Source organism: Narcine bancroftii, chromosome 11 (assembly GCF_036971445.1).
Source record: "Narcine bancroftii isolate sNarBan1 chromosome 11, sNarBan1.hap1, whole genome shotgun sequence".
Lineage (NCBI taxonomy): Eukaryota > Metazoa > Chordata > Chondrichthyes > Torpediniformes > Narcinidae > Narcine > Narcine bancroftii.
Window position 1 is genome coordinate 73,633,819 of NC_091479.1, and position 112,167 is coordinate 73,745,985.

At 41.2% G+C, this 112,167-nt stretch overlaps 1 long non-coding RNA gene across 1 annotated transcript; it reads right to left on the reverse strand.

The window, feature by feature from the left end:
- Positions 1 to 1,117: 1,117 nt before the first annotated feature.
- LOC138745905 (uncharacterized) lies at positions 1,118 to 88,479 on the reverse strand. The gene is made up of 5 exons (XR_011346576.1): positions 88,410 to 88,479; positions 83,453 to 83,562; positions 62,120 to 62,210; positions 32,547 to 32,667; positions 1,118 to 1,564 (listed from the first exon to the last, which is right to left on the reverse strand). It is a non-coding gene; the product is annotated as an uncharacterized lncRNA (long non-coding RNA).
- Positions 88,480 to 112,167: the final 23,688 nt, after the last annotated feature.

Below are 112,167 nucleotides of genomic sequence, written 5' to 3' on the forward strand. Positions count from 1 at the left end.
CCCTCTCTATTCAGAGAACTATCCCCTCCCCTATCACTTCTCAGCTTTTTTCTCTTGTGCCGTCCCACCCCTGTCCTCCTATGGCCACTTGCCTATGGGCTTGTGCTCCTCCCTCTGCCTTCCCCCCCGCCAACTATTTTATTCAGGTACCTGCCTGTTCATTGGTCACACCTTGGTAAAGGGTTCAGGCCCAAAATATTTGTCTTTGCCACATAAAGAACGCTGCATGGTTTGCTGAGTTTCTCCAGGATTTTTGTGTAAACTACAATCACAGTGTTTTGCAGATTTTCATGTTTATATCTGTAGTTCCTTGTCTGCTTCTCAAATAAATATGGATGCAAAATATCCATTTACTATTTCTCCATTTCTTTTGACTCCATGCATAGATGACCACTTTGATCTTCAAGATTAATTTTGTTTCTTGTTATCCTTTTCCTCTTAATATATCTGTCGAAACCTTGCGATTTTCCTTCACCTTGATTGCCTTCTTATAGCCCCTTGTTCAGTGTTTTCTTGCATTTTTTATACTCCTCAAGTACTTCATTTGTTTCCTGCTGACTATATCTGTGGTGCACCTCCTTCGTCTTAACCGGGCCCTTAACATCTCAAAAACAAATTTCCTTATACCTGTCCATCTGCCTTTTAATTCCAGACAAGAACATACAAACTTTATCCTCTCAAAATGTCACCTTTGCAGGCCTCTCACTTACCTAGCACACCTTTGCCAGAAAAGAACCTGCCCAATTCACACTTACCAGGTCCTTTCTGAGCACATCAAACTTGGCCTTTCTCCAATTTAAAATCTCAACCACAGGACCAGACATCCTTCTTCATAATTACCTTGAAACTAATGGCCTTATGATTACGAATTCTAAAGAGTTCCCCTTCACACACTTTACTCACCTGTGCAATGTGAATATTTTTGATGAGAAAGGAAAATAGGAAAACAGCAGGACACGCAGTCTTGGGGTGCGTGACAAGGCTTGTGAATTACTCACACCCTTGCAACCTTGTGCTAGTCCGCTCTAATTTATATCATACGTTCACTGTTTTTCAGAAAATTAAACCTGAGTGATTTATAGAAGTCATCCCAAATTCAAGGAACGCCAACCCACAGAAGTACAAGATACTAGAAAGCTATGAACTCAGCCCATGTAATCAAAAGCTGGAACAAACATTGGGTGATATACAGTCAGAATCAAAAGATATAAAGATAGATTCTGGATCGTCAATTAGACATGTTTATGTGGGTCAATGAGAAAGGAACCAATTAAAGCTCGCATTATATTTATCATGAAACACAAGTCAACATATATTATTGATTACAATATTGTGAACGGGTTTCTCATGAGAAATTACAAAAAGAAAACCAATGCAATATTACAACTGCTGCAGATGACACAACGTTTACCTTCATATCATTCCTGCTTCCACGTGGTGAGACAGTGGACTTCACAGTCACATTCTTGATTGACAGGAAGTCATTGAAGATGCAGATTGTGATAGGGACTGAATGCTCCATTATGGGACAGGGCAGGTATGACAGGGCAGGTTAGTCATCCATCTGTAAAAAGAAACAAGGTCACCCTGAAGAATTAAGGACAGTTTCAAAAATCTTGAAAAATGGGGGATGCATGGTGTGCAATAATACCAGGAGTCCCAAATTATGCAAGAGGTTACAAGGTCCTCAGTTTGAAGACATGTGGAATTTAAAGACAAGTCAACATTTGAGGAGGAGAAATTGACCAAGGAAGCCAGTTAAAAATAGCATCTGTATCAACTCATGTAATTACACACATTTCTTTTTAGGGGAAAAAACAGTGTGATGTGTTAGGTCAGAAGTCATGATGATGTAACACATATAGGACGTTCCCTGCTATTAAGTAGAATGAACCTCTCCTTTGACACTTTTGAACTGTAATTGTAAATGTAGGCAACACTCCATTGGTGGAACAGAGGAAGACATGGGTCAAAATTATAGCAATGGTCATATTATTATGGGCCCAGAGGACCCTAAAGTCCAGCAGCAATAGAAATTCACCAAGACAAATGGTTACTTAAACAAAAGTTACTTTTAATTTTCTTTAAACATAAAAACAGGATCAAAGTTTAACTTATTACTCTTAACTTAACCTAATTCAGCCTCCTTCTAATTCTAAGTACACGTGTATGTAATATGTGTGTGTAAGATCAGAAAAGTTCTTTGATTCACTATCCAATCTCACTTCTCACTCCTCCATGTTCACCAGTATCAGGCAACTCTTATACTGTGCACAAAATTTAACATTTATGAATTCCACCAGACTTTGGTGCTTGAAAGGTAAATGGTGCACAGGAGAGTTCTTATTGGTTTTCAGAGAGAGATTTGTTTCTCGTTGGACACCCACAACGGACTCCTTCCGATCAGCCACTTCAGTGTCTTGTTGTAGAAACTTCTTCCAGGTGATAACCTCTTTCTTTCAGGTCATCACAGAGTTCCTTTTTGTTTCCCTTATTTCAGGTGAAACATCATTTATCCAGCCATCTCCTCTTGTATTGACCACAAGGACTTTGACCAGGCTGAACTAAGAATTCACAACCTATCTTCAAAATGGGGTTTTTCCACAAGCTTGTCAGCTTGTCCTGTTCCAGTCCCAACTGCTGCTGCTGAACCGTAGAACTGAATTCTCTCTCTCTCACACACAGAGAAAACCATGACCCTTTTAGAACAGCAAATTGCACTCAGACAGACTGCGACACCGGACCCAGTCTTCTGAGTTCATTCACCTGTTGCTTTCCAAAGCAATAATCCATTACTCCACAACATGTCCAATTAACACCTACTTGTAAAGTCTTTATAGGCATTCTTCAAAGATTTTTCAAGCCACTCAAGAGCCTGGACTGTCTGGCTTGAGCAAAGCACTTGCATTTTAAATGAGATCTGTATCTCTGTGTGACCTAACTTAAAAACCCCACACAATTTATCTCCTTTATAGCAAACAATATAAAATATCACATAATCTTTCACAATATCTATTCCATAAGCACGACATGACTGGAAGCCAAGATCACAGATAGCCCCAATGCACATTGCAGATGGCAACAGATACGGGGAATAGAGGAGAAAGATTATTGATCCTCTGTAGCTCTCAAAGTTAAATACACTGTCACATTTTATTTATGTTTGAGGGACAAGTAACACATTACCACTGGACTTCTATCTGATAAAACAAGACTACCTATACAATAAGATTTAAACAGCACCTGAAGCCTGCAAATCTATCAGTAGATAGGTTGATTTAACAAATACTGTGCAAACATTTCAAAAGGATAATGATTCAAATTTCATGACCGGAGATGAGGTTTTGGTTTTCTTTTGAATCTGACTATCTAACATCAAAAAGTCAAACACTGCAAATTTATAAATAGAAATACAGAGATCCAATGGGAAAATCAACGTGCAAGGCTCCATGATACAGATCGGCAAGGACTGGAGGGGCAAGTAAAGGAAATACATGCTAGTTTCACAACTTCTCTGTTACGTATCATCTGAGTTATTAATCATCTGAGCAGAGAGAAAAGGATGAAGAAACATTGTATGTCAAAAACAGTTTCTCATGTTCTTTCTATTGACTTATGGTTTCATACAGGGGTTTCTCCAACTTTTTATGCCTTTCTATACTCAAATTTACCAGTTGGTCAACTTGATGGGGGGGTCACCATCTTGTCATTACTTGCTGGATAGCAAGTCTGAAACATCAAGCAGCAGCACGCGACTGAACCTGATGACCAAGAAATTCTACATCACAGTGCAAGTTCAAGGATACAAGATGAGTGGCGTGTGCGTGAACAAAGTATGCCACAGGTAATTCTATTAGAGATCTATGAATGTATGATGCAATTATGCAAAGGGAGTGGGGAACATACCTCATGATACCTAATTGCTGAGTTTGCTCCAATAATTTACAGATAAGTGAAACATATCTGGTTATTGCAAGACAATGCGTCAACCAAAGGACAAAAGCAAATTCTGGCCCATTAAAGAATCTATCCTTACCAGAAGTAAATCAGAAAATTGTGTAGGCACTGTGGTTGAAGTAAAAACACACAATGCTGGAAAAGCTCAGCAGGTCATGTAACCCTTCCTGAAATGTCCTTTGTTACGTGACCTTCTGAGCTACTCCAGCTTTTTGTATCCTTACGCAGAGAGGTGTCTGCCTGCATCCCAGCATCCTCAAGGCTAGGTAGGTGGAGATGTATGTGTGTGCACATGGAAAGCAGCCACAGTAATCATCATCCCAAGTACTTATCTCTAGGAGCATGATGTTTCATTCACATTGGGATGTGCATCACCAACCCACTACTTGAAAGCAAAGGTGCTCACCAATAGTACCATTTTCTCCCAGAGGAACAATGTCCTTTGGGATTTGCTGCTTCAAATGCTTATACTATGAGAAAAAAAATGATACTTTAAATTGTGTGCTTCTCACATGGTGGTGTAATGTAAACAAAACATGGTTCCTCTGCAATAATCACTCAAAATAGTCCAACATTCATGCAATATATTCCATGTCATGCGAGTAAAAATAATTTGCTCCAAAGAGTGTCAACACTGAGAAACAATTATTTTAAGGTACGCCTTTGCAAAGATGGAGCTGTTGAAGATGTTTAAAATGTTGTCATCTTAATATAGTATTTGTTTTACAAATTAGCAATTTATTAACAATTCATTGTTTTTCAGAACATGGACATCACAGGCAACCTAAGTGTTTAGTACCCATCGTGACTCTGCCTCAAAGCATTGGTGAAGGTACTCGCACAGCAATGTTAGACAGGGAGTTCCAGGATTTGCATCCCAGCAATATTTCCAAGTTGAGATGGTGGGTGGCTAAGGGGAAAACCAGATATTCCCATGCACCTGCTTAGTCGGAGCAGCTGCAGATTTTGAGGTGATATTAGAACATTAGAACAGCTTAAGCAAGTAACTACAGTCATCTTTAATATAGTACCCTGTGCATCAGTGGTGGACGGAATGAAGATTTAGGGTGATTGGTGGAGTATAAATTAACAAGCTGCTTTATCCTGGATCCTATTGAGTTTCCTGAATGCTTTTGGAGCCGCACTCATCCAGATACGTGCCTCGTAGATGACGGAAAGATTTTGGCGTGTGAGGATGTAGGTCATTTGTAGAGCAGCTCAGCTCTAACCTGCTCTTGCAGCAACTGCAATTATGTGGATAACTAATAATAATAAATCCCCAAGATACACATAGTGAGAACATTATTTAATGGCATGATCACCAACAAGAGTGGTTGGTTAGATTCATGTGCTGGAAATGTTCATTACCAAGAACTTTTATGGTACAAATGTTACTCATCAGCCCCTGACTAAACATTGTCTAGGTCTACTGCATACTGGGAAGCCCTGCTTCATCTGCTAAAGAGTTGCAAATGGAATTGAACATACAATGCAGTCATCAACAGTAATCACCATTCCAACATTATGATGAATAGAAGTTCATAGATGAAGCAGCACAAAATGGATCTGCCTTGGACAGGACCTTGAGGAACCTTGCATTGAGAAGCTCCTGTGGTTGGAATGATTGACCTCCAACAACCACAACCACTTTAATGTAAGATACGGCTCCAACCCATGGTGCATTTTCTCCTTGATGCCTCGACTTCAATTTTACCACAGCTCCTACTCAAATACTGCCTTGATATCAAAGGTAGTTTCTTCCACTTCACTGCCTGGAGGAGCTCAACTAAGGCAAGAGATCCACAGGAGAAACTGATTACAGCAACTATTTGAGCATCTCATTCAGAATAATGAACCAAATTGTCCAATGAGAAGAATTTATAGTCAAAGAACTTACCTTTTTCTTTGAAGCTAAAGGTTAATTATTAAATGGGTTCATTAGAAATGCACTCATTGGCCAGTTTTGACCAACAAGAAGCTTGCGATGAAAATCTGATGAAGGGTGTCAACCTGAAGCATTGATTCTGTTTCTCTCCTCACAGGTGTGGCCTGACCTGCTGAGTGTTTAGAACATACCCCGTTCTTGTTGAACTATCTGAATAATGTTGTGCTGTATCGTCAAGGAATGGGAATCAATACAAATGTCAAAATGATCAAGATTGGTAAAGGCCACACTCGACGAATTACGTTTTGTCATTAATTCTGCACAAATTAATTAGCTTCAACAGTGAGCCATGCAGTTCATAGAAACACATTAGTTCCTGTTCCTAATAATGCCTGGAAGCAGAGAATCACATTCTTTCAAGATCTTTCCATGGGATTGATGTGACCAAAGCTGCACAAACATGAATGAATACTCAGTTGACTGAATGGTTCAGAAATAGGTATGCTTCAAAACCTTTCTCTGCATCCATTCATGCATATTTAGAAGATGGATTGATGGTTTTTGGTCACATCAAACACAATAGTTTCTTAAGCTCTTTGAGTCTGTCTACCACTTCATCTCAACATGGCTAATGTGCCCACATTGGCATCAAATTCTTTCTTCCACTTAACCAACAGAACCACCTTAATCTTGGTTTGATAATGAGGTGATTACCAAGGACACAAGCACAATGTTCATATATGCCCAATGTTCTTATTTGGTGCAGCCAATCAGGTACATTGTGAAAAAAATCTCCAACAGTATGCATTAAATTACATATGGAAAGATAATAAATACCAAAAATAATATTCACAATTACAGCTGTGCAAGAAAAAGTGTTTTTTTGATATATGTATATACATACTGCATATATATTTTCAATCTTCTTCAGCATGATGCTGAACCAAGCCATGAAAGACCCCAACAATGAAGACGCTGTTTACATCCGGTACCGCACGGATGGCAGTCTCTTCAATCTGAGGCGCCTGCAAGCTCACACCAAGACACAAGAGAAACTTGTCCGTGAACTACTCTTTGCAGACGATGCCGCTTTAGTTGCCCATTCAGAGCCAGCTCTTCAGCGCTTGACGTCCTGCTTTGCGGAAACTGCCAAAATGTTTGGCCTGGAAGTCAGCCTGAAGAAAACTGAGCTCCTCCATCAGCCAGCTCCCCACCATGACTACCAGCCCCCCCACATCTCCATCGGGCACACAAAACTCAAAACGGTCAACCAGTTTACCTATCTCGGCTGCACCATTTCATCAGATGCAAGGATCGACAATGAGATAGACAACAGACTTGCCAAGGCAAATAGCGCCTTTGGAAGACTACACAAAAGAGTCTGGGAAAACAACCAACTGAAAAACCTCACAAAGATAAGCGTATACAGAGCCGTTGTCATACCCACACTCCTGTTCGGCTCCGAATCATGGGTCCTCTACCGGCATCACCTACGGCTCCTAGAACGCTTCCACCAGCGTTGTCTCCGCTCCATCCTCAACATCCATTGGAGCGCTTTCATCCCTAACGTCGAAGTACTCGAGATGGCAGAGGTCGACAGCATCGAGTCCACGCTGCTGAAGATCCAGCTGCGCTGGGTGGGTCACGTCTCCAGAGTGGAGGACCATCGCCTTCCCAAGATCGTGTTATATGGCGAGCTCTCCACTGGCCACCGTGACAGAGGTGCACCAAAGAAAAGGTACAAGGACTGCCTAAAGAAATCTCTTGGTGCCTGCCACATTGACCACCGCCAGTGGGCTGATATCGCCTCAAACCGTGCATCTTGGCGCCTCACAGTTTGGCGGGCAGCAACCTCCTTTGAAGAAGACCGCAGAGCCCACCTCACTGACAAAAGGCAAAGGAGGAAAAACCCAACACCCAAACCCAACCAACCAATTTTCCCCTGCAGCCGCTGCAACCGTGTCTGCCTGTCCCGCATCGGACTTGTCAGCCACAAACGAGCCTGCAGCTGATGTGGACTTTTACCCCCTCCATAAATCTTCGTCCGTGAAGCCAAGCCAAAAAAATGTATCATTTGACTTTGTGTATTATGTCTGTATGTGTGTGCGTGTCTGCACCAAGGACCAGAGGACGTTGCCTCGTCAGGTTGTCATTGTGCAATCAGATGATAATGAACTTGCTTTATCACCTTTGATTTGTTATGAAAGTAGAAATGTTGACTAATTAGGTAATTTACCACTCTGATAGAATTCCGTCTATCTTTTTTTTTGGCCGAACATCTTCCATATTGGTAGTGGGTTTAGATTTTCCTATTTTTTAAATAATAAAATAATATAATATCAATTCAATATATTCTGTTTGATGAAATGATATGATTGAATGTAATGTATCCTTTTGAATTTTAACATGTATCCATATGTTCTCTAATTTTGGATGTGAAATTTCAATGTTAATAAAATATTGAAAAAGAAAGAACTTGCTGTCGGAATAGCTTATAATGAGGGCAATAAGGGGAGGTTATAGAGCCCATTTTCAATTTAACTAGATGCAAGTCTTTGGGGAAAGGCCCAATGAAAATTTCCACTATTGTTATTGGGCAAACACATTTCTCACAATTATCTCCAAAATGATTCATCCCCAAATTTTAAACCTTCCATCTGGACCCACCCAATCATACAAGTACCTTCTCTATACCAAATCCATTGTTCATATTCAGCACCTCAGATTGATTACCTCCAAGTTTCCTATTCAAAGGTCTACATCCCCAATCTTTTGTAATCACTGTGCATTGGATGGATGGCAAGAGACCAGGTCCAAGCCTCATTGAGGTAGATTTTGCTGGACAGTGATTCTGGAACTACTACATTTTCATGAACTGGATGCAGAGGGCTGATTTAACTGGCCCTCCTGAAGTTAACTAGCAAAGCCCAGAAAATGCCCAAGACTGTTGGTGCAGCTACAGGTTATGCAAAAGCTACCAATGAATTCAAGTAGAAATTAAATATAATTTTTAAAATTCCAAATGAAAACACACAAAAAATCCAAAGCAAAAATCATTATAATAAGGTACATTTCGATTTGCCCCATTTCCTCGGACTTCAGATCCTGCACTTGTTTCATGCACCAAGTGATGGCTCCTGTGTGATGCTGGGTAGTCCCCAAAAGGCTATTGTCACTCGTGGGCTCCTCGTGCATTTGGTGCCACTCGCCATCATGTGGGCCAATAATTTGGCCATAAACTCCGTTAACCTTTCGGCGGGGGGCACACAAGTTCAGGAGGGGGTCCTACAAATTTTTATCTACTGAAAAGAATTTAGCACTTAATCACTTCATTTCTTCCTTTGCATGTTTAATGGCGACTTTGAGATGAACTGACAGTGAAATCTCAGCCAAGTCTCTAAAAAATAAACTGCATCAGTTTGCATCCATTTAAAGAAAAACAGCCTCTGAGAGATAAATAGCTGAATGCATTCAGATCAACAATAACCACAGCCTCAATAAACGAGTTCTCAATATAAATGCAAGCACCATGATTCTAATACCTTTCACACAGCAGTTACTCTCAGTGTGAAACACTGTGTCTGTCACAGAACAGAGGTTTTTTTTTAAACCACTAATATTCTGAATCTGTGCATAATATGCAGATGCAATTATCTGCTTCTATAGCACAAAACATTTGGTTTGTTGCCTGAAATTTACTGGAGAAATGCCATTCTTTCTGAACAGCATCACAGAAGTAAATTCAGACCAGTGGGTTCAGATTGTGAAAATCTAATTAACATTGCAGAGCTGCAGGTGGGAAGTTTGTGCAGGGGATGGAAATAAAGGTTCACTTTATTTCATTGTTTACATTGCAATTTGTGAATCAATTCTCAGCGAGACTCAGCAGTTGAGAAAATGATCCCTGTTGGTAATAATCAGCTTCATAGAATTTATTTTAAAGCAAGTATATAGATAGTCTGCAGTTAATATTTGATTACAAAATAATTTTAAAACATAAAGAACCTTTTCTGAAGTGATTTTGATAAATTCATAATAATTTACAAAATTTTCAGTATCTTTCTGCTAATATTTTTCATCGTGTGACTATTTTCCCCTTTCTTCATGTGTCATTCAACAACCTGGCGTATCTTAAGTAAAAACACAATACTGGAGACATTCAGCAGGTCAAACCATGTACTTTATGTAACTTTCATCAAGGTTTGAATAAAATATATAAAGAACACAGTTTAACCTGCTGAGTTCCTCCACCATTGTGTTTTTACTTCAATCACAGTGTCTGCGGACTTTCATGTTTTACTTATGTCTTTGAATATACATTCAGCCCGCTCACCCTTTTCAATTGCCTTTATTTGTCAGTTTGTACTGTTTGGAGCATTTTGAAAGAATTCTTCCCAATTCTCTTTCTCATCCATAGAATCTGCCTGGGAACACCCATATTTATGGCATCATTTCTTTGTGAGATTAAGACATGGATTTAAATTTTGTTTGTGGCCCAGACTGCGTGTTATCTACTTAGCAGGCACCACTCAGAGAGCAGTGGACACATTTACTTCAAGCTTTTGTAAGACTACAACATAATTTCCAGCTATACAATCAGTGCACTTACCTGCACAAAAAAAACTGAATCCAATGAACTTAAGCCAGGACCAATATGACATGTGGTGAAATGGAACTAGTATAGGTTATTGCCACCTACTGGCTGGAAACAAAACATAATGCAATCTAAAGAGGAAGTATTTCTTTGACCTGGAAGTGGTAAAGAATATGTACTTATAAAAAAAGGTATAGTTGGAAAATAAGCCACATTTTGTTTGGAGCAGTATTATCCCGATAGAGCAATGATGACTGCAGTTTAAAAATAATTGATCTACTGTAAGTTGCTCTGGGATAATAAGAAATGAAATGGAAATGTTGGGAGTTTCTCTCTGGTGTACCAAAGAGTTCCATAAAGGAACTTTTCCAAGAATGGATTTTAATTCAACAATTTGATTTGTTGTTGCCCAATGGAATGAAGAGGGTGCAGAATATCACCACTCTAAAGGGAATACTAATGTAGCTTGCGCATATATAAAAGTACATTTTTAAAAATATCTATTGAGTTTAATTTTAAAAAAACATGTATATTGGTCCAATATATGGGATGAAATTTATGAAAAAATGATCATTTGTACTTCTCAAATAATACCTTACACATACATGGTATAAATTGTGTATACCCTTCCTAATCAAACTTATTTTCAAACACTTCAAAGGATAAAAAAAAGAAGAAAAAACAGAGAAAAAAAACCCTATTAATCAAACCCCTCCTTCAAAACAAGGTAAACTTGCATATCTAATATATATAGGAAATGAAAGACGACATTTGGAAACCAGACAATGCCGCTTGAAACATCCAAACACCCTAATCATTTAAATTATGGTAATACCCATGAATGGGCCCCACGTCTTATTAAAAATTCACCTTTACATCTTTAACATTATATCTGATTTTTTTTTCTAAACGTAGGAAGGACATGACCTCCTGTAACCATTGAGTATGAGTAGGTGGAGTGCTGTCTTTCCATTTCATAAAGATTACCCGTCAAGCTATCAATGAGGTAAAAGCTAAAATTCGCTTCTGAGATGAAGTCAATAATATTTCTTCTTTTTGAGAAAAAAAAACAATTAAGGGGCACAGTTCTTATTTGACCTTAAAAATGGTTGATAAAGTTTGAAAGTAATTTTTCCAAAATATACGTATCAATGAAGCCTCATGAAATTTACACTTATCACATAATAAATCAATAGCAGAATAAAAGCAAGATAGTTTAACTTTTGAAAATGTACTCTATGCACCTCTTTGAATTGCAACAAACAATGACATGCACAAATTGAGGATTCATTAATCAAATTTAGAACAATATCCCAGTCCTCATCAGGAAGTGACAAATCCAAGTCATGCTCTCAATCACTCTTGATCTTAACTACGAAATTGTTCTCAAGTCCATCAAATCACTATAAATAATCGATATTGAGTCTCCATGAGAAAATTGGAAGTCAAAAAGTGAATCAAAAATCTTTGTTTCAGAGATCCATGGAAAATCAGAGAACCAAATGTCTGACTTGTAGATATCGGAAACAAAAAAGACTATAGGGTAATTTAAATGTTCCCCTCAATTGTTCAAAAGAAGCAAAATTAACTCAAATAAAAATATCTTCAAAATTATTGATCTCCAGTCTACACCACTCCTTAAAACCTGCATCTGACCAAAAAAAAAGATAGGGCTAGCTAGGGAAAAACTGTTAATTCCAAAAAAAAATTCTAAATTGGGCCCATATTCTCAACCCAGTCTCATTATCAGATTAATTGGGAATTTAGAAAAAGAAAAGGGTAAGAGTGCCAACATAGCTTTTTTTAGAAAAATTAAATTCCATTTTTACCCAAGAAGGGCAGTCAACTAATTTATCAGATTTAAATAAAAGAAGCAAATTATGTACATTGACCACCCAATATTAGAATCTGAAATTTGGAAGTGACAGTCCTCCACTCTTTTTTCTTTTTTGGAGATGCACATTGTTTAAACGAGCTTATTTACCTTGCCATATATATGAATAAATAAATAAATCCAGCGAATCAAAAGAAGATTTAGGGATAAAAGTTAGTATAGACTGGAAAAGATATAAAAATTTTGGTAATATATTCATTCTGATTGAATTAATATGCCCAATCGCAAGGGTGACCATCCTGATAATAGAACTTTTATCTAATTAAAAGCACACTTCTTATCAATACACATTTTTCATTTCTTGAAACTTGTTTAGTAAAATATTAATTCTTAGAGCATAAACACTGTTTATCATGGCACAGTCAAACTTGCTCAATATTTCTAACATCTCTTTTTGTTTCAGATTTTGAGCAACTGTAGTTTTTTAAAAAATTTTCAGGGAAGTATTTATTTCAGCTTATAGTTGAGAAGATTTTATTTTAAATTGCCAGAAATTCACATTTCCTGGTTGCAGCTACTTGCAGTAATTTTACACATGTTGCATTTTTGCAGCCTGGAATCACGGGAACAGGTCAAGACTCTACTCGACTGCCAAGGAATTGAAGAATACACAGAGAGAAGGAAGTGCATCTCTTTAGTATTTATGGCCTCACACATACTCCTGGCCCATGACTATTGCTGAGGGTGGAATCATGGGCGGCAGGTGACCCCAAGCCACTTCATGCTGGAGAGATCTCCACATCTATACAAAGATTAAATAAATCATGTGAGATCTGGCACTGCATGAAAACAAGTGTGTTAATTTGATGTAATCTTACAGATGCATACTCTAACCTGTTAACTAAAAAAATGCCTTCTTTCTTTTGAAATGTATTGCTTCTTTACAGTATCTTTTGACATTAAAAATTATGTTTGTAGCTCTGCTCTGCAGAAGCTAAACTAAAATCAGATCACATACTGATACAGTTTGGTTGTGCTCAGTATTTCACTCTATTGATTAGATGATTTAACATTCCATTGCCGTTGCTGGCTGCTGCCCTGTGTGAGCAAGATAAGTGAGGCTGTGATTTCTTTATCTTTCCTTAATGCACAACCTTGTGCATTAATTTTCATCTGCCGTTGGTCTTCCCATTCACAGGGCTGACTAAATGACTGCCCCTTCCACTTCAATTTTTCTGGACTTACAACAAATTTGAACGGAATTGGAACCAATGTGCTGGAGAAATTCAGCCGGTCATGCAGCATCCATAGGAAAGAAAAGGTAACCTACATGCTCAGGTATAAGCAAAAACAGGCAGGTGTGGGGAAGGGGGAGGAGCTAACAGGCTAACAGGTGGGAAGCACAAAGAGAACAGTTAAGATGGGGTGAAGGCTGATAGGAGAAGGAAGGGAGGGGTGGGTTGCAGGAGGAATGGTCACAGAGGGATTAAAGAACAAAAGGGCACATTTGGAGAGGGGTTGACAGAAATTGGAGACATCATTGTTAATGCCATCTGCCAGAATATAAGGTGTTGTTCCTCCAATTTGTAGGTGGCCTTGATTTGGCCATGTACAGACATATCTGTATGGCACTGGTGTGTGGAATTGAAATTGTTGACCACTGGGACGTCCATGCTGTGGCAGCGGACGGAGCAAAGTTGCTCAATGAAACTCTCTCCCAGCCACTCTCCCTGGTGTAGGGGAGGACACCTCAACAAAAATCCAACAAAATTGGAACATTGTGTTTCAGATCCAAGATCAAGTCATTTATGTAAATTAGAAACATAACAAGTCCTTCCTTTTCTGAACATAATTTAAACAGTATTTGTTTATTTTCTCTTCTGCCGCCTCTCTCTGATACATTGCCAAGGCTAACACTAAGTCCCCAAATCTTAATAACACACTCAATAACCTTCTGGCTAACATTTTTCTCTCCATTAGAGCCAAAGGTCAAAGTTGGCCAGGGCTCTCCTTTTCTTTAGATGGCGTCATGGATTCTCCACAATCTTATGAATGTCTTATCTGAAAAGCAGCTCAACAGTAATCCTACATTCTGCATTGTTCAAGACTTATTGAGCTTTGAGCTCTGAACTTTACAGCCAGAGTGAATCTCAGGTACATTATATACAATGCACTTAATCCATCTCAGATATGACCAAGCCAGAAATGTTATATGCATTTAATTACCAAATACTGACGCTATGAATTTATGAAAGATGACCCTTTATCCACCGACTAAAAATCTATGCATTTTTTTTCTGAATAAAGAACTTATCAAAGGCTTTTCTACATGCAGCTCTCACATGTTATTCTCAACTTGCAGGAGCAAATCATTCTCAATCCTAGCCATCAATCAGAAACCCAAGCAATATCTGGCACATATTTCTTCCAGGCTTATTGCTTAGTGCACAGACATAAATCACAATCTCAAGCTGCATTAAATATTTAATAGAATTTTTATGTATGAGAATAATAGTTTTGGGAATTTGGGAGGGGTGGGAGTAATGGAGGGAGAGAAGGGTTTGGGTCACATACCACAAGGGATGCTGAGTGCATTTTGGCATCCATCAAAAAGACAGGAGTGTGTGGACCAACTCGAGACTCAGTCATCAGCTCAACATTATTGTGTGTTTTTTTAATAAATTGAAAGGACAAATGAGCTTTTATCAGCCATCTCATATTGAACCTGTCTTGCAATGACTAGCATTTTAATAGTATCGACTGATTCAATATGGCTAAGTGAACTCCAAGGGCATTGCAATCTAATGAAGCTGATATCCAATTTAACATATGACTTAAATTTCCCAAGGAATTGAGTTTATTTTCTCATTGTTTTATCTTTATTTCATGTATTTCTCATATTTAACACAGAATAAAATGATTAATGTGTGCATAACATTTATGATTTTGATGTGCTTTTACATTTTTTAAAAGTTTCATTAGAATTTATTTTGTCAGATAAGTTACTGTTAGAGCAGGAGTAAAGAAAAAATAATGAATGTGATCCCTCACCAAAGTATTTCATGTTACCAGCAGTTATGTTTTTTTTGATGCATGATTCAAAACATGGATTACTTTATATAAATTGTTACGGAGTCCAGGGGACCCCACAAACCAGCAGCTATAGACATGCACCACAACACAGGGTTACTTAAACAAAAGTTGTTTTTAATTATATTTGAACAAGAAAACAGACCTCTAAATACTCTGTCACAAAATGAAGACATTAATTTGTCAATATTTGCCAGATATCATAAAAAACTACAATGAGAAGCTCGGATCGAAACAACAAAAGAACGCCGAAGAGCCCCCGTAGGCCTGCACTCTATTCAATATAATCATGGCTGATCTTCCCCTGGCCCCATTTCCTTTGCTATGCCAGTGACCCCGAGCCCTCAATTCATCAGTTATTAAGATTATCTAACATAAATGTAAAGATTTTAACATGGCAAAATAATTTTTAAAATCTTGGCATTCAAGTTATGACTTTCTATGTTCTGCAAAAGCATTTCACTGGACAACAACAATTTTGCTTCCAGAACACTTCTGGGTGTATTTTATGGATTTTGGGCTATTGATCCCAAAAATCATTCGAAAATTTTCCTCTCACGTACTGTGCTTTGGATATAACCTATTTTTATGACTTCCTGTCATATTTTAAGTCTACTTCAAGTATACAAAACCATGAAGTACAACATGCCATTGAAAATTCAATTTCTGCATTTGCACTTGGACTTTTTCCCTGCTGATCTGGGTGCTGTCAGTGACAAGCACAGTGATTGGTTTCACCAGGGCAAGGGAAGCAAGGTTGGCATAGTGGTTAGCACATCGCCTTTACAGAGCCAGCGACTGGAACCGGACCAGGTTTCGATCCTGCACTGTCTGTAAAGAGTTCGTAGATTCTCCCTGTGTCTGCGTGGGTTTTCTCTGGGGACTCCAGTTTCCTCTCACCATTTAAAACGTACTAGGGATTTAGGTTCATTGGGAGTAAATTGGACAGCACAAGATTCGTGGTCCAAAATAACCTATTACCGTGCTATATGTCTAAATAAATAAATAAATTGTAGCCATAGCTGACTATCATTGGACACTGACACATGAGTCATCAGGTACTAAGTACAGCAGCAAAACATTTTTAGATTAGTTCAACTAATGCAATGTGTCAACATCATAATGTGATTAAACATGCTAAATTCCATAAAAGTTCATTTAATGTTTCTCCAACTTCCTACGTGATACAGCAAATCTGAAATTACCTTCGTGTTCAGCTTGAAGTTGTTTATCATATTCTTTATTTTTATTTCAGGAAGCAAAACTTTTGAAAACATTTCTTGACCATTGTTATCAAATGTTAGGTGTGAACTTAGATTCCAGCTTGCTACTAAGATTACAGGTAAAAATAACCAGGAGCACAGATTTACCCCAATAGTGCTCTGCCTCTATATTCTCTGGCATAATTTTCTGAATAGTATAGTTCCAGACACAACTTCACTTTGACTTTTTCTATGTCTATGGTTCATTGATTATTCAGGAATCTGATGGCAGTGGGGAAGAAGCTGTCCTTGCGCTGCTGAGTGCTCGTCTTTAGGCTTCTGTACCTTTCTCCCGATGGTAGCAGAGTGAAGAGGGCATGGGCCGGGTGGTGGGCGTCTTTGAGGATAGAGGCTGCTTTCTTAAGACCTCGCCTCTCAAGGGAGTGGTGCCCGTAATGTCGCATATCTCTGGAGTTTTTTTCTTGTCCTGAGCATTGGCACCTCCATATCAGACAGTGATGCAGTGATGCAACCAGCCAGAATACTCTCCATGGGTAGAGAGGTCATCATCCCTGCCCGATCACCTTGGGCTAATGGACCCTGGCCTTTATCAGGGTCTATTCATCAAAAGTATTCACTTGTCCGTGAACTACTCTTTGCAGATGATGCCGCTTTAGTTGCCCATTCAGAGCCAGCTCTTCAGCGCTTGACGTCCTGCTTTGCGGAAACTGCCAAAATGTTTGGCCTGGAAGTCAGCCTGAAGAAAACTGAGGTCCTCCATCAGCCAGCTCCCCACCATGACTACCAGCCCCCCCACATCTCCATCTGGCACACAAAACTCAAAACGGTCAACCAGTTTACCTATCTCGGCTGCACCATTTCATCAGATGCAAGGATCGACAATGAGATAGACAACAGACTCGCCAAGGCAAATAGCGCCTTTGGAAGACTACACAAAAGAGTCTGGAAAAACAACCAACTGAAAAACCTCACAAAGATAAGCGTATACAGAGCCGTTGTCATACCCACACTCCTGTTCGGCTCCGAATCATGGGTCCTCTACCGGCACCACCTACGGCTCCTAGAACGCTTCCACCAGCGTTGTCTCCGCTCCATCCTCAACATCCATTGGAGCGCTCACACCCCTAACGTCGAGGTACTCGAGATGGCAGAGGTCGACAGCATCGAGTCCACGCTGCTGAAGATCCAGCTGCGCTGGATGGGTCACGTCTCCAGAATGGAGGACCATCGCCTTCCCAAGATCGTATTATATGGCGAGCTCTCCACTGGCCACCGTGACAGAGGTGCACCAAAGAAAAGGTACAAGGACTGCCTAAAGAAATCTCTTGGTGCCTGCCACATTGACCACCGCCAGTGGGCTGATAACGCCTCAAACCGTGCATCTTGGCGCCTCACAGTTTGGCGGGCAGCAGCCTCCTTTGAAGAAGACCGCAGAGCCTACCTCACTGACAAAAGGCAAAGGAGGAAAAACCCAACACCCAACCCCAACCAACCAATTTTCCCTTGCAACCGCTGCAATCGTGTCTGCCTGTCCCGCATCGGACTGGTCAGCCACAAACGAGCCTGCAGCTGACGTGGACTTTTTACCCCCTCCATAAATCTTCGTCCGCGAAGCCAAGCCAAAGAAAGAATTTATTTAGTTAAGGCTTTAGTTACCATCATGATGGTACTAATTGTTATCTATTATCTTCACTTACTATATTCGTCACCTAGGAGGGCATTCTGCTCTCTCTTATCTCAGGTAGAAATTAGTTTTTGAAACTCAATAAAATAATATGCAGGTTTATCCCGCAGGCTATGTCTGGCCACTTCAAGTTATCATCTCTTAATTCAGCACTTTTTTTTCCCTCTGGCTATAGTCAGAATAAAAATGTCCAGGATGACAGTCAATGTCCAAGATGCAGCTAGAATACCCTTACAATGTGAGTGGGCTCTGAGTCCATTACATTTCCAGCTTTACTCTCACAATATAAGGGGGCTACTTGAAGAGCTGCAAAGCCCAATCAACATTTGGCTCCTCATGTCCATCAAAAGTGAACATGAATAGAACAAGAGCAAAGCTGCCAGAAACCATACTGAAGGGGACAATCAGCAGCTTTTGCTGTTTGAATCGCTCAGGATGTCGCTTATAAAGCACACAAGGTCCAGCTTACCTCAGGATGTCACCTATAAAGCACACCAGAGCAAGATCCAGCTTACCTCAGGATGTTGCCTATAAAGCACACCAGAGCAAGATCCAGCTTACCTCTTTGCTCTAGCTTCAGGAAACTGGTAACCTTGCGGGCTCTGACCCTCTGAAGCTTGGAGGGTTGATCTGAGGAGTAAGTGGAAGGGGAGGGTGAGGGAAAAGTAAGGAGGTGACTCTAGAGATCTTATACCAGCTGCGCCATCAATCGTAAGCTATTCAGCTTTCAGTGAAGATGCTGAGTGGAATTGCTGTACCTCAGTGAAAGAGGTACAGGAGCTTGAATACGCACACCCAACATTACAAAAACAGCATCTTCTTCTCTACTATCAGATTTCCAAACAGACAATGAATCTATTGCCACTCCCTCATTTTTTTCTCTTTTTGCATGAATTATTTGTTTTTAAATATTGTATTTACGGAACTGCAATTTATAGCAATTTTACACATGTAATGCACAATACTGTTGCCGCAAAACAACGAATCTCATGATACGTTCATGACAATAAACCTGATTTTGATTCTGAAAGAGGTAGTCCCCGTGCCAGCTGGTACCAGTATCTGGACAAACTTCAGGTTCAGGCTAACCAGTGACAATACAAGTCCAAAACAATTGCCATTTGCATCGAGAAGGAGGTTTATTATTCCACATGTGCATTCAGCGCTATATAAAAGCCAATTACCTCACCATCAACATCCCGGCAGTGGTCAACTACACTCAAACCCTTGGCTCTAGCTGTACATCCCCTGAACCCTCAACTCATGTTCTGAGTGAGCTACACAGATGATTTCTGAACAATCAGATGTGAAATTATCAGAACTTTATAGTTCGTCAATCAACCATTGATTTCCCAACAGGTATCTTTCAGTAAAATTTGTTTATTTCCTTTGCAATCTTTACTGACAAAATCTAGGCATCCCAGACACAGATCGCTATCCCAATGTGCCTGTTTCTAACTCATTTTAAAATGCTTTTCATATTTGTGAAGATTGCCTGCAGGAAACAAGAAGGGATAGCTTACGACAACAGGGAATGTTTATATGTGGTTAATTTGTAGTTGAGCTCACTCTTCCTTGTATTATTTATTGGCCGATCCTTAGCATCCAAGATTTCGAAGAAAACTGAGCAAGGCCTCAACCTTAAAATAGCGGGCTTCCATGCTACTTAACAACTGCAAGAAGTCTTAATATGCTAAAGGTATAAATGGAGCAAAATGTGAAATTTGAGATTAAAATAACCTTGCTGATCTCATTCATTGCACGAGACATTATCAGTAAGAGTGACAAAGCACTAACATTTCAGGCATATCAGTCCTGTTTCATTTACTGGGTATTAGACAGCCTAGACCTCAGACTTATACTGCAATCCCAAAGGATTCAGTTTACATTCTGCATTGAATATGATTCTTATATGAAAACTTCAGTTAATCGCATTCATACTGATTGCTGGTTGATTTATCTGGCTTTGGCTGTAAGTTGCCTGTATCTCACACATCTTTCCTAATAAGAAACATACGTCCTTGTTTGTAGGAATGCATACGATTGCAATAAGAGCATGGACAGGGATAAAAGCATTTCCCTGCAGACAAGGATCGACCTAGAGCAACGTGCGGGGATTCATACAACACTCAAAACAGTCAAATTACAGACCAGTCCTGATGCAGGGTCTCAACCCAAATTATTAGCAATTCCATAAGGCCTCTTCCCCTCTCCAGTGAGTTCCTCCAGCAGTTTGTTTTGTTTTTGATTTAAACTGCTGTGATGGTCATCCTCAGTGGTGTTGGCTGGCACTTTGCTGCTCTGCCAGAAATACATTGGATCATTGATTAAAAACAGAGGTAATGTTGCCATTGAATGGATATTTAGAACTAAAACACTCTTGCGTCTAGCCACATGTTTATTTAGAATGTTTCTATCTTATAAGCACATATATTTTCCATGATTATTTATCTTTTATTATCAAATCTGCTGGGTAAAAAGTAGATCCAGTGATTTCTTGACTCCAATCCCATTAAATGAACAGACTTGAAGGGATAAAAAATTTAGTCCTCTTCCTTTTCCTTATGGTTTGACAGAATATTAAGTGACTCACGCCAAGTTTGGCGGTCAATTTAGAAGGGAACTATCATCATTCATTTGTTCCCAGATCAGGAAGATCCGAACTGTTGTGAGCCCACTGGAAGAAGCCAGCATGTGATGAGTGTCAGGTGCCACCATCTCTTTCATTCTACTCTGTCAGTTAACTGCTCATGGAATCAAAAAAGCAGAGCTTGCCCATGAAGGGATTTTCCTCCCTGACCCTGGGTTTATTTAATTGGACCAGGGGATTAAGAGGCGAAAGGTGAGTGAAGTTTTCAATGATCTCCTCCATCCTGGATTTCCAGTAGTCGTGAGTTCCCATGTGAAAACATTTCATGAAGCAAAGGCTCCTTGGTCCATTAGGTCACTTCTTTCCAAGGACAATGTATTTTCCACTCTATCAAGAATGCAGAGAGTCGATTTAATGTTTGGAGACTGAGTGAAACAATTGATATCAGAGACAAACAAGGAAGACTATGAATGGTGGAAAACTGAAGCAACACACACAATGCTGGAGAAACTCAACAGGTCAGGCGGACTCCAAGGAAGGCAATAGATTGTCAATATTTCGGGCTGTGAGATATCAGAGCATTTCCATTGACTTTGGTTAAGTGGATCATAGCCCATTTCATGCCTTAGTGAAAAGCTTAGTTACTCCCAAATATCTCTGTTTAATTTGGCACAAATTACTTCCCTCCTTAGCAACACAAAATTATATTAAGCCAATTATCTTTTGTCCTCCACCTCTCCTAATATCTCAACATTTTTAATGTCCATATAAAGAATTATTTCACAAAATATTCAATTAAATTACCCCTTGTCTGTTCTTTGCCACATAAAACCTCCATTGACCTGATTTTCAAAGGATTCCAGAAGTGTGCTCGTTGGCACAAAATTAACCACTTTTTTTGATGTGTTCACCACTCTGTGAAAGGAGGGGGAAAAAACAAAGAGCAGCTCTTGTATAAATGCTGCATTAACTTGAGATTATATTATATTAGCATTGTGTTATATTCCATTGGTTTCATCAACATTCAGTTTTAGAATTAGGATTGGCTCTGAACCTGACTCAATTCAGCTGCACTCAGTATTATCGAACAAGTTTAATGAAAAGGTGTCTCTTTCAAGAAGCAAAAAGAATAAAGTGAAGAGCTGTCAGACACATCACACATTTAATCTCCCAAAAAGTATTATATTTAAATGTACAGAAACTGCTGACTTTCACAATGTTTTCAGCTGAATGGAAGCCCGACCACCATTGAATAATAAAACCCTGGCAAAGGGAGCCTTTGTGAAGTATTAGCTTCTCTCTCACATATTCTGTCTGGCCGGTTGAGAGCTCTCCATTGTAGCCCTGCACAACAGTTCCTTTGGCAATGACACATTTCAACGCTAAAGACAGCCTAACTTCAATAGGGGTTACTGATGGGGGGGAGGGGGGAGGAAGATGGAGGGAAAGGAACATATTCGATGGATCATGGCAGGGACAATCTAATCCTCTTTACTGGTGCATCTGCTTTGACAGGTTTTCTCCACAAATCAGAAGGCAGCTCATTAATTAAAGCCCCTTTCTTCCATTTTGATTTAGCCTGTGAAATGTGACCAGAGTTTACAAAAAAAAAACCATTTCAGTGAACTCCAGACGCAGCTACTAGCCAGCTGTCTCCATGCTATCGTTTGTTACTGGATTTCCGCTTACTATTCTCTTCTCCGAGGGAAGCTTTCGTCATTGGCAAAGCTACAATACATGTGTGAAGTCTAAGGAAACAAAGTGCCCCAAGCTTGATCAGGAGAGAAGTAACAAACTCATCTTTGTTCATTTGTTTCTTTTCAGAAAACTAGGCCAATTTCTTTGTAGGTAGGGCCTGCATCCAACGCAACACAAAAAAAACCCCAATGTTCCTGCGACCCATGAGGAATACTCCACACAACCAAAGTACGTTAGGTTAAGCTGATGACCTCACAATTCACAAATAGCTCAAATAAAATGTCAAAGAATTTTGAAGATTTTTAACAAAGCAAGAGGATTTTGATAATTTTGAGTTTTCAATGGTATTGCAAAAGGGCAATGTTGAGTCCCTCTGCACCTTTAATTCAGATTTATGTTTGTAGCTGTCCTCACAAGCTGTGGTGTTGGCAGAGACGACAAAGAAGAAACGAGGTAAGATAACCTCGTTAATAAATAAAAAAACTGGAAAACGCCACGGCCTTGAAAATAAGTCTTCTTCCACATACTTGTGTACCCACATTCTGATAAGGACAGCTTTGCACAAGCTTGAAGATTGAAAAACAAGTTAAAAATAATGGGGTTCGTAAGTAATAGTTGATATTTATAAACGTGCAGAATGTAGGTTCCAATACTTAATTTGAGTGAAGTTTAACATATTTACATTACTAGCCTTATTAAGCATAAACGTGGCTCAGTAACTTGATCTGATATCCTGCTCAGAATCTAAAATGAACAACAACAGACCCTGCGCTATTGAAGAGGGAAGGGGACTAAATCCTGGCTGACACTTCCAGTACAACCAACATCACCATAAAAAGGGCAGATTATCACTATCTCATTATTATTATGAGACCATGATGTATACAACTTGGAGGCAAATCTTCCTGAATGTCAATAGTGTCTATTCTTAAGAGGTGCATTATTGGTTTCGAGCCACATGTCAGACTCCATGGTCAGCCTCATCTCCAAGCAGATGGGGGAGAAGGAGGACACCAGGAATTGGATACCCATTTCATTGTTGAAAGCTGATTACCAAATCCTGTCCAAGGCCGATCGGGTCAAGTCGGTCCCGGGACAGGTGACCCACCCAGGCCAAACCTCTCAGCAGGAAAATCTTTTGACAGCCTTCTGCTGCTCAGAGGTACCATTGCCAAGTGCAAGACAGGAGGGTGGACACCCTCAACTTGGTCCACATCATGGTGCATGTTCTCCAAAATGGGCTTTGGGGAAGAAATCAGAAATTGGATTATCTGCTCTGAACAGACATCAGTAACTGGGTGGGGGCACATGAATGGCAATGGTGCTATTAAAAATACATTAACCATTGCCAAAGGAATGGTTAATACTAAAATGTACGATAACAGGATGTACAAATGAAAACGACACTCGAAAAGTAAAAAGAGTTTGTATTGTCTTCCTTTGTGTATGTCCAAATACGACACTGCGAATCTGGAAATATCCTGCACTGTGGAAATACTTTTTATTATGAATACAATTTATTTCAAAATTTTTTAAATGATGGCTTTTTTTCATCAAAACCCACGCTATCTTTCTCTGCATTTAACTGCTGCCCTCTCCAAACTCACATTTAACATCCTAGGTACCTACTTTTGCAAAACTAGGCCTTCATATTAATTTTCAGAAAAAATAAAGAATTTCAACTCCCTTTCCATTGTCAGGGACTTTTCCTCACAGCCAGCTCTTTTCAAATAGTAGATTCTACTATGATTATCTGTCACTAACAATTCAAAAGGTAGCTTTCAAGTTTAGATGGTAACTATTAGCATGCCAATGCCATTGTCTCTATTAAATACCACCTCATTTTTTTTTTAATGGCTGGTAGCTAATGTGCTTCACTCACCAAGGAAAAGCTGATGGGACTCAGAAGGTCCAGTAGAATGAAGAGAAATAGACTGTCAACATTTTGGGTCGGGACCCTTTATTGACACTCTAAATTATTGTCTAATATTTTTGACTATCATCTGAATGAGATAGTTGCAGCTGGGTCCCTTCTGTCATTTAAGAGAAGGTTGAATGTGTGCATGGAGGTGAGGGGGTTGGAGGAATATTGGCGGAGAGTGAGAGGATTAAGCGAGTGGATTTGTTCTAGTGAACCGGTACGGACTCGAAAGGCTGACATGGCCTGTTTCTGCTCTGTAAATGGTTATATGGTTATGGTTAACTGAAGACAAATTTTGACACAAATTATTGACAATGCATTGCTGTTCAGGATCATAGCACCAACTCAAACTGCCAGAAACACTATTACAGTAAAACTCCTGGTATCTGGCACCTATAGTGGTTGGTCAATGCCAGAGAAGGGGATTTTGTGTGTGGCGTGGATTGGTGAATTAATGGCGAGGTGCGCCAGTTTTCAAATTCTGTAATTTTGTCTTATTTATTTTCCACAACTTTTTTGATGGTTGCTTGAGGCTGCCAGTTGCATGAATTCTGGATAACAGGGGTTTTACTGCAGTTACAATTTTGAAGTCTCTATTGTCCATTTCCTTCCAGAAGGCTGCTGACTGGATGAATTCCTCCACTGGAGGAACTCAGTGAGTCAAGTAGCAGCAGTGGGAGAAAAATAATGGTCAAAGGTTTGGGCTGGAACCCTTAATGAAGACAGAGAATGTGAGTCGAGGATAAGGTGGGGAGAGCAGGAGGGGGGGCCCATGTGGGACTGGTGGACCAGGAAGAGGCAAAGCATGATGGACAGGGGGAAGAAGGTTGGCAGACAAAGAGAGAGGGAGGAAAGAAAAGGGTGGCACGGTTAGTGTAGCGGTTAGCACAACGCTGTTGCAGCCCCAGCGATCAGGACTGGGGTTTGAAATCCAACACTGTCTGTAAAGAGCTTGTATGTCCTCCCCATGTATGGATGGGTTTTCCTGGAGGCTCTGGTTTCCTCCCACCCACTAAAACATACCGGGGGTTGTAGATTAATTGGGCATGACTGGGCAGCATGGGCTAGTTGGCCGAAAGGGCCCATTACCGTGCCGTATGTCTAAATTTTTTAAAATTAATTTTTAAAAAACTGAGGAGTGAAGTGGAGGTAGATGACTAGGTGTTGAGAAGACAAGGGTTGTGAATGCAAGAATTTGAGAAGAGAAAGTGAGAATGGAGGAAAAGAAAGAACAGATGGAACTGAGGTGGGGGGAAGGGAGGAGAGTGGAAGCATCCAGAGAGGAGATGGGAACTGAAGGGCATGGATCCAAAAATGGGGGAGATGAAAATGGGTGGGGGTCTGTGTTGAGGTGAGTGAAATAGGGGAAAAAAGGGGGAAAGGAAAGAAGTAAAGCATGAAAATCTATAGACACTGTGGTTGAAGTAAAAACACAAACCTGGAGAAACTCAGCAGGTCAGAGTATCCTTTATGTAGCAAAGATAAAAATACATTACCGACGTTTCAGGCTTGAGCCTTTCATCAAGATATGGGAAAATGTCGGCAGGCGTCCGTACAAAAGTGGGAGAGGGGGGTGCATGTGATCGCAAATGTAGGAGGTGATGGGTGGAGAAGGGAGGCAGGGGCCAGCAGAGATCAAGGGGAGGAGGGATAGCTGGGTGAAGGGAGGGGGAAGGGAGGGAGGAGAACTGGAAAGGGGAAGGGGGGGGAGGGGAAAGTGGAGGGCAGGTTAGCAGAAACCAGAAAAGTCGATGTCAAAGCCATCTGACTGGAGAGGGGCCAGACAGAAAATCAGGTGTTGTTCTTCCAATTTGCTGGTGCTCTTGGTGGGACAGTACATAAGGTCATGGACAGACATGTGAGTATGAGAGTGTGACACAGAATGGTTGGCTACTGGAGGTCCCTGTTACTGATGCAAACAAAGTAAAGGTGCTCAGTGAAGCGATCTCCCAGTCTGTGTCCAGTCTCTCTAATGCAGAGAAGGCCACAAAGGAGGCACTGGATGTAATAAACCAAGCCTGCAGATACACAAGTGACGTGTTGCTTCACTTGAAAGGCCTGTTGGGGGCCCCGGTCTGTGGTGAGGGAGGAAGTGTGGGTGCAAGTGTGACACCTCCTGTGGCCACAGGGGAAGTTGCTTGGGGGGGGGGGGATTAGTGGGGAGGGTTAAGTGCACGAGGGGGTCAAGAAGGGAGCAGTCCCTAAGGAAGGCAGAGAAGGGAGGAGAGGGGAAGATGTGTCTGGTAGTAGGATACTGAGGTAAGTGCTGGAAATTCTGGCGGATGATGTGTTGGATGCAGAGGCTGGTGGGGTTGTAGGTGAGGATAAGGGGGATTCAATGTTTGTTGAGTCTGGGGCAGAGGGGGCCAGGGCAGATGAGTGGGAAATGGAGGAGTTGCAGGTGAAGGCTGAGTTGATGGTGATAGAGGGGAAGCCACATTTGTGGAAGAAGGCAGATATTTCAGAAGATCTGAACTTGAAGATCTCATCTTGGGAACAGATTCGTGAGTCTGTAGTAGCCACAACTCCAGTCGTCCCATCAGTTCAACATTAATTCTGGGCATCAAATGTCAAAGGCCTACACTTCAACACTGAATTTGAAAGAGTGAACTTTGAAGTTATTTTTTACACACATCCATCCCTGCGAAGAGCTGGGGATAGATTTAGTGTTAAGGATAGTTTAAGAGTTAAGAGTCAGGAAAGGTGGTGGAGGAAGGGTCAATTTTGTCATTTAAGAAAGAGTTGGATAGGTATATGGATGGGAGGGTAATGGGGAGATATGAACAGAGTGCTGGTAAGTGGGATTAGAGAAGGGTACTTGGATCAGTGCGGACTAGAAGGGCCAAATTGGCCTGTTTCCATGCTGTAATTGTTATCTGGTTATATGTTATATGGTTATATGTGGTGGAGACAGAGAAATTGAGAGAAGGGGATAGCATTCTTGCAGGGGACAGGGTGTGAGCAAGTATAGTCCAGGAAGTTGTGGGAGTTGGTGGGTTTGTAAGTTGTGGGAGTTAATGGGTTTGTAAGCATCAGTTATGTATTTTTACCTTTGCTATATAAAGGACACTGCTTGACCTGCTGAGTTTCTCCAGCATTATGTTTTTACGGGGAAAGAGGAGAGAACAGAAGAGGTCTGGAGGAAAAGCAAGGGAACATATTACCTGAAATTTGAAAATTCTATGTTCATACCATTGACAGCGTTCTCCACTGCCTCACTCTGAGAATGGGGAAGGCCCAGGAATGATCTACTGCATCTGGTGTTCCCCATGTAGCCTCTTCAACATCGGTGAGACCCACCACAGACTTGGGGACTGTTTTGGAGAGCACTAACCCTCTGTCTTCATTGGCCATCCTGAACTTGTGGTTGAAATGTGATTTCAGCACCCCTTTCCCATCTCACAATGACCTGTCTGTCCTGGGCATTCTCCACTGTCAGAGTGAGGCCCAAGATAAACTAGAGGAACAATCCCTTACATGTCACCAGGGCAGTTCACAGCCCAATGCTATGAATGTACAATTTTGTAATTTTAGATGCTATTTCCTATGAACTTCACATATCTTTATTTAGTCGTATTCAAATTTATCTGTTGCTGCATAGAATACAAAATCCATCTGCAAATCACTCGCACAGTCCTGTGTTTTAGTGGTCCAAAAGTTAAGCCACTGAACCCTGCATGAGTTAGCGAAGGAATTAATAAATGGATCAGAAGTCGGCAAGTCATTGCTATTACTGATCTTCACTGAAGAGGCCAGTGAGGTTATAAACTATATACATTAAGTGACGTGGACCTGATACTTTCCAGCAATTATACGCTTCACAAATACAGTCTTCTGTTATAAGTTTCGCTGAATCCTTGACCTTATGAGGAATATATAGCAAAGTTCTATTAAGTACCCAGTTCATTGAAGACAAGACTTAAATGTCATGACTTTGAAAGGGATGTAAAATGTCAAGTTAGCTATTATTGCCTTCAGAAACACAAGCAGCTGGGACTCATTTAGAATTTTGTAAAAAGACACAGAGGGAGACTCACAGAATGTTCATGGTCTCATTTAACAGACTGTTGGATTATGAGTTTGAATTAGTTGCCTGTTTGGCATCCATGCCATTTTTACAACTGTTGCTCCAATCACGCTATTTATGTAAAATCTCAACAGGAATAGGAAATTACAGTCAGTGGTGAAGCAAGTTCATTGAAAATGAAATATGCCTTGTTATATAAAAAAAGGGGAATTTTGAAATTAGGATCTTTGACATTGGCAATAAATGAACTAATGTATATGGATGAAACTCATTGGTGTTTCAATAAAGACACAAAATTCTGTTTGATAATGGGTCATCTCTCACTTGATTCCATTAGCCACTCCCAGTTCTGTACCCCTAAATTACCTGATCTAATGAAAATCTCTCAGTCGTCCTTTACCTCACCTCAGGAGCACTTTTGGAGAAGAGTTTCACCAGACTTTGTGTGGACCAAACTGCGATATCATCTGTGAGTAATCCATATTCAGCTTTGAGATTTCACTCCCTTGGTCTGAAAATAGGTTTTCTCTGTACCATCAAATCCTGTCATTACCCTTAGCACTTCAACCAAGTCACCACCTAACCTTCTTGGAGGAATACAAGAGAATATAGGCCAAGGGTCTGCAACACATTCTCCAGCTTGTCCCATTTCAGTTTGTCTCTGATTAATCTATCTTTTACTCTATCTCTATTTTGATTAAAAACTGATTATTTAATATTCTTGCTTTTAAAGTCTGATAGACCTAATGCTATAATAATGGAACTAAGACTATAATACACACCCATCTTAGCTCCTGTGCTCTGCTTTATTTTATCATTTGAATTCATTTCCTCATCCTTTGTTGCCAACTTGTTAATCACCCTTTGTGTTGAATAGGCTTGCACTTGTTTCTTTCACTCTGTCATCCGCTGAGCTGCAGTGTAATCTTTTATTCCTTTATGTTTCAAATCCTGCTTTGCTCATATTTATTTCAAATTCTGCTTCTCCTTAGAATGCATGGTTGAACCTTTAAACACAGATTTTTAGCATTCACGCCTACATTAATGCACCATGTTAAAAGTTTGGGACAGGAGCAGGAATAGGCCATTTGGCCCATTAAGCCTGCTCCACATTTGATAAGCTCGTGGCTGATCTGGCTGTGGGCTCAGCTTTACTTACTCCCCTTTTCCCATTAACCCTTAATTTTCCCAAAGTCATTAATCTGTAGATTTCTCTGCCCAACAGAATTCTCTGGAGGCAGCCTCAATAAATAGATGGAAGACCGAATTAGATGAAAAAAATTCATCTAACTTAAATCTATTTAACGAGGTCGCCTCCACTGCTTCCTTGGGCAGAGAATTCTAGACTCACAACTCTGGGAAAAGCAGTTCCTCCTCATCTCCACCCTTAATCTGCTCCAGAGAATCTTGATGTTATGTCCCCTAATTCTAGTTTCACCTACCAGTGAGGACAGCAGTCCTGCCTCCATCTCATCTGTTCCTTTCATAATTTTATAAAACATTGCTGTGAGCTCCCCTCTCCTTCTTCTGAATTCCAGTGAGAATAGTCCCAGGTGACTCATTCTCTCAAAGGCTCAAGCTTCCCAAGCTTGGAAGTAAGCAGAAGGTACATGGGAATGACACACTCTGTAGGTTCTACTCCAAATTATGCATTATATTGATTGGTTATTTCTGACCCTAGAATTCCAGACACAACAACACTGTGGAGAATTTACTCATCAGATAAAGAGCAAGAAATTGGTTCGTCTTTTCAAGGACAATAAGAAAGATACAGAATTCTTCTGTATCCAATTATAGGGTGTAGATGTTATTAACAAATGCCAATCAATAATGCCTTTACCCAGTGGCACCCTCCTTTACGCCAGCAGACACGCCAAACAGTTCAATTACTTTCACCTGAGCTGTCTTAGCAGACTCCTCCACATCAGGAGGCAGGACAAAGTCCCCGACACGGAAATCCTGAAACAAGCTGGGCTCTGCAGAGTCTACACCCTCCTGCTGAAAGCCCAAGCCGGGTGGGCCGGACATGTGGTCAGAATGCCAGACAGGCAATTGCCTAAGCAGCTGCTGTACGGAGAACTGTGTCAGGGAAAGCGCTCAATTCGGGGGGGGGGGGGGTGGCAGAATAAATGTTACAAAGACTGCCTCAAAGCATCCCTCAAAGGCCTGGGTGTCCCTTGACCGTCCAGCTTGGCACAGCAAGATCACCACAGGAGCCTGTGAAGCTGAAGTCTGGTGCATCGTCGAGGCACAACGAACACTTGCTGTGCACAAGGCCCGAGCAGCATCCACTGCCATGACAGCAACCACCCACTTGGGTCCCACATGCGGACGAGCCTTCAGGGCCCGGATTGGCCTCACCAGTCACCTCCGGACCCACAGCCACCAATCTCCAATTTGACTTATAAGCCATGGTCATCTTCGACTACGAAGGACGAACAACAATAATTTAGGGAAAATAGTGCCTATAGAAAGCACTGAAATTGTGTCCCCTCCTTAATTAAAACTTACTTTAACCCTTCACCCTGCAACCATCCCTCGCCATCACCATGACATCCACTTTGCCTTCTATAGATGCCGCTGTAGAACCCTAACATAGTCATATTCAACATTGTGTTGGATATATTGAGATATTGAAAGATAATCTACACCTTAAAAAACACGACTGTCATTTCAATTTTAGAAAAAACCCTCTGCCTCCTTCAAAGGCCAGCATTCATTGAACGAAAAGCAGCGAGTGGGGTTTCCCAGGCTGGAGTGGAGTGGACGAAGGTAAAGGTGTTGAGTGGCTGTCACCATCCCCGCGGATGCCCTCTCTTACCTTCGGTGGAAAGGTGACTCTCGGCACTGAGCATCCGGTGGGAGAGAAGCAAGAAGATGCCTGCGCAAACTCATCCTTCAGCGCGTACCCTCTTCAGCTCTAGCTCCAGCAGGGGACAGGGGAGAGTTCGGAAATGGGCGTCAGGAGCTCCGATGTAGGCTGAAGGAAGGGTTCAATTTCCAGGCTCTGCCGAAAGTGGCGCCCCCCCCCCCCCCCAACTCCCCCCACCTTCAAGTGCCATATCCTAGATCCTTTACCACATAATTGGATGCAAATGAATTCTCTACACTGTAAGATCATGGATAGGCTATCAGGAGAAGAAAGTAGAAGCAGTGAAGTAAAAGTCTTTGTGATGCCTCATTGGTTAGTGAGAATCAACAACAGTGAGCAAGCTCCGAAGTGTTTCACAGGAGTAGAGAGTAAAATCGGCACTGAGCCAAGTAGCAGGTATGGACAGAGATATGGTTTCAAGTGGAGCCAAAAAAATTGTAGACGATGCTTGCTTTTGAGTGAATTTAGGGGCCATTTTCCAAGTCATCAGTGAATCTTTCAGAGAAGTGTACAGAGGATGGGTGAAATGCTAACCATCTGCAAGACAGATGACTATCAACCTGCAGATGATATTTATCAACACTACATTGCTCCCTCCCTCAAAAATAAAGGATGATGATGAGCCCTAGAGAAATGTGAACAATTTCCCATAATCTTAGAAGATCAAGACCTCAGCCTTGCCACAAATTCACAGGCTAATGGGCAGCAGTGAAAACTGCCTTTCCATAAACTTCGAAGAGTTGGACTGTGTCAGGAGGCATCTCGAGACATTTGAAAGATACAAACAGTGGTCCCTGTCCAAATTCACTGGAAGCAAAGCCAATATCCCTAGAATTGATGTAACAATTAAACCATTTGGTTCTTTTGGAAAACATAGAACGTTACAATGCAGGATAGGCCCTTCAGCAATTCTGTTCTATTGTTCATATACCTGGCATTCGACTCACAAAGCAGGCACACTATACCACTATACACATGACAAGAAGAGTGAACAGAGGAAAACATTCATGTTGGTTCTGAAGGCTCCTTGGAACACTGCAGCATCTCCACTGACATTCAGGAATACCAAACCATGACCACTCAAAGTGGAGAAAAACTATTCGGGATACCATTGGTAACCCACAAATACAAACAGCAGCAGAATGACTGGACCACCTCACAAACTTCCCACCTGTCCACTTGGTCATCCACTGCCCGTTCTATCAGAGGAAATGCATGCCGTTCCTGCATGGCCACATCGTTAAACCAGAGTGGAAGCAAATCATCCTCAATTCCAAGAGACTGCCTCGATCCTAGGAAGAAGAAGAAAATAGGGACAGTTAAGATATTTAGAAAAGGACGTTGAAGGCTTAGGAATTCAGCATCATCAACAATATTGGTATAAAGAACGTTGCCTAAACTAGAGTTAGACAGGTATGATATGTAGGGACAGTGGGAGGTCACATAGCCAGAGACAGATCAGGCCATACAAAGACTTAAATATGAAGGTATGAATTGACAAGTAAATGGTGGGGAAAATGTTTCTTTCTCTCCCGAGCAGCTAGCTGAATTTGAATAATGAACAGGTAGCAAAGATATTGATCGTCCTTGTAATTGCATGGATGACATATTTAATGAGGACAGGGCTCAGTGGTGCTTTTCATTCTTGGATCCTATGCTTATTTTGAAGTCTACTATCACTATGTCTTTAGGCTGTGCGGCTTGCCAATGCAAAATGACTAGACTTCCGAAGCTTTGAGGATTGCAGTGCTTTTGCTCTTTTGTATTTACTTTGGAAGATCAGCAATTCTACTTGCCCATCATACAAAGATAGTATCAAATGCCACACAGCAAAGATAATTATTTAATGAAAAACAAAAAAAAGGTGCTGGAAATACTCTTCAGATCAGGCAGCATTTATGGAGAGAGAAATGGGGTGGGGGAGGGGAGGGTCAATGACCTTTCAACAAAACTGATGCAAGGATTTCTTTATTGTTGGCAGTCAGCATGCATTTGATAAAGACTGAGCGCAGAGCAATTAAATAAATTATTGTTCTATCTCCAGTTAGGAAAAAAAAATTATAGCAAAAATCAGAGCCCAAAATTACGTTCAGTAGAGTAATATTATTTTAAAAGGCAAGAGTGTTCACTTCAAAAATAAGCCAGGAAGGAGGAAATAATTTAATACAGCAACATGCTGGAAGGACTCAGCGGATGAAGCAGCACCAATGGGGGCAAAAGGAATTGCCAATGTTTCAGGCCGAAACTTGTCATCATGTCTCGATAAAGGGTTTCAACTTGAAATGTTGACAATTCTTTTTCTCCCACTGATGCTGCTCGAGAAGTTGAGCTCCTTCAGCAGATTGTGTTTAGCTTCAGATTCCAGCATCTGTGGTCTCCTGTGTATTTCATTACACAATATAGAGCGGTTTTACAAGATGTTTACCTTAAATTAATTATTCATTTCCTGGTGCTTTCAATCAATTTATTGGAATTATTCAATATTTCTTAAGCACAGAATGTTGGAACTGGGAATCTTTCATTTTCTGCAGAATAATATGGCTGAAATTGAATTTCATCCTTGGCCAAACACTTCCCTGAAATTTAACAAATGTGCCTACATTTGCTGTCCAGTGATGTGATCAAGTTATTTTCCATCCCTGCCCCGAATACCAGTTGAGAATTTGCATTGTGTCGTCCATCCGGTTAGCATCCTCCAAGAGGATGGCATTAACATCGACTTCTCCAGTTTCTGTTGAAACCCCACCCCTCCACCTTTCCTCCAGCTCTTTCTATCTCTCTCTCCCTTCCCTTTTCCCTCTGTCTCCTTTCACTGACCCAAAATCAATCCACAAATGCCAATAATTGATGAGCATCAACATCCATTATTTCAGGCTTCAGCTTCGTTATGAACAAGGCTGGTTACAGATTCACTAACAAAGAGCAGATCACAAAAGATGAAGTCAACATTTTGATCTACTGTGTGCCTGAAATAGAAAGATCTATTTCACTCAAATTGCTCTCATCGACTGGAAATTGGTCTTTACTCCAAAGAAAACTGGCTTATATTTATATAGTGCCTTTTACAATCTCAAGATTAACTGAAGCAGTTTATTACCAATGAACTATGGTTACTAGTAAAACATGAAAGTCTGCAAACACCGTAGTTGAAGTAAAAATTGAGGGGAAATTCAGCAGGTCAAACAGTGTCCTTTATATAGCAAAGATAAAGATGTACAACCAACTTTCAGGCTTAAACCATTTATCAAGGTACAGATAAACGGCTCAAGCCTGAAACGTTGGTTATGTATCTTTATCTGAACTAACAATAACTGCTATGTAGTATAAATTATAGCAGGCTATTTGTGCAGAATAGATATTGGATACAGCATTATGATACAGTCCCAAGGACTTGTAATTATAGACATCAAGAATATAGTCAATAATGTATGAAAAGTGGCACCAATAATACATATTTCTGAGGAGCATATGTGTGAAAAATGGGGAAAAATGGAAGAACCAATGGCACATCAAAGATAATGGTCGAGAAGCAACTGCAAGAAATGTATACAGTAGGTTGGGCTGGTAGAAATACACTGTGAAAGTCCCTCTGCGTATCAATGCTTTCAAGCCCTGCCATTACAAGTCGAGTACACCTTATCCGAAATGCATGGGACCAGAAGTGCTTCAGATTTTGGATTTTTTAAGATTTTGTAATAATGTGTTTGGGGCAACCAAACAGCGCAATAACATCAGCAGAATACCTGTATCAGCTGTAAAACAACAACAAACAGTGGCACATTTTCAGTCTCCACTTAACGATGCTGTGTTTTAATCAAAAGGTTACAGTACACCGTATTTTATTTTTCAATGCAATCATGTTGCTCGTCATGTTACACTCAATCATGGCATTTTAGGAGGAGATGAATTTCAGATTTCACATGAAATTAATGTTTTGTACTTACCTTGGTTCAGAACCATGTCAGCTACTTCACCATCAGTGATTTTCAGAAATATCTTTGGAACCACAGAGCAGAGAATAAGCAAAAAAGCACAGTGAGTAATGCACTGGTAACAAACTGGGGCCAACAGAGCGTCAGAACCCCACCTGGGCAAATGAGGTCAGGTGTGGAATTTTCCACTTGTGGCGTCATGTCAGTGCTCAAAAGGTTTCGGATATCGGATTTTCGGATAAGGGGTACTCAACATGTAATAAGAAATTATCTGTTGTAGTGGCATGGGGTAAGATATAAATATTATATCAGATATTTGTCTCTTCATTGTAATAGCCCCCAGTGGATTTTCACCTCCACCCGAGAAGGCAGGGTATTCCATATCTTAATGTTGCAGCTAAGGTGTCGCTTCCAATTATTATGGTGGAACTTCAACTTGAGTTGCTGGAGTGGAACACTTCACCTTATAAACATCTGAAATAAAGTACTCTTCAATTGAGAAAGACCAAATTGAAGTGCCAGAGCCATTGTAGCGATCCAGCGCACTGGATAATTTGTACACTGGCATGTATGACGCAATCACCTGTTTTCTTGCATCTCAATAAATTTCTTTTTGAGTTTATTCATTTGTGTCCTAATGTGTCATTTGAATCTGCCAATCAAGGTCATGGCCTGCTTAACTCATGGGATTATGTTGCACATTGCTAAATTATCGGTAACAAAATCCGTGAGTGACAACTGAGTGAATCAGATATTTCATGAAATTCATAAACAATTAAGATCCTTTCTAACTGGTATGGTAGCATCTGGTTGTGTTACCCTGTATCATTGCCTAATAATAATCTGGTGAGTTCAAACTGGTGGTACCAGGTTATTTGCTTAAATTCCGTTTTTAAGATCAAGAAATGAAGAGTTAGTAACAGCAAAATGATAACATCGATACCATAATTTTCAGAAATAATTCCATTCCCTTGCATATTTTTTTAATGGCCTGGCTTACGGAAGTAAACCCTTGAAATGTCAATATTTACTACTCAGGACTTAATAATCCCAAATTTCAGCTATATATTCTTATTTATTCTGCTTTGCCGTTTTTTTCCTCATTCCTCCCCTAAATATTTTAACATATTACAAGATGTGATGACTGTGGCCAGGGGTGGGGGAAGGGTACTTGCCCAATTGCTGATTTTCTCAAGTGTGAACCTTGATGCAGCTGACTGGCAGAATATTCCATCAGTGCACTTGGGACATCATCGCTAACTCCAGCCTACTCCTTCCACGTGAAATATATACATTTTGTACTTTGATTAATAGCTCTATTTTTCCACAAATTTATTTTCCTTCATCAGATGAAACATAGTCCTTGGCAATGCCATTTGGTTACCAATTTTATTTTCTCATTATTCTTCCCCATTCGATTTGCATTCACACATCCAGGCAAAAAAAGCTGTCTTTATGCAGTTAGTTCTGCCCGATATGCACACTTTAATCTGCAACCCATTTCCTCCTGAGTTCTGATGCGCTTCATTCAATTTTAATGACATATGAGTAGGCTTTGCTCTCAAGCTGCTGTTGTCAAGTCTACTGTATCTGCAATAATTGCAAACAGATTACACACTTGCTCGTTACATTACCTGCTTGTTCCCAATCAGACAGGGAATGTGAATAGAGGTGGGGCATGGTAATGTGAACAGAATGTGATCAAATGAACTTTGATGGGCTTGCTTGTTCAAGAAAAATAAGCCCAAATTAATGTTGCTGAAATTACTTATAATTAACTGAGCCGATGTTTTTATATGGATATAAATCTGTTAGAAAACTTGATGGATTAGAACAATACACAAAAGTGCTGGAGAAACTCAGCGGATCACACAGCATCCATAAAAAGCAAAGATAGGTCACCAATATTTTGAGCATTAGCCCTTCATCAAGATATGAGGAAAAAGCAGGAAGGAGCCTGAATGAAAAGGCAGGGGAAGGAGGGAATAAGGGGCAGGGGAAGAGCACACGCCATCAAGCAAGAGATCACAGGGGAATATGGGTGGGAGAGCAGAATAAAAATAGCTGAGGTGTTAGGGGAGGGTAGCAGCCCTATAAATGGAGAAGGATGAGGTTGGCAACTGGAGGGTGAAAGAAAGAGAGGGGTGTGAGAGAGAGAGAGAGAGAGAGAGAGAGAGAGAGAGAGAGAGAGAGGAGAGAGAGAAGCAGGGAAGGAGCCTTTCAGAAACTGGAGAAGTTAATGTTAACACCACCTGCTGGAGAGTGCCCAGACGGAATATTGGCGGGTAGCCTCGGTTTGGGAGAGCATGTCGGTGTTGAAATGGGGTGTATAACTGTAAGAGTTGGTTACTGAGAGTTGGTTATTGCAGCAGATAGAGCAAAGATGCACATGAAATGTTCGCCAAGGCAGCAGCCAGTCTCTCTGAAGTAGCGGAGGCCACAATGGGAGCACCAGATGCAGCAGGTGACCCCTGTTTAGAGCCCTGAATGATACTGAGAGAGATCTTTGAGAGAGGTCCTTTGAGTTACAGATGGAGGGAGAGAGATATCCAACAATGAATAAATTGTAATTGAAAAAGGTCATTGTATTCCAGTTTGTGGTTAATAGTCTGTTTAATAATTTTGTTATTTTGCAGCATGTCCTAGATCAGCCATCCTCAAACTTTTATGAGCTATGGCCCGCCTCCTTATGATTCTGTTCAGAATTGATCAGCTCCCTTCCCTGTGAAGAAGTCAAGTTTTGGTTTCTTCTGTACTTCTCTCCTACCGATTACATAACAAAAAAATATTGGCGTTATGTGAGGTGAAAGGAAAACAAGGCTTCAATGTGCTGTGGCCCCCACAGGGTCAATAGGATCCCCATTGAGTATGATTGCATTAAATCATGGGACGGGAAGAAAGAGATTAACATAAAATGTTCACTTCCATTGTTAACCAACAGGTTTAAAGCATAAAAGCAAAATAAGGAACTGCGGACAAAATGTGTAGATCAGTTCAAATTGAGTCTTTGGAATGAGATGTGGACTCTTAATTAAAAAAAAGTTTTTCGCAACAAACCTTGGAGGCGTGACATACTTGAAATGTGTAAAATGATTGACTTTGTCAGAATCACTCAAGCACAAGGAATTTCCTGGCAGATGGTTAACTAATGATTGAATTGATAGTTGAACACAGTATCTGTCCGTGACAAAGAACCACTTCAATGGATATGTGGATGCACATTGAGGAAAATGGCTTAAATTAAAGCCACCCAGCAACAGCTGGTTTCATGAATAGTTAGTTCATTAAACAGAAAGTTTGCAGACACTGATTTTAGTGCTAGAGAAACCCAGCAGGTCGTGCAGCATCTATAGGAAGTAAAGGGTGACCAACATTTTGGGCCTGAGCCCTTTGTCAAGGTGTGAGCAAAAAGCAGGCAGGCGTTTGAAATAAAAAGGTGGGGGGGGGGAGAGGAGAGGAGAGAGGAAGGGGCAGGGGAAGTGCACAGATAAGAGGTCATAGTTCAGTTTCAGTTGGTCCTCTGTATGTAATCCGTCTGCACATTACATAATTCATTAACACTTTATTAAAAAAGGCGAACTTTTAGTTTATGTTAATGAACAAAACTATACTTAGACACACTTATTGACACATTTGTTGAAGTGAAGAAGCACATCATTGTATTAGAAGTTGGAGCTTAGGGGGATGAAGCCTGGGAAGGAGATTTGTCAATTGTCACTTCTGTTTAGAGGAATAAAAAGGGATCTTGTTGAGATATACAAGATTCTTTGAGGAAACGAGGACGGGAGTTATTCCCTCATGGTGGGGAGTCTCAAACTCAAGTAGACAAAGAAGTCGGTAGATACTGGGAACCTGGACCAGCGTACAAAGTGCTGGAGTAACTCAGCAGGGCAGGCAACAGCTGTGAAAGGCAACAAATTCTCAAAGATTTTTAATGAAGGGGCTTGGCCCAAACTGTAACGTGACTGATTTGAGAGGAGCCCTAACATGCTTTTAATAGCTTACAATCAATAGCCCTCAGGTGAATCTGAGATAAGGCAGGAACACCAGGGTTTATATTGGGGTAGGTTGGGGACAGAGCCAAGGGAGGGGCCCTCCATCTAAACTACGCATAGTCAGTGAATTCCTGTTCACTGCACAAACGCTGACTAAACACTGCCTTCACTGGATGCTGCCTGACCTACTGAGCTCTTTTAGAACTTTGTCCGTTGCTTAAACTTGAGTATATAGTTTCAGAATAAGAGGTCAGATGTTTAAATCTGAAGCCCATAGCAATTTCTTAACACAAATACTCAATTGTTGAGTCATCTTGCTTAATTATGGACTGCAATCAAAACCCCACAATTTTTTAACATTTTGTGTCTTCTGTTCTAATGTACAATGACATATGCAAATTTTGTAACTCCATTCCAATGTCCACTGAAGCAAGTGATAAAAATATTTGAAATTTCCTTTGTCATAGATATTTTGAAACAGTCAAACATTAGAAAAGTATTAGCAATCGTCCCCATCCTTGGTTTCCAGAGTTCTATTCCCCTGGAATTTTGGACAAACTATTCAAAGCTAGAAAAGAAATCAATCTGGATTGAAGGCAAAAAAAAAATATCCTGGAACACTAAACAAATCAGGCAGCATCTGTGGAAAGAGAGAGAGACAAGGTTACACATTCAGATCTGTTGTCATTCAACTGAATGGTCACCTTGATTTTCATTAAACTAGAATATTAACCTAGACCATAAGGCATAGGAGCAGAAATAGGTTTTTCAGCCAATCAAATCTGCTTCGTCATTTAAACATAAGCTGATCCATTTTCCCATTCAACTCCACTGCACAGCCTTCTCCCCATAATCTTTGATCCCCTGGCTAATCAATAATACCTTAAATACACCCAGTGACCTGGCCACCACAACCACCTGTGGCAACCAATTCCACAGATTTATCACCCTCTGGCTGAAGAAATTCCTCCCCATCTCTGTTCTAAGTGGACAACTTCAATCCTGAAGTTGTGTCCTGTTGTCCTAGACCAGTAGTTCTCAACCTTTTTCTTTCCACTCACATACCAATTTAAGTATTCCCTTTGCCATAAGTGCTCTGTGATTAGTCAGGGATTGCTTAAGGTGGGATGTGGGTGGAAAGAAAAAAAATTGAAAACCACTGTTTTAACCATTCCTAATTGACTCGTTATGTGCACAGTTTCACAACTCCATGGGAAATAGGTCAATGACAATTTTTCTCAAGCAAAATATTTCAGTAACAATTGGGTCTAGAACAGTGATTCTCAACCTTCCCTCCCACTCACATCCCACCTTAAGCAATCCCTTACTAATCACAGAGCACTTTTGGCATAGGGATGACAAAGTGGTATGTGAGTGGAAAGAGAAAGGTCTTAGACTCTTCCACCATGGGAAACAAACTTTCTATATCTAATCTGTCCATGCCTTTCAACATTCAAAATGTTTCAATGAGATTTCCCCCCTCGTTCTCTTAAATTCCAACAAGTACAGGCCAAGAGCTGTCAAATGCTCCTCATATGAAAATCCTTTCAATCCTGGAATCATCCTTGTGAACCTCCTCTGAACCCTCTCCAAAGTCAGCACATCCTTTTTTAAATGGGGAGCCCAAAATGCTCACAATACTTCAAATTACATCTCACTAGTGCCTTATAAAGCCTCAAAGTTGAGCTGAGAATTATGTTTCTCTCTCCACAGAAAAATCTGCTATGTTGCATTGAATGAACTGGTGAAAGCAGGAGGTGAAAATACATGTTGAAAACCAGAAAAAGAATATAGATGAGATTTCATGAAGCCTGATTACTTAAAAATTAATCAAGATGTTAAGTGCCTTGAAGTTATTCAGGAAGCAATTAATTGTCAAAATAAGGAATCTCTGGTATCTTTTCAGATGGGCAAATTAAAATGAACTAAATACACATCGTCAGCTACAAATATTGTCTGATTGTTTGAACAGCCAGTTATTATCTGCATTATATATCTAAAATAAGACAACTGTCCTCTGTAATCTCTCATGCAAATCATCAAATATTAACACGTCAACAACAGGAGCTAATTTCTAAAGCAATTAAGTTATGAATGCAATAAATAATGTTACGCTGGCTCCTAATTTGATCAAAGCATCCCAGAAAATGTGACATTTTTGCATTCAGTTTTTCTCCTCAATAAACCAAAATATTGCCTTAGACAACAGGTAACCAAAGACACATGGTCTGTCAAACTGTTGGGAGAGGATAGCCTCAAATCTCTTTTTATCATCTACAAAAAATATTTGTGAATCTTGATGGAATTGATAAGCAATCGCTGTGCAGAATATTAATCCCAACCACCCACAGAATTGGCTCCCAGACTAGTTTTATCAGGAAGGATCATGAACCAGTATTCCTTCTGTCTCCTAGTCCTGGATTAGGTCAAAAATGAAGATCCTTCTCCCTTTTAGCACCTACCCTTCACTCCAATACATCTGAACTCAGTTGCAATGTAAAATACTCCTACCAAGATATTAAATCCATAAGCATGAGTGAAGCACCACCCCAAATACTTCTCCTTTGTAAAGTCTACAAGAAAGTACAGTACTTGCCAACATTGTCTCCACTAGATTCACCGGATTCAGTGGAAGGATAAAGCAAAGTCATTCTTTGCCCAGGCCAACATCCCCAGTGGTTATGCTGACTATGCCAGATGGTTGGCATGTCCAATGCCAAGCCCACCACACCCTCCCCCCCTTCCCCACCTCAATTCCGAGTTCTGTTGTTGGAAAAGAGTATTAGATGGATAGAGGGAAAGATTCAATGATGGGTTTAAAGCTTCCTTGAAGAAATACAGCACCTCCACTGACACCTAGAATTGTTGACCATGGCTGCTGAAAGCTGGAGGAGTGAGTAGCATTCAGTATGGTTTCGAAGACTTCAAGGCCATACATCCAATGCACACAGAAGCCCAATCTAAGAGGTGGACCCCTTCACAAACCATCTATCCACCCACCTTGTCAGCCAATGCAGATTGGAGATAAGTCATCCCCAACCCCAAGCCACTGCCTGAGAAGAAAAATAAGTACAAAACCACTTGGTCATGAATTCACAGGTGAATGAAAACCCCCTTTCAAATTGTAAAAACAAGAGAAGATTATTTTAATGTATTTATCTACAAGGTGTAGATATGATTGGCAATGAGGTGGAGGGGTCCCAGGGTTACGAATAATCTAAGTTGTGGAAATTCAACATAACGCAAAAATCTCCTCGATTTTAGAGCATTTTCCAGTCTAGTAATAATATTAAAATGTTTCAATTATTCATTGTTGAATAGATACAATATGTATTCCATTAGTTTAATTATGGTTAGGGTGATTATTCATTGAAATGAAAGAATTGTAGCAAGTATATGGTGTGTGATACAATAGAGATAGCTGTAGAAAATATTGTAGCTATTTCTCCCTCGCAGCGAAATTAGCTTTTGGACTGTTGTCAGGAACAGAAACTTTGTTACTTGGAAAATGTCTGTATTTTTGGGTGTCCTAACTGACTCACAACTGAGCAGGCAGTTAAGAGACAACCACATTGATGGATCTGGAATCACACAGAGGCCCGACTGGATAAGAAAGGCGAACCTCCTCCACCGAACATACACAATACAACATCAACTTCATTGTCCTCTTTGTTTTGATTTAGTCAAACAGGTGGGTTTATGACAACCCAGCAATTCCATGGTTCCTGACACCAGCATTTTTTTCAACTTTAAATTTATTTCATTACTTGAATAAAATTCGCTGGCTTCTCAGATGTTATTTGAACTTCAACCAGCACATCACTGTGCCTCTGAAGTACATTAGAATTCAAACACAATGCAATAATTACCTAACAGGCACTCAACTTGAAAAATGTACTGTTTAAATGGTGTTCATTCTTAGCTCTGGTTACATTCATTAAAATAAATTGAAACTAAATTTCCAGTCATTTCACTTCTATAAAGGCTCATTGTGTTTATTGGGAACATCGTCTCAATGAAGCACAATTGTTCTCACCAGTTCTGTTTCATACCTTGGGATTTCTTCATTACCTTTTTATAAACCCCTTCAAGGAAGAATGCAACAAGGAAACAAAGTCAAACATTCTTCCAAATGCTACGATCAGTTCAGTAGCCTTGAATTTTAATCCTATATTGATAAAAACAAATGTACTTGAGGGATGTAAGAAAAACAAGAAACTAGAGCAACTATTGGCCCTTCAATCTCTTGTTCCTCCTCACCATTCAATAAGGTCATGGCCAATCTTTTACCTTTGACAACTTTCCCATAGTAAACACTGTTCCCTAATTCAATTAAGATCCAAAAACTATTGATTTTCATTTTGAATACACAGAGACTGGGCACCAATAGAACTCTTGAGTGCAGAACTCCAAACACTCGCTCTCCTCTGAACGAAGAAATTTCTTCTCAATTTATTACAGACTAGGTGACTTTTACTTTGGGACCATATTCCATGGCCCATTCCTGCATTTACACTGTCAAGTCCCATCAAATGTAAGTGAGTTGCAAATGGGATCATCTCTTGTTCTTCTAAACTCATTAGGCCGAGTTTCTTTAATCTCCTCTGAGAAGGCAGTTCACCAGGTCTTTTCAAACCATTAAATTTCTCCTTTTTTCACTCATTTCTGCTTCTCTCCAGAACCATCCTTCACTCATTCCGAGAAGACAAACTAAATACCTGCTTAATGTCTTCACATTTTTCTTAATTTCCCTACTTAATTTCTCCTCCCTCAGTTTATTAGGACTTTTTTTTTACACTAATGCTTGGCTTTTCAGTTTTATGCATCTATAGAAGCTTGTACTTTATTTCTCACGAGATAATCCCCATATTATACTTTCTCTCTCAGCAATTTCTTGGCCCTACTTGTTGAATTCTGAAGCTTTCTTATTTACAAACCCCAGAATTATTTATTTTCTCTTGCAACATTACATTATACACTTCCCATGATCATCCTTCAAACATCACTCTCTGTTCCCTGTGGGTTTCTGAAGGTGGTAAATGTCACAATAAACTCATTTTGCAACTTTTCCAAAAGGGATATTAAGATTAAACTTTCTCCTCATCAATGCATGTTTTCAGTGCTAAACATTGGATATCAAACATCTCCATATTCAGAATGTAGATGAGGACTCGTGGGCCAGAAGGACCTGAGAGCATGCTGCCTTATCTCTAAAAGGGAAGGCTGAAGCAATATTTGGATCAGAAAAATTCATCAAAATCTTAAGCAATTTGCAGAAAGCTGGAGGCAGAACTGCTTACATTTTGAGTGGTGAGTTGTGCTCCAAGTCACCTAGGGTGAAAGACTGACATTTAAAATTCAGGAATAGCTTGCAAGAGAATTGCAGCCAGGATTGTTTGCCTGTGCAACATCAGATAAAATATATATGAGATCATTGGTGCATTTAAAGTACATAACAGAGAGGGTCACAACAGTGCACGTATGTGACATCAGTACTTTCATATAACATTTAATGCCATCCTTTAGGTTAGGGTATCATTCATATTTTCTAAATTTGTTCTGTTTCCTTAGTGTTCTAGGAGACAACACTCTCCCATGACCATTCTTGCTCTTTGTTCAGTGCACAATTTGGCACGATTTCTGCACATCCAGTGGAAATAATTCAAACAATTGAATACACTTAAATCAACCAATTAAATAAAAATACTATGTTTTTTCCATAACCATTTTTTTATTGTGAAGAAAAATATGCCAATTGGATTTGTACAGTTCAATAGGCAGAAGTTTGGGCTCCCATATAGACTGTGGTTATTGCATGAACAGAAGAAAACTGCAAAAGTACAGGCCTTCCACATTATTCAAGATTTGTATCAAATTATGGAGATAAAAGATAGTAAATCAGACCAACCCAATGGTCTGAAAAATCTATTTCTTGCAGGTTCATATTCAAAGAAATATACAAATTGGAAACAGGCCCTTTGGCCCATCAAGAGTGCATTGATTTTTACATTAATCCTCCTGGAATAATTTTTTTCATTCTGTCATTCCCATCAACTCTTCACACTCTAGCACCCCCCCCCCCACCCCCCCCCCCCCACCCCACCTACACCCTACACACTTTACATGGGACAATTAACTCACCAACCTTCACATTTTTTGGACATGGGAGGAAACCGGAACACACCAAGGAAACCCTCAGTTTCATCAACAACGCGCAAACTCCACAGAGGCAGAGGTTGCCCCGGAGTTCCACCAGAACCTGGGTCTCTGGAGCTATGGGGGGGGGGGGGGGGGGGAGGGGCTCCACCAGCTGCACCAGAGCTGTTCTTTGGTACCTCTTCACTGGAGAAGTATAACAATTACAGATTCAGATTTATTGTCAGAGTACCTATATGACTTCACATACAACCCTGACTCTTTTTCCTGCAGGTGAGACAGAATTGCCACTTATTGGGAATGCAAAGAAAAAACTGACTCTACATACACATGTAAACAAGGAAAGAAATGTAAACAAACTGACTATGCAATAAAGAGATAGAAAAAAAGTCAATAAAGTGCAAAAGTAAGTCCTTAAATGAGTCCCTGATTGAGTTTGTTGTTGAGGAGTCTGATGGTGGAGGGGTAGCAGCTGTTCCTGAACCTGGTGGTGCGAGTCTTGTGGCACCCATACCTCTTCCCTGCTGGTAAGAGAGAACAGAGCGTATGCTGGGTGGTGTGGTTCCTTCATGATTGCTCCAGCTCTCCAACAACAGCATTCCCAGTAGATGTTCTCAATGGTGGGAGGGTTTTGCCTGTGATGTGTTCACTACTTTTCACAGGTCTTTAAATCAGGGGTAGGGTTTCTGATGTTATATCAAATTTCTGCAAACTCCGGAGGAAGCAGAGGTTTTCTTCACAACGCCATTTGTGTGTTGGGTCCAGGACAGATCCTCCAAGATAGTGACTCCCAAGAACTTAAATTTGCTCACCCCCCCCCCCCCCCCCCAATGATCACTCTGGTTTTCCCTTCATGAAGTCATCATTCAACCCCTTGGTTTTGGTGACACTGAGTGTGAGGTTGTTGTTCAATCATTCAGCCAAGTTTTCAATCTCCCTCCTGAAAGCTGATTCACCATCCATTTTTATTCAACCCACTACCGTGGTATTGTCAGGAAATTTGTAAATGGTGTTGTTGCCATACCGAGTTACACAATCATAGGTGCAAGTAGAGCAAGGGGCTAAGAATGCAGCCCTGTGGTGCTTCTGTTCTGATGGAGATTGTGGATGAGATGTTCTTACCAATCCTCACTGATTGTGGTCTAGAGGTGAGGAAATCCAGGATCCAACTGCATAAGTGGGGTGTTGAGTCCAGATCTTGGAGTTAGCTGATCAGTTTTGAGGGGATGATGGTGCTAAAGGCTGAACTGCAGTCCTCCTGATGTCCAGGTGCTCCAGGGCTTTGTGTAGAGCCAGTGAGATGGTATCCACCATTGCTACAATAGGCAAATTGGAGAGGATCCATGTCACTGCTCAGACATGTTGATATGTTTCAAAACACTTCAACAGGACAGATCAGCTGAGGCAGAGATGGATATACTGAGCTGTGACCAGATATGAGGCACCAATGATGGAGGCCTGGCAGCTGCTCTTCTGCTGTCCATTGTGGTCTCTAGGGAAAAGGTCTTTGTGGAAGGTACAAAGTTTAAGGATCTCAAATAATTTTCCTTTGATGCCACTGTTAAAAAGAACATTGAAGATTGCAGCATTAACTGGTTTAAGTGAGTAAAATTTTAATAATAAATATGGTAATGTATCGATATCTTGAGGATGTTCGCTCTCAACACAGATCATTAAATTTCAAGCCTGAGGCATGTTGATTTATACTTCCACCAATGGGATAGAAATGATAATGTTACAAACTAATGATTTCTTGATAATTAAACTGCTTTCAACTGTTCAAGCTTCATTCATCTGGAAACTAGTTATTGTGTGATGAAGCAATAGATACTCAAAAGATATAGTTACAAAGAATATTTAATTTGAAAGAACTGAATTAGACCAAACATGACACTAAACAACTAAATCGGACAATGGAGTTGATGTTGTATTGTGGTCCAATGCAAATAGACCAATTGCCACTTAGCTGCGGTCTAAGCTCTCATCGGTCATGGTGACAGGTGTGCCCCATGTTGGACATTCATTTATCATCTGTCTTTGATCACAACCAGCGGAGTTAACATACATTCTAAGATATATTATAAAAACTTTCATAGCAATATTTAAGTATTACTGTATTGCTCAACACTTAGCTTCACAATATAATATCGACATTGTAAATGTGCTGGTGGAAGTATTCTCTTCCTCCTCTTAGTAGATCATCCAAAGCTTGCTGATTTTGAGGATTTCTAACTGGAAGGATGAATATGAAATGCAAACATCAAGGAGACTCAATAAGCCAGATTCCATTTTTTATTGCTGCTTTGATATTACCTGTTGTTCTATCCACGATTTATGAAACATGTAAACTAATGCAGTTCAATATACAATTATATGCCTACACTGTTTAATATATTGTTCCTTGCCGTATGTAATAGATATCAGATTGTCTTCAAAATCTACCGGCATCAATTAACAACTTATCCCATTGCACGGAGAATGGATGAGTTTCCCAAATGGTAGAATTCGAGGCAGAATCCAATTCAATGGCCTGTGCCTTGTAAATTATTCTTCCCAGTGTAAGAAGAAAGATTTTGGTTAGTAACTTCTTTGATTATCACCTGAATCCTTCCTTTCTGTTTTAACAGAACTCTAATCATATGTCATCTCTACCAGTTTATTTCATTCAATCTTGACAACTATAACAGTTAGATAGAAAATTATGAGACTACACCGTATGCTTCTGCAACAGAACATATCTATTCCAGCAAAAACAGGCACATTTTTAAGTCAAGTCACCTTTATTTATCGTTCATACCATGCATTGCATGGTAAAGATGAAATAGCGTTTCTCCAGGACCATGGAGCAGATTTACATAAATATAAGTTAAAATTGAAGTTCTTCTTTCTTCTTCTTCTTTGGCTTGGCTTCGCGGACGAAGATTTATGGAGGAATAATGTCCACGTCAGCTGCAGGCTCATTTGTGGCTGACAAGTCCGATGCGGGACAGGCAGACACGGTTGCAGCGGTTGCAAGGGAAAATTGGTGGGTTGGGGTTGGGTGTTGGGTTTTTCCTCCTTTGTCTTTTGTCAGTGAGGTGGGCTCTGCGGTCTTCTTCCAAGGAGGTTGCTGCCCACCGAACTGTGAGGCGCCAAGATGCACGGTTTGAGGCGAGATTAACCCACTGCAGTGCTCAATGTGGCAGGCACCAAGAGATTTCTTTAGGCAGTCCTTGTACCTCTTCTTTGGTGCACCTCTGTCACGGTGGCCAGTGGAGAGCTTGCCATATAACACGATCTTGAAGTTAATATATTGACATTTACAATAAAAGTCCACGGTACATTATTCACATATGTTCTTGGGGAAAAAGCTGTTTCCCATTCTGGACATAAGGGCCTGAGTGCTATGGTACCTTCTACCAGATGACAGAAAGGAGAACAGTTTACATGAGGGGTGTGTGAAGTCCTTCACAATGTTTATTACTTTCCACGTGCATTGTGTGTTGAAGATGTCCGTCACGGTAGGAAGGAAGCTCCAATGCTCTTTTTCGCTGATTTCACTATCCTCTACAAGGTCTTACAGGTGGTGCAGCTTCCAAACCAGGCAGTGATGCAATGGCTCAGAATGCTCTCAATACATCCTCTGTAGAATGTAGTGAGGATGGAGGGTAGGAAGAAGTAGGAGGGCTGCTGGGCTTTCTTGGCTATGTAGCTGTTGTTAAGGGGCCAGGTGAGATTCTCCGCCAAGTGCACACTAAGGAACTTGATAATCTTGACGACCTCAACGGTGGAGCCATCTATGGTCAACGGAGAGGATTCTCCCCACCGACCCGCCCCCGGGCCCTCCTGAAGTCGACAACCATCATTTTGTTTTATTAACGATCAGATACAGGCCGTTGGCTCTGCACCAGTCCGTTAGCGACGGCCCCTCATCTCTATGCTGACTCCTCATTCTTACTAATAAGGCCCACCACAGTCGTGTCTTCAGCGAACTTGATGATGTGGTTTGAGCTATGTTTTGCTGCACACTCAGGAGTCAGCAGAGTGAAGAGCAATGGACTAAGCACATTCTATTCAGATGTATTGGAGAAATGGAAAAAGCACACAGAATATGGAGGAATTCAGCCAGACTTGCAGCATCAATCAAAGGTAAAGATACAAGACACTGTGGCCCGGGGCCCTTCTTCAAGGAATAAACAAAGAATAAGCAGAGAACAGGAAGGCTCAGAATAAAGACAAAGTTGCCTGGTGGAGGAGACAAATCCAACCAAAGGTGTTTATATGATGAGGAGATATGGGAATTGATTTTGGCTCTGTGAAAGGAGACAGAGGGATAAGCAGAGCTGGGGGAAGGTGATGGAGGAGAAGAAGGGAGGGGAAGGTGATTAACAAAAGCTGGAGTAGTCGATGTTGATGTCATCTGGTTGGAAGCTGCCCAGACAGAAGATGAGGCATTGTTCCTCCAATTTGCGAGGGGGTCTCAGTCCGGCAGAGCACCAGACAATGTCAGCAAGGGGATGGGTCAGAGAAATTGAAATGGGTGCCCATTTGGAGATCCAGTGGACAGAGCTGAGGTGCTCAACAAAGTGACCTCTCAGTCTGCACCTAGTCTCTCCGATGTAGAGGAGACCACAATAGGAGCACCAGATGCAGTGGACAACCTCTGCAGATTCACAAGTGAAATGATGCTTCACTTGGAAGGACGGTTTGGGGCCCCGAATGGTGCTGAGGGAGGAGGTGTGGGTATAAGTGGAGCATCTCCTGCGTTCACAGGCATAGGTCCCAAAGGGACGATTGGTGGGAAGGAAGAAGAGGAAAATGGAGTCAAGGAGGGAGAAATCTCTGCAGAAGGCAGAGACAAGAGGAGAAGGGAATAAGTGTCAAGTGGTGGGATCACATAGTAGGTGATGGAAATGATGGAGGAGGATGTATTGGATGCAGAGGCTGGTGGGGTGGTAGGTGAGGACAAGTGGTCTCCTGTCCTTGTTGTGTGTGGGGGCAGAGGGGGCCAGGGCAGATGTGTGGGTAATGGAGGATATGTGAGTGAGTGCTGAGTTCATGGTGGTAGAGGGAAAACCATGTTGTTTGAAGGAGGAGGACAGATCTGATGATCTGGCATGGATGTCCTCCTCCTGGAAGGAGACACGATGGAGATGGAGGAATTGAGAGATGGAATAGAATCCTTACAGGGGACAGGGTGTGAAGAGGTGTGGTTGAGGTAGCTGTGGGGTTGGTGGGTTTCTGGAAGATGTCTGTCGAGAGCTTGTCTCATGAGATGGGGACAGAGAGATCGAGGAAAGGGAGAGTGTTGCTAGAGATGAACCAAGTGAATTTGAGGTCGGGGTGGAAGTTGGCAGCAAAATGGAGGGTCAACGAGCTCATCATGGGTGCATGAGGGAGCATCAAAGTAGTCATTGAAATGCAGAAGCAAATGGCGTCATCCAATGAGTGGAGTATGACCAACAATATCTATTGAATCCCCTGCCAGTCAATGAAATGCAATAAGTAGGGTCATCAATTACAATACCATATGACTCGTGTTACTTCTCTAATACAGTAAAACCTCATTAGAGCATGGTAGTTGGGGTCCAGGATTTCATACCGTGTTACAGCCAAGTCGCGGAACAGATGCATATATGTCATGATTCAGGAAGCAGGAAAACAGAATACTGTGACTCAAACCCCATAATAAGACCTTTAAACTCCACATATTAAAATACACATCTTGTAAATGAGTCATGAGTCCATTTTTGAGTTTGTGGCTGTTAGCCACTATTAGCCTGGCATCCTAAAATCAATGTTCAGGGTTCACAGTCACCCGTGTTATCAGCGATTTCGCGGATTAACGAATCACGTTCTTACGAGGTTTCACCGTATAAAGAACCAGCTGTGACAATCAGGAAGTATCTGGAAGTGGTGAAAGTGGTTTGGTTATGGCTATGGCAGTCAATTGAAGTTAGAATGAACCTTCCAAACTTGGCTGCATGAAGCTAACCAGTGATTAGAGCCTGCATCAAAAAGGGATGTTTGACAAAGCAAATTGGAAATATATCCTCACTATTGGAAATACAGCTGGTGTGAACATGGTGAGCAAGCACAATGTGGGGTTTTCTGTAATAAGTAGAGAGATTTATCTTTGATTATTGACTGCTTGTGACTGAATTAAGAAGCATGAAAAAGTTCCGTGCAAGGAAAAAATGTCAACTCATCAATCTCCTTCTTGCCAAACATTGTCGCTGAGCTCTCAAATTAATCCCTTCAGTGAAACTGCATTATCTTCAAAGGATCATGTGTATGTGTATCATTCAGAACCAAACATAACAGAAGATTTTTTTAAATATACATTTTTGTGCATTAGCCATCAAAATTGCTGATAAATCCTTTATAAATGTTACTACATGTGGCTATTAAATCTTATTTTATGATATCATATTACATGCTCATTACAAGGCATACATCAGGAAGCAGAGTATCACTTTTGACCTACACTTATTGGTAGTTAAATTATCCAAGGTGAGATTTATGATTTGCACCAAACACTTTTAACTTGAATTGACTGTAAACAGGGTTTCAAGGTATTAACATCAACCCTGATGAGGGCCTTCAGAATAGAATAGGTTTCAATGAAATCACCAACAGGCATTTTGGTGAAAAACTACAAGACTTGTTGCCCTTTGAACATTTTGGCGACCACAGTTTGGCTCCAGATATTTTGGTGTTTGCATTTGGCAATGGACATGGCATTTAATTTATTATATTTTATTAATTTATTAGAAATCTCCACACTCCCGGCTCCCCGCGATGACATCTCCACATTTCCGTTTCCTTGCGGTAACATCACCACACTCCGTGGTGACATCTCCTGACTGTTAGTGCCAAAATGTCCAGCACCATAATGTGGAGGCCAAAATATAGCTGTGAAAATGTCCTAGACCCCACTCACTCGTGCCCATCAGCAGCCCTTTGGCCACAAACATGCACTGTAGTAATTTACTGTAAGCAATTGATCTATCATCGCCTTCCTTTGCAAGGAAACTGGAGCACCCAAAGAAAACCCACACAGACACAGAGAGAACATGCAAACTCCACATGGACAGAGCCTGAAGTCAAACTTCAGTGGAACTATGAGGCAATATCATTCACCTGTGCCACCCTTCTCATTAGGAGGCTCCAACCCCAAAAATGACTTTGTCAGGCCATTAATCCTCAATCCATATCAGTATATTGCTCCCAATACCATTTGCTCTAATTTTGTTTGATATTCTCTCATGCACCTTATTGAAGGTCTTTTCAGCATCCAAATGCACACAAAAACTAAACTGCATAAAACAAATTTATGCTGTCTGTCTTTATCTTTTCTGCCAGTTGCACTTCAAAAAATTCTAACAGGGTTGTCAAACATAGTTTTCCATTCATAAATCTATGTTGAAACTCTCCAGACCTTCCTTTTTATCACTAACCAATTGTCCTGTTACCTTCTACTTCATAATTGTTCCAGTGTTTTCCCAACTACCAATGTAAGGATACCTGATTTAAGGTTCATTGTTTTCTCTATCCATTCTATGTTAATACTGGGAACTGTTCTGAAATCTATAGAATTATAAAGTTACTTCAGATCACCCATTATTTGAATATTATCATCTTTCAATTCCATTAATTTCTCTGTTTTTTTTGGAATTTGAGGCACTCGCTTACTCTAGACCAGACAATAATCTAAGCATTATTCCGGAACGTTTTGTGTGTCTTCTTTCAGTCAAACTTGTACAATTTATCTGTAATTTTCTTACTCTCACGATGACACAGCGTGTCAGAATCGCTTTTTCCTTTCTGTAAGGAGTTTGCATGCTCTTCCCGTGTCTGCGTGGGTTTTCTCCAGGTGGTCTGGTTTCCTCCCACCCTTCAAAACGTACAGGGGTTGTAGGTCAATTGGGTGTAATTGGGTGGCATGGTCTCGTGGGCTGGAAGAACCTATGACCATGCTGTATGTCTAAATTAAAAAATTTAAATGTAATATTAACTGTGAAAAGCAGAGCAAAATCCCATCATGCTTTCTTTTATAGAAATCTGAAATGACAGTGTATTTCACTGAAACTAAACCAATGCATTTCCTTACCAACAAGATAGTTAATTGCACAGGGAAAGAAAAACCACAGCAAAACAACACCTCTCCAAAAACAATATGGTCGGAACAGAAGGAAGCCAAATGTTTCTTTGAGGCTCTGCATCATTTAACATCATAAATGATTCTCAGCTTCAATTCTCTTTTACAAACTACACTTTATCCCTGGATTTCTTTCATATCCAAAAATCCCTTGACTTCCATCTTGAATATACTCAATGAATACACTTGATCCACACATCCTTAAGACTGTTAGTTCTGGTAATTCCTCAAAGCTCTGAGGTCTATAGCAGATGCCAATTCACTGGCTTTATACGGATCCCTCAAACACCTGGACAATAAAGATCCACACATCAGGATGCCTTTTATTATGAACAATTTGACATTCAACACTATCACCCCTTAAAAACTAATCAGCAAACTCCAAGACCTCAATACCCCAGTGTAAATGGATTCTGGATTTCTGCACCTCCAGACCCCGGCCAATGAAAATTGGCAAGAACATCTCCTCTACAATCTCCATCAGCTCCACAGCACTACAGGGTTGCGTACTTAGCCACCAACTCTACTCGCTTTACACCTGCGACTGTGTGGCTCGGTACGACAACACCACCATTTACGAATTTGCCGACAATACCACGGTAGTGGTTTAAAAAGGAGCAATGAGCCAGCATACACAGCTTGAAAGCTTGGCTGAACGGTGTGCTAACACCAACCTTGCACTTCAAGGAAAACCAGATGTGTATGATTGGGGAACCAGAGAAGGGGAAGGTGAGCAAATTGAAATTCCTGAGAACCACAATCTCAGCAGAGGTGTAGCTGGAAGGGGAGCAGGTACACATTCTTCAAGATGGCGCCTTTCCAACAATTCTTTAACTGTTTAGTTCCCTTCTGGGATAAAAGTCGAACCTAATTTTAATTTTTTTTAACTTTATCACGTGGCCTTGGAAGAACTTTCTAGATCTGTTACTTTATTCCATCAACCTCCTGGTGCTCGGTGTGCTCGGTCTTCTGTGATGCGCTCGTGGCCGCTGGCAGCCTGACATCTGGGGAACCAGAACAAATTGTGACGCCATCACCTCCTCTCTGATGCTGGATGGTCCTGTGGAACGTCAGCTTTTCCATGTCACAAGTCATAACCCCAGATATATGGGGTTCATAGATAACGACACTATTACTGACACGTAAGATTAATGTATGTAGAATACAATTATGTGTATTATAGCTAGGTAATGAAATATTTTTTGTAATGTAAGAGAAATGAGCGAGCATTTACGCAATTTGTTTGTTGATAATGGAAAATGAAGGATGAATCAAGGATCATTGCCTCAAATCAAAATATTATAATATATTCTTGTCACACACTGAACTCTCTGTTGTGGCATAAACAAACATATAATTGCTTCATGAACTTCTGGTACAACACAGCTACCTCCTAAAACACCTGCATAGAATTTATGATTGTCTAGTACCCAGGGGTGAGGAACCTTTTTTTAAAAAATTCACACTCCACCTTAAGTAATCCCTATGCCATAGGTGCTCTGTGATTAGTAAGGAATTGTTTAAGGTGGTATGTGGGTGGAAAAAAAAAGTTTGAAAACCACTGTTTGAATTGTACCTAATTGACTCGTTATGTGCATGGTTTCATAACTCTAAAAGAAATGGGCCAATGACAATTTTTCTCAAGCAAAATATCTCAGTAACAATTGGGTCTAGAGTGGTGATCCCTTCCCACTCACATACCACCTTAAACAACTTATGGCATTGGGAATACTTAAGGAAGAATGTGAGGTTTTATAAAAAGGTTGCCCACTCTGATCTAGTAGTAGGCTATTGTACATTATAATTTTTATGGGGCACTCGTATATAAAACTGGACAAACTCAAAAATGAAGCATATTTTAGTTGTCGGAAAATTTGTTGTGTAGAACTGCAAATTTACCTCTGTCTGTGCTGTTATTTGATCATGGGCCAGCTACACGTTTGTAAGTATATTCTAAGAGTTTGGAGAAATGTTGAACATGGTTGGGAGGAATAGCTCCAAAGGTGTTTTACTTTCTCCTTGGGTTTCAAAATTATAATGTCAGTGGGTCACTGTTATTGTGTTGTACATGTCATTGTGTGGCACATGCCATTGTGTGGGATACACCATTATGTGGGACACTGTCATTGTGTAGGACACATCATTGTAGGGACAAAAATGATATAATGCTGGAAGAGTGGGCAGAACATCAATTATAGTTGGGCTATCCACGAATTTTGTGTTGTTTACAAACCAAAACACTTCAGCACCCATAGCCTAGCCAATGCACTTTCCTTGCTCTCCTCCTGTGGGTGCCATCATCATTCCTCCGACTTTGGTACTGTAGTCGTAGCTAAATTAACAGTCTGAGCAATTTATTTTCTGTAGATAAATAAGCCATATACATTTGCAGTGAGCAAGGTTTTACTTTCAATCTAGCTGCATGGAAATATAGGTATCATAGACTTGCTATGAACAGTTTGAACAACAGCTTTCAAAATATAAGTTTAGATAGGCTATTTCTTTTTAACGATTCTTAAATAGTTTAGAACTTTAGAAGGAAAACTTACTTTTAAAGTGGATTTCATTTGTTAAATACATGTATTATGTTTGATTTAAATATATGTTTAAGGGTATTATTTTAGTATTGATATTTTTTTTGTTGTTAGTAATTTTTTTTGTTAAGTTTTATCTTTTTCTGTAAGTGGGGTTTTTTCTATTTTATTTACAACATTGTTAATTAATTCTTCACTCTTTATTTTGGGGGGAGGGTTGGACTAATTTTAAATTAGACGATTAATGTTGTGTTATAATTATTAGGGGGGTTAATTTGTGTAGTTTAATGATGTAGTATTCTAATTTTTATTATCTTATTTTTTATTATTTCTTTAAATGTAATTTTTATTTTATTCATGTCATAAAATTTTAAATAAAGTTTAAAAAAAAAAGAACTTTAGAAGGAAGGCGGTCAAATGATAGCCAGTTAGCCACATCTTTGAAGTGCTTACTTCCTTCAGTTTTGTGCCTGTATCCACAGCAGCCAATAGGAAGGCATCGCTCAAAAAAAGTAGGCAAGGCTTAAAAAACATTTCTTCAATAATCTTGCTGTAGGTGTTTTAGATATAAGCTGTGTCCTTGAATTACCCTGGCGTTCTTACTGTTACTTTATCTATAATTCATTTTGGATTGTTCAATTTACTCACCTAAGACCAAACACTGCTTTGTTTTGCTTGTTGGATTTTTGGAAATTGGCCGGATGTTTGGATGATCCAAAAACTTGTTGCAAGGTTTTTGTTAAAGGTACACACAAAATTATTTGGCATGCATTGTGGTGCTTTTTTTTTATGTGCTTGCTCCCCCTAACTTTAGAACCTGGCTAAGCCCCTGAATCTCAGAGGATTTTCCCTGTCCTAACATACTCATGCCATAGTGAAGAAAGCACATCAGGGCTTTTACTTCCTCAGGAGTTTGTGGAAGTTTTTTTTTAATGACATCAGAAATCCTGGCAAACTTCTCCAGATGTGTAGAGGAAAGTGTGCTGACTGGTTGAATCATGGGGGCACCAATACCTCTGAGTGGAAATCTCTGCAAAAGGTAGCAGACGCAGCCCAATACAGGTGCTCTGACTTTCAATTTTTCAAAGTTACGATGGTTCAAATCCATACTTTGCATTTCGAATCCTGATCTGTTACCGTGCTTGCGATATGCGGTACGTTGCTCTATCGCGAAATTGATGGCCCTGTCTCTTTAACATCCCATCCTCCTTTAGTTCAATGCTTCAAACATTCTTCATGCCCAGCGGGCTTTCAGCTGTGTGCGTTAATGGTTTTTTTCTCAGTGTGGAATAAAGGTATGCAAAATCTAATTATAAAAAATGGAATGTTTTACAATTTTTCGACTTATGATGGGTTTGCCAGAACGTAATCCAATCATAAGTTGAGGAGCACCTGTACATCACAGACAACTTTCTCCCAATCAATGAGAAAATCTACATGGAACACTCGTCAGAGAGCATCAGCAACTTTCAAGGATCCACACCACCCAGGACATGCTCTGTTCTCACTGCTACCATCAGGAAAGAGGTGTCGGTGCCACAAGACTTGAACCACCAGGTTCACGAGCAGCTGCTACCCCTCCACCATCAGACTCCTCAACAACCAAGTCAATTAAAGATTAATTTCAGGTCTACTTATTATTTATTACTGATTCCTTTTTCTGCATTTTGCAGTTTGCATTTCTTTCTTTTTACATTTTTCTCTTTTGTATACTTTTATCTTGAGTACAATTTAAAGTTACCAAGAAATAACTGCACCAGTACAGATTAACGATTAGGCTGAGTAGGCTTAAGCTAAGGAGCCCGGAAAGGAGAGGGCCCGTCAGGAGTGGGGACCTCAGGCTCCCAGCTGGAGCAGGGACCTTGGGCTTCTGGAAGGAGTGGGGACCTTGGGCTTCTGGAAGGAGTGGGGACTTTGGGCTTCCGGCAGGAGTGGGGACCTTGGGCTTCCGGCTGGAGCGGGGACCTCGGGCTTCCAGCAGGAGCGGGGACCTTGGGCTCTTGGCTGGAGCGGGGTCCTTGGGCTTCCGGCACTAGTGGGGACCTTGGGCTTCCGGCTGGAGCAGGGACCTCGGGCTTCCGGCAGGTGTGGGGACCTCGGGCTCTTGGCTGGAGCAGGGACCTCTGGCTTCCGGCAGGAGCAGGGACCTCGGGCTCTTGGCTGGAGCAGGGACCTCGGGCTCTTGGCTGGAGCAGGGACCTCGGGCTTCCGGCAGGAGCGGGGACCTCGGGCTTCCGGCAGGATCAGGGACCTCGGGCTCTACAATTCTTTCAACCCCAAAAGTTCAATCATCTCCTCCCCCACCCCGTATTTATCGACCCCCTGGCATTTTTTGATCCTTCGGATAGTCCCATCAACTTCCAGTGGTCAATATCGACCACTTTGGAGACCCCTAATATGTTATTTAATGCAATTTAATGTCACTTTATTCTATTCAATGAAAGGTGTAGTGGGGGGATGGGGAGGTCAAGGGGAGCCTTACTAAAGCTCAGCCTACGGGCCTGGCTGGTAGTTAATCTGCCACTGCTTTTCACATTATTTGTTATTGAATATTTATTTTCTGTATTGCACAGTTTGTTTGCATTTCCTACTTGTTTACATTTCTCAAGGTTGTCGACTTATCTTTTCTTGAGGACAGTTTTGTTGCACTACTGATAAGTAGAAATTCTGCTTGGCCCTCAAGAAAATCAATATCAGGCTTGCATGTGATGTTTGATTCAGATTTCAGATTTATTGTCAGAGTACATACATGACATCACATACAACCCTGAGATTCTTTTTTCTGCAGGCAAGGTAGAATTATCATTCGTTGGAAGTGCAAAAAAAAAACCTGACTCAACATACACATGTAAGCAAATAAATAAATGTAAACAAACTGTGCAATACAGAGGGGAAAAAACACAGTCAATACGGTGCAAAAGTAAGAGTCCTTGAATGAGTCCCTGATTGGGTCTGTTGTTGATGAGTCTGATGGTGGAGGGGTAGCAGCTGTTCCTGAACCTGGTGGTTCGAGTTTTGGGCATCTATATCTCTTTCCTGATGGCAGCAGCGAGAGAAGTAGAAGTGGCGCACCACCAGGTTCCGGAGCAGCTGCTATCCTTCATTTCAGTGTCATGTATGTACTTTGACAATAAATCTGAATTTTAAATTTTGAAGTAGAAATTCTGCCTGGACCAGAGGAAAAAGAATCTCAGGATTGCTTATGGTGTCATTGTTGCATTCTGGCAATAAAGTTGACCTTGGTCTCTTGAACATCCTTGCAGGCCCAAATCAACAATACGGAGCACTTTTCTGTTTGATGATTTATTTACTTAATTTGGCGAGGTAACATGGTCTGCACTAGCAAAGCACACCTTCTGGTGAAGGTTCTTGGTGATACAGTGAGGACCAGGAATTAGATCTAGTCATGAACAAGAGGCAGTGACGTATTTATTTAAGTACAATGTTTCTGGGGTGTTGTTTGCTTTGGAGGGGAACTTGCAGGTGCTGCATGATACATTCCCTCTCTTATCAAGACAAAATGGGGAAAAAGCCTATGCTTTGGAAATTCTTTAGATTTTTCTCAAGACCTCAAGCTCCCCGGTGACACCCTGTGTGGTCCATGGTCCAAAGCAGAGATCAGTGGTCCTCAGGGTACATTTATGGGTTCAGTGTTACTTTTATATTGTAGTTGATTCTCTGGTAATATTTGAAGACCTTTTGGATATATTATTAACCATCTCTAAAACTTGATCAGATGGATCTGTCACTAGATGCAATCCTGATTAATTTCATTTTTAAGTTGTAATACTGTACCTCATTCTAGAGATGAAATGATATTTTAGCGCAAGGGTGGAATATAGATTGGGAGCATGATTCAGGTGCTCTTTCTACCAACTGGAGGAATTCCTGAACACTCCATTGGGTCTTGTTTCTGTTAAAGCATGGCTTACAGAGTTTACGCACATTGGATCCATGCTCCACAAAGTTAGAAGAAATAAGGAAGGACTCCTGTGTGTGTTATGAGGCTTCAGTATTTCAAACTGACGACCACTGGGATTTCTTCAGGCTCCCACTTGCATAATTTAATGAGGAACTGAGGTCATATTAAATGCAAAAGCTTTGCATTGAATGAGCTTAGTGTGGAAGTAACTCAGAGGCTTGGTAGAAATGAACAGGGTTTAGGAATTTGAGAGAATTGTGTTATGTGGGACAACCACCACCAACCCCCCCCCCCCCCACCCCCCCCACCATGATAAAAGATTTTTACATCTAAACACATGCTCTGGAATAACACACTGTTGCAATTTTTAAAATGAAAGGAGTTTTTCTATTATTCCTTAAAGAAAGGTTTTTGCAACAACTCCATTGGAACAGGAGTGGTTAAGCAACTGGCTGTGACTGGGATCCTGTTCCTTTCCAAGAATGCACTGGGCCAGAGGTCTCGCTGTTCAGGACTCCAGGCATCAGGCAAATCGCAGCAGATTGCTAAAAAGGAAAACCCACTGAGCATTGAGAGGGAGACCAGACTCCCAGCAGTGAAGTGGCAGATCTTTGCCAGTGAGCACCTTGCTGAGATGAGGAATACTTGCCAATTACTGCTGGGTTTCACTGGTCTGGCCAAATTTCATCTGGGAAGGAAGGGATGTACGGAAATATAGACTACCAATCTGCTGCTAAGTGCTCATAAGAGCTGAAGGTTAAATGCACAACCCTGGGGACAATTCCTTTGCTTTTTTTAATAGTTCATACAAACATATGAATTAGGAGCCGATGTTAGCCACTCTGCTCCAAAGCCTGCTTTGCTACTCAATGAGATTGCGGCAGATCTGATTGTAACTTTAAGTCTACATTCCTGTTTCTTCTTCTTTTCTTTGGCTTGGCTTCGCGGACGAAGATTTATGGAGGGGGTAAAAAGTCCACATCAGCTGCAGGCTCATTTGTGGCTGACAAGTCCGATGCGGGACAGGCAGACACGATTGCAGCGGTTGCAGGGGAAAATTGGTTGGTTGGGGTTGGGTGTTGGGTTTTTCCTCCTTTGCCTTTTGTCAGTGAGGTGGGCTCTGCGGTCTTCTTCAAAGGAGGTTGCTGCCCGCCGAACTGTGAGGCGCCAAGATGCACGGTTTGAGGTGAGATCAGCCCACTGGCGGTGGTCAATGGGGCAGGCACCAAGAGATTTCTTTAGGCAGTCCTTGTACCTTTTCTTTGGTGCACCTCTGTCACGGTGGCCAGTGGAGAGCTCGCCATAGAACACGATCTTGGGAAGGCGATGGTCCTCCATTCTGGAGACGTGACCCATCCAGCGCAGCTGGATCTTCAGCAGCGTGGACTCTATGCTGTCGACCTCTGCCATCTCGAGTACTTCGACGTTAGGGATGAAAGCGCTCCAATGGTTGTTGAGGATGGAGCGGAGACAACGCTGTACTCTCCTGGTAACTAGTCATCCCCTTGCTTATTAACAATCTATCAAATTCTGCATTAAAAACATTCAAAGTTTTGGCTTCCCTCTGAGGAAGAAAATTGCAAAGACTCTGGACTCTGTAAGAGGAAAGTTTCACCTCATTTCTCAAATGGTAAACCCCTTTATTTGGAAACAGTGACACCCACTTCTGGGCTCTCCAGAACTGATGCATCTGCTTCACTTCACCCTTAGAAATCTTTTCATGGACTATCATAACCAGCCATTCTAAGTATTCGTCTGGTAACCTTTTCCTGAACTCCACCTAATACAATAAGATCATTCCTTACTTTTACATCACACGGGAGAGCAGACATGGCTTGACTATATTGGGCCATCCAGAAGATTATAATGTTCCCTCTGTACTACACTAGTGTGTCAGCCTTGACTTGAGTATCTCTGGACGAGAGCATTTGCCTAAACCTTCCAACATATAGCCAAGTGCCATTCAGCCTTTGCAAGCAGATTGATATGGTGAACATGTGGCAGCTAGAATCTGCAATATTAACATTGATGGTAATTAGATAAAGAAAGACCACTGATTGTTTACCTTCAGCTGTTGACAGATTGTACATTTCCAGTGTTCTGCTTCCATTTCAGATATTTTTGGCAGGAGTCAATAAACATTCCAAGTTTGATACCTGCTTTGAAATGATACCATTAGTCAGACATGAAAGAATATAAAGAAACTGTAAAGAAATCATGGCACGGAAACTCAGCAGTTTATAAACCATTATTTATCATTCATTCACTAGATTTAGGCATCTTAAGCTTCACATATTTATTGCCCATCCATATTAGGTCTTAAAGAAAGTGATGGTCCAGAGACTGGATTACACCCATAAAATGTACTCACAAATGCAGTTATAAAATGCTTGATTTTATTTGATACAATCTGCCTTGCCATATATTTGACAATCCAAAGAATGCAGCTGAATTTCTGGCAGGACAAGAGTAGAAGAGCAAAAATACTTGATTGTAGGTTGCAGAGAATTCGATATGAATTCCTTTTAACCTGAAATCATTTTATAATGCACTACATAATGTAACTTATTTCAATCAAGTGGCTTCAAATTAATAGAAACAAGTTATGTTTTAGAATCGAAATTTTTTTGTTTAGCATGACATGGTTACTGCAACTTTACTAAATCAATGGACAAAAATAAATTCCAGCTTATTGCTCCTATACATCTAAACGTCAAGGAAAATTATTGCAGAAACAGTTAACAAATAAGACTTTCAAAAAAACCTCGGGGAATGTCCCCTGGGACATCATTAGTCTGAAGTAATAAGCCTTGTCAAGTTTGGAGTGAAATTGCAAGCCTAGTTTTAAACCAAGTTGAATGACTATTATTGGAAAATGAGGGCCGTTAAAACACTAATGTTTGCTCAGCGTGGGTTGCAGTGCACAATTAAGGGGAATGTGATAATAATATCCACATGAGCGATTAAAAATTTATCACATGCACATTGATATTTGGCTTTCTTTAGCTGGTACTAATGTTCTATAAGTGTGAAATAAAGGCAGAGTTACTGTCTTTAATCATAACCTTCACAATTATTTAAATTCATTCTCTATCTAGTTTATGACTTTTTTGTCACAAACAGAAGAGTTAGGAAAATGGCACACGGCCTAATTTCAAACTGTGCCTGCCTACCCAAGGTATCTATCTTTTCTTTGCCTAATGAGGACTTGCAACAAAGGAGCTTTCTCTCCCCTCTTTTTCTCTCAGGCAGGCAATCTCATAAGCAATGGTGTAATGGTTGTCATGGTCACAAGACTGCTAGGGATTTTTTTTTCCAGGCTGTTTCTGGCCAGCAGAGGTGCATTACCACATTGTGCATATCAATTGGGGAAGGTATATTGTTAAAAGGGAACTGGCTTGTGACAAATTTTGAGATGGTTTCAAATCCATGTTCAATGAGTCCCACTCCAATCAAGCAATCACAATAGACATTCATTGTAACATGTTAGTCAAATACAAATGTAGTCTTTTTCTCAGATGGTAAATATGTGTCCCAAGATCGTGTTATATGGCGAGCTCTCCACTGGCCACCGTGACAGAGGTGCACCAAAGAAAAGGTACAAGGACTGCCTAAAGAAATCTCTTGGTGCCTGCCACATTGACCACCGCCAGTGGGCTGATAACGCCTCAAACCGTGCATCTTGGCGCCTCACAGTTTGGCGGGCAGCAACCTCCTTTGAAGAAGACCGCAGAGCCCACCTCACTGACAAAAGGCAAAGGAGGAAAAACCCAACACCCAACCCCAACCAACCAATTTTCCCCTGCAACCGCTGCAATCGTGTCTGCCTGTCCCGCATCGGACTTGTCAGCCACAAACGAGCCTGCAGCTGACGTGGACTTTTTTACCCCCTCCACAAATCTTCGTCCGCGAAGCCAAGCCAAAGAAATATGTGTCGGTGTTTACTCTAAGTTGCCCTATGAAATAAGGGTAAAGTTTGGATGCTCGTTGAAACTCTCCAAAATGTTCAATCTGTAGAATGTAAGGAATAGGGGGAAGTCAAGTTTATTGTCATGTTTGCACAAGTACAACCTGAGGAAACATTTTTCTGGTCCTTGGTGCAAAACACACAGAAACACAATCAGACAAACAATACATATGCAGGACAGCTATTTATATAGACAAATAAATCAATTAACATTGTTTTGGAAATATGAGGGTCTTGGATGGTGAGTCTGAGCAGCTCCTTTGGTCGTTCAGCATTCTCACTGCCCATGGAAAGAAGCTGTTCCTCAGCCGGGTGGGACTGGGTTTGATACCCCTATATCTCTTTCCCAGCGGGAGCAGTTGAAAGATGCTGCGTGCAGGGTGGAAGGGGTCCTTAACGATTTTGTATGCCCCCTTCAGACAAGGATCCTGGTAGATCATGTCGATGGTGGGTGGGGGAGGGGGATTTAATGTGGGGGGGGAGGAGAAGATGATGGGAGTGGTGAATGGCTTGTGTTGAGCAGGATGTGTTGAGTGGGATGTGGTGATCAGAAACAGGCTAAATTCAAGTAACTTGTCAGTAAGGAAAGTTTTTGTTGGAGTAGAAGTCAACTGAGTCATTCTATGTGAATTTGATGGGAAATATTGCCTCATCCATCATTTTGAAGACTAAAGCTGCACAATCTATTGCTTTTACTTGACAAGTGGGAAGGATGTAGCGGAAATCATGAGGAAACTCTCAATGATTAGACATTTGCAGAGAGGCCTGAGATCGAATGATTGTCTTCACAAAAAAAAAGCTTAAATGGAGAGTCATTGAGCTGGACCTGAGCTGCAAAACATACAGACGTACAATCAGACATAACACATGTTCTTAGATGAGAGCAGGAATAGTGAGGTTGGATGGTGAGGAGGAAATTCTGTTTGAAGGCCCAATTGCAAGTGAGAGACCCAACGGTCTGTAACTAATAATTTGTCTACATCATATGTTTGCTTGATGATCATAATATTGACTAAAAGGTCCACAACAAAGCCAATGTGAGACCAGATTGCTGTCAAGCAAGGCCTCCTCATCACCCTGACACACTTCTTGTTGCAATACTGCACCAAGCTTCCAAATGGACTCGAAAACTGAAAACTGTTCAACCTACTTCACCTCCACTCCAGAAGCAACAACACCACCAGCCTTAGCATTCGAGCTATATTCAAGCCGGGTTAAATATCCTGTATTTGTGCACATGCATTTGAAGGTCATTACTGACTCATTCCCTGTTGTATATGGGGTAATGGGCTCCAAATCAACATCCACACATTAGAGATCTCTTACCAAGCTGTTTCCACTGAATAAATTTCAGTTATTTGATACATTATACCTGGTAGAGTGCAAAGGAGCGTTCTGCAAGCAATGCACAGTTAGCTGTAACGTTCGTGAAGGAGTATAAAGTAGAAGAGCATAATTTTCAGAGTACAGAGAAACAGTGCAAAAAAAAATCAACTCGTATCAAGTAAGGCAACGTGGTACTCCTGTCATGAGGCTTGTTCTGGAGTCATATGTCTATGGGGACAAAGCTGTTTTTAAGCCCTTTCACACCCCTGATGGGAGGAAGAAAGTGTCTGGGGTGTGATTGGTCCTTCGGGATATTGGTTGCCTTCCCTAACCTAGTGGGAAAAATGGAGGAACAGATTTTGATGGAGTGTCAGCATCTGGAAACGGAATTATACAATCCCCCAAAACAAACATTCAGTTACCTATTGAGTTCATGAGAAACATGACAGTGTATCATTATAACTTAATTTCCACAATGAACATTCAGATCTTGCTTCTCGCAATCAAAGCGAGAGCCTACGAAATCTCAGCAGTCAAAGCAGATGGGAAGGTTGGATTGGGAGTCTATGTAATTATAGCAGCAATCATGGAGAGGGAGAAAGAGAAGGGAAAAGACAACTTGACCTCCTTGGGGTCTGCAGAAAACACGGTGGAATAACCATAAAAGTTAATATATCACATGCCTGAAGAGTAAAAGTCAGGTATCAAACTTCCAGCCAGGGAGCCTGTAAACTGGGCAAGTCCCAGGCAAACAGAATGTCAACTCTAGGATTTCTGCTCTTATTTGGTGGGCTCCTTTTGGGCAGTGCCACCTTCAGCAGTTTTTACTAGTCCTCAGGTTGGGAAATCTGCTGGCTGAACCTTCACCACGGTACAACTGGCACAAGTACAGCAAATCCATTCAAATGATTGGGAGAAATTCATGTCCGAAATAAAGGTAAATAAAGCTTTATACTTAATTTAATTAGTTCCTTCAATAGTTTATAGTTTATCATAAACATGAGTTGTTTTTTGTCTGTCATATAGGAAATATTATAACTTTAGTATTTTAGCATTATACTTCTAGCAGGTCATGAAAGATTTGAAAAATTTGTGAATCTCAAAGACATTTGTAAACATTCAATATCTGTGACAGTCTGCAATGGAGCTTCTCAATTGCAATGCCATTTTGTTCAATGAAACTGGCCGGTTAAGTCTAATCTTCATGTAGACAGGACAGATAATTCTAAATTAATAGAATAATTCGAACCACAGAGCAAGTAAACGGCTTGAATTTTTGGTGTTCACTCAGTAACTGGAAATGGCAATCTTCATGTTCCTTTGGAACCAGGAGGAAACAGCGGCCTTTCCTGAGGACCACATTCTCCAAGATCTTGTAGGGAAATTCAACAATGAGCCAAGAAACTGCTCCTCTCAGATCAGAGGAAACTGGCCACTCCCTTGGCCAGCTTCCTCTTTGGGAGACATGAAGTATCAGCAGTAGAGTTGAGGATATGCTTGGCAGCTCTGCTAAATTCTGTGAAGAAATGGATGTCAGCGTTTCAATTGACTGGAATGTTTATTCTGTTTCTGATTTCACTTCCATCTACATTATTTTACTTTCGTTTTCAAGATAAGATAAATCTTTGATATGACCTCTTTTCTTTCCACATTTCCATAACAGTTAAAAATGTGAGTTAATCAGTTAATGCGCCCATTATTTTCCTTCTCCTTTATGGCAGATGCACAGCTTCCAACATGTGCCCATTTCCTGTACTCTCATCAGCCAGTGAATTAGCAGGAAACCATTTCAGGTGGCAAAATAACTGGAAAATACATGCACGCCATTCCTATCAGAAATCTAACCTACACAATGCATGTCCTGGTTTTCAAATCTTACGTAGGAAAGAATGGGATGGTGAGGGAGTTGTGGGCTGACTTATTGCTATTAATGATGAGCTATTTCATAGAACTGAAGCAAGATCGTATTATATGGCGAGCTCTCCACTGGCCACCGTGACAGAGGTGCACCAAAGAAAAGGTACAAGGACTGCCTAAAGAAATCTCTTGGTGCCTGCCCCATTGACCACCGCCAGTGGGCTGATAACGCCTCAAACCGTGCATCTTGGCGCCTCACAGTTTGGCGGGCAGCAGCCTCCTTTGAAGAAGACCGCAGAGCCCACCTCACTGACAAAAGGCAAAGGAGGAAAAACCCAACACCCAACCCCAACCAACCAATTTTCCCTTGCAACCGCTGCAATCGTGTCTGCCTGTCCCGCATCGGACTGGTCAGCCACAAACGAGCCTGCAGCTGACGTGGACTTTTTTACCCCCTCCATAAATCTTCGTCCGCGAAGCCAAGCCAAAGAAAAAGAAGCAAAATATGATGTTGCTGCTTTATTATCAATGAATTCTATTTTATGCTGAACAACCTGTACCCATTGCAATGTGCCTCTTGTATTAGGTTGAGTGCTTTGAGACTGAAGCACGATCTAACAGCTTTGCAAGGTTTGTCCTAAAGCAATAATACTGTTACAGCTTTCCATCATAGCGTGCAATGCATCATGTCCTGTTATTTTATTTTGGTTAACATTTAATGTTGAACTGATTAAAAATGCTTAGTCCATAGAAGACTCCAGAATAAATGGCTTCACTTGAAAGCAATGGCATTGACCACAATAGCCATACATCGGCTTGCGTCCAGATTACGTCTGGAAGTGGGGACGCAAATCGATTTGGATGTAAGTCGATCATTATAAGTGAAATATACTGTACGACATAAGATACGATGACACACACACAGGCATATATTTACCTACACCTCCATATTGTACATAAACATGTCTAAATACCATAGTTAATAAAATGTAAATACTGTACAGTACCTATAGAAAATATACTAACAGGTAACAATAGTAATAAGACTGTATGTCTCTTCCAAACTGATGACACGCCTTTGATTCTGCCATAGGCTTGCTTTGGGGGCATTTAGGGGCCATGATGTATCATTTGTTTTCAGATAAAATTTAACCAACGAGATAACACGCAAACAAGAGACCACACGGAATGTGATGTTGGTGACTTGTATGCTATCAAGACTAGAAAAATGTTACACAGTAGTGTGCTTTTATATAATAACATAATAACCATAAAAAGTATATATATTATAAATTTCAATTACATATATGTACTGCTCTATAGGTTAGGTGTATACTGTGTACTGTGACAGAGTATGTTTTTGGGAGATAAATTGGGAAAGGTTGTTAGAGTAGGTTACATTCAAACACTTTAAAACAGATCTTATTTGAAATACTAGAGCTCTACCCCATGGTAGATATATCGGGGCCTCGAGCTTTTGCGAGAGCTTTGAAGAGTACTCTAGAGAATTCCCTAATGGATTGTTGTTTACAAAAGGCAACAGATGAAAGAGCTTGTTGGAGCCGCATATTGTCTGAAAGAGAACTTGCTGTTCTGAGAGGATCGAGTGGTTTTGCAAGCAGAGAGAGTCAAACAGGCTTTTCTCTCGGTGTCAAAGAGAGAGAGAGAGAGAGAGAAAAAAAAAAGAGAGAGAGACAGAGATCACTTGTACAGTGTTTCAGCCAGCAGACAGCAACTGGGACTGGAACACGACAAGCTGGCAAGCTTATGGGAAGCCCCATTTGTAAGATGGCCTGGTCTAAGCCCTTATGGTACATGCAAGAGGAGAGGACTAGCTGTCTAATGTTTCATTTGGAATAAGCAAAACAAAAAGGAACTCTGTGGTGACCTGAAAGAAAGAGGTTATCATCTGGAGAACCCTGAAGGGGCAAGTTTCGTCAGCAAGACACTGGAGTGGCTGATGGTAGTACATCAGTTGTGGATGTCCTAGAACAACAAATCTCTCTCTGAAAACTGACAAGAACCTTCCAGAGCGGTAACTATTTACCTTTCAAGCACCAAAGCCTGGTGAACTTTATAAATGTTAAATTCTGTGCACAGTATAAGAATTGCCTGCAACCAGTGAACTTGGAGGAATGAGAAGTGAGATTGGACTGTGAAGCAAAGAATTTTTCTGAACTTACACACACATTACAAACACGTGCACATAGAATTAGAAGGGGGTTAAGTAAGTCAATAGAGATAAGTTAAAGTTTAATTCTACTTTCATGTTTAAAGATAATTAAAAAGAACTCATGTTTAAGTAACCATTTATCTTGGTGAATATCTATTGCTGTTGGATTTGGGGTCCTCTGGGCTCATAACAGTACCAATTGCCCTTTTTTGACTTTTGAGGCCACATGTTGAATGCGTGTGTGTGATTTCATGTCCACTAATGCCCACCAATGTTGATCCCGCTATAAATATTTAAATTTTTATTAAGCACTTATGGTGACCTCAGACGTATCTGCGATCAGACGTCACTCGATTGGGCGTAAGTCAAGGTGTGCCTGTAGTAGGAATTCTAATGTACAAGACTAAGTGGAAGTCCCATCATCCTTCCTGAAATGTCTGATCAATAAACACCTTATAAATTTTTCTCTTAAATGCACCTGAATTTCAGTCAATTCAGTTCTTGAGCAAATTTCCAAGAAATATTGTCCTATAATTTTTTTTAATCACTTAGGCTTCAAAAACAACATGAATATCATTAACATTTTTCTGCACAACTTATTTACAGTTTTGAAGCTAGTTGCTTCATTTCATTCCATGATTAACTGATAAGCTTTTTGTAGGATTTGAGCAGTGAAAATATACTTCTAAAGTCTGGATTTTGTTTTGATGAATAATTTTGATGATTCAAGGATCATATTTTTCCCAACCTATTTTATTTATGATAAGCTTTGACACAGTTAATCAAGGAATCAAAGAAGCATGTTTGGAATTGGAGTACAGAACATGCTTTCTAAATTATAAATGCATTGTATCTTCTGATCTTAATATTAATCCAGTCAATATTTGTAGTGCAAAATCAGAAATTTATAGTTTACATCATGATACACAAAATGTATAAAATTCATTTTTTATACATGCAAATTAGGTTTTATTTGTAATTTAGCAATACTTTGAAATTAGATACACAAAGTCAACTGTCATACAGCACCAATTAGATTCATAATGTGAACTAAGCTGTAGCATGTAGCTGTAGACGAGATTCTTATTGTGCTTTGCTCTTTGATGTGCAAGTCAGCTGGTAATTATTGTTGCTAAATCCACGCAATCGAAGCCATTCTCTGCTGGATGCTGTTTTGTAAATTTTCTGAAAGGTTCCAATTTAAACTCATTTTGTAATTTGGTGAAAGAGGAATTTCTTTCTGCACAAGTTGAATTCTTTTACGTTATTAACCAATTTTATGAATCCTCAAAAAATTGTCCATTTTATAGCTGTTCCTGTTTCTCCAAGAGGGGATAACTTGGTTTTGCTGTGTACCTTCAACCAAGTTCCTCTTTTTACTCTGGTAGTCTCATGGTGAAAAACAGAAGAAATTGCCAAAATTGAAGACAGGATTGATTGACAGATATCAATCATGCCCCCACACCCCCCCCCCCCCCCAAAGGGTCATGTCTCCAGCCCAACTATCATCAACTGCTTCACCAATGGTCTTCTTCTATCATTTGGTCAGAAGTGGAGATGTTCACCAATGATTTCACAATATTCAATTCCTCAGAAAATTCCCATGTCTGTTTGTAGTTAAACCGTGATAACATTTAAGCAGGGTTAATAAGTACCTGTAATTTTTATCCATTATTTCCTTTCCTATGAAGTAGAATAGTTCCTTTTGTACATAAACAAATCTGTTTTTGATTGCTTGGATTTGACCTGTTTTAATGACAAATCAACGCAATTGTACCTCAAGAATGTGCATAGAATACGGGTCTCACAAGTAAATGCCACATCCTGAGAGCACATGGAACGATAAATACACCTTTTCTGCAGGTTGCAACATCAAAGCAACAGTTAATTTTGGCAATGATGCTAAAGCAAATTTGTTACTTGTACCCTTCCACCTCTTCATTCGTCTTCTTCTTCACACCAACCCATTGAATCGATATGATGAAAGGAACAAACTCATTAGTTGCTCATTCTTTTCACTCACAGTTTTCAGAGTTTTTCTAATTTTATCCTCCAGATCTTTCTTTGCGAAAGCCGCTTTCAAATTTGTTAGTACCGTACCACAGATTGTTTTATGTTTATGGCAAAAATAATGTAACTGTATTTTTTTTACAATGGAACCATGCAGTTTCTCATTGTAGTGTGTACAATGAAGTTTGGCAATAGCAGGGTGCTAAGTGATTCCTTTTCCTCACTAAGCTTTATTCATTTCATATGAGTTTGTCAATTTGTGAGGAATGTGCAGTTTATGTAAATGATCCTGGGCAGTTTGGTTATCTGGTGTTTTCAATTCATAAGATCATCATTCTGTCAAATTCACAGCATGAAAATTTCTGGGTAGTTGCTTAATTGGAGGAAGCTGAAAAATCAGAGTATAATCAAAATGCAAAAGTGAGGGGATCTAATTTATTTGGGAACATGTAATTTGCAGAGTAAGGTCATTAAAAGTATTATTTAATCATTTAAAAGAGATTTACCTGCTTACGTCCCTCTTATTATTACCTCTCACACCTTCTGCAGGATTCCTGCAGGAAACATCTATCTCACCAAAGCATTGAGCTTGGAATTTGTGAGAGACACAGCGCTATGATTTGGTTCTGATTCTTGGGAAGAGTAAAGTGAACACTCGCCAGGGATTACTGGTGAGTTTTTACATTTACATTTAGACATACAGCATGGAGGTAATGGACCATTTCAGCCCCTGAGTCCTTTCCACCCAATTTCTTTGGCTTGGCTTCGCGGACGAAGATTTATGGAGGGGGTAAAAGTCCACGTCAGCTGCAGGCTCGTTTGTGGCTGACAAGTCCGATGCGGGACAGGCAGACACGGTTGCAGCAGCTGCAGGGGAAAAATGGTTGGTTGGGGTTGGGTGTTGGGTTTTTCCTCAGCCCCTGAGTCCTTTCCACCCAATTTACACCCAATTAATTTACACTACAATTAATTCACCTACACTTTGAAGAGTGGGAGGAAACCAGAGCCCCTGGGGAAAACCCACGCAGACATGGGGAGAATGTGCAAACTCCTGACAGACAGTGTGGGATTCGAACCCCATTCCCATCGCTGCCAAGGTCAAGGTAAAGGTTCCATTATTGTCACGTAATACTACATTTAGAATGTAACATACATGAAATTCTTTAACTTTTGTCTACCGTAAGGCAGACAGAGAGTTCCGAGATCAGACAATCTCAGCCATATTTAGACTATTAAGCATTCCACTAACTGCTTCCTTGAATCGTGGAGCACTGGATGATACAGAATGTAATTAATGCATTGCTCTACCAACAGCCCAAATGAAATGGCATCTTACAATTATCCTCACTGCGAGTTCTGTGGAGTTATGACATTTTTAAATTAATTGCTGAAAGGGAACCCTTATAAATGATAGGTTGTGCCTATTTAATTACATGATCAGGGCTAATACAAATACAGTAGCCAGTCTCTGGAACAATAACAAAACATTTGTTGCACATAATTTTAGTTCCTTTCCCATCAAAAGGATGGAAAACCATGGGAAGTAGTCCAAAAGAGGTTCAGCGGGTTAATTTCTGAATTGAGACGGTTGTTCAATCAAGTGAGGGTAAATAAGTTAGATCTGTATTCTTTGGCATTTAGAAGAAATAATAGGTGAACTTATTAAGACACACATGATCCTGAGAGTGCACAGCAGAGTGGATTTTGAGATGTTTTCACAATTGGTAGTCTCAAGCCAGGGACCGGTCATTTAAAATTGGGAGAGCAGAGAAATTTCTTTTTGCAGAGGGACGTGAATCTCTGGAATGCTCTTTCCTAGAAGTCAGATTGTATGTAAGATGCAGGCAGAAGAGGTGTATTCGTCCTCTCCAGTGGCTGCCAGCCAGTTTTCACATTGAGCATCTTGAAGAGTCAGTGCCAAATTCTGGCCCAGTGTCTCACACAAACTCTTTTTGAAAGATCAGAGAATGGAGGGTAATGGGATCTGGCATTGAATGGGAACTGAGGCTAGTCTAGACCAGCTATGATCAAGTCCTGAGCACCCAGCGGCATAGATCTTGCTCCTATTTCCTTGTGTTCATCTGCAACCTGGGTGAAATAGGAATTATAAGTGCATGAAATGCAAAGAACTAGTTTGATGGTATCGATGAGGAATAAAACTAGATCATCTTTCAGATTGGATGTCTTTTACCTGATTACTACCTGTCTCCAACACAGATGCTGCTTCACCCTCTGGTCATGGTTGGCGCATTCCAATCATGTTAATGGCTCCTAGTCAGTCTCTGACCCAGAAAGTGGACAATTAAAACAAAGGAATCTCATTCATTCAGATCCTACATCTCTGGGCATTTTTTAAAAAATGATCACTTTTTCTTTTTTTACATTTCCCTTCTGTTTGCTCCTATTTTTAATTTATGAAATCTGTTCCTCAATTCCCTTCCTATTTCTAATGTCACCTTTCTTCTCAGTTTTGTTTTTCCTTTTATTAACCAATTGCACTGTTTAAGGTAAAACACTGTTCTATTTTTATCAAAGACCTTGATTTCTGTTTTCCCCCCATCATTGTCCCCTCAGCCAGCAGTTAATGTGGCAAATGGGCATGGAACTGAAGCATGCAGAACTGAGTCTAACTAACAATGACTGCAGTTGAATACCCCATTCATTGCTAAAGCTGTTCAAGGATTTGGAGGCAAACCCTAAAACTACCTTCTGATAATTTCATTCCTGATGTCCTTCTTTGCTGAGGAGAAAATGAAAGGTCATCTTTACATGGCCATCCAGGCGCACTTGAATGAAGGAAATATCGTTAAAATGTTTAATTGTTTCAACGCATTCAATATAAAAAGAAAAATGCCCGTAAATAGAAAATCACCCTATTTTTTGTGCTGCAATTTTCCCCAAAATTCTGACATTACGCAAAAGATTCATGAAAATACGTGATTGTGTTATTTTGCACAGAGAATCGTGCATAAAAGGTAGAAGCTGTTGCGTTCCTCTTATGAGCTGTGCAGAGAGCTGGCAGCTGCCTTGTCTTGCACTGCTAAGAAGCAGCTCGGGGTTTACAGAACTCTCCCCTTGGCAGCAAGGAAACAGCTGAAAGAAAGGTTAGTACGAAACTGAGGGAAAATACAGGGGAGAGCGGGTATGCTTCCCTGCTGCATCCCACCCCACACAATCACCTGGCCCAAACTGACTCCGTGATGTGAACAGCCACCCGCCATGGTAAGGCATCCACTGACCAAAGGGCTAGAGATTGCAGCATCCAAAAATGGCATCCACAAAGAGGCTGTGATCAAGAACGGTTGCATGACTGATTCATGTCACTAAATGCTGACCATTAAAACTCAGCACAACACAGCGATACAGCTGTTAACATTGCTTCTTCATAGCCTCTGGTTCGAAGCTGACCTTGAGAACCATGTGTGGTGTTTGCACTTTCTTCCCTTGACAATGTGGGATTTCCCTGGGTGCTCTGGCTTCCTGCTGCAATCGAATGTCCTTGGAGGATCATTGACTGACTAGTGCAAGTTCTCCTTTTGAGTGGTTAAGCGGCAAAAGAATCGAAAGGAAATACAAAGGCAGTAAATGAGCTTTAGTAGCAGAGATACAGAGAAGAATTGATCTGTTGGGAACTGGCATGGACCCAATGTGCCAAATGGCCTCCATAATAAGTTTTTAAAAAACCGGTTGGATGATAATATTCTACATTTTCCATTAATACTATTATCACTGACTCACAACAACCACCCACTCATACTTCTGTCACCTCATGGGGTAACAGCAATATTCTGTTGGATAACATATTGTGCTTATAAATATGCTCAAAGGTTTAAAATGCAATATATGCATAAATGGTGGGTGAGTATCATAGAACTTTCCTATCAGTACTGCTCACACAAACAGAGATACCTACCCTATGCATTCTACGGTGACTAATGAATGAGAACAACCAGGTGAAGCCACGGGGTGTTTCCATGCCCCAGAGAGTTTTCACTGTAATACAACATTATTGGATGCTCAGTTGGGAAACCACGAGATATGAACAAATTCAACTCTTTAGAGATCAAAGTTTGTGATGAATGCAACTGGCCTGAACGTTTCTGTCGCTGTGAGGTCAGAAAGTGAAGTAGAAATCTGCCTTGAACAATAATTAGATCAGCTATTACACCAGAACCATCGGCTACATCAGAACTGAATGTTGGGTAACTGAATGTATCACAACTAACACCACAGATTTTCAGGATGAACCTTTCCTTCTTGACTCCAGAATCAGTCATTCAATTCCAAGTTCTGTCGTGGAAAGAGATTACTAGGCGAAAAAAAGTAGAGAATCAAGTATACCCTCAAAAAGTCCTTGAAAAAAATTCCATCCATCTCCTGGCCATAGGAGCTCAAAGAGGAGAAGTGGGGCATTTGTGATGGTCTTGAGATCCTGCATCAGGGACAAACAAATGCCCTCTGCGAGCAGTGGATCGAATGCAGCACCACACAGACATTGTCCTCTTTGCTGCCAACTTCCTCCCTGACCTCAAATTCATTTGGTCCATCTCAAGGCACACTCTCCTCTTTCTTGATCTCCCTGTCTCCATCTCAGGAGAAAAAATATCGACAAATGTTTTCTACAAACCCACCTACTCCCAGAATTACCTCAACTACACCTCTTCGCAGCTTATCGCCTGTAACAATTCCATTCCTTTTTGGCAATTCCAACATCTAGTCTCATCTGCTCCCAGGATGAGGTCTTCCACGTGAGATCATCCGAGGTCCACCTTCAAAAAATGTGAATTCCCCTCTATTACCATCAACTCAGGACTCGCCCACATATCCTCCATTACCCACACATCTGCCCTGGCCTCCTCTGCCCCTACACATAACAAGGACAGGATTCTACCACAAATGATACTACCACCAGACACATCTTCCCCTCTCCTCCCCTGTCCACCATCCTCAGGACTGCTCCCTCCATGACTCCTCCCTTCCCATCAATCGCCCCCTTTGCACTTCCTGACAGCAGGAAGTGTGACACCTGAGCCCACATCTCCTCCCTCACCGTTATTCGGGTCTCCAAGCAGTCCTTCAGAAATTAAGTAACACTTCACTCTTGAATCTGCGGGAGTCATCTACTGTATCTGGTGCTCCCGCTGTGGTCTCCTCTACATCGGAGAGATTGCATGCAGACTGGGAGATCGCTATGTTGAGCATATTGGCTCTGTCCGCCACCAATAGTGGAGATCTCCCATTAGTAACCAGTTTCAATTCCCCGCCTTATTCCCATGCTGACATATGTGTTCATAGTCTCATGCACTGTCAGACTGGGACCACACGTAAATTGGAGAAACAATATCTCATATTCCATCTGGGCACCCTCCAACCAGATGGCATTAACATTGAGTTCTCTGCTTTCCATTAGTACTCCCCCCCACCCACCTGTCTATCTTTATCTATCCCTCTGTCTCCTTTCCTCCCCCTCTCTCTCTCTCCCTATCTCCTCTCCTCCAGTTCACAACCCTCCCCTGAACAACTCTCACCTTTCCTCTCTTATCCTGTCTACGTCCAATTATCACTATTTGGTCTGTGCTCCTCTTCACCCAGCCTTTTGATTCAGGGACCTGCCTGACTCTGTTCATACCTTGATGAAGGGCTCAGGCCCAAAACGCCAGCAATATACTTTTACCTTCTATGGATGCTGCAAGAGCAGCCAGCATTTACTGTGTTTTTAACCACGCAGACTACTCGTCATTCAAAGCTGGAGCAATCCTGACCTCCAGGGGCCTGTGTGCGTGGAATTAGTACCTGCGACTCTGTGGGCTTCCTCCAACATCCCAAAGGCATGTGAGTTTATCTGTAATTGCCTCTGCAATATAGGTGACTGGTAGAATCTGGGGGGAGTTGATGGGAATATGTGGAGAATAGAATGGGATCAGTGTAGGATCACTGTAAAGTGGATGCTTGACGGTTGGTGTGGAGTGGAGGGACCCAAGGAACTGTTTGTATGCCTTATGAACTATAATTCATTGGCACCTCTCATACCATGACGTTATGTTCTCTCATTCTCTGCAATGTACCAGAGGGGAATTGGTTATTTTGAAAACATACTTGATTGAACAAAAGAAATTCTAGAGCAAAGCAGTATTTCTCTATTCTCTGCTTGCACCACACTTCTTGCCAGTTCAACGTGAAAATGAGGCATCATCAAACACAGCGATTAGTCAGATGCTCCAGTTCTTAAAGGGGCCCCCTCACCCAATAGTGGTGTGGCAAAGGGACTGCCACAGCCACTATCAGCAGGGCAGAAGATGATCCACTGGCTTTGACCCATAATTATTCTGGAAACAGGGATTAACCAGCATATAGTCCCAGTATATGCCGGGGCATCACATTAGAGGAACTGCCTGTGGTGTCAGGCTAGGTCAACAGAGGACAAGCTACTTGCTGGAAGCATTACAAAGTCTTACTACATGTCTGCTATTCACAGCAAAGACCATTGTCCCGCACCGAATACTGCTTACTCCCACCAACCCATTATTGCCCTGGTGTTCACTATGGTTCATTAGGGAATGGCTGTGCCTCTCCATCCTGATAATGCAGCCTACAATCACATGAACAGTGGGCTCTAGGTGGCTTTCTTTCAGCGTCTAATTCACAACCTCCACGATCAAGTGTATCATATATATATTTAGAGAAATATTCTCTAATACGTTTAGAGAAAACTACAATGTGGATCAATGCCAAAAAGCCATTGAAACGTAGCTATGATCAGATTCCTGTACCACCAGGGAATTTTGATCTTTCAGGAAACCCTACTGAGCAATTTGCATTGCAAATGTTACTGGCATCTGTCTTCTGAAATAGTGCAATATAAAATAATGTTAATTTATAAATTCCTATTCTGACATTTTGTTTGACATTTACCTGTAAGCAGTTCACAACATAAATAAAATCATAGATATCTCAGAAGGTCTTTGATCCTTTGAATGGATGTTTCATAATGTTTTTCAGAAGTTTCTGCCAAGGATTATTCTCCTAAACTGCAACATGATGGAAAACGGAAGAAAATTATTTAGCCCAGCATTATTGTGCTAGATCTTTGGCACACCAAGCCCACAAATTCCATCTCCCTGCTCTTTCCCCAAAGTCCTGCAGTTACTATTCCTTCAGGATTTTTTCTAAAATTCTTTTGAACACCACTATTGAATCTTATTCACAAACCATTTCAGGCAATCCATTTCACCTCATGACATGTGATACGGAGAAAATGTTTACCTCATGTCACCTGTTGCGTATTAACTTCTCAGCACCTACCCACCAATACCTTTCTCGTCAATCTACTCCCTCAAAATGACTATTGATTATGAGCATCTCTTTAAACTCTCTCCTTAAGATCCTCATGCACAGTATAATCACAGCATTTTAAATCTCAGCCCATCACCAAGATTTTGCAGGTTTCTTTCTTTCTGGCCTCGACTCCTCTGATAACCGAACCCTGGATTCTGTATCCTTTACCAACTTCACGATGCGTCTCTACATCTGCTGCCAGCCCTCTCCTTTCCCGCAACCCTTTTAAATTATGACATTGAGCTCAAATTAACTCTTTATCATTCTGACTAAATTGTGTCAGTTGACACAGATACTGCATCAAATTTCGTTGGCCTTATGCCTTCGCGTTTTCCTCCTGTCTAAGCCCTTCCATCTTCCAAATTGCATCTTACATTCCCAAGTTTGGTTCCACCTGAAACTTTATGTTCCATGTATGCAATTCCAAATCTGTAATATATAGAAGGGTGACTTTAATATCGAACATTGGCTAAGACACATATATCACTTTTCATTATGAAAACCCTCAACCACTGCTCTTTGCTTTCAGGATCATAGCCAATATTATACTCACAATGCCTCCACTCCCTTTAAAATTAAATATTGCAATAAATTAATCAAGTGGTCCTCAATCATCTATTGCAAGCTCATGTATATACATCAAGATATGTTTTCAAAAAAACCCCTTCCATTACTTAATTTAAAGGCTCTGGTTTGAAGTCTTGCTCCAGTGGCCAATAGATTAATGTAATACCGAAGGACTGTTGCATTGTCAAAGATGCTTAAAATCATTGAGAAATTGAAATGAAAACCTCTCTACTTTCTTAAGAGATGTGAATGATTTTCAGGCAAGATCATAAAGACAAACATCAGTGTTTCCTGGATTTGGCTGTGTCTGCACAGTGCGGGTGTTTGGAATGTGCTGGAGAAGGAGTCCAGGGTGCTGAGTGATAAGGTACATTTTTTACTCTCATTTTTAGACCACTCGAAAGGGGTGGCTGACCAAAACCAAAAGTGATTTTTTTAAACTTAATTTTATTCATATGAATGCTTGCACTTAATTTGCATAAATATAATCCACAGAGTAAAAGACCCTTCGGCCCAATATGTCCATGCTGACCACATGGTACGCATCCATACCAATATGCATTTGATGTCTTGGTGGTTCGAGAGCACATTTCAAAAGTCTGCTTCTACTCAGGCAGAGTATGCCAGATTCCAACCACTCTCTCTCTCTCTCTCTCTCTCTCTCTCTCTCTCTCTGGATATCTTGCATTCATATCCTAAATCTATCCCCTCAGATTTTAAAAACCTTTGCTTTCCTACCATCTAACCTACCCATCATTTTAAAGTGTATTCATTACATTTTAATGTTGTATTAATCATTTTTAATTATATCGATGTTTACAGACTTTTTCGCTGCTGAACAAAAACCAGCATCTGACTTGTGGGCAGTTTCCTTGTTTCCACTGTTTACTGTCCAGGCACTGCTCACTAACCCCACCCCTCCATGCTTCGTGTGGTGTCAAGGAACTGAGTGGCCAACTCCTGCTTCTAATGTGTATGTTTGTGGCAGATTCCAGAGTGAGCTCATGAAAAAGGTATCAGATCTCTCTTCAGTGAATATATAAAGGGGTATATGATGTGAAAAATGGAAGTTTGAACAGCAGAGAACGTTATTTAAAGCAGACCACTGAGTTTACAAGGGGGCAGAAGACGTACAAATTCTTGATGCTGTGGAGAGAAGAGCAAGTTATTTAAAGCAGATGGAATGTCTTTGGGGAAATGGAATTTAAACCTGACAGATGATACATTTTTAGAAAACAAATAGGGGTCACAGATACAGTAAATAGTAGGATTACTAAGGACTGGTGATGGAAAGAGGGATTTGGAGGTCAAGTCCATATCTCCCTGAAAGTGAGATACACTGGTGAAGAGAGCAGTGGCATGCTTGCCTTCATAGATCAGACCAGGGAAATATAAAAGTTGGGTTGTTTTGTTGCAACTTTACAAGACAACATTTAGATTGCTCTTTTTGTTTTGTTGCAGTTCAACATGCTATAGGAAGGAAGTGATTTCACTGGAGAGAGAGAGAGAGAGAGAAAGAGAGAGAGAGCAGAGGAAACCTGCCAGGATAGATTCCAGTAGAAATTCTGCTGCGCCCGCAGGAAAAAGAATCTCAGGGTTGTTTGTGATGTCATGTATGCACTCTGACAATAACTTTGAACTTTGAACTTGAATTTTTATAATGACTGGGTTGGAAAATTTTAGTAGCAACAAAAGATTGGTTGGGTTGGGTTTGTTTTTCTAGAAGTGAAGGAGGGTGAAGGGTGAGATGACAAGGATGTACAAAATTGTAAGAGACATGGATAGGGGTAAAAAAAATATTTTTCCCATGGAAGGAATTTTAAAGGGGATGTGAGGGAAATTTTTTTACACAAACAGTGGTTGGTATCTGGAACTTGCTGCCAGAGGAGGTGGTGGTGGGGAATTCTTGATGCTATCAATATGTTTCATTGACATTTAGATAAGCAAATGAATAGGCAAACCATAGAACGATATAGACTTAATTTGTATGAATGGTTTTCGTGTCAATGGACAAAAAGGGTCAGAATGGATGTGATGAGCTGAAGAGCCTATTTCTGTGTCGTACAATTCAATTGTTCCATGACTCCATTTACAGCAGAGCTTCTCAACCTTTTTCCTTCCACTCACATACCATTTTAAGTATTCCCTATGCCATAGGTGCTCTGTGATTAGTAAGGGATTGCTTAAGGTGGAATGTGGGTGGAAAGAAAATGTTTGAAAACCACTGTTTTAATTGTACCTCAATGACTCGTTATGTGCACGGTTTCATAAAGCCAAAGGATATAGGCCAATGACAAATTTTCTCAAGCAAAATAGTTCATAACAATTGGGTCTCGAGCAGTGGTTCAACCCACGTACAACCCACCTTAAGCAATCCCTTACTAATCACAGAGCACTTATGGCATAGGGATGACAAAGTAGTATGTGAGTGGAAAAAAAAGGTTGAGAACCACTAGTTTAAGGAAAGACTTCCTTTGGTCCTTACCTTTCATCTCACCAGCCTCCACATTGTTCGACACTTGTACAACTTGATCCCACCACCGGCCAAAGCTGCCATCCCCAACATTCTCTGCTTTCTGCAGGGACTACATGCTCTGTCCACACCCATCCTTCCAACATCACTACCTCCACTTTAGCACTTTTTCCCAAATTCAGGTAACTCACTCCTTTCCTCTCTCCTTCTCATCCACCTTGGTCCTCTCACATATCTCGTATTTCCAAAACACTCAACACCACCCCACCCACTCCCACCCCCAGCTCCCTGTGACCCAGTCCCTTTCCCCTTCTCCACCTATCCAACACCCACAACTTTCTTCCACCTGAATCACAATTTATTGTCATGAACATATTGCTAAATTCACTGTTTTGCGACAGGATTACTGTATAAATATTGCGATAACAAAAATAAATAAATTATGCAAAAATAAGAGAAAGTGAGGTAGTGTCTGTGGTTCATTGTCCATTTGAAAATCTGACATCAGAGGGGAAGAAGTTGTCCTTGTGCTGCTGGGTGCTTGTCTTCAGGCTCCTGTCCCTCCTTCCTGATCGTAGCAGTGTGAAGGGGACATGGCCAGTGTGGTGAGGATCCCTGAGGATAAATGGTACCTTCTTAAGACCACCTCTTGTAGATGTCTTCGATGCAGTGGAAGCTGATGCCCGTGATGGTGCTGGCAGAGTTCACAACCTTCTAGAGTTTTTGCTTGTATTCTGCATTGGCACCTCCATACCACACAGTGATGCAAACAATCAGAATGCTTTCCACGGTAAACCTGAATAAATTTGTAAGTCTTTAGCATCATACCAAACCTCCACAAACTCATAGCCACTGCCGAGCCTTCCTCATGACAGATCTTCAGTGATGTTGACATCCAAGAACATGAAGCTCTTATGCCTTTCTACTGGTGATTCCTCGATGAGTACTGGTTTGTGTATTCATGATTTTCCCCCTCCTGAAGTTCACAAACAGCTCATTGGTTTTGCTAAAATTGAGTGTCTAGCATCCTGCTAACCGGGATGCGACTTGGTACACAAGATGGTCAATGAACGCAGTGACCACACAGACCCTGTGGGGACAAATGACCTTTGACCCAGGTGACAACCTGAGCGGCGGGAAACAACGAGCAATGGAGGGAATGCTGACCAATCCAAGGTCGGCGCTCCAGTGACGTCACTCCTGTCATCCACAGTGGGGAGAGAATATAAGCAGAGCTTATAAGTCAGACTTGACTTCGACTTCTTGGGTGTGTGTCATTCTTTCTACTCTTCGCGGTAGTGCGCACGCTACATTGGTGACCCTGGGAAGTTTAACTGCCAGTTGGACCCAAAGATGATGGATGAAACAGCTCTTCAAACAATTTCAATGAATCTGCCAACATTCTGGGCATCGAACAGGCCAAGGCCCAGATCACTGCTGACAACACACATTCCTACTACTACTTGGTGAGCTCGCTCGACCAGGACATAGGAGCAAGGGTCATCGACTTCCTGTGGCAGCTTCCAGCGCAAGGCAAATACAATGCCTTCAAGGAGCTATTAACCTGCACCTTCGGGTTCTCACGGCACGAGCCCACCACCTGATTATGGCATATGGACGGATTGGGGAACAGGGCACTATCCGCCCTATGACCAAAATGCTTGCCCTTACTGAGGGATATAGGCCTTACCTGCTCTTGTAGCAGATTTTCCTAGAGCAGCTGCCCGAGGATATCCGACTCTTGCTCGCCAATGAGGACTTCAGCAACCACAGGAAAGTCTCAGCCCAGGCGGACGTGCTCTGGAGAGCGAAGAAAGAAAACAGTGCTTCGGTGAAGCAGATTGCTAGGCCCTGCACACAGCCAGTAACAAGGCCACAGCAAACAGGGAGGCAAGTGACCCAACAGTATTGTTATTATCACCAATGATGGGGTGCAGGGGCTTATTGATGCCATCCACTCTGCACGTTTCAGGGAAACGCCATGGCCAACCGTCATTAATGGCTGAGGCGGTTGGCCCAACGTGACAGTCTCCTCCATGTGTGGGACTCTCTGTCCACAAGGCACTTCCTCATTGACACCGGTGCCAAAATAAGTGTCCTTCCCCCCTCGGCCTATGTCACTCGGAACGGCAAGCCGGGCCCAGCACTGAGGGCAGCGAACAGCACCACCGTACGAACTTACAGCACCCGCACTCCACCCAGCCATCTCTCCTCCCTCATTGCTGCTGCCCCCTCCCTCCTTTCTCCACCTATCATCACCTGCCCCTTCCCCACCCCCACCTACTCTTTCGTTCCGACGTCTGCCAGCATTTTCTCATACTTTGATGAAGGGTTCAAGCCCGAAATGTCGGTTACGTATCTTTACCTTTGCTACATAAAGGACACTGTTTGACCTGCTGGGCTTCTCCAGTATTTTGTGTTTTAACTTCAACCACAGTGTCTATGATTTACTTCTGAAGTTAACATGCTTCACTTTGATTTGTCAGGTAATAGCTCCTCCCATTTGTCTAGAATCACACAGTTTAACATAGGACCCCAAGTATTTGCTCAGCTTTGCTGAAAGCCATTCAGATTTTTGACTGAGTCACATGATATGAGTTTATACTTCAATTATTTAAGTGCAGATTTTTCCCAAGTGAGACCTTTGAACCGTCCTCGTCAGATGTGATGGTGGAAATGAATGGAAGCAGAGAGTGCAGAGAGGGCGAGACCATGTGAATACTGCCGGTTCCAACTTATTGTACCCATCAGTGACTGGGTCGCTGATTAATCAAACGTGGTCTAAGTAACACTGACAGCTTGATTTAAAAAGTGGGACTGAGGTCAAAGTCTTTCATTGATGGATCTGAATGTGGAAAATAGTCCTCTTCATACAAGTCTCTGCTCATTATTTTGACAGCAAGTCTTCCCTGACTCTCTGTGAATTGAATTATCTGCTGTTCAGTCTATATTTTCCACTGATGAAAACCATAGGGCGGTCTTATCTATAGTTCAACATGGTCGTATCAAGGATTTTCTTTCTTTAAAATTTTGCAAAATTAAACTGGAAATTTGTGATAATATTACCAGTAATTATAAGGGTTGTTTACAGATGCATTTATTTTCACAAGTAACTAAAGATTAAGTGTAGCAGCATGCAAGATTCCTTTATTGATAAGTAATAAGACAAAAAAAATGTAATATACACGAAATGTCAGTTTTTGCCTGCCTTAGAGTCATCCATTAGCATTGCCCTGCACCCCAAATAATAAGAGAAAGGGAAGCAAATCAGAGACCCGAGTGTCCGTGGATTCCCCTCTCCTGCTCCCACAGCCTCCAATCCATCAGCAACCTGAGATCCAGATCAGGAAGCATTCAAGTGCCCGAGGCTGTACAGGAAACGTTTTTTCCCTCGGCCATCCATGATACCTACTTCCCATGAGCCAGTCTTCCAGCAGCCCACAGACGAGTGCGAGTCCTTTGACCCCAAGTCGGCACCAGCCCCCAACCTATGTGGGTTCTTCAGCGGCTGAGACCCTTGCTGAGCTGCTGTCGCGGTCACCTTCCTGTGGGGCCATCTCCCTGGTTTCTCTTTCCCAGGGGGGGTGGGAGGTGGTGTTCTTCTGTCTCTGGTGCCCTGCGCCAGTCCACTGCACCCCCCAGAGTCTGCAAACCCAAGTTTCATATCTTGATGTTTTAAAATGTTCCACTTCCAAGAAATTATTAATTCAAATTTAGTTTAATAAAAGGTTAGTAAAATTAGTTGTCGTTGATCTGTAATATTTGCTCTGACAAAGTGGTGAACATTTGAAAAATGGTTGATGACATATTTGGTATCATACAGGGCAAATTGGCAAATGATCTCAGAATCCCATCTGCTGTGTTGGACGCATTTAATATCTTATCAGGCTTGGTTCTTTTACAGGGAGAAAGGGGAAAAGTTCAGCCACACTGCCTGACTCAGTAGGCCCTTATTATAGAGGCGAATGTAAAAAGAGAGATTCTCAGTCTTTACATCGCTACACTTACCTCCATAAAAGGTCCAAAGGTGGATGGGCTGCTGGACTACACTCCAGTTTCCATCTGCCTAGGGAGTGCACACTTAAAGGTGGAGTGAAATCGCTCCACCTCCTCCATAAATGAATGCAGCTGAAAGCGGTTGCAAAAGGGAGGGCCGATGACATCGCAATGACGACATCAGCCCATGACCCAGGACCATGAATTTTTAAAAGCCCATATGATCAAAAAAGGTGATTACATTGCGGGAGGTCTGCCCAAGTCCGAAGACTGCTTGCACAGATCTGCACTAGTGCTGTGACCTGCTCTTTGGTCGCCATTGACGAGTATAGGCTGCTTTTCCTTCTCAGGGCGTACATTTGCCGTCACGGTGGCAGACGGCACTACTGCACAACTCGCCTCAGCTCTGCATAAAGGCACTGTGGGATCTGCCTTATAGGTCGTCAGCATAAAAGGTAAAATCGCCTTTTTTTCACTTGAGATGGCTATAATGCAGGGTTTCACCATAAACAAAAATGCCTAGTGACCCTATTGCAATTATTCACTTGCACAATTGAAACATCACTTTTTGCACTAACTGCAACATTGAATAGTTATTTATCTATCCTTTTATATCCATCATCTCTTTTTCTGTCTCATAGTGTTTTGTGCTGTTAATTCATACTATTGTTGATGGTGTATCTTACTTACCTATGTGGTTGATGCAAGTAGAATTTCAGTGCATCTGTTCATTGTACTCATGTGCATGACAATAAACCCTAATGCATATATTCATACTACCTCTCAGCTTCTTGACATCTTGGCTTCCCACATAACAAAGGTTTTCACCTTTTATGTCAAAAATGTTCTGTTCCCTGTTCCTTCAATACTATTATTCCCTCAGTGCTATTCAAGAAGCTACAAACTCCAGGCTTCTGTACCCAACTCTGCAACTGGATCCTTGACTTTCTCATTGGAAGACCACAGTCAGTACGAATTGGAAACAACATCTCCTCCTCGCTGATCATCAACACAGGAGTACCATGGAGAGCATTCTAGCTGGTTGCATCATTGCCTGATATGGAGGCGCCAACACTCAGGACAAGAATAAATTCCAGAGGGCTGTTAACTCGGCCTGCGACATCACAAGCACCAGCCTTCACTCCATCGAGGACATCTACATGAGGTGGTGTCTTAAAAAAGCAGCCTCTATCCTCAAAGACCCCCACCATTCAGGCCCTGCCCTTTTTACTCTGCCACCATCGGGGAAAAGATACAGGAGCCTAAAGTTGAGCTCTCAGCGGCACAAGGACAGCTTCTTCCCCGCTGCCACCAGATTCTTGAAGAATCAATGAACCAAAGACGCGGCCTTACTTTTCATGCACTTGTATTGTAATTTTGCTGCAAAACTCCAAATTTCATGACTTGTTTGTGACAATAAATCCTGATTCTGATTCCACTTCTGAAGGTTTCGATTTCTGGCTGGGCTCCAAGCTCCTTTGCATCTGTTGGTAGCATTCTGCATCTGTATTTTTTTTATTCAGCATCGAAATATGGGCAAAGTTGAAGCACTATTGAAGTCTCTGTCAGCCTGCTTTGTCGCTGTAAACTTCTGATGAGGGATCTTCAAATGGTGTAGGTGATGAGTGGAGGTTAAATATATTTACAAATTTAACCCTGCATTCTTCCACATCTTTCCACAATACTGGGACACCTGGATTCAATAGACTTCTGCCGTGTCTGCTTTAGAGGTGGATACCCAGCCGCGTGTGAGAATGCCCCCCTCCCACCTCTCCAATCCCCTCTCTCTTTGGGCAACTTGCTCAGCAACGGTGACTGATTTTGCCCAGATCTCATTTGACTTTCTACAAGAGTTGGGTTTCTGCAGGTGAGACTATCTTTCCCCACAAAATGCACTGCAAGGAAGAGTTACGACACATGACAAATGCTGGTCACTCTCTCACTTGATCTTCCATTCCATCCAACTCCGAGTCCCCTGCTCCCAATTCTTCCACCTCACAACTATTAAATAATGGGCTCTGATGTCAGATCCACAATCTACACCCTCCCCCCCCCCCCCCCCAACCCACCTCGGCCAAAGACTCAGACCTGCCATGATCCAAGACTATTTTCGGGAATAGGAACACTGAGTGACATGCCTGGACTGAGACCAATGACTGGAAGGATCAATGCACCCCCCCCCCCCCCCCCCAGCTTCACATATGACCACATCTTGGCCAATGTTTCACTTTTTTCAGAAAGACTCTTAACTGGTTAGTTCAAGGCACAAGCATCAGGAGTTGAAATAGTTAACAGAATCAGCATTTCAACTCAGGTTGACATTTCAGTGATATGTTTAAAAGAAACAACACTGCTGTCAACTGCATTATTCCTTTCTTTATCACGTGTGTAAAGCACACACACATGCTCACGCACACACACCTCAAAGATAACATATTTTATTAATTTGTGTAAAACAGAGTAGACTATTAGATGAAGCCAGGGTCCATCTTGTTTGCCACCATTACAACACGGAAATGTAAATGCCCTTTTCCCACAGCAGGACTCACTCATTTGAATAAGCCCATTTGAGAAGCCATCTGTTGAAGCACCAGAGCTTTTACACTGTAAAGGCTTGCCTTCTATATTTGTCTATGTTCTCTGCTACTCACCTTGAATTCTTTTATTTTGGAGGTTCTTTCACCTGCTGAGCAGGCTTTTGCCCCAGAACCAATCCGTGGCAGAAACTGAAAGTAAATCAATCGAGCTCCTTTGGTACAAATACTTTCTGCATGGGTCTTACTTCACTCCGCTGGCATTGGTACAGAAATAATTGTGAACTAAGCATGTCAGTGAAGTGCTGTCAAAGCATGCGGGCAAATTGCTGGCTGTGAATTTTCGCTGCTTCGTAGAATTAATGGCATCTGCTGGGGCTCTGGTCTTGAGGGGATAATGTGGTGGATATCTCCTGTTAACAATAACTACTTGATATACCAAGAATATAATTTGAACTAAACCTGCAGTACAGAAACTTTTGTTTTTGAGAGATTTGCTAAATAGAATTATGCCTGAGATGAACATAAAATTCTGAGAGGTGTAAACTAACCCACACACCCAATAGCCGTTTACTTCTTTGAGATAAACGGACTGTATATTTTTATAAGAGATTGTTCCAGTTGGTGAAAAACACTCTTCCTGGTTACACTTTGGAGGGGGAGGGGTAGATGAGGAATAGTTTCATTCAGCACGGTCTCGGCAAAGTTTCGTGCAGTGATGGAAACCATCAGCCTCCTCACCTTCACCCCATCAAAACACTGGAAATCACTCCCTTAAAGCTCCTGAGGAATGCTTCAACCACACTAAGTGCACTGGTTCAAGAATGGAGCTCCCCAACAACTTGTCAAGGGGAATTAGGCATGAAAAATAAATGCTGGCCTCAGCAGATCTTTGGTTTCTGCTTGCCCACTCGCTGCCCCTCCCTCCATTCCCTCCAGCTCTCCACGCCCTTCCCACTCCATTTACAGAGCCATCCACCATCCCCTGGTTTGCAAGTTTACCTTTCCTCCCTTATCCACTTTTTAAGTCTTGCCTATATGGGACTGTGCTCCAGCCCCTCCCCCACCATATTGTTCAAGCACCTGCCTATATTTGCTCATACCCTGGTGAAGGGCTCAAGCCCAAAAAGTTATGTTTCTTTATCTTTGCTCTCCAAATTACATTTTTTGACCCACTGAGTTTCTCAGTATTGTGATTTTACTATAACTTTCTATGTAACCAGTTACTTCATGACAACAGACGTCAGATGAACTGGTCTACCATGACCTATTTTCTATCCCTCCTTTCTTGAATAGCATTGTTACATTTGCTGCCTCCCAACCTGCTGCACTTTTGGAAGACAAAATGCATCCATTTCCCCAATAGCTACCTGATTGAGCTCAAGGATGTTAACTATGAGACCAATGTGATTTCTGATGGAGTTCTTCATTCAAATGTAATTGATTGTAAAGTCAGTGAAATTAAGGTGCAAGTTCTCAATTTCTTTGAGTGGTAACAAAGGTAAAGGGGTAGAATATTTTTGCTCAGGCATATGTCACATGTGGCCAGCTGTTGGGCCAGATCATGGCGACTGTGGCCAGCAGTTTCAAATGGAACCAGTGGCATTCAAAGAGGTGCTAGACTCATGGAAAACAACCGATGCCTTAATTTACCAATGCAGTCTCTGAAACACAGTGAATATCTGAGGAATAAATTCAGATTTCAGATTTATTGTTAGAGTACATACATGACATCATATACAAGCCTGAGATTCCTTTTTCCTGCGGGCACAGCTGAATGACCCTAATTGGTAGTGCAAATAATAAACTGCACGCAGTGGAAAACATGTAAACAAAGAACTGTAAATAGATAATGAATGTAAACAAACTGACTGTGCAATACTGAGAGAACAAAAGAAAATCAATAGAGTGCACAAGTAAGAGTCCTTAAAGATCTGCTCCTTCCCAGAAAACAAAGAACCAAGTATTCAGATCAAGACATACCATAACCACTCAGTATGCCAGTCCAATTATGCATTCCCGAACCAGGTGTTTTAATGTTCTGCTGCATGAATGTTTCATTAAAACCAGTCCCAGTCCCAGTTTGTCATTGAGAAGTCTGGTGGTAGAGGGGTAGCAGCTGTTCCTGAACCTGGTGGTGTGAGCCTTGTGGCACCCATACCTCTCTCCTGATGGCAGCAGCGAGAACAGAGCATGTGTTGGATGGTTAGGGTCTTTGATGATTACTGCTGCTCTATGATGGCAGCATTCCCTGTAAATGTACTCAATAGTGGGGAGGGTCTTGCCTGTAATGTCCTGGGCTCTGCCTACTACCTTTTGGAGGGATTCACACTCAGGGATATTGGTGTTTCCATATCAAACAGTGATGCAGCCGGTCAGCGTACTTTCCACCACACTTCTGTAAAAATTTGCCAGGGTTTCTGATGTCATACCAAACCTCTGGAAACTCCTGAGGAAGTAGAGGCGCTGATGTGCTTTCTTCACAGTGTGTTTCATTAGTATGTTGGGTCATCAACAAATCTTCCAAGATAGTGACTCCCAAGAACATAAATGTGCTCACCCAATGATCACTGGATTGTAAACCTCTGGCTTTCGCTTCCTGATGTCAACAATCAGCTCCTCAGTTTTGGTGACAATGAGTGAGAGGTTGTTGTTGGTGCACCATTCAACCAAGTCTTCCATCTCCATCCTATATGATGACTCATCCCTTTCCTCTACACAACTCACTATGGAGGTATCAGCAAATTTCTAAATGATGCTATTGTTGTACCGACAGTGATAGGTGTCAAGTGAGTAGATCAGGGGGCTAAGAACACAGCCCTGTTGTGCTCCAGTACTGATGGAGATTGTGGAGGTGACACTATTACCAATCTTCACTGATTGTGGTCTGGAGGTGAAGAAATCCAAGTTACACAGTGGGGTCTTAACTCCCAGGTCTTGGAGTTTGCTGATTAGTTTTGAGGGGATGATGATGTTAAATGGCAAACTGTAGTTGATAAAGACCATCCTGATATACACGAATGCATCTTTGCTTTCCAGGTGTTCCAAGGCTTTGTGCACAGCCAGTGAGATGGCATCCGCCGTAGACCTGTAACTACGATAGGCCAACTGGAATGGATCCACGCCACCGCTCAGACAGGAGCTGATATCCTTCATCACCAGCCTTTCAAAACACTTCATCACTGTTGATATAAGTACTACTGGTCGATAGTCAATAAGGAAGGTCAGTACATTCCAATAATGTCGAGCGATTTTATCTGAACAGCTACATTATTTGGTTGATTATGATCTCCCCTTCACACCTGTCCTGCAGTAAATATAGGTGCTCTGGGTCATCTTCCTCCAGGGGCCCCTTCATCTTGTGAAACCATCACTATGGGTAAGGCTGACAAGGTACAAGATCTGAAGCACTATGGACAGATGAGTGATGCGTTAATACAAATTCAGCGGCAGTGTAATTCCAATCCCACCAGATCTTTCTAAAGTTGGGCACGGAGGGCAAATGTTTGTGACCGAAGGCTATAAACTGAGATTCTGAGGTGCATCAGTTGAAGTGGATTTTTGGTGTGGCCACTTGTCCTTCCTCAGCTGACTCTGAACTTTGGGTTATTACAATTTTGCGTGCAGCCACGTCAAGAATACTATGTTAAATGTTTGTGCCTTTGTCACCATCCACCTGCTCCTTCCCAGAAAACAAAGAACCAAGTGTTCAGATCAAGATGTACCTTAACCACTCAGTATGCCAGTCCAATTATGCATTCCCGAACCTGGGGTTTTAATGTTCTACTGCATGAATGTTTCATTAAAACCAGTGGGATATGATGAATCCCAGGAGTGAACCAATCCGAGTTCACAAATATAGACACAACAGTAACACTAATTATCAAGGCCATAAATAAACCATGTATCATACTATGTTAGTTCTTTATAGCCTATACTGCTTTTTTTTCAACCTGCATTAATTTAACACAGGATTGGATAGGATTAATAGTAGATCACGGTTTTTCCACAGTCTGTTTTCATTGTTAATTTGGCCATTGTGTGCAGTTGAAATGAGAAATTGTCTTGAAGAGTGTTGAAACTAAAGAAAATATTCATAGAGGACGAGAATGACACTGCATGTGGTAACCAGATAGAACTCTTAATCTGTATTTCTTCATTACATTTTATATTCTTATTAACCCAGGTAAATTGCGTTAAATTAAAACAATATTGCCTCAATTTAAAATGCATCTTTCAATTCAAATATGTTCTCCACCATTTTTTTTTCAAAGACTATGGCTACATATCATAAATCCAACAAATTTATTGTTATTAAAATACCAATTTTTGCATTAGTGTTGTGTCTCAATGTTTTGGCTTGAAGTTATGATTGTCTGCCTTGGAAGACAGCACTCCGACATTTGTGTTACACGTTAATAAACCTTCTATTTATATGCCGCCTTTTACAGCATTCTAAAAGGTCTCGCCTCCAACAATGTTGTCACCATTCACTGTCAAGCTTTGCAGTTTTTAATCTTTCACCATTGTTGGGGTTTCAAGCATGGATTTCTATCCATCTTCCTGTTTTTTTTTTGTCTAGCAGTTCCAAGACAAACAACAGAGGGAGAGGCAGATGGAAGGCCTGATAGAAGTACACAGAACTATAGGGTAGAGAGTCGTAACTTTTTTCCCCTTGGCGGCGAATCTAAAACTTGAAGGTATGGGTATGAGAGACGCAGCAGGGTAGCCCACTAGATGGCCAAATTTTTCAAACAGAGAGCGGTGGAGTACATAGGAAATGAAAGGTGGAAGGAAATCTGAGGAGGTGCTGAAGGCAGGTACCCTCACAATATTTACAAAGCATCGGGATGAGTACTTGAACTGCCAAGCCAAAGAAGGCTACAGAACAAATGTAGGTAAAGATAAGCCTGATGACTAGCATGGCCGTGATGGGCCAAATGACCTGTTTCTATGCTCTACAACATGAAGACATACACATGTAGCCAAACCACCAGCAAGAGTGCATTTAATAAAAGCACTGTTAAAATGAACCAGGTTCTGAGCTGCAAAAACAGTTTTCTTACATTTTACAACATTTTTTTTCTTACAACCTCAGAGGCATTCAGAGTACAACCCATCAATCTATATACCCTCACCTACTTCCATGAAAGTTATTATCACTCACATGCCCATGAATTCCACTCTGATTCCAGGTCTGCACCAGCAGCAGTGCTGATGTTACAGCAGTGCTGCTTTTTTCTTTCTCCCACCTACATTGGAGAGGATTTACAGTCACCAACCAGCATGTCTTTGGGATGTGGGAGGAAACCAGAGTCAAGGGAAATCCATGCAGTCACAGTCCAAACATTCAAACTCCACCCAGAGAGCACCAGAGCTCAAGTTTGCCCTCAGATCCGTGGGGCTGTGAGGGCAAAACCACTGCTGCACCACTATGCCATGAAGAATGCTCGCGCACAGAAAAGCTCCATGTTTAATGGAACAGTGTGGCAGGAGGAACCAAAAGGCAGCCAAACATTACTATACAGGGTATAAACTGAAGGAAATGTTGGATGAGCTGCCATGGATTTGTTGAGAATATTAGAAATCTGCAGATACTAGAAATCTAAAGTGAAACAGAAAATGCTGGAAATACTTTGCAGGTCAAGGCTCCAACAAGAGAAGCAGGCAACATCCTTCCTCAGATACATTAACTCATTTTCTCTTTCCACTGATATAGCCTAGCCTCCCATATAGCCTTCCAGCATTTTTCTGTTTTATTTTATATATTTGTTGAAGTTCGACGGTCTTCTACATCCCTATGGACTGGCTGTTTGCAGAGCTTACAATTCAACCACGATTCCACCAAGTCTGGATGTATCTCAAAATGTCTTCAGAAATATTAATGCTCAAAGCATTGGAGTGATACTAGCTTATCAGCTTCAGAAACCCCAGAAACATACCCAACAAAGTATCTTTGCAGCGTTAAGATCAAATATCAGCCATCTCTTAATGACAGTGGACTTGTTAACAAATGGAATTAAAACAAAAGGAATAATGATGGAACAATCAAATAAGTTGGAAAGACCAGTGGCAGAGAAATCATCTGTGTGCAGGCACACTTGACAAATCACTTGCAGTATTTTCTCACATGGAATGCAACTTAATTAGATCTCCAAGGTCTTTTGAAATCATACTTGGGGCCAATCAACGAAGGGACACGATAATGCAGTTTGAGCAAAATTCTTGCATTCTCAAGGCCAGGTGGGTAGCCAGGATTTGAAGTTAACGAGGAGTGGTGCAGAACAAATCCAAGCTGAAGAACGAAGTGGGGGATGATGGGCAGCAAAGCTGGTGAAGCGGATAGTGCAACACTCTTACAATGCCAGCGACCTTGGTTCAAATCCGCCGCTGTCTGTAAGGAATAAAACGCAAAGGTCTCCAGACACCATGATCGAAGTAAAACCAGAAAGCTGGGGAATTTCAGCAAGTCAAACAGTGCACTTTATATACCAAAGATAAAGATAAATAACCAATGTTTCGGGCTTGATCAAGCTATGAGCAAAATTTAGGCAGGTGCCCTATTTGTAAGGAGTTTGCACATTCTCCCTCTGTCTGCGTGAGTTTCCTCCAGATGTCCCAGTTTCTTCCCACCCTTCAAAACATTCAGGGGTTTTAGGTTGATTGATATATTTGGGCGGGATGGGCTCATGGGCCTGTTACCATGCTGTACGTCTAATTTAATTTAAATTCATGATAACTGCCAGCAGAGTTTGACCTTCAAAGGATGGCTGCTGAACTATGATATCACTGCAGTCACAAATGGGTGATGTGGTCAGTCATTGGAAGGCATACACCACTAGAGCAGTAACCACTGAGGTCACTGTGAATACATGTTTGTAGTTTAGATTTCAGATTTATGATTTCAGATTTATTGTCAAAGTACATTCAGGATCTCACACACAACTGTGCAATTCTTTTGCCTCTGGACATAGCAGAATTACCACTAACTGGTAGAGCAAAATAAAACTGCACACAGCATGAACATGTACACAATCAAATAACAGATAACAAATGTAAACAAACTGACTGAGCAATACAGAGAGAATAAAAATAAAATCAATAAAGTGAACAAGCAAGAGACCCTGATTGAGTTTGTTGTTGAGGAGTCTGATGGTGAAGGGGTAGCAGCTGTTCCTGAACCTGGTGGTGCGAGTCTTGTGGCACCAATACCTCTTTACTAATGGCAGCAACAAAAACAGAGCATGTTCTGGGTGAGGTGGGTCTTTGATGATTGCTGCTGCCCTCCGATGGCAGCTTTTCCTTTAGATGTTCTTGATGGTGGGCAGGGTTTTGCCTGCAATGTCCTGGGCTGTGTCCACTACCTTTTGGAGGGCTTTATGCTCAGGGGTATTGGTGTCCTCGTACCAGTCTGAGATGCAGCCGGTCAGCACACTTTCCACCACACCTCTGCAGAAATTTGCCAGGGTTTCTGATGTCATATCAAACCTCCACAAACTCCTGGGGAAGTAGAGGTGCTGAAGTGTTTTCCTCATGGTGCCATTTGTGTGTTGGGTCCAGAGAAGATCCTCCAAGATAGTGACTCCCAAGAACATAAATGTGCTCACCCTCTCCACCTCTGATCCCCCAATGATCACTGGATTGTAAGTCTCTGGCTTTCCTGATGTCAATAATCAGCTCCTCAGTTTTGGTGACAATGAGTGAGAGGTTGTTGTTGGTCCACCGTTCAACCAAGTTTTCCATCTCCATCCTGTACGCTGACTCATCCCCTTCCTCTACACCACCCATGACCATGGGATCATCAGTGAATTTGTAGATGGTGATATGTCGTACTGAGCTACACAGTCGTTGGTGTAAAGTGAGTAGAGCAGGGGGCTAAGAACTCAGCCCTGTGATGCTCCAGTACTGATGGAGATTGTGGAGGAGATGTTCTTACAGTCCTCACTGATTGTTGTCTGGAGGTGAGGAAATCCAGGATCCAATTACATATTGGAATGTTGAGACCCAGATCTTGGAGTTTGCTAATCAGTTTTGAGGGGATGATGATGTTAAATGCCGATCTGTAGTCGATAAAGAGTATCCTGATGTATGTATCTTTGCTGTTCAGATGTTCCAAGGCTTTGTGTAACCAATCATATGACATCTACCGTAGAGCACGTCACCGCTCAGACAGGAGCCGATATGCTTCAACACCAGCCTTTCAAAATACTTTGTCACTCTTGATGTAAGTGCTACTGGTTGATAGTCATTTAGACAGGTTACGACACTCTTTTTGGGCACCAGTATGACTGATGCCTGCAGAGCGAGATGTTGAAGATATCTATAAATACACTGGAAGTTGGTCAGCACAGATTTTCAATACTCAGCCAAATACTCCAACCGGATCTGATGCTTTCCTCAGATTCACTCTCCTGAAGGAAGTCCGTACGTCACCCTCGGATACGGAGAGGAGAGGATCATCAGGGCATGTGGGGGTGCAGAGGAGTGGTTCTTCCCTGTTACTGTGATCAAATCGGGTGTAGATATAGAGAGGGGGAGAGGTTAAGTATCAGCCAATGTGTTAAAATACTGTAATCTCTCAAGTGAAGGTACCCTATCTCAGAATAAGAAAATTTAGTTTTTCATAAAATCCCCTCTGTTATGGCCAGCTGTATTTCAATCCTTGTGTGTATAAATGTAGTCTTATCCTATACACACCTCCTATAATCAATGATTACTATAAATCTGGTTTCAGGTAGATCTGAATATGGAAATCAGCTTGGTCGGATGCACTTTGGAGCAACTGAATACTTGAACTAAATTGATTTTGACAGTTTGAGGACAAGACAAGACTAACAAATTTGGCAAATCCAACCTCAGTTCAACCTCCTGACCACTTTCTACAAGTCTCTTCACACAGCCACAAGATTCAAGGCAGTAGATTTAGAACAGAGATGAGGAAGACCTGCTTTTCCCAGAGGATGATGAATCTGTAGAATTTGCTGCCCATTGAAGCAGTGGTGGCAAGCTCAGTGAATATATTTAAGACAAGGTTGGATAGATTTTTACAAAGTACGGGAATTAAGGGATATGGGGTAAAGGCAAGTAGGTGGAGATGAGCCAATCATCAGACCAGCCATGATCTAATTGAATGGTGGAGTGGGCTTGATGGCCCGGATGAGTGAAATACAAAAGGCTGCAGGCACTGCGACTTTAATAAAAACACACCGAAATGCTGGAGGAACTCAGCTGGTCTTTTCAGCATCCATTGGAGACAAAGATATATCGCCAGCGTTTCCAACCTGAGCCCTTCTTCAAGGAATAAGCAGAATGAACCAGAAGCAGGAAATCTTAGAATTCAGACAATGCTGGCTGGGGGAGGAATCCAGACCAACAAAAGGTCTTAATAAGATATAAGGGACAAGATAAGAATTTATCATATCGGTGTGAAAGGAGATAGGGAAGGGAGTGTCAAAGCTGGGGTAGGTGACAGGAGAAATGGGGGGGGTGGGGGTTTAACGAAAGCCAGAGAAATTGATATGAATGCCTTCCTGTTGGAGAGTGCTTAGTCGGAAGATGAGGTGTTGTTCCTCCAATTTGCGGGTGGTCTCAGGCTGGCGGTGACCATGGGGAATTGAAATGGGAGGGCCACTGGGAGATCTACACTATTGTGGCGGATAGAGCCGAAGTGCTCAACAGAGTGATCTCCCAGTCTGCATCCAGTCTCTACAATGTAGAGGAGATGACAACAGGAGCTCCGGGTTCAGTTGATGACCCCTGCAGATTCACAATTGAAATGTTGCTTCACTTGGAAGGACTATTTGGGGCCCCAAATGGTGCTGAGGGAGGAGGTGTAGGTGCAAGTCAAGCATCTTCTGCGGTCACAGGGGTAGGTCCCAAGGCAACGATTGGTGGGGAGGGAGGTGTGGACTAGGGAGTCACGGAGGGAGCAGTCCCTGTGGAAGGTGGAGAGGAGAGGAGAATGTGTCTAGTGGAGGGATCATGTAGTAAGTGGTGAAATGTGGAGGATTAGTTGGATGTGGAGGCTGGTGGGGTGGTAGATGAGGACAATTCTGCTGCGTGTGGGGGTGAAGGGGACCAGGACAGAGGTGCGGATAATGGGGGATATGTGGGTAAGCATCGAGTTGGTGGTGGTAGAAGGAAAGCCATATTGATTGAAGAAGGAGGATATCCCTGATGATCTGGCTTGAAAGTCCTCATCCTGGATGCAGAAGTGATGGAGGCAGATGAATTGAGAGAATGGAATCCTTACAGGGAACAGAGTGGGTAAAGGTGTAGTCAAAGAGTTCGACAAACCAGATGGCCTGCTCCTGTTCCTATTTTTTATGTTCTTATATCAAAGTAGGATGGACTGTGGGCCAAGCTGAAAATATGAACATGAGCAACTCTCTCCACACAATTTTCAAGAAGTTGTTGAAGTCTGTGACTCGTAGAAATTGTGTAAGATGAGATTAAACCAGTTATACAACTGATGACATTAGGCATTGAATGTAGAAGATCACATTGTATTGATCAAAGAGGAGGCAGTTATTCTACTGAACTTTCAGCCAACATCCACCTTAGACCAATGTTAAGTAATTGGACATTCGTGCTTTCATGATTACTACATTTCACTGCCTAACAACAGTGCATGAACTACTTCACAAGATGCCAGATCCCTTTCTGAAATTAAGGCTTTCCTGATCTCTCCTGAGGTTGATTTTGTACCAACTTTGTGCCACACAGATATCGAGCCGCTTACTTTTCCAATCCTCATTTGAAAGCTATTCTATAATAACCATCAGCTGCTTAATTGGGGAGTTCTAGAGATAAGAAGGAACATCATCTCCATAGATTAAAAATTTCACCATGTTCTAGTCATTAAAACATGTTGGCTTGAAAGAGTTCAACTCACTAAATATCCCTGTGAAAGGGCTCTGAAATTGGTGTATTCTTGGCCCACGACTTTTAGCATTACAATGCTATCGTTTTATTTTTAATTTTTAATAATACATTGTATAACCATTTTAAATTGTACTTAGAATCTTTAGTTTTATTATATTGTCATTGTGCAAACCCCAAGGCATAGGTCACAAACTGAAAATAAATGTATTCAGGGCACACTGTTTGCTAGGAGCTGTGACTCAATGGTGAACATACTGTGAGGCTGCTTAATTACCATTACAAAAAGTGATAGAGTTTTTCACGCTCTGAAGAGCGAGGTAATCTAGTTCCTGTGCACTTTTCTCCTTAGCTTCCATTATCAATTTGTCATTATTGACTTCTGCCTGCGCTGACAGCAATATTACAGTGACTGTCGTTTTACTGCTGTCCTTATCCTCTTGTCAATGGATTGCCTTGACATTAAACTCCTAGGACAAAGTCAATCGAACACTAGTTCTGGGAAGGTTGCTCTGTCTTCAAAGAAAGTTTTCCACAGGATGACCAATCCGCTGCACTGAAAACCATGCAACCAGTGAAAGTAAAAACTCAGTAGGTCAAACAGTGCAACTCTCTCTCGCAAGGATAAAGATGTATAACCAAAATTTCTGGTTTGAGCCCTTCATTAAGGTATGGACAAGATGTGGGCAGGTGCCCGAACCAAATGGTGGGGAGAGAGGGAGGGGAAGAGGCAGGGTGAGGAGCATAGTTCCATAGGCAGGATAGGTGGATAAAGCAGCAAACAAGGGGAGGTGGTTGGCTCTGCGAATGGAGAGTGAAGGGCATGGAGAGCTAGAGGAAAGAAAACAGTGATGGGCAAGAGAAGGAGAATGGGGAGTGGGCTAGCGGAAATTGGAGAAGTCGACTTTAATGCCATGTGGCTGGAGAGGGGCGAAACAGATGTTACTCCTTCAATATTGGCTTGACAGTATATGAGGCCATGGACAGACATGACAGCAGAGGAGCGGGGAACATAATTGAAATGGTTAGCCACTGTGAGGACAAGGGGAATCCTGATTTTGTTGCATCTGGGGGCAGAGAGGGCCTTTGAAGATGAGCAAGAAATGGAGGAGATGCGGATAAGAGCTGAGTTATATACCCTAAGTAAAAATATACCCTGGGTTTTAAAGTCAGTGATTTAATGCTAAAATTTCCCACTAAATCTACCTTATGAAAGACAAAGAAAATATGAAAACTAGACACCTTCAATAGCACCTATTCTCAGGCGTAAAGATGAGATGCTGTAAGAGGATAGTCTGAACCTGCAGGTATCTACCTGCCTGTAGGCTTAGCTAAAGACTTCTGAGTTATCCAGAACTAGTAATGAGAGATCAAGGAAATAATGCATTGATGCCTTCGGCTTCATAGTGCATGTGCAGTTAGTACATGTGGTGAGAGTGAAGTTGTTCACTGAAGAAGAAGATGTTTGACTTGAACTTCTGGAATTGATACTTGACTGTGAAAAGAGTGACCTTAGAGCACAGGTTCTCAACCTTTTTCTTTCCATTCACGTACCACTTTAAGTATTCCCTATGCCATAGGTGCTCTGTGATTAGTAAGGGATTGCTTAAGGTGGAAAGAAAAAGGTGGAGAACCACTGCCTTAGAGGGAAGGAATCCAAAGGTGAGTGATATCCATGAAGTAGGTACACCAACATTTTTGGTTTCTCAGAAGGGTGAGGAGGTTTGGCATGTCATCAAGCACTTCATCAAAATTCTACAAGTTTACTGCAGTAAGTATACTGACTGGCTGAATCACAGTCTTGTTTGGGAATTCAATTGCCCAAGAATAACAAAAATGCTGCAAAGTCCAAGCAGAGCCAAGTTGAACATGGACTGTGACCACCCATCAACTGAAGAAGTCTATATGAGGCACTCCCTCAGGAAGGCTGCTAACTTCATTAGGAAGCCCCATCACTGAGAAGGTACCTGAACATATACTATATAAGTGGGATGAAAAGCTGGTGCAACATAGGTATTCACCAGTACTTCATCATCTGCTCAACATTTGGAAGAAGATTCAGGTAGAAAGGAATAAAACAAATTATCAACTACCAAAACAAATATTGATGCAAAATCAACTAATCCCTTTCACAATAGATAACCTTTCCTTTAGAGAATAGGAGAGAAAAGAGATCAAAAGAATAGAAAATTGTTTTTTTGGAAATAAATTATTATCTTTTGAACAAATGAAGGACAAATATGGTATAACTCACAGTACAATGTTTGCATACCACCAACTGAAAACCTACTTGAAGGACAAATTGGGAAGCAGGCTGAGGTTACCAGAAGGAAGCAATTTTGAATATGTGATTACGGACACAATGATAATTAAAAGATTTATAACAAACATGTACATCAAACTGCAAGAGAAAGAGAACGAGGAAACAAGCTGTAAACCCAAACAAAAATGGGAACAAGATCTAAACATAAAGATAAAGAATGAAACATGGGAAAAGCTATGTTCCGGAACTATGAGAAACACAATAAACATGAGGTTACACATGATACAATATAATTGGTTACACAGGCTATACACCACACCCCAAAAGTTAAATAAATGGGACCCAACAGTATCAGACAGATGTTTTCGCTGTAAGAAGGGAACGGGAAATGCAATTTGGGCATGTGAGAAAGTGGAAAAGTTTTGGGAAGATCTAAACCAGGTATTAAATAAAATCACAAAAAGCAACATACCAAAAAATCCAGAGATCTTTCTTCTAAGTCAGGGGTGTCAAACTCAAATTCACGGAGGGCCAAAATTAAAAACTTGGACTAAGTCGAGGGCCGAACTAAATATTTATTGAAAATTTTCAACAACATCTGCATGTTTTCTCTTCTTTCAACATATGTAATATTAAACTTTTTCTTATTAAAATAAATGTTTAATAATAGTTTTGGATAAACTCTTTCCAGAAGCATTAACAAATGAGAAATAAAATATTCAATAAATAATATTTCTCTATAGAGGATTTGTCAAATGTTGCTAGTGTGCTGTCGAATAGTAAAATCTGAGGGCTATTGAGAATGTGGGAGAATAACATGATTCCTGAAACAATCAAATGGGTGAATGATTGTGGGAATGAACTCTAGCAGGGTTATTTGCAATGCCCTTTTTCCATTGGTACAGATATCCTTTGATTTACACACTTTTCAAGTTTTATGCCTAATGAGCTTGTATCCAGGTGCAGGACCATTTTTTACCAGGAATATATTTATCACTGCGACATGAAACTATTGGAAGATCGTTTTATCCTGAGATTAAAGTTCATAATACTTACTCAGGCCTGTGTGCGGGCGATTGGGTTGGACAACGACAGTGCGGGGGCATTGGCTCTCGCTGCAGGGCGGCATCTCGGCGGATCAGCGGCCCCGTCACCGTGAGTCGCGGGTCAGCCTGCGGCAGTGAGGGGGAGTGGGCAACGGTCCTGGCGAGGTCAGGCCCCCCCTGAGTTTCTGCCGGACCCCCCTTGACCTACTGAGTTTCTCTCGGACTCCCCTTTGACCTGCTGAGTTTCTCCTGGACCCCCCTTGACCTGCTGAGTTTCTCCCGGACCTCCCTTGACCTGCTGAGTTTCTCCCGGACCCCCCTTGACCTGCTGAGTTTCTCCCGGACCCCCTTTTCTTTCCGTGCCGGTATCCCAGGACCTTTCCAGGGCAGTCTCCGCGTTCAGGACCGCGCTGGGATCCCGGTCAGCGGTGGAGGAGCAGGTGAGCGCGGCTATTCCCGATCCAGCCCACGCCACTCCCGAGATTGGCAGGGGGTTCCACCCTACTTGCCCGACCAGCCTCGCTCTCCACGTGTACTCCGGGCACCTGCCGCTGGTCCGGTGGGAAGGCGCAGGGCGGCCGGCGCCCCCATCGCCCGGCGGGGAGCCCCAATCTTCCCTCCGGCATCCCGACTCCATCTGCAGCTCCAAGAAATGCTGTGCCACTGGGGTTCCGGGCGCTGGGAAGCAGCCTTGGCTTCCCCTGATACCGGCCAGGCCGCGCTGCGGTGTGGGGGTGGGCGGGGGGACATGACAGCGTGTTTATAAAACCACCCACCACTACTTTCATTACGTCCCATGATATAAATTTGTCTTTCACTGGTCCTGTGTTTATTTCAAAATATGTTTTACTTTGGCGTTCAATAAACTCTCTAAATTCCTGCCTTTTAAGTAACATGGAGTTTAAACTCCATCTATATGTTCTTGGTGGGATGTCCTCCAGTTCTACTGCTAATAACAAGAGTGAATGATCAGATAGGAAAACTGAATATAAAGTTAGATTACTACTAACTCTCCCTTGAATATGGGCCGACAACAAAAACATATTAATCCTTGAATATGTTTTATGCCTACTTGAATAATGAGTATTCCTTCTCTCTTGGGTGCTGCCTCCTCCATAAGTTTAATTTCTTGCATTGATTTAACCATAAATTTCTCCACTTTATTCTTTTTTGCTAGTCTTTTGTCCAGTTTTATCCAACATTGGATCCAAATTTAGGTTAAAACCCCTCCTATCAATACATTTCCTTGTGTATCTACAATCTTCAAAAAAATATCTTGCATAAACTTTTGATCCTTTTCATTAGATGCATATATATTGAGCAAATTCCAAAATTCTGAATATATCTGACACTTTATCATTACATATCTCCCTGCTGGATCTATTATTTCCTCCTCTATTTTGATTGGTACATTTTTATTGATTAATATAGCTCCACCTCTAGCTTTTGAATTATATGATGCTGCCACTACGTGTCTCTCTTTAATTTGTTATGTTCCACTTCAGTTAGATGCGTTACCTGCACAAATGCTACATTTTTTCTTTTTTCAGTAAATTTAATAGGCTCTTCCTTTTGATTTGGTTATATATTCCATTAATGTTTATAGTTATAGTTCAACATGGCCATCTCATATCCTGTTTATACCTCATTTCCGCTTCCTCACCACCACCAATCCCCTTTTCCCCATTTTTATCTGTTTTCCTTTTTTAAACTCAATGTATGACAACACATATAAAACATAAAATACTCCAACAACTCTCACATCCAATATTCCCTTAACCACAAATATCCCCCCCCCCCCATCTGAGTTGCCCTTTATCCCTTGCCGGGCAACCAGAACTCCCCTTTTCATTTAGATTGCGAACCTGCTCGCAAGCGTCAACTGATTTCACAGTGACGGTTATTTTCTTCCCCAGAAAACACTTTTATTTACACATATAACGAAGTTCTCCCTTTTCCCCCTTACTTCCTTTCTTCCCTTCTCTTTCCCTTCTTTAGTTCTTTACACATACATTGTTTTTACATCTTTATATATATTTCATTGCTGTTCTTCATTCTTGTTACATCTCTTCATCTCTCCTTCTGTCCTGGAAGTGTTCTGCAAATTCTTGTGCTTCCTCCGGATCTGAGAACAGTCTGTTTTGCTCCCCAGGGATAAATATTTTAAGCACAGCTGGATGTCTTAGCATGAATTTATACCCTTTTTTCCTTAGGATCGATTTTGCTGTATTAAACTTGTTCCTCTTCTTTAAGAGTTCAAAACTTATGTCTCGGTAAAAAAAATATTTTTTGACCCTTGTATTCCAATGGTTTTTTTGTCTTCTCTAATTTTATTCCTTGCCCGCTCTCTTGTCATATATCTCAAAAATTTTACTAAGATGGATCTTGGTTTTTGATGTGTCTGTGGTTTCGGAGCTAGTGTTCCATGTGTCCTTTCTATTTCCATTCCTTCCTGCATTTCTGTCATTCCCAGGACCTTTGGGATCCATTCTTTTATAAATTCCTTCATATCTGTGCCTTCTTCATCTTCCTTTAGGCCCACTATTTTTATGTTGTTTCACCTACTATAATTTTCCAACATATCAATTTTCTGAGCTAACAACTCTTGTGACTCTAATTTTTTTTAATCACTTTCTTCCAATTTTCTTTTTAAGTCATTTACTTCCATTTCTACAGCTGTTCTTGTTCTTCCACATTTTCTATTCTTTTCCCTATTTCTGTCATTACTAGCTCTAATCTTTGCACTTTATCTTCTGTTCTTTTCATTTTTCTTTTAATTGCACTATATTTTAATGACAACCATTCTTTTAATGCTCCCATTTGTTCTTGGAAAAAAAAGCTTTATCTATATTCTGTCCATCTGTTTTACCTTCTATTTCTCAGTGAAGATCTTGGTCTTCTTCTTCCTCTTCTTCTGTGTCTGAACCTGTGTTTGTGTCTTCTTCTTCTCTTCTTTGTATCTGTATCTCTTCTGTCTTTCCTGATGAGTTGCTGGTCTCATTTGGTCAGGCCTCTTCTTGCTTGGCCTCTTGCTGTTGGTCCTCTTCTTCTGAGCTGCTCATATGTTGAGCCTCCTGCTGCTGCTCTTCTTTCCTTTTGCTCCCTCTCCTGCCACTTTCCTCTTCTTCCAGCTGAGAGCCCTGGTGTCAGACATCCCTCAGCTGGTCGCGCTGTGGTTGCCCGCTCCTTAGCTGAGCCCCCTCCCGTCGGTGTTTTCCTTCTCCTTACTTTACGCATTACTCATGCTCGACTCCTCAGAGAGCCATTTTTGCAGTCCAGCAGTCTGGGGATCGCGACTCCGCGGGGCCGTCACCAACCTCAGAGATCGGGCATTCTTCTCCACCATGGCTCCCTGTTTCTTCGAGCAGGTAAGGCCTTCTTCTTTCTTTTCCGGCATCTTTACTTTTTTTCCCGTTGTTTTTTACTTTTTCCTTCTTGGCTGTTATTTTCTTTCTTTTCTCTACAACTTTATATTTTATTTCTTATAGTTTGTATTTATTGAACTTTGTCTTTTCTTCACTTTTTTTCTTCTTTTCTGGAGAGGGCTGGTATTACCCTACCGGCCACTACTCCATCACGTGACTCCCCCCAGTGTACCCAAGCTTTAAGGGAAAAAAATAATTACTCCAAATTCTCATGCATTCCCTTTGACACTGGATCTGGAAAACTGACCATGATGTTCAGCTTTCTTTTATATTTTGATAAATTATAACTGACATTCAAATATAAAGTTAGCAACAAAATTACAGCAACAAGCAAAGGTGTTTGAATAGTTTTGAAGACGCATGTAAAAATTCAGATTTATTGTCAGAGTTCATTCGTGACATCACGTACAACTGTGAGATCTTTTTTTCCTGTGGGTGAGACAGAATTACCATTTAATGGTAGTGCAAAGAAATGTACACAATGTACATATGTAAACAAACTGTGAATCAGAGAGGGAAGAAACATCAATAAAGTGCGCACGCACGAGTCCTTAAATGAGTCCCTGATTGAGTCTGCTGTTGAGGAGCCTGATGGTGGAGGGGGAGCAGCTGTTCCTGAACCTGGTGGTGAGAGTGTTGTGACACCTAGAACTCTTTCCTGAGAACAGAGCACGTGCTGGTTGGTGCGGATCCTTGAACATTGCTGCTGCTCTCCAACGGCAGCATTCCCTGCAGATAATCTTGATGGTGGTGGGGTGGGGGGGGGGGATGAACGAATCTACTTGTGATGTCATGGGCTGTGTCCACTACCTTTTGGAGGTTTTACGCTCAGGCGTATTGGTGTACCCATACCAGATCATGATGCAGCCGATCAGCACACTTTTCACCGCACATCTATAGAAATTTCCCAGGGTGTCTAATGTCATACCAAGTCTCTGCAAACCCCTGAGGAAGTAGAAGCGCTGACATGCTTTCTTGACGACATTGTTTATGGTTTAATGTACCTTATAGATTGAACTTTGAATAAATGGGAAGGGGGGGAGAGGGAGGGAGGGAAGGGAGGGGGGAAAAAGGGGAGAAAATGACACTGTATATATTCAAGAGAAAAATGTCTGTATGTATTTTGGTCAGTATGGTTTAGTGTGAAAAAAAATTAAAAAAAACACACAAAAAAAATGCCATTAGTGTGTTGTTCCAGGAAAGATCCTCTGAGATAGTGACTCGCAAGAACAAACATTTTATACATTTTATTGAAGGAAGAAAATAAATGAATCCCAGGGCCTCATTCTCTCTATATTTCAGATCCTTGGTTCAATACTGGAGTTAATAATTTTCCATCCTCTAATTTAGCTGCAACTTTGTGCAGATACAAACAGGCACCAGGCTGGACTTTAGCTCACTTCAAAATATACCATGGTTACATTGGTTAAGAATCAAATACATTAACTTGTAGCTGCATAAACTTAAGCCACTAATAAAGTGCAGTTTCAGGAAAAAGAAAACAAAGATCTTGAACATTAGTCCCCATCGTTCATTGTTTTTAGGCTATAAAGTTGATCTACATAATTAGATTGCACCGTAGAATAGTCTGCTTTCAATTAGTGCTGGACATCAACTGGCTCTTTAATCATAGGCTTTCATCCAGTTGCTAATCCAGTAACAAAGTCATCAAGCCTAATGAATCTGAAATCATTTTACAAATGAAGAATGACTTTTATGAAACAAGGCACAATTCTGTAAACTCTCAAGGAAACAAGCAAGCACGTAAGCAATTTAGGTGGTAGGCAAAAGTGTTGGTCAGTACTTTGGCAAAATTTCTTGTTTCACATTCAATTATGACCCAGCCTTTCAAATAGTAGGTACATGCACTGGAATTTAACATCTTAACTGAAAGATGGTAATCTTAGATCATGTGGATTGCAATTAAGATCTGAGTTGCTCTTATCAACTTGTTAGTAAAAGTTCTGGTCGCCTCATTATAGACAGCATGTGCTTATAATGGAGAGGATGCAAGGAGGAGCCATCAGGTCATTGCATGGGATGGACGTTTCAGTGAAGAAGACCGCAGATATTGACTGAGGAAGGACATGTGCTTTGGACTAGAGTTTGTCTTTAGTGGAGCAGAAGAGGCTTAAAGGGGATCTGATAGTGGTCTACAAAATTATGAAGGGGATAAATAGAAATGTTTCCCCATTGCAGAGATGGCAAAAATTGGAGGGCTTTGGTTTAGTTTAAGGGGATAGCAATTTAGAGGAGGGCTGAGGACAACTTTTTCACATAAAGGATGGTTAGAAAGAATGCACTGCCTGGATGGGTGATGAATATTTCAGAGGTAGCTGGACAAGCATCTAAATTTACCACGGCATAAAAGGTAGAGCACAAACATTCAAGTCTGAAGATCCAGGACACCACACAATGTGTAGATACGACCCATGGAAAGCTATCTCCTCGGCAAAGTGGACATTCCAGAGGCAAATGGAAAAGTGAATGATACCCAACAGCTGTGGCAGGACATAAGTAAACTAACCTGCTAAGAAAACAAATTTGATACAATTGGAGACCCCACAGCTTCACTCCCAGATGAGCTCCATGTCTGATTTGATCACCAGAACAAGGAAGAACCACTGTACGCTCTGATGTCTCCTGATGATCCTCTACTGTCAGTTTCTGAGGATGATGTGCAGACTGCCTTCAAAAGAGTGAATACAAGGAAACCACCTGGTCAGAACAGGGTACCCAGCCAAGTACTGAAAACCTGTGCTGCTCAAATTTTTCATATGTTCAACATCTTTTTCCGAGAGGGTGTAGTTCCCACCTGTTCCGAACAAGTCTCAAATGTACTGGTTCCCAGGAAGTGTGGTAATCTGCTTAAATGACTGCCAACCAATGGCACCCACATCCACAGAGATGGTGTTTCAAAAGTCTGGTGTTGAAATATATCCGGTCCTATCTGAGTGGCAACATGGATCCATTCCAATTTGCCTACAGCAGCAACAGGCTTAGGGCTGATTCCATCTCACTGGCTCCACACAAAGCCCTGGAACACCTGGACAGCAAAGATGCATACATCAAGATACTCTTCATTGACCACAGTTTAGTATTCAACACCTTCATCTCCTCAAAACTGATCATCAGTCTCCAAGACCTAGCCCTTAAAATAGCCCACTGTGTAGTTGGATCCTGAATTTCCTCATCTCCAGATGATAATCACTCCAGATTGGTAAGAATATCTTCTCCACAATCTCCACCAGCACTGGAGCACCACAGGATTGCGTACTTAAGACCCCTGCTCAACTCTATTTATACCTATGACTGCAAGGCTTGGTACTACAACAATAGCATTCACAAATTTGCTGACAATACCAGCGTAGTGGTCTATATAAAAAGGAGCAATGAGTCAGCATACAGAAAGGGAATTAACAACTTAGCTGAATGGAGTACTAACAACAACCTCTCACTCAATGTCACCAAGACCAAGACGATTGTGGACTTTAGGAAGGGAAAACCAGTGGTGTACGATCCAGTGATTACTGGGGGAATCAGAGAGTGTGCAAATTTAAATTCCTGGGAGTTACTACCTCAGACGACCTTTCCTAGACCCAACAGACTAATGTCATCATGAAGAAAGCAGGTCAGCAGCTTTACTTCCTCAGCAGTTTATGGAGGTTTGGTATGACATCAGAATCCTTGACAAACTTCGACAGATGTGTGGTGGAAAGTGGGCTGACCAGCTGCATCGCAGTCTGGTATGGAGGCACCAATACCTCTGAGCAGAAAGCCCTGAAAAGTATAGAGGACACAGCCCAGTACATCACAAACTCTCTCCAGTATATAAAAGAAGAAATTAGCATACAACATGAAAAGGAGGAACAGAAGGATGTAATCTGAAAAAAAAAATCAACATATCAGTGATTTTTCTCCAAATGTTCTCTTGGACAGTATTCATAGAATTAATATACTGTGATTGACTGGTACGTCGAGATGTCTCATTTCTTGCATAGAGATGAGAGAGGCCCAACTATCTAATCTTACCACTATGAAAAGTGCTTTGAATATTTCTCCTGAGCTGTTTCTGCTCAGTGCGTAGCAGCACCTTCTCCCAGCCATGGATAATACAACTCATTGATCAACATAATCCCCAAATGAATATCTGAAACTTTATAGAAACAAATTGGTATCACAGAATCAAGAAATTTTAAATGATCTATTTATTGACTAGCACAATGCCAATCCTCCATTTAACTCTTGTTTCAAAATCATAAGCACATCATTTGGAAGTTAGTAAATATAACTGAGACAACAGGATTGTACACAGTACAAACATAATCATCTGTGAATCAATACCACATAATCTCAGAGACTGTTCATCTGAAGCCAGTGAAGAGATGAGAGGCATCTCTGTGGCAAAGTATGGCCCTACAAGTGTAATTAAGATCATATTGTTTAACGGATTATTATATATCATAGTATGAGTCCTTCATGATCTGCTAAATAATCAGGATGGCTATTAAACTATCATGCGACAATGAATGGTTGCTTAACTTCTTCATCTGTTTTAAATAACTTGTTACCCCTGCAGTTCATGCACACAGCAGATAAGACACTATGCATTTCCAACACAAAATTGCACTGTTTATGCAATGTTTCAGGTCTCACTCATAACATGAAGCATTTTCAAAAACTAGTCCCCTTGTAATTTGGAAGCTCCAGCCAATATGGGAAGAGCAAGATCCCATAAATTTCCTGGACCAAGACCTGGAAGAATCATGTAATTTTCAATGAGATCTAAACTCTAAAGAATACAGGTCAGTCCTCTTAATCTCTTTTCACACAGTGAACCGGCCATTTCTGGAATCTTATTATTTGGAACAATTAATTACAGAAATTAATTTTAAAAAGCTTGTTTCAATTATGCACACAATTTTACAAAAGAGGAATGTATAAACCAGGAGTTCATAAGTCAAGACAAAGATGGGCGAAAGATTAAAAATAAATATTTAAGAGGAAACTTGGTTAGAACTTTGTCAGGACAGTGTGACGAACACAATTAATGGTACAATATAATTTTTTGCATCAGATAAATGTTTTAGATGCAATAAAGAAATAGGTACTTTTCTACATTCTACGTGGTAATATTCAAAATTAAGACTCCTTTGGACAGAACTGGGTTTACTTTTGGAAAGAGTTACAAAAGTTAAGTTTCAAGATCCATTTTTTTTTATTACTTGGAAATATTTTTGACACAATTGAAATTAAATAAATATCAAAAAGAATTTGTTAAAATAGCCCTAGCAGTAGCTAGAAAATGTGTGGCAGTAACTTGGGAATGGGTAGATAGCCAGACTGAAATAGGTTGTTGTAGACCACTTGAAAAGATTGCATATAATTTACATAACAAATTTGAAATTTTTCAAAAAATTTGGGAGTCATATTTACAAATTGTAGGAATTAAGTTAAAATCGGCCAACCTGAACCTTCTGACTTCTAAGAAAATTAAGGTATGTTAGATTTTATTTGATCATTTTAGTGTTTTTATAAATATTACCAGATGTTTTCTTTCTTATTTTTTTCCTATTTTCTATTGGGTTGTTGGAGGAGGGGTAAATTTTTAAAAATTGCTATGTATTAATTTTTCATAATTTTGAATAAGAAATTTATGTAAAAGATTTTTAATGCATATGTAAAATTAAAGAAAAATTTTGAAAAAAAAACATACAATTTGCCTTTTACACCTGCATTCTGACTTGTATAGAAAAACATCTCCTTCCCCTTCAAAATTAACATGACCCAATGTCTCAGCATTTTAAAAAGTGCTTGGCTGCTCCTGGTTGGGCACTGGAGATAGTAAGTAGATGCTGGTTCCGAAGATAAGTTAGGTGCATCCATGGATATCTGGGGGTTGGGAGGCAGTGTCAGTACCCCAGTGGAGACTCCAGATAGGCTGGCAGCATTAGGTGATCTGCTGAGGTCTTCATGGGGGGGGTATGGGAGCACCCAATATTTGACCCAATGGGTGCACAGGTTCTCCAAAGGGGTGTGGTTAGTTAGCAGCAGAGGGGAGGTGTGCTCTGGTAGGCTTTTCAATATCCGTCATCAAGAGGGGGTTAGCAGCTCCACCACTGAGTCCTGGATGTAGTTGCTGAACTGAATCTGTCCACAGCGGTAAAGATAAAAGTGGCTTCTTTGCAGTCAAAACATCACCTCGCTCCAAAATATCACCCATGTGGTATGCCATTATCATCCAGCTAAATCAAACCCAT